Below are 132,609 nucleotides of genomic sequence, written 5' to 3'. Positions count from 1 at the left end.
CTCGACCAAAATTGAATTGTGTCAACATATTCCTAGAATCGAAACATCAGAAGTAAATAAATTATAGAAATTCTTTATCTGTGTTGAGTTTCTACCAGATAAAATATATGCATGGCGTTTTTAACAGAACTTTCACCTTGTGATCATCTAAATTCAATTAACGGGAATACGCAGACAGTACAACAACTTTTGGACTTCGCTGCCGCCTTTTTAGTATTATTTATGACCTACTAAATTGATTTTCGATGCGGTCATACACCAAGATGCCCAAAAATTTGTATCAGCTGTGATGAGTCACTATTATACGCCTTGAACTCTGGTAATAATCAATAAGAATACCGCGATGGTGAACCGAGGGTCAGACGAGAGATGCACCTATAATGATGTCATGCGAAAAAATGTTGCTTGGGAAACAATTCGTGCTATCTGGCGAAAACAAAAAGCACAACTATACAACTATACATATATCTAGGCAAATGTTTGTCGCTCGAGACCCCGTAAAGCCGGCTCAGAACTCGGAATTGAGCTTGAGTGGAATTAGCTAGAATGTTTTTATAGCAAAGAACCGATGGCGATCTAAATGACATCATGCGAATGGCGCTAATGAAGTAGCGAAAACAAAAACAAACGCTAAACATTCAGATATGTATCTGCAACGGCCCAAACATATAAATAGCAACGAATTCTTTCCAGCTCAAGTATTTTTTATGACAACACTTTTCCCGTGATTTGCGGGAGATGTTTGAGGTTGATAAAACAAACCTCAAAATATTCCCATCTCGCACATATTTTGGGTACAGTTGCCTCTGAAAACGGGGGAGGCTGGGTACAGTTTCCTCTTAAATGTAGCACTAATCTTCTTTTCGCCGTCTTGTTTGCAGAAATCAACACCCCCGATAAGTTGGAATACCAATTCTTCCCGGCCAGCGGTGGAGTGTTCACCTTCAAGGTGCGTTCTCCCAAAGATGCCCACTTGGCACTCACACCCGCTCCCGAGGAGAACGGTCCGATCTACGAGATCTTCCTGGGAGGTTGGGAAAACACCAAGTCGGTGATCCGCAAGGACCGCCAAAAGCCCGAGGTGGCCGAGGTGCCCACACCGGGTATCCTGGACGCCGGAGAGTTCCGTGGCTTCTGGGTGCGCTGGTATGACAATGTCATCACCGTGGGCCGCGAAGGCGATGCCGCCGCCTTTCTTTCCTACGACGCCGGCAGTCTGTTCCCAGTCAACTTCGTCGGCATCTGCACGGGATGGGGTGCCAGCGGGTCCTGGCAGCTGGATGGTGAGTTTACGCCCAGTTACACCCATTTAGAGGCAAAACAATAGCACAAGTGTTTTTTTTTTCCCTCTGATTAGTTTACCTTTCGTTCTGTTTGGATAATGTGTTGTCGTTTAGTTGTACAATGTAAACATTGTCTTCCTACCAAGAACAACTACGCTTAATGAAATTATTATTATTTATTATTTATATTTGAAGGTAGGATCTTCATATAAAATGCAAAGTAAGCTTTGGAAAGGTTTTAAGACATTTGTTTATTTTATCTGGCATTTAAGATAAGCCTTGAAATAATGATCTGCCTTGAATAATCACATAATCTCTTTAGGGAAGAGTAGTTTATAATATGGGTAAAGATACCGATTAAAGAATTCACATTTTTTAAGAGTATTCTATCTTATGGTTTGTATGAAATTCTAATTCTATTCCAATCCTTTCTCCGCAGAGCCTACTCCCTCGGCGCCCGTAATGGGCTTCGCCGCGCCCACCGGAAGCGGACCAGGATGTTGGGTGGCTGCCGCCAACGGAGAGGTTCCGCCTAACGCCCTGGAGGGAGGATTCGATAGCAGCGAGCAGCTGTACATCGCCCGTGCCCGTCACGAGGGTGACCTGATTCCCGGCAAGCTGCACCCATCGCACGGCGTTACCTACGTGGCCTACGGAGGCGGGGAGCACGGACACGGCGAGTACGAGGTGCTCTGCGCCGCCGGAGGACAGTGGGTGCCCATGGATGCCGGAAACATTCCGGCCAACGCTCTGCCCGCCGGCGAGACCGCTGAGGGCGAGCCGCTCTTCATCGGACGCGCCACCCACGACGGTACCATCACCGTGGGCAAGGTGCAGCCCTCGCACGGATGCTGCTACATCCCGTACGGCGGCGAGGAGCTGGCCTACAAGGAGTTCGAGATCTACGTGGCCAACTAAGTCCTGGGTCAAATCCATGATGTCCAACGCACTAAAACACAATTGTTAGCCTGAGCGTTTTACAGTTAAACTGGGCGCAAAATTTTATTTATATTTGCATTTGCATTTCTACTCAATATTGTTGAAGAATCTCTATTCGATGCCGAAAAGGTTATTATTTTGTTCACCCAAATTGATTAATAAACAATAAATATGTTTAAGAAAATAACATATCACATTTAAATTGGTATATGCAATATCAAAGTTATTTATTTATTTCTTTATTTAGTTTTTATATACTGTATATCAGTATATCTTTTTAGTTTGAATATACTGGGTAACACAAAACTAAGTGGGGCTGAATCAGTATAAATTTCAAATGTTTTAGTATTCCAAAATTTTTTTTTACGGAGTTATGTATGATGTAATCGGTTATTACTGGATCACAAAAGAAAACCCAAAGCTAAAGCTATCTAAGCTATAGCTGGACGGAGCGGATTCTTGGGTGATGAGTTGAAGCGGGATAGTGAGGGGCAGTTTATCTGGAGACACTGGAGCTCTACACGGCCAGAAGTTATTCATACTTATGGGAGTTATCAACATCTAATCCGAATTTTATGAAATTAATCTGAAGCAAATTGGAATGATAAGATTCAAGTTCATTTAATATAATTTACTTCTACTCAATGAAAATCTTTTTCGCTAATCACGTTTCAATGAACATATAAGCCTCCCATAAAATCTAAAAATAGGCAAAAAAAGCACTTTTAACACTTTTAAAAGATTCTAAGCAGGTCACAAAGAATTTACAAGCAAACAAAAAATTCTTCTGTGACATTTTTTATTACTCAGTACAATAACAATAGCTGTTTAGTTAACAGTATTATTAAAGAAAGCATTTATTTGTTTATTTAAGGTAAAATTGACTAAATCAAAAACAAAATTTAAACATAATATTTTTGGTCAATTCTCGATTCGTACTATTGTTCCAGTTTGATTTTACTATTGTGGAAAGATAAAAAGAAGTCGTGTGATTTTATGATAAAAGGAGAAGATTACGGCTTAGTGACCAGCAAGAATTATCATCTTGTCCATTTAAACACCTGGGTTTCAAATAGCATAGAGTTAGAATACGGTTAGACAGAAAGTGTTTTAGGCAACCTTCGAACGACCAGTAACAAAATGATGTTGATTGTCCCTACACGAAGATACTTATTACTTACAAAATTTCTCTAAGAATAATTCACCAATTTTATTACTCTTCTTAAAATAAAAAAGTCTTATAGGTCGTCTTTGACTTGCTTTCCTAACTTGAGCAGAAGCGAAATTAAAAAAACAGCGTTTAAAAATTAAAATTAAAAATTTAAAAATAAAAAGCTTTGGCATTTTTTTATTTTTATTATGGTTATTATAAAATAATAAAGAAAGGGATATCAAATTTTTTGGGATTTACCTTATAATAGGGTAAAATGCCTGTAAGCAATACAGTAGCTGACTTTTGTTTCCAACGAATTGAATGTACCCTTACACTCCGCAAATACCGAGTAAAAAGAGTAAAAAAAAAAATAAAGTGAGTTTTAAATACTGAAGTACCTCTTGAGAGAATTTACAACTCAAGGGATATTAAACCAAAACGAATCTAAGCTTGAGATACAGATACGAGCACCAGGTATAAATATCAAAAATTCAAAGCAAGAAGCACGCGACGAAGCGTTAATAAATTTGCCAGACATGTGGAGTGGAGCAGTTGCTGCGACTGATAAGGTCATTGATAAGGTAAGCGGAGAATGGTATAAATACCTTGAAGAAACCGAACTCTGCAAGCATTCCTTGCAATGGCAAAGTTATTTGCACTACTAGCAGTCCTCTGCCTGGGCCAGGTGATCGGTGCTGAACGTAAGTATTAGTCTATTGGGGGGTTAGGTGATCCTAAGTCCGTATAACGTTGTGCTAATGCAGGCATCGTCAACTGTTACTGGGGCACCTGGGCCAACTACCGCAGCGGCAGTGGCAAGTTCGATGTGTCCAACATCGATGCCGGCCTATGCACCCATTTGAGCTACTCCTTCTTCGGCATCAACGACAGCGGCGAGATTGTGTCGCTGGACACCTGGCTGGACTACGATCTGGGCTTCATCAGCCAGGCCGTGGGTCTGAAGCATCAGAACTCCAACCTGAAGGTCCTGGCCGTCGTGGGCGGCTGGAACGAGGGCTCCACCAAGTACTCCTCGATGGCAGGCGACTGGTACAAGCGCCAGAACTTCATCAACTCGGCCCTGAACCTGCTGCGCAACAATGGATTCGATGGCCTGGACTTGGACTGGGAGTATCCCAACCAGCGTGGCGGCAACTGGAACGATCGCTCCAACTTTGTGACCCTGCTGCGCGAGATTAAGGAAGCGTGAGTACTAGTTCCACTCTTGGAGGCCTCCGAAATGATTGGGTTTGTTCCATAGCTTCGCTCCCTATGGCTATGAGTTGGGCATTGCTGTGGGTGCCGGTGAGTCGCTTGCCAGTGGCTCCTACGAGATCGCCAACATTGCCCAGCACGTCGACTTCATCAACGTGATGACCTACGACTTCGCCATGGCCTCCGATGGCCAGACCGGTTTCAATGCCCCCCAGTGGGCCGTGGAGAACGCCATCTACTTCTGGATGAGCCAGGGTGCGCCGGCCCACAAGCTGATCCTCGGCGTCGGCATGTACGGACGCTCCTTCCAGCTGTCCGACTCCTCCCAGAACTGGCCAGGAGCACCGTGCCGCGGCGAGGGTGCCGCTGGCTCCTACACCGGCTCCACCGGATATCTGGGCTACAACGAGATCTGCCAGAACAACTGGCACACCGTCTTCGACTACAACAATGCCGCTCCGTACGCCTACTCCGGCGACCAGTGGGTGAGCTTCGACAACGTGCTCAGCGTGCAGTACAAGATGGACTTCGCCCTGCGCAACAATCTGGGCGGAGCCATGATCTGGTCGTTGGAGACCGACGACTACCGCGGCAACTGCGGCGAGACCTATCCTCTGCTCAAGACCATCAACAGGAAGCTGCGTTGGTAAAGGCGGATTCCGAATAAACAAGAATAAATGTTTAAAAATTACAAAATTTTAAATTTGAATTAATTGGTTTTTGGTTAAATCATTTCAAGCCAAAAGTCCAAATTTTTAAAGGTTTTTGGTTTTATGCTTTTATAGACTAGCTAGTCCCAACGGCAATACTTTTTATAATACTTATCCGCTAAGTTAACTCTTTTTTTCAGTTTATTGCCAACGTAAAAGTTGAAAGATATTTCCCAGAATTTCTCATATCAAAATCTTTAATTGAGACCGTTCATTTTGGTTCTAACAGTTTAGGTATATTAACTCGAATAGGAAGTAGAAAATTCAAATCTCGATGCCCAGAATCCTTTTCAGTTTTGAGAGATTAAATAAAGCAAAGAATTGACTTTCAAAAAATGATACCAGCCGCCTTGAAACTCCTGATAGGAATAAGTCGATTGAATGACTTGCAGAAAAATACGCAGTATCTAGTGTTTCTTGTTTTACCCGAATTTTAGAATCGAGCTATTATTTAAGAAGTTATTGGGTTATTAAGTGCTCTGCCGCTGCTCGGACGCTGTCTGCCGGCAAAATACTATCCTATGCTAAATGTGGCCTTGGCGATCGCTGATGTAGATGTTCTGTTTGGCGTATATTTAGTTTGAAATTTCGTTACCTGAGTAAAGAATATATAATAGTCGGGGAATTCGACCTAGAGCTCTTTCATGTTTTTTATGGTATAAACATTTTTCTCTGGTTGCTCCTTGCAGTAAACAATAAAAAGTGCAGACTCATTTATAAAATTCTGATAAAGGTAACACTATAGTCTTCAGACCTCACACTCAAAAACAGCGAGGTAGGATTTTTTTAAATTTTGAAGTAGTTAACTAAATCTGAGTAAACTTAAAATTATTCCTCAACTAAATTCACACAGCTTTGTATATAATCATTGCACCGATATCCGGTTAGTTGTTTTCTTTTGCACAATAACCGTTCTTCCTGCTTAATAAATAAATCATAGTACAATAAATGTCGCCATTCTTATTCATGTTCCAGAAGAATGTGTATTTACTTTATCTACGCTTCATTATTGAAGAGGTTTCTAAAAGTAGCTGGCAACAGATTTTAAATCACCATCCAGGAAGATGACAAAGTGGGTGTTCGAGTGGGGTACGATACGAATACCATCATCCAAATCTTAGGATGCACTTAAAATTCTGGTAATAAATTGAAATTTATATGCACAATATAAAACATGAGTGGTATGTGTTAAGGTATAGGTCATTGTGTAGTTTCGGATTCCTCAACCAATGCAATATATTAGACTTTTGTTTTCTATTTCAACAATGAAGTGGCGATTTATCAACATTGCCAGTGTGTACCGATAAGAAATGGTCGGGGAGTGGCCTATATAAACGCCGTCCCATAGTACACGAAGCTATTGCGATCATTAACCGACTAAAGGCATCATGAAGTTATTCCCGATTTGGGCTTTGGCCGCTCTTTGCCTTTGCCTCGGCCAAGTGGCCAGCAGTGAAAGTAAGTAGCCGATGCAGATTGTCCAGGAATAGGTGTCTCAATTGATACTTCCCGCAGAGTTGATCAACTGTTATTGGGGCACCTGGGCCAACTACCGTCCCGGCGATGGAAAGTTCACCCCCTCGGACATCGATCCCTCGCTGTGCACCCACATCAGCTACACCTTCTTCGGAATCAGCGATGCCGGCGAGTTCAAGTCCCTGGACACCTGGCTGGACATGGACGATGGACTGGGTAAGCTACTAATTCAGAGTTTCAGTTAGCTTTAATCTTAAATTATGACAATTATGCTTCTCCCTATTTAGGCTTCATTAGCCAGACGATTGCACTGAAGCAACGCAATCCGAAACTAAAGATTTTGGCGGTGGTGGGCGGCTGGAACGAGGGCTCCGAGAAGTACTCGGCCATGGCCGCCGATCCGGGCAAGCGAGCCACCTTTGTGGCCAGCTCCCTGGCCTTCATCCAGCAGCATGGCTTCGATGGTTTGGATCTGGACTGGGAGTATCCTGGACAGCGAGGAGGCGCTGCGTCGGATCGCGAGAACTTCGTGACCCTGCTGCGTGAGATTAAGGAAACGTGAGTGGCTACAGTGGGGGACTTTTTGGGAAAGGATAATGGAGGCTAACGGATATTAATCATCTACAGCTACGATAAGTATGGACTGGAACTGGGTATTGCTGTGGGTGCCTCCGAGAAGTCGGCCAGCATCTCCTACGACATTCCGGCCATTTCCCAGCACCTGACCTTCATCAATGTGATGACCTACGACTTCCACATGGCTCTGGATGGTTATCTGGGTCTGAATGCTCCGTTGCCCGAGGTTACCGAATCCATTGACTATTGGCTATCGCACGGTGAGTTTGGCAATCTTAACCTGGTAACCTGTCGTATCAGCACTAAGCCAATGGGTTTTACGTTTAGGTGCCCCCGCTGAGAAACTGCTCTTGGGCATTGGCTTCTATGGCCACAGCTACCAGATGTCCGACAGCTCACAGAACTGGCCCGGAGCATCCTGCATTGGCCCCGGATCTGCTGGCATCTACACCCGCGAGAATGGCTTCCTGGGCTACCACGAGATCTGTCTGAACAACTGGCAGACCGTTTTCGATCAACAGAACGGTGCTCCGTATGCCTTCCAGGGCGACCAGTGGATCGGCTATGACAACCCCGAAAGCATCCAGATGAAGATGCAGCTGGTGGAGTCGCGCAACCTGGGTGGCGCCATGATGTGGTCCATCGAGACGGATGATTTCCGTGGCCTCTGTGGCGAGTCCTATCCTCTGCTGAAAACCATGAACCGAGCTATGGGCAAGGATGTTAGCGGAGGAGGAGGTGGTGGCGGAAGCGGAGGCGGTGGAAGTGTAACCCCGGCTCCCACTCCTGCACCCACTCCCGGAGGAGGAAGTGGTGGCGGCGGAGGTGGCGGAAGTGGAGACTGCTCCGAAAATGGTTACTTCTGGTTCAGTGGCAGCTGCAGGTCGTTCTATCAGTGCGTCGATGGCATCCGTTACGACTTCCAATGCGGGGAGGGACTGTACTTTGATCTCACCACCAAAAACTGCAACTGGGAGTGGGAGGTCAATTGCCCCTATTAAATAAACAGAAAATGATAATACGCAAAAATTGCATTAATCTGTGAAATATATTTTTTCAAGAGGCCCCTCACAGGGAGTCGTATAAATCGAAATTTATGACTAGCCAAATCCAGATTAGATTTAACGTTTTCATAATAATATTTACAATGAAAACTCTTAGTCACTGAAAGCGTACTGAACGGAAAGGTCTAAGATAGGCCATGAGGCAACTGCATATGATTCAATTTCAATATTGAAATAATGATATAAAGAATAACAACTCATGGACTTGTCTACCAGAAAGCATATTTGTACACATAAATGAGGTAATGTTAAGAAATGTTTAGTTGCTCGCCTTGTAGACCATGACCACATTAGTTTTTTTTCTTAAAATATAGGTGAAACTTGAATATAACGAAAAATCTTAATTAAAAAAAAGTTATAAAATTACCTGCAATGTTAAATCTTAAAATGAAAACACGAAACAAGGCAGCTGAAAAATTAATTTTTGTAAAATAAATATGCGTCGAGTTATCGGTGCTTTTTTGGGGTGAATTTTTTTTAAACTCATTCAGAAACAACACGGAACTTGAAACACTTTAACTGTTCTGGAAATAAAATTAAACCAAAACTTATAGAAGTAATAAGCCAAATATTACTCAAATTTCAAGTTCGTACGATTAGTGTTTGCCATGGCTTCTTTTAAGTGTATTTTAATGATAATGATAGTTCTGATCTGCGGATGTTCGGCAAAGGAGTGTAAGTAGAAATTGTTGCATTGCTTTGGAAAACTAACCGATTATTCCTGCAGACAACATCTTCTGTCAATATGATTTGGCCTCCTACTATTTCAAAGAACGTAGTCAGTTCTTTGACTGGAACTTGGACTCCAGGCTTTGCACTCACCTGGTCATTGGTTCTGGCATGGGTGTTGATGAAGATACCGGCGAATTGAAGATCACTGACAAACATCTGCTCTTGGAGAAAGGTAAATTGAATTTTCCCATTAATTTGTTTACATTTTTGTAGTTTTTAAAGCAAAAATAATTTAAACTTTTCTTTTGGTATCCACTAATAATTGATAAAATGAATTTATTGATTTAAATAACAATCAGTATAAGACGTTTTTTCGCTAGCATTTAACTAACAGGAATAATTAGAACAATATAATCTTCCCAAACTTTCCAGACATGTTGAACAGCGTTAAAAATATGAAGACTGATAGCATAAGGAAGGTGTTGTTCACCGCCGGTGGATGGCAGGAGGAGTCCAGGGGTTTCTCCAGGATGGTGGCCTCGTCTTCTAGTCGGAACAACTTCTGCACCTCGATGATAGCGTTCATGAACCAGTGGGGATTCGATGGCGTCCAGATAGATTGGCGCTATCCCACGCAGCGCGGCGGTCAGTCGGATGATCACAAGAACTTTGTGCTCTTGCTGGAGGAGCTGGGATTAATGTAAGTGGAGAGCTGGTGGGACTATATATCATCTATAAAGGATTTCCCCATCCGATAGCTTTCGGGAGCACAAGTTTATACTAATGGTGGCTGTGCTTGGGCGAACGGACAAAGGGACCCTGGAGAGTTACAACATCCCGCAGATAGTGAAGAACTCCGACTTTGTCCATCTGATGCTGCACGATGAACGGGATCCGTACCGCCTGCGTCTGGCCTACAATGCTCCGCTCCGTGGGAATGAATATAGCATAACCGATGCCATAGAACATTGGATAGGGCACGGAAAGGCGCCGGAGAAACTCATCTTGGGCATCCCACTGTTTGTGCGTTCCTACACCATGGATAACAACCGGGCAGCGGTGGGATCCCCCTGCAAAGGGCCCGGCAAAAAGACCAAGTTGTCCCGCCGGGCTGGCTTTATGACCTACAACGAATGGTGCGTGCAAGAGTCCAATTGGACGAGGAAGTTCGATCCGGTGGCCAAGGTGCCCTACGCCACGAGGGGAGATCAGTGGGTGAGCTATGAGAACCCACAAAGCATCTGGGCCAAGATGCACCTGCTGCAGAAGCACAAATTGGGCGGCGCTATGGCCTGGACAGTCGATGTGGATGACTTTCGTGGAGCTTGTGGAGAGCGTCATGGCTTACTTCGTGTAATCTTCTCGGCCCTCGGCGACAAGAATGCCCTCACAACCGAAAAGCCCACCACTGAGGTCAGTGGGCTATGTCCGCAGGATGGATTCTGGCGCGATGGCTGGGACTGTCGGTTCTACTACGAGTGTCGCAACGGAGACAGGATCTACTACGAGTGCCCCGAGGGTCAGTACTTCGACGAAGTCCAGTTGATCTGCCGACCGGCCGCTGAGGTCAAGTGTGACAAGGAATTTGTAATCTGGCGACGGGGTATGCCCGTTTACAACTTCAAGAACATGCCGCTGAACCTCAAGATAGTTGACTAGATCCCATAAATACAGATAACTCGATTGGGGAAACAAAGGCTAGCATTTTACTGAGCCGGAGTAATCGCAGCTATTGGTGTTCAGGTCAAAACTTAGTCCACTGGGACAGTCAAAACTGTGGGTGTTCCCGCCACTGCAGTAGTAAAACTTGGAGCAGTTTTCCGGGTCACGAACATATCCCTCAGGAGCACCAGCCGGGCAGCAGAACTCCTCACTGGGCTTGTCCTCGTTCGACTCGTTGGTCAAACCAGAAGGAGTTTTGCCGCCGAAGAGCACGCGGTTGATTTCGTGCAGCAGCGGATAACTCTGTTGGCCACAAGTGCCATGGAAGTCGTCCGACTCCAGGGACCAGATCATGATGCCTGCCAGATGGTGGTCCATCACATACTGCGCCTTGAGCGACAGGCTACGCGCATCCTCGTAGCCCACCCACTGGCGCTGCCTGAAGGCATAGGGCACCTGCTGTTCGGACTCCCACTTCTGGGTCCACTCCTCCTGCTGCATGAGCTCGCAGAGCTCGTTGTAGCCCAGGACACCTGGTTCGCGGGAGTAATTCCCCGCAATTCCCTTGCCAATATGCGGAGATCCTGGCTGGTTGCCCTCGGCGGTGGTCAAAGTGAAGGTGCGTCCGTAGAAGGGCACCCCAAGGACCAGTTTCTCTGGCGGAGCACCTGCCAGCAGCCAGTACTTGACTATGGCGTCCACGTTAAGCTGCTGTTTCCGGCCGGTTGAATCGCTGGCATCACTGGCAGCGGCGTACAGGGGAGCATTGATGCCCACCACTTCGTCCCAAGGACCGTGCAGGTCATAGGCCATCACGTTGATCAGATCCAGATACGGAACAATGGCCGGAATGTCGTAAGATATTTCAGCGGAGAACTGGGCTGATCCCACAGCGGCACTGAGCATGAAGCCAAAGGGTTCCAGGCTAGGAATGGGTTACATTTTAGTGGTCAAAGATGCTCGATCATCTCCTTAGCTTACCCCTCTTTCAGCTCCTTCAAAAACGTAATGTAGTTAGAGCGATCATCGTTCTGCAGACTGTGACGCTGGTCGGGATACTCCCAGTCCAGATCTAGGCCATCGAAACCATGGCGCTGCAAGAACCTGACCACATCGTCCACGAACTTGGCTCGCTTCACGGGATCTCCGGCCACTATAGAGAACCGTTTGGAACCCTCGTTCCAACCACCCACCGCCACCAAAGTCTTGAGCACGGGATTCTTTAGCTTGAGGGCATTGAAGCTTTTGATATTGCCGCGACCAGAGTTATCCTCGAGATCCAAGTAGGCGTCAATCACCCGCAGCTGACCCGTCTCCTCGATGCCCAGGAAGGCGTAGATCAAGTGGGTGCACAGGAACGGATCGATGTTCTCCACGCCGAACTTGCCCAGACCAGGTCGATAAACAGACCAAGTTCCCTGGTAGCAGACAACATGCTCTGCAAGAGGATTACTCTGATAATCCGGGGTAAAGGGATAACTCCTACTTACTTGTAGATTTCTGCTGTGCGATTGAGTTTGCCCCGAGGAGGAGCAAAACCAGACAATATCCGTGCCACATTTCTTAATCACTGATTTCATGTAACCCGCAACTGCACGACTTTTATAGCATCACCACGATTATTGATAAGGAAAAATGTATTTGCGGTTTGTTTTTTAAAGGGAAAACATAGTGTTTACACACTTGTTGCTCAGGAGAGCATGGCAAACAACATGGGTCGCCTTGAGGGTCGTGGTCGAGTCTCCAAAGTAAACGATAAACGATCAATAATAACACCTAGAACTTCTTGAGCTTGGACAGTTGGTTGTTGCGCCGCAGAGCCATTTTCCTCAGGCGGCGCCAGTACTGCTTGGAATTGGGATCCAGCTCGTCCAGCGGGATGATGCCTTGGGTGTTCAGGGACCACAGCCAGTCGGGATACTCAGAATCCGGTTTGATCTGTATCGAGGGGTGATATTTAAGCATATATCCTAGCAATTATGGACAGACTGCTTACCTTTACATCCTCGCCTGTTTTCATGTAGTTGCTACCGCACACATAGTTGACCAATTTATTGGCATCCGTCTCCACGGGAATGATTTTCTTTTCCATAATGGGTCCCAGCTTGCCCAGCTTTTTCTTCTTGCCCGCTTTGGAATATAGTTACTATTAGTTACATATGTATTTAATTAACTATTGCGATCTTTATGTGGAGTCTTACCGGGCGCCGCCGGTTTGACGGCATAACAACGCGTGGAGTTTCCTATCGTTGGAGCTATCAATCGCTGCCTTATCATTTGGAAAACCGCCGTCAAGTTGCTCATGTTTGCTGTGTGTTTTGTTTACTCCTAAGTTGTCACTTGAATTGACAAAAAAACTGTTAAATTAGTGCAATGTATTTACAAAACTGAACGTTTTGTTGTATAATCTGCACAATGTGAGTGCGACGTTGCAGCCCTGGCTAAAAAGTACGGTCACACTAAGCAGTCAGCTGTTATATCAAAATAAACAACAATCAAGTGAATTTTTTTAATAAAAAAAGGTATTGCCCAACACATATAGCGCTAATTATAAATATTTAAAGATTAACTGAGTACAATAATAACTAAACTAAAGATTATTTGTGTCAGTTATTTGAAAGCAAAAAGGAATATCGGCTGACTGTCATCTCTAACTCGACACCGGCTATAACGAATATTACACAAGTGACAACGCATAGTTTGAATAAAAAGCGTTGGCAAAATGGTGCGACTGAGAATGCCCTCCAACCGAACACTGGGAAACATATGCGTCTACGGCGCTGTGGCCTCCATATCCGCCGTGATGTACATGCGCTGGAAGATGGAGGATCGGGTGAGATCCTGCGAATACTACAAACTGGCGCTAAAAGCACTGCGAAACCATCGAGGAGCTGTGGGTCTCCTGGGGGAGCCCATCAAGGATTCGGGTATTGATCTGTCTAATGCCAACAACAATTGCAATGCGGAGATGGCGCATTTCGAGGTTTCCGTGCGGGGCAGCAAAGATAAAGGTACACCCATGGACTCCTAATCCAAATACAGATAGTAACTAATGTATTCAATCCACAGGAACCCTATACTTCTGGGCGTCCCATCAGCCGGATAGAGGCTGGCTGATTGACCGACTGGAGCTGGAAACCAAACTTAATCCCGAAAAGCGCTTCCTGCTCAAGAAATCCGAGGAACTAACCTTCGATCTGCCCGAGAGTCTGAGCAAAGTGCCCGCCCAACAAGTGGATTCCGATGTTATTCTTTCCGAAGCAAATCTACTAAATGCCAAACAAACGGAAAAGCATTCAAAGTAACCAAGAATTCCGATTCAATTAGTTTATTCTCATTAAATTTGACTAATTCAAGCAATCTTAAATGTTTTATAGTTATGTTATTTTAATTACAAATTTATTGTTTTTATAAAATCAAAGTCTTCAGTTATTGTTTGTCAATATAGAGCTGGCAAAAGGATCAGTGGTTTAGCTTAGTTAATATTCATGCTCATGCTGTAGGTGGTGGTGGTGGTGGTGAACAATCGGGAAAGCAGAAAACTTGAATGGGTGCTCTAATAATAGCGCTTAAAATAGTCGAGAGTCGGCTGTTTGGTGTTCCTAATTCCGAAGAACTAGCTGGCCCATCTAGAGCGCAGATCTCGTGTTTGATTCGTTTAAAATTAGAATAATACATAGGTCAAAGGACATGATAAAATCCGCGTTTAATGCTCTTTCTTAAACGATAAAGGCGACAATTGGTGGCGATCGTGACTCAGACGAGGCAGCAGTGCATCATCGTTCACCGTCAGGCTAAAGTCATCCAAATGCTTGCAATCAAATTATCTCCGATCGTAGACGTTATAGTTATGTATATGCACTTTCGTCGTTATATAACACAGTATAAATACACGCTGTCTATATATGTATATATGTAGGTATATGTTCGTATGTATATAGCCAATTACAGACATTTTATTTGGCGGGCTGGCGCCTGCCCGCCCTCGTATTCGTATTCCTGCTGCTTCTGTTTGGATGTTGTGGTGTTAATGCTGATGATCGGTTCCTATGCTCGCTTGGCCATGGCAAGTGGAAGACTGTTGGGCCGCTTTGTCGACTGTGTCCGCTCCTCTTCCGCTTGCACCTCCTGGTCTTATTGCGTCTTCAGCTCCTTGCCAATGCTGTACGAGACGATTTTGCTCCAGTCGATCTTGGTCCTGGTGATGGGCAGCTGCCGGCGCATGGCCTTGAAAGTCGTGTCCGACATCGTCTGGTAGTTCTCCGAAATGGCCAGCTGGTACTCGTTCTCGGCCTCCTCAATCAGACGGATTACCTCCTTGGCCAGCTGCTGCTCGTTGCTGACCACCACGCTCTCGCGGCACTCCTTCGAGGACACCAGCTGTACGTTGCCGTCCTCGTAGTAGTGCACCTGCACCTTTAGCACGCCCTTCAGTTCGGCGGATCCGTTGCCCGCCTGGAAGCTGACATGCCACTGGGAGCGCCATCGGCCGTTCCAGTAGTTCTTCGGCTGAAACTGGTGGTCCTCGATGCAAATGGTCAGGGTGATCTGGTTGCCCTGCGCCTTTCCGAAGACTGAGCTGACCTATCGAGAGAATTTGCAGGGTTATAACATGCAGGAGATCTACTCCTCAGCTGGGCATACCCCGTGTCTATAGTGACTGGCAGTGTAGGCGAGCGTCTCCAGATCCAGGGCGGCCCTCCATGGTTCCGCGCTAGCATCCGCCTCCACGTCCTGGTAGTCGGAGGCCTCTTTCCGTAGGTGGTCGTATTTGAAGGCTTGCTTAGTGCGCGGATCGTAGAAGCGACCGTTGCCTGGAATGTAATCGCTTATCAGTGAAGGCTAGAGATATCAGCCAAAATGCCAAACATTTGGAATGTGACTCATGGCGGGGCTTTGTCCGTTTATGGGCATAAGCTCGTTGACTCCACTCACCCAGATCGTTGTGCTCCGATATGATGGCGTTGTGGTCGGTGCCCTCGATGCGGACCGGGGTCAGCTGGTCCTTGTTGTACTGGGCAAAGGCGTGGCTGGCCCCATCCTTCAGCAGGGTATCGTTCTTCAGGAGCTCGCGCACATCGTTGAACACCTCGTTGAACTCGCCGGGCGGCGCGTGCAGGATGAAGTCCGCCACGATGCGCACCTTCTCCTCATCGGTGATCGGGGTCTGCTCCATAGTTCCACTGGGTGATTCACGAATTCGGGGCAGGGGCGGTTGTTTGGTTTGGTCTGATTTCCGGTTCCCTGGGTTCTGGTACTGGCCGGGATCGCGCTGTGGTGTGCTTGGGCGTTGTGGTGTTGCTGGAACTCTTTCTCAACACTTTTCTACGGCTCTGCAACGAGTTGCTATCTTTTTTCTCCGCAATTAATGGGCCAAGACGATGACGATTCGATTCAGTGTTTTTTTCACTCTGCGCTAGTGATGGACGTTACTTGTGTACCTGTACCTGCTATTTTTCACGATTATTTTTAATGACCGGTCTCCACTGCTACAAAAACCGACACAAGAATGGCAAAACGATGGCGGGCCCCTTTGAATTCGTAATAGTAATAATAATCAAAAATAAAACAATTTAAAATAACTTATTTACCTAAACTTTACCTAAACGTCTTACTTATTTTAATATCAAACCGATATGATAATGCCATTATAGCGCAAAAAATAATTTTGCCGTTCCCTTTGTTCATAGAAAACTTAAAGGATTTTATTTAATAAGCAAACAAAATTATCTCCGCCTTAAATTTTTAGTGCTGATTAATTTAACAATTAAATTGACTTTGAACATCTTAACAAATACTTTGTGGAGCAGAAGTCGCTAACTTGAATAAATGAGTTTTAAGTACAGCACAGCTCACAAAAGTAAAACATAAAAAACATATTTAATAAAATATGATCCTCAGTTTTTAAGAGAGCTGTCAACCAGTGGTCCGCGGTATAGTGTTAAAAGTTTTGGGGAGTACCTTGTTCCTGATACGTGTCTACGTATCTTACCAACTGTGATACTTTTCTTTACATAAGTATTTATGTTATATGTACCTTAGAAAAGTGGTGAGCTAGAGTTATTTAGGTACTGAAGTAATTTATATATAGTTTGCTAAATAGGTTAATAAGTTACATTTTTATTTGTTTTTGTTTATATAAGTAATAAGTAATAATAATATAAATTATACTGCAACTTGAACAAAATATTTCAACTTTATTCTTTATAAGGGATATTTGCCAGTGCGTATAACAAATAGTATAACACAATTATTGTATCTCCGATTTATTTTATATTGTTATTGGGACAGATACCCAAAAATATATGCAGTAATGGCGTTTAACTTAACCTAGATAATTAAACTGTTGTGTACCTTGTCCCCACCTAGGCGTTTTTTCTCTCAAATACTTATACCCTATTTAGTTCCCAACACTGTTGGCAACACTTAGTTGCCAACACTGCCATTAACAGAGTGTGCTCAAGGAATGTTAGCGGGGACTTACTCCGCAGCTAGCGAGGCCTTACACCACAGCGAAAATGCATTAGAGCTGGTAAAACATCGATGAACCCTGCCAAACATCGATAGAACCTATATTTTAAAAACATCGATGACGTCGATTTTTGTATCGAGGACTTGCCATCTCTGCCGCTCTCTGACCAATTTTTTTCTTGATTTTGAATTGAGCGGTTGTCTCGCGCGTCGATCGGAGTTTCAAAACCGTTTCGCTCTTGCAGCTTCGCAGATTCTCACGAATTAAGCGACAAAAGTGGGCAAAAATACGTTTAACGATCTAATTACTGAATTTAATTCGCCAAAGTGTACAAATCATAACGAAATACCAACGAAAAGTGCCTTTTTTAACCAAGAGTTGGTAACACACATACCAACGCTAGGACCGAAGCACACACACAAATGCGCGCGCTCAGTGGTGTGCGTGTAACCACTTTTTTACCTGGTCTTACCTGTTTGCGGAGCGAAAGAGAGAGGGCGAGGGAGAAAGAGAGTGTTAAAGCGGATGAGTGAAAGATAAAAGTGAACGAAATATCAGGCAGAGCAGCTGCACCGAAATCGGAATAAGTCGGTCTATTATCACGGGGCGAACTGTACGAGTTCGATTTCGATTGAATTGAATTGATAATTGATAATTGAGCGGTTGCCATGAAAATGCAGTCCAAACAAACGGCACACTGAGAGAAACAAGAAAAGTGCAAATAGAAATAGAAGTGGCAATACAAACAGAGCACGTAAAAGTAAAAGGTGTGCCAAAGTGTGAGTGAGTGGACAGAATAATACTGGGTGATTCACAAAGAAGTGCTCTAAAGTAGTGGTCCGGCTGAAAAAAAGTGTCAGAGATGGCGGATCGCCGCTAAGGAGCATGTCCACCAGTGTCAAGCGATTGTCCAGTAGCCACTGCATCATCATGTCGGTGACCCAACAGGCCGGCGTCCTCAATCCCGCTCAGCAACAGACGCACCAGCAGCACAAGCGGAAATGCCGCGACCTCGGCCGGCGACTAATCCCCGCGAGACCGCTCCTGGCCGTCCTCGTGGCGCTCAGTGTCTTGTCACCCGCCCTCGCGATTCTCTCGCCGCCGGACAAGACCTCCTTCCGCGACAACCGAAAGCCCGCCTTCAAGAACTGTGCCGGATACGCTCCGAAGGTCAAGGAAGAGCAGCCGGAGAACACCTACGTGCTCACCGTGGAGGCTGCCGACCCCGATCCCGACCAGGTCATTCGCTACAGTCTCGTCCAGTCGCCGTACGAGCGGCCCAAGTTCTTCATCAACCCCAGCTCGGGCGTGATCACCACCTCCCACACCTTCGACCGCGATGAGCCGATCCACGAGAAGTTCGTCTTCGTCACTGTTCAGGCCACGGATAATGGGCTGCCCCCGTTGGACGACGTCTGCACCTTCAACGTGACCATCGAGGACATCAACGACAATGCTCCGGCATTTAACAAGGCGCGCTACGACGAGTCCATGTCGGAAAATGCCCAGGTGAGTGTATCTCTTGGACTAAAATGGAGTTGGCTCACTCTGTCCACCATTGCTTGCCAAATTCGTGGACCCCGGATTACTGCGGTTTGGCCAAGTAAGTGGGTCGGTGTCGGAGTGATGTCATTCCGTTCGATTTCGCCCCCCTCTGCCGTCATGTCATGCACCTAGCATAATTGTGTTATTGAACTAAGAAAAAAATGAGACCAGGAATTTAAAGTTTTGTACTGAGGAATTTAGTTTAAAACTTGGAAACCTAATGCAGAATAGGCCAAATACAGAAAAAGTTATCCAAAAAATTTTAAAATTGTAAATTTTCAAACGAAATAAAGGTTTTTTTTGTTGAAGCTAAAAGTTCAACAATTTTATTATTTTATCGCGATTATATATGGAATAGAATTGAATTAAAGAAATTTAAATTATCATGAAGAAATTATAAAATCGCAACATATGTATGCTTTGGTAAATTCAGTAAAATTTGTAAGAAAAGACAATTTTCTTATTTTTTTTTTCTAATAAATGTACTTTTGAGACGATTCCAAATCTGGACTACTGGAATTTATGTGCTTTTCCCACTATCGCCCACCTGCCCACTTTAAAAGACAGACGCCCCAACTGTCGCACGTCCTGCAGTCCATGCAGCGTTAATTAACCACTCGGCCAGTTCATGGGCGAACATCTTCATGGGCGGAACTAGTTTTCGCTTGGCGTAGGAGGGCGACCACTTAGAGACGAGTTTTGGGTTCATTGCTCGCCCGGCTCGATACTAGAAACCTTGAAACCCTTTCCAACGCCCTGGGCCGCTTTTTCTTTTACGCCATTTCCATGTTTGCGACTAGAAAATCTTGTCGTCGAACCAAATAACTAAGGGCAAGTCTACAAGGCCAACTATGAAAACTAATTTTAGCTTAAATACATGTTAGGGCATAAACATTTTGTGTAAAATTTTCCCAACAATTTCTACAAATTATTAAAAATACTTTGCAAACTTATTAGTTATTGTGTACAAACAAATTGCTTAGACAACGATTACTTTAAGTGAAGACTAGAGAATAAAATAAAACACTTAACAAACGTATTAAGAAGATCAATTTTACGTTTCCAAAAATTAACTTTTATTCCTTTATATAATACAAAAATGTTGGGTGTATTTTAGAAAAATGTATTAAATAATTTTCATTGTTCAACAAACAAAACAATATTAACGTTTCGGCATCCCTAGTTCCTAATACCATCAAAGGAATACTATACTAGAAAGTTCTTAACGTCGAATGCCTGCCTTCCCTATTCTAATTTCCTCTTTTTTTTGCCGCTGCTATTTTTAGCAAAGCTTTGTAGCAGCAAAATTTCCGGGAAAAGGTTTCAGTTAAACTTAGGCTTTTGCTCAGGTAGCATTGAAGAAAAGGTGGTTGAAGGAAGTAGAGCGGAGAAATGTGTTTGATCCTGATTTGGGCAAACTTGCAGGAAAGTTGGACTAGCGGAAGGAAAAGAGAAACCCCCAAAAATGTTTTGCTTTATCTCTACCTTTTACTTGCAGCCCGACGCGGTGGTGATGTCTATCAGTGCCAGCGATTTCGACGATGGAAACAATAGTTTAGTCGAGTACGAGATTCTGCGGGAGCGCGACTTCCAGTACTTCAAGATCGACAAGGAGTCGGGAATTATCTATCTAAATCGACCAATTGACAAGCGACCCGGCCAGTCGTATGCGATAAACGTGCGGGCTTACAACGTTGTCCCCGATCCGCCGCAGGATGCGCGTACCGAAGTGCGCATCCGAGTGGTGGAGTCCTCGATCAAACCGCCGTCCTTTGTGAACCCCATCGACACACCCATCTACCTGAAGGAGAATCTCAAGAACTTCACACATCCGATCGCCACATTACGGGCAGTATCCAATATGCCAGATAAACCGGAGGTGATCTTTGAGCTAAATACTGGCCGAACAGAGCAGACAAACAGCAAAAACACTTTCGTGTTCAATCAGATCGGCAACGAGGTGACCATTAGCCTCGGCAAAACTCTAGACTACGAGGCCATCACGGACTACACGCTCACCATGATTGTGCGTAACACCCACGAACTGGGCACGGAGCATCAAATCAAAATCCAGGTGGAGGATGTGAACGATAATATTCCCTACTACACGGAGGTGAAATCGGGCACGATTTTGGAGAACGAACCGCCCGGCACACCTGTGATGCAAGTGCGCGCCTTCGACATGGACGGCACTTCGGCCAATAATATTGTATCCTTCGAGCTGGCGGACAACCGAGAGTATTTCACCATCGATCCCGATACGGGCAACATCACCGCTTTGACAACTTTCGATCGCGAGGAGCGTGATTTCTACAACGTTAAGGTGATTGCCAGCGACAATTCACCGTCGAGTTTGTTTGATAATGGCGAGCCAAACCGCGGCCACCAGGTGTTTCGCATTTCTATTGGCGACAAGAACGACCACAAGCCGCACTTCCAGCAGACAAAATATCTGGCGGAGAGGCTGCTCGAGGACGCCAACACCAATACCGAGGTGATTGAGGTGAAGGCCGAGGACGAGGACAACGCTTCACAAATCCTCTACAGCATCGAGGGCGGCAACGAGGGCGACGCCTTTAAAATCGGCCTTAAGACCGGCAAGATCACGGTCAATCAAAAGTTAGACTACGAAACGATCACAGAGTACGAGCTGAAGGTGCGGGCCTTCGACGGAATTTACGATGACTACACCACGGTGGTGATTAAAATCGAGAACGTAAACGACAACCCTCCGGTTTTTAAGCAGGACTACAGTGTCACCATTCTGGAGGAGACCACCTACGACGACTGCATCCTTACAGTGGAGGCCTACGACCCGGACATAAAGGATCGCAACGCCGATCAACATATTGTTTATTCGATGCACCAGAACGATGGCAATCGCTGGACCATCGACAACAGCGGCTGCCTGCGGTTGGTCAAAACGCTGGACCGCGATCCACCCAACGGCCACAAAAACTGGCAGGTGCTGATCAAGGCCAACGACGAGGATGGGGTGGGCACCACGGTCAGTAAGCTAAAGGAGGTGACGATCACGCTGAAGGACATCAACGACAACGCTCCGTTCCTGATCAATGAAATGCCCGTCTACTGGCAGGAGAACCGCAATCCCGGCCATGTGGTACAGTTGCTGGCCAATGACTACGACGACACTCCGGGGGCGGGTAACTTCACCTTCGGCATCGACAGCGAGGCCTCGCCGGACATCAAGACGAAGTTCAGCATGGACGGGGACTATCTGCACGCCAATGTGCAGTTCGATCGGGAGGCCCAGAAGGAGTACTTTATCCCCATCCGCATCAGTGACTCTGGCGTTCCGCGGCAGAGTGCGGTGAGCATTCTGCATCTGGTGATTGGCGATATCAACGACAATGCCATGAGTGAGGGCTCGTCGCGCATCTTCATCTACAATTACAAGGGGGAGGCGCCGGAAACCGACATTGGTCGCGTGTTCGTGGACGATCTGGATGACTGGGACCTGGAGGATAAGTACTTTGAGTGGAAGGACCTGCCGCACGACCAGTTTCGGCTGAATCCCAGCACGGGAATGATCACCATGCTGGTGCACACCGCCCAGGGAGAATACGATCTCCAGTTCACAGTGACCGAGGAGTCAATGTTCGTGCCCCGTCACTCCGTGGATGCCGATGTCACCGTGGTGGTTCGAGAGTTGCCTGAAGAGGCGGTGGACAAGAGTGGCAGCATCCGATTCATAAACATAACCAAGGAGGAGTTCATATCAGTGCCACGCGACTTTCGGTCGCCTGATGCTCTTTCCCTCAAGGATCGCCTACAGCACTCTCTGGCCAAGCTGTTCAATACCTCGGTAGCCAACGTGGACGTGTTCACGGTGCTTCAAAATGAGAATCAGACGCTCGATGTGCGCTTCTCCGCCCACGGCTCGCCTTACTATGCCCCGGAAAAGCTAAACGGCATAGTCGCCCAGAATCAGCAGCATTTGGAGAACGACCTGGACCTGCAGATGCTAATGGTGAATATCGACGAGTGTCTGATCGAGCGGTTCAAGTGCGAGGAGTCGTGTACAAATGAGCTGCACAAGAGTTCGGTTCCGTACATGATCTACTCGAACACCACCTCGTTTGTGGGCGTGAACGCCTTTGTCCAGGCGCAGTGCGTGTGCGAGGCTCCTTTGATGACACGTTGCCTGAACGGAGGAAGTCCGAAGCTTGGCGAGAACGACGTGTGCATCTGCACAGACGGTTTCACCGGACCCCACTGCGAACTCGTTTCCGTTGCCTTCTACGGCACCGGGTATGCCTTCTATGAGCCCATCGCCGCCTGCAACAACACAAAGATCAGCTTGGAGATCACGCCCCAGATTGACCAGGGTCTGATCATGTACCTGGGTCCTCTGAACTTCAATCCTCTGCTGGCAATCTCGGATTTCCTAGCTCTGGAGCTCGATAATGGCTATGCGGTGCTGACTGTGGACTACGGATCGGGTGCCACACGGCTTCGGTATCAGCACATTAAGATGATGACAGACCGCACCTATCAAGTGGACATCCTCCTGCAGCGTACTAGCATAGAGATGATAGTGGACAACTGTCGGCTGTCAACGTGCCAGACTCTGGGTGCCCCAGTCGGACCCAATAAGTTCTTAAATGTGAATGCCCCGCTGCAGCTGGGCGGCACCCCGGTGGACTTGGAACAGTTGGGAAGGCAGCTAAACTGGACCCATGTGCCCAGCCAGAAAGGATTCTTTGGGTGCATTCGTAATCTGACGATCAACGAGCAGACCTACAATCTGGGAATGCCCTCAGTCTTCCGGAACATCGACAGCGGCTGTCAACAGTCCGTGGCCGTGGCATTCAGCTTCGGAATCGATCGCAACTTCATCATCGCGATCATCGTCTGTCTCGCGCTACTGCTGATCATCCTGCTGGCCGTCGTGGTTCAGAAGAAGCAGAAGAACGGCTGGCACGAGAAGGACATCGATGACATCCGCGAGACGATCATCAACTACGAGGACGAGGGTGGCGGTGAGCGGGATACGGACTACGACCTGAATGTCCTGCGCAGTCAGCCCTTCTACGAGGAGAAGCTCTACAAGGATCCGCATGCGCTGCAGGCGAGCATGCGCGACCCCAACGACATACCGGACATCGCCGACTTCCTGGGCGACAAGAAGGAGAACTGCGACCGGGACGTGGGCGCCACCACCGTGGACGATGTGCGGCACTACGCGTACGAGGGAGACGGCAACTCCGACGGCAGCCTCTCGAGCCTGGCGTCCTGCACCGACGACGGCGATCTCAACTTCGACTACCTGTCCAACTTTGGACCGCGCTTCCGCAAACTGGCCGACATGTACGGCGAGGAGCCGTCGGACACCGACTCCAACGTGGACGACGACCAGGGCTGGCGCATCTAGAAATCTTGGCCAGCCACAGGGTTGATGATGACGTAGAAATGAAAAGACTTTTTATATACTAAGAGTTGTACGGATGTTGATAGTGGCGGGATAAGGCGCCGGCCTAGCCGGCCCCTAAGTCGATTCAAGAGAGTTATATATATATATGGGTAAACTATGTATATATTATATACATACATATATTTTTATGGAGGAGTATTGCAAGGGCACAGGGGAACACGTTTTTGTTTTTTGTTTTGTAAATGCAAAAAGTGATCTTGATCTTACGTAAACGAACTATATTAACTAAAGCTAAAACTAATGTAGCCAAGCAACTGCGAACAAACCACAAACTTCTGCAGAACTGTTATTGCTTCGATTCCACATATTAGGTAAAACACATACACACATTGAAACTAAACAGCGACCGAAATATTCCTATAAAGAGAATTCGAAATCAGTATGCATTTTTCATTGCATAAAAATACATTACACCAACACTAGATCGTAGTTAAATTAAGAATTTATGTTAGCTGAAAATGCATTACACAACGTAATACGAAGAATTATATCGCGTGAGAGCCTAGACAAGACAGATCTTCAATTAGAATTCGTTGGAACTTCCGAACTAAAAGAAAATTACACTAAATCAAAGGGTAACTCAATTTGATAAGACAAGTCGGTACATTTAAGTTAACACTTTAATCGTAATTTATCTAGAACTATAGACCCCATCAATATCAGTATAAGTTCTTAGGGTTGTCTTCTAGTACATGTATAAATCAGTTTAACCTTATTTAAACTCTTCGAATCGAGGGAGACCGTAACTCTCCCTGTAATGTGTGCAGCTATATCCATGTTATATTAAAAGGGATATAATATATATATTTATAGAGACATACATATATGTAAGTAAAAATGTTCAATAAATCAATGCGATATGTATTTTTGTAAGTCTTTTTCCGTATTTACTAAGACTCAAGTAAGCCGTAAGGGGGACATTTTTTACATGCCAAGGCGAACCAACATAACAGTGAAAAGCTGAAATACTTTATTTATATATAGTACATATTAATTAATTGTATAATTTACAACAAACGAAAGAGCCACACAAACACACAGTAAATGTGTTAAAATAAAAAACATAATAAAATCGAATATATTTCTGTGTGTTGATCATTTAACGGGCGAGATAAGCGGTTGAGGAAGCGCATCAGACTTGAAAACGTAAAGATCGATCGGAGGTGCCACATAGAACCGGAACACTTTTATAGGCCGCCAGCCCGAAAAGCCCCGCTCCCTGGATTTTCATTAGAACTAATGAAAATGTACACAAGTGCTCCAGCTAGCTATGCTTGCTCTTCGCCAGACACACATAAATACATATGTGACTGTTGGTATATAGGCATGAACGTATATAAATGGTAAGTCATTGACTGAGGCGTCGGCGAGCGCTACTGTAAACTGTAACCGGAGGAAAAGCGTCATTATCTTATCAGCGGAAAGTAGGTTACGCTCGCCTTTGGATTCGTTCGTTCGGTTTGAACAAAATCGATTGCGGCACAAGTCAATGAACAAAATTGGAGCGGTTCAATGGGTAAACGAGCGGCAAATGGAAACGAAAATGTGTATTGATTGGAGCAGGTGCAGTTTACTTCTCTTCAGCTTCACTTTTGTATCTGTGATCGCTGACGCAGAGAACTTCATTAAGATTTGCATGTCTGATATGTCAAGGCATCTTTATCTGTTAGATATGACTTTGAGTCAGACGGATGTGATGCAGCTGCTGTCTGGAGGTCCTTTTAAGCGGAAGATTAATGACTCGAGGTGCGTATGAAAATATTTATTATACTTGAAACGAAATTGATCTAGAACTTGTGAAGATTTAAAGCGTCAAAAGCATTTGTTTTGAAGCTTATAAGAGTTTTACATTCCAGGGATTCATTCAATTTCAATGGACTCTTCAAACATATCAACATTTTGAAAGCTACCGAAGTCAAAAGAAACTTGAGGCGGCCTTCAAGTGTCTTTCACTTTAAAAAAAGGGATCAACATGTATAGATGTCAAGGGTCCATCAAATATTCAAATTTCCGATCAATTAAATGCATGCTCAAGTATAAAGCACTTCGAAGCAAACGCATCAGTTTTTTGGTCTCGAAAATGAGTACATTGCGGAAATGCCCGACAGAAAAAATCGATCTGACGACGACAGATGTCTTTTTAATTTCGGAGTTAAGGCTTGAATTCCAGCAGAAAAAAACGGCAGAAATTTGTGCCGGACGTGCCGACGTGAGGTTTCACCGGCAACATGTGGCTCTGGGCCGAATAACCAAAGGAAGCGCAGAGAACAGGCGAAAATCGGCAAGAAAAATGGTTGAGTAATCAAATAACCTATTCTGGCTACCTGCGCAGCTGCAGCTGCCAACGCACTCCTCAGGTGTGTATGGGCCCGATTCTGTGGCCCCTGGGATGTTTGGCCAGTGGATTAACATGGCAGGGCTAGGGCGGAGGAATCCCGCGGAGGTGAAGAGGCAGGCAGGGTCGGAAGAACCCAAGCCAAGATGAGAGCCAAGACTTGGCTACCTGGGCTCACTCACACGCAGCTACAGAGACTCTCGCGTTCAGATATACAGATACAGGTACGCAGATAACTCACCTTGACGCCAACGCCAGTCGTACGAGATACACAGATACTCACCCATACGCGGGCAAATTTTAACGGAAAAATGAAAGCAAATCTTTGTAAGCAACTTGGCTTGCTAATGCTTGCTTGAGGAAAAACCAGTATTTCTGAAACGGCTCCGATCGAGGTGTGTATCTGTTGGATGGCTGTCTCTCCACGGACTTCTCTTCGGCTGGTCTGCCTGAGCTCAGGTCGTGGAGTCTCTCTTTGAGTTCAAGTTCCATTCCCCAGTCTTCAAACATCTTCACACCCCACTCAACCCAACTCGAACCCTAGCTTAGGACTCAACTGTGGATACAGAAATACCAACTGACCCAAAGGGTTTCCCATTCTGAGTTGTTTCGATGGCTGAGCTAACACTTTGTTGTTTATATTGACGTTTATTAAATGTTATTATTATTTTGGGAGTTTATTGGGTACTAGTACTTGTTAGATTTTTTATTACAGCTAGTAATTTTATTGCGATTTTAAAAACACTTATGCATGCCAAACATTTTAATGCCTCTTACATTAAAAACTAAATTTATTTTGTTTTTCTTGGCATATTTCTTAAGTAATTAACTAAGTGATAAATTAAATTTTATATTGATTTACCGATTTTTTAACAAATATTAGCAAATCTTAAGTTTCGAAGCCATAAGATCCATTTTCCTCTGCTAATCTTTGAGTATCTCAATTTGTTCTCGCATTCAATCCACTCAGCTCCAAGGCACTCAACTCTTTTCCTTTTTGTCACGCACGAATCGAACAACTCCCGCGACGTTCTGCAGAAACAGAAAAACAGAAAAGATACAGATACTTCCACAGCTGCAGATGGATACGTATTGATGGGGCACGTCTTGGCGTTTTACTACCTGTTGATGGGGAAGATGCCTCTGCCAAGGTCTCGCTTTGATTAATTACGGTGGAACGGAGTACAGCGGAATGTCCATGGATGAACAGTCGAATGCATGGCGGCCAAGATGCCTATTAACACTCGCTGACTATCCATCACAGTTTCAATTACCAATTTGACCAGACAGACTGACTACATTGATTTGAATTATTGCAGAAGGCATCGCTATAATCACTAATATTATAGCCAGTTCATAACACTCACAAGTGAGTGAGTGAGTAATACATATAAATCGAAGTTTAGATGTTTTAAGGACTAAATATTTAAAATAAAATAATGACCGTTAAGTACTGTCACATAAAAAATTTAGATTGCTCTTCTTTTATATCCTACTGTATACAAATTTGGCAAACTTTAATCAGAACAGATGCTAGAACTTGGGTTCAAAACACCTTCTCCGCCCATTTCCGTTCGACAGGGACTAGCCAAAGGTGTTCTCAGGGAAACTAAATGGTTTCCAGATGATCCAAAGTTTTGTTGCAAATTAATTCCTCCCTCATCCGGCGGCGGCAACTGCTTTCCCGTGACCCCAGCGGTTTGGGAATTGACCAACTCCAGCCCGAACTGCTCCTCTGGGCTGTTCTCCTCCAATGAGCACGCACTGCCAGAACCCATGGGAAAATGCAGCTCCGATCTGGGCGGAATATGCACTTGCATGATATATGGCGACCGCAAACGGTTTCCCTTGCCCATCTTATCACCATGACGCCTTCTACGGCACTAATAACTCTATGAAGTCGGTACGTGGCTTCTGTGCTAAAACGCTTATTAGTTACCGCCGATCCCTCGGCCAGTCGGAATGCATAATGATTGTGGCTGCCGCTCATAAAGGGAAATTTTCGAAAAGAAGACGATAAAATGCTGACCATCGGGACGTGCCCGTTTGCAGTCGATTCTTTGCGATTATCGATGCCCGGCACGTACTCGCGCCTGATTTGTGGCGATCAGCAGGGATCGCCAACACTCGTGGCAGAAATAATAGGCACGGGATTAGGAGGAAAGGTAACCCCCTCGGAAAACCAATTTTCGGAATGCAGAAAAAACAAGAAACGAGGTGAGCAAATTCACACTCTACCACAACCTCATACCTATTGTTTTTGTCTTGTCTCTGGCTTCTTATTTGGGTTTCTGTGCAGGTGCTTTGTCTCCATTACCCTGGCCATCGCTCGACCGAAAGCTGAAACACTTTGGAAACATATTGCAATCACAGCAGAAAATATGGTCTTAAACTAGTTTCGCCACGTTTTCGCTGAAATTGAGACCAGCACTTGACTTGACACTAACGCTGGCCAAATACCGCAGTTGTCAAAATAGTCTAAACAAAAACAGAAATGAGCAAAACAAAAAAGCAAAAGACTCCAAACTTCGAGTATCAGCAAAAAAGGAGAGAAGAAAGTTTAAAGATGTATTCCCGTAGGAACGAAAATGTAAGTCAAGACAAATATTTCAAGTTTTTGATGATATTTTCTTTTTAAATAGAGTTTTGATATTTAAAGTAAAAATTAAGAGGATAAAAAAGTCTTTATACAAACTTACGATGTATTCTTTTAATCTGTTCAGAAAGGCTATAAAATTATACTCAAATACTATACCATTTGCTATGAAACTTGGATAAGCTTAGGTGTTCATTAGTTATACATAGAGTTCAAGGAAATTTTTATTAATTTTTTTGCAAAAATCTCTCCACTCCCATATGTTTTTTTCTCCCTCATATATATTGCCAATTATCATCCGCTGCCAATCTAATCGATTGCTTTTTGGCTGAAAGCCCACGAAATTAAACATATTGTTCATAGTACACACATTCATTAGGCATGACATAATATTAGATGGAAACAAAAGCGGAAATACGCAAACGTAAACCAACTGGCGATATCTCGGAGTAAAGCCTGTTATAGCAATGGAAACATATTGTAGTTTACTATATTTGCCTAAAAACAAAATCACGAGTAAGGAGCGGTATGGTAGAGAGTATGACTAAAACATATTTTACCGCAGAAGGGTGGCATTTGGTGTCGGTGGTGGTTGGAATAATGCACTCCCAGGCTGTAAAGCAAAAACTACCAAACAAAACAAAGGGCAAAACTCGAATGGGGGACAGCGAGAACAATAAAATTAAAATGAAACTTCGCTGGAAACCCTACAAGTGAAATATGACCCTAATACAACTGTATGGCTGTCTGTCCGTCCAATGGCAGGGGAACAATATCAACCCTCTCCTTCTCCTCCGCCGAAATCCAGAGCAGGAATAAACTGGGTCTCCAAACTCCGATCAAAAGTGCAGGAAGAACCACCCCCGGAACATGACAAAGGTGAATTGTTCAGTGCCCAATGACAACTGCTCGGGTTCCGATCCCAATTGATAAGCACCAAGCACTAAGCACCGCATGAAATATGGGGTCTGCTGAACTGGAATGCATTCATTTGGTTTCGACATTCCAGACGAGCGGGTTGGAGAACCTATCTATTCTCGTTTGGAGATTGCACCATGTATGCGCTAGATAGTGGATATCGTTTTGTGTGTTCCCGACAATTGTTTGATAAATGGCGCGCTCAGATAGTAAGCTTCCTCAAATCTCTTTGAATATAAATATTTATTCACAATAAAAATTTGCCAGCACTGCACTTCTCTGATGATCATCAGAAAAGCACGTCCATGGCAGACAAAAGAAATTGGATATAGCTTAAATCTGCAAAAAAGTTTTCATTTGATTTTGTTTTTTGTGTATGAGAATTATAGACAGTCACCAACACCTTTTATAAAATACTCTAAAGTATGATACATAAATTTGTTGTTATAAAAAAACAATTGGTACCTAAATTTTTATTCAAACTTCCCTCTTATTTTATTTATGTATTATATTTTTTTTATAAATTAAGCAACTACGAAAATGTGTACTTATCGTTATAAGGCTGCATATAAGATAAGTTGACTGGTATATTAAACTATTAAGAGGCCTAGGTATAGAACAAAAAATATCATCTTTGGCCGAGCAGATATATCAAACTGTTGTGCATATCTTATTCCTAGGAAAATGAAAGGGGCTTTGATAATTGCTATACCTAATTTTCCTGACAGCTAAAAATAAAAGGTACGATTCGACCAGCAGCAAAGGAGAATTGGAGCAACAAGCTGCTGCCGGCGATGGCGGGTCAGGCCAAAAAGCCAACCTAAAGCCAAAGCCAGAGACAAAAAACAGACAAAAAGCTAAAGCAACGGCAGCAGCCAGTCGACATTACCAATAAATCGACCGAAAAAAAGCAACGGCAAAGAAGGCATTGACACAAAAGTTTCGTTTTACGGGCAAAAGGTGACGACTGCTCGGCTGCTCGACTGTTCGACTGCTCGAGTGTCTTTTGCGGTTAAGGAAATGCAGGCCCAAAAGTGCAACCCGTAGAAAGTGCAGCGACGACCCATTTTGGAGGTTGGGGGCGATGTGGAAAATCCACTCCGAAACGGTATTAGTTGGGCAATTCGGTAACCCGATAGGGAAATGCGACCGCAGTTGGAAGCCTGCCAGCTTAGCGGCTTAATGAAGAAATCGGCGGAGGAAATATTGGGGCAATAACTTATTTCCCTTGTCCAGCGGATATTTCGACTGCCCAAAAACTCGGACCACACACCATGAGAATTATCACTAAAGGCTGGTAAACATGAAAAGTGCCTTCCCTAATGCACCGAGATTTAGTCCCCTAGCAGATCATAAAAAACCACTTCGAGGCAAACAACCGAACAAAAGAGAGATGTATGGCGTAAGAGCTCCGTAAGATGATAGCCGAGCCTTCGGCTGGAATCTTTGTCATTGCTGGGTAATGGTAACACTCGTAAACCACCATGAGATCCGACGAAAGCAAGGCGTTTGACAAATTAGTCGGTCATTTGGGAATTTTAAATGCAACGGCGGGCTTAGAGGGGGTCATAGATGGGGACATGCGTGCTGTCAATTCCCCGTATTTACCTTGCAAGTGCACCGCCATATCATAGGTACTCTCCAAACCCGAACCCTAAGCCACCCAACTGCACAAATTGCTTTTACAGCTCGCATTCGTAAGCTCCTCATGCATTCGCACCCAATAGTTTTATGTGGCCCGTCAGCGATGTTGCTGCTGTTGCTGCTGTTGCAGCGATGCGATGTTGCTGTTGCACCTTATGACGATGATGACTATTGGACAGCTAGGGTAAACGCTGACTATTATTAATTGGATTTAACGCAACTCAAGAAATTAGTGCAGTGCGTAAGGGTTCAGAAATAGACAACCATGCTAGCAATCCACATTGGTCGGAAACACTAAAAAACAGAAAAGGTTAGGCACTCATGGCGGTATATATAAGTGCACTATTAAAATACCATATTTGTATGATAATTTAATTATGTAGGTCCAACAAATTTAGTATCATTTCTAAGAAAGCTATTACTTATAAACTTAAAAATTATATTTTTTTTTAATATATCATTATTGCCACTAAAAAAACAATCTTACCTTAAAAACTTACTATACATTTAAAAAAGGCTTATTTTTATAAAATGCACCTAAAACATAAGTAACTAGAAATTAATATAATAATTTAAAATAGTTTTAATGTCGATTGGATAGTAACTAAAAATTTTCAATTTTTGTTTTGTTTGCAATTGAAAAATCAATTCTGCCTATTTTAAAAAGAAGAACAACAACGTGTGCTGCTTAAAATGCACAAAGGTAACAAGCCTCAGTTTAAAAGTCTTGAACCATGTCAGAGTTGGGTAAACTTCAAGGGTGATGGTGAGGCAATCCGCCAGTTGTTCATTGTTACTGCTTTTCATTTATGCCAATAGACCGCTTTGCATTCTCACCTTTTTGCGCTGCTGGTTGTTTCTGCGTAAATTGCATTTTACGCAGCGCTAACGCTAAGAACGAGGTCATTTGTCCGCTCTCGGATTACCTCAAATTGCAATTGTCTATGGAAAATATGGTCTACGGTAGCTGTCCAAGCTTTTCAAGTCCGCCGATATGGTCGCTGGTAATTTGGAGGCGAACGTGCCGTCACAAAAAGCCGAAGTTGCGGAGCGGCGGCTTCAAAGCGATGTCCAAACTTAGCATGGCTGACACTGTATTTCCGGTGGCTCTGACCAATGGATGCCCCCTCCATGTCACGCATTAGGTGCCTCCGTGAGGCAGGCGCATTGTTGGACTAATTTCAATTACCTCAAACGGCATTTACACAAATTAGAAACTTTTGTGACCGCAGATCGGTCCTCTAGGGGACCTTCTATTGAACCGGAAATTCGAAACTGTTGCCCAAACGACGGACTATCCAAACAAAAGCGAGAGATCGGTGTTCATGGGAGTGCGTTCTGTTAAAACAAATGAAGCGCGCAAATCAAACAAAACAAATGGGCAAAGAGGAATTTGAAGGAAAATACAAACATTTGAGATTTTAAAGTATATGCCTTACAGTAGTCATTGCTTAAAATTTACTTTTGGTATAAGAGTATACGATATCTTTTTGGAAGATCCGTCTTTAGACCTGCTAAAAATTAATTTGATGATGATAAAATCGTATTTAAGCCTTTACTGCAATATTTATTTAAATGATTATCGTCTTTTCTATAATCTTTTAAATTAATTATACAAATCAAAAAAGGCATTTAAAAGTATAAAGTTTCCAAGAAAGAAACAATGTGACAATGAAATTGTAATCACTATTAACTCTAATTAAAATAACTCTGCTAAAATATTTGCTTCAAAAATTTAAGAAAATTCCTCAAAGTAATGTTGCTATTTGTGAGTAATTGTTTGCCCATAATGAACGTTCTAAACAAATGGTTTCGCTCTAAGGTAAACATTTTTCTTTTATCTGCCTTGCAAAATCTCCCATGAAATTAACAGAAATGAAGCGTATCTACCGGTGAGAAAAATAGAAGCAATTTTTCGAATGCCCAGCAACGAATGTTTACACTATGGAAAAGGGGCTCCCATGTGGTTGTAATTAGTTGGTATTATCTGGGCAGCGGCCACATGCTGAATAATATCACATTTTATTAGATACTTGTTGGCTACTTGATTCAACTTTTTGTTATGCAAATCGAGTTGGTATACCTACACATATCGGTGCGGTGGGAAATTATCATAACATCGCTGTTCAACTGTACTCTATGGGTACTAGTGGGTGTGCCGACATCATTGACAGGCATAAAAAAACAGAAAGAAACTATTTTGTGGTATGGAAAAATGTAGCCGAAAAAGGTCAATTACGCGACTTCCTACGGCGCAGCTCGGTGGCTCATAGCCACTTTCCCAGGCCCGGGGAAAACCCATCGAAGCGGAGCGCAGAGTCGACGTCGACCCCTGGAAGCCTCATCCTCACGCGACTCCGTTTTACACAGTCGAATGCATTTGCGTTTGTAAGTTGCTAACAAATTATATTTTTTACAATCCACTTTTCGGGCCAAAGTCAACGCTGGGGTTACTACGAGCAGCTCTGTCATTATCGTGATAAACAACTCGCTGAATCAACCTACTCAACCCTCGAGTTTAAAAGGGGGAACAGGTGTCATCCGCTTTGCTGTTTATCTGAGGCTACACCTGTGCGGTTGGTTGCCATGGAAAGGTAGGTTAGACCTCTGACAGAGAACGAGTCTTATTGAGTCTTGGCAGACAATTTTATACGGCTTGCAGTTCGCTCGAATTTCCCATTTTTTTCCCCAGAACATCGCTAATTGTTAACGCCATTTGGGTAATTTGATCTATTTGCTGGCAGCCTGGAAAGCGTCGAAAATGTTTTGCTGAATCATTTTCGAGTAAATTACACAACCTAAACAGAAGCTTGCAGAAATTGCTTGGCCAACTTTACCTCTTCTCGTCTTCCATCGCATTTTCGTGCCGGGTTACCTGTCGAAACTTCCCGTGAATAATTAAGAAATTAGTTCATTATGTTGGCTGAGAGCAGAGCAGAGAAAAAATTTAAATGAAATGCAAATGAAGATGTCTCGCCAAAAACGGAGAGTTGGCTTGCGTATAAGGCCAGAGCTTTGAATTCTTCCCACCATATAAGTCGATTTCTTTGTCCATATTCACACGGCCAAGTCAGTCAAGGCGATTGATCAACATTTATCAGTATCCCACTGTATTATGTTATCGATGGATGTGGGATCGTTAAGCGCAATCGTTCAGTTTCTTCTCTTTGCGCAATATAGCCCAGTTCGCCTGACAGTATTTCTTAAAATACGACTAAAATAATATTTAACATTTCTGATGGACGAGCCAGCTCAGAAAGTGTCACATTAACCAAATCATATCTTATCTGCAGCTCTGTTTTTATCTGAGCACACAGAACTCCCGATAAGAGAACCAACTTCCAGAGTTGCATAGGTACTTCCATAGCATATTATTCGTATCGGAGGCACTGCACCCACGGCAACAACTCGTTGTCCACGGTTCGTTCAACTTCGGCCCAACCTCCATCGCCAGCCAACTCCAAGTACACACTCCAGCACATAAACACCATCGAACCAAACAAAGCGACAATAGAATGCGAAGCCAGCTACAAAAACATAAAAAAACACGACGAAAAAGAGTTGACGGTTAAATTCGAATAATAGAAAGGCAATTTATGGACCGAAGTTTTGTATACCCTTGCAAGTCGATCAACAAACGATCTTAAAGTTTTGTATAAGTTGCTTAAGAACTTTAACAAAATGATTTTAGTAACAAGATTAATTTGAATCTGTAATACTGGGTTATCTGTTTGATAGATTTTCTTATAACAGCACGAGTACCTGGAAATACAGAAAATAGCACATCAAACTGAGTCATACCTGACACCAACTTTTACGAGATTGTGGCCGAGAATATGACTGTAATACACATGGCCATTCATACTGTGAAATAAAACAAAGCAAGCTTTTTATTAATCGCACTTCGCAAGCGAATCACATTTGCTTATGATTGTAAATATATATAATGCTAAAAAAGTTTTTTAAAGAAAAATTCCTCCCTAAACTTTATTGGTTTTTATTACGATCATTTTATACTCCACTAGTTTCAAAAATATATCTTTTAACAAACGTGTTTTAAAAAATAAAACTAAAGTAGTTTTTTCTGTATAATTTCGATAGTTTTCTTGATATAATTTTTTGAAAAATACATTTTACATGACTTTAGCAGAAGAATAACCGACTTGCCTAAATGGTAGCTCCCTCTGCAAGGGCAAAAAAAAACCGATTATACAAACGCTCAGGCTCTGACCGGAATCGGACCTCGGACCTCTGCTGAACCAATGAACCCCTGATCCTCTGTACCTTCCCCGCAACCGCCGGCACTGAATGCAGCACAAAGGGGCAACGTCTAAGCCTGAAAGCAGGGTCAAACGTGGTCAACATGCAACATATGCCAGGTCCGTTTGACGGAGTTCGGCTCGACTTGAATCCGTTTCATTTGACGGCGGTTGAGGCCTGCAAATGAGTCACGACGACGTCGACCAAGCCCAATTGCAATTCGGCCGAGAGTTGAAAATTGAGCCAGAGCAATTAGCCGCCATTGCGACGATCACGTGCCCGGTCACAAGTAAAGTTAGGCCCAAAGTTCCGTTTTGGTCCCTCCTTCAAAGCCATAGCCATTCGACGCAGGCGCGACCTCGTTTTCTTTCTCCGATTTCTGTCTGGACTTTGCCGGCGGCTCAGCTCTACCCGCCCTCTGTTTTCTATACCCTTTGACGGTAGAGTAAAAGGGTATATAATATATATGTACGCCAATAAGGAGTATGTCTGTATTCATGATAAACGAACGTGTCCTTTTTGGATTTCGGAAACTACAAAAGCTAGAAAAATTGTGTTGGAGGTGTACCAGATCATTTAAAAAGCACCAACATTTTAGAAAAAATGCAATATTTGGTATATTTGACTGTACCCAATAATTTTGAAAAATTTCATATATGGTTTATGAAGTGTAACTATAAAAGCCACAAATAATGTCCTAAAAAGACTAAAAAATGTCTAATATTTTAACCAAACACTGCAGGACGAATAAAATTTAAAATATAGGCCAGGCTTACATTTAATGCAATTTGGTTATCTGAAGACTACTTTCTTTAATATAAAACTTGATAAAACATTGATTTTTACATAATCTGTGGTTGCAAAGCCTTTATCTAAATCTGGCGGATGTATTTCTCGAAACAAAAACCTGTTGCGTCTACATAGATATAGGAAAACTGTACCATAAAGATGTGATTTGATCTTCAAGGGTATGCCGAACGTCCAAGCTACCCTTTTATACTCGTTTGTTGACGTTGCTTTTGTTGCGCATAATTAACAACAATAACACCATACTTGCCATTGCTTATTTGACAGTTTTGCAGTTGGCACAGCTGCTTGCCCACATTTTGCAATTCCCCTCGTCCGCTGCATGAGCATTATGTTTCGCATTGGGTCTTATTTGTTGCTGTGCAGATTTCCATGTATTATTTATTTGTTGCACTCGGCTCACCCCTCGCAGTCCCATTTTGCTTTATTCCACCCCAATCACGGAGCAGCTGCACTTTCAGTGGCCACCAAATGTAGGCCTTCAGGTAATGGAATGCAGGAGATCGATGGTTATATGGGTATTTTATAGAAAAAACTACATTTATCCCGAATTTTACAGAAATATTCAAGTATGCCTAATTATTTGTAGGAAAGATCTTTGAAAAAGATAACGGACAATAATTTTGTACACTGAGTTATATGTTTACAAAGACTGAAATAACAAGTGCTTTAGAAAAACTTGAATCACAAGGGTTGACGTATTTCATAAATTTTTAATGTATTTTAATTTCCAACTACTTTACTGCGGGCTCATCATACAAGTATTTCAGAATGAACTTGAAATAACACTATTCCAAAAAGATTTTCGGAAGCTAGGGGTCGGAGAGATCTTCACACTCCCCAGAAATGGGTTGTTGGGAACTGTCTTAAACGACATACCCATGGCCATACCCAGCCAGTCGGAACGTCATTGAGCTGTCAGAGTGAGTCGATTTTCTAAATTCAATTAAATCCCTCCCCTCTTCCAGGGATTGCTATGATTGACAGCTGGCCCGCTCCAGTCCCTCTGGATCAGCGTTTTTGGGGAGTCGAAGTCTGCGTTCGGGGAACCGAAGTCTATTAACAGACCTAAAGATGGCGGCTTATTGTTTGGCAGAGACTGAGGGAGCGCAAAGATTTGCCTTAAACACAATTCAAATCCAATTCAAATCAAAATTTGTTATTAGGGCATCTTGCACAGCGATATTCCCATCAATTAAGAGGGAAATCATTTATGTTTACGAGTAACCGAAACCCACTCATAATCCGAAACTTTTGCGCTCAGCCGAGGATCCATTTTAATTAGAAGAGTTCAAATAATTTATGGCCTTTTGAGGGAGTTTCTGTTTACACCAAGTATAAGGCCATCTATTTATTTGTGCAACAAAAGCTGAGAAATTTCCATAATAAAAGTTGCCCAAAAATATATATGTATGTATGTGCCCAGTTGTTCTTGGGAACCATTCGCCGCTCCTCCCCCAACAAAGTTGCACACGTTTGGAGATTTACATTGGCCCATAAATCTTCCGACGGCGCTTTCCGCCTTCGGGATGCAGTTGCCCATTAAACGACACCAGGAATCGGAGCATGGGCGGGAATTCTGCGGAACAGGAGGGGTGGCATCATGCCAAGTGCTTTCAGTCGCAGACTCCCCGAGATTCCCGATGCCAGTTTTGTTTACTTCTCTGTCATAAAATGTTAATGCCTACTTTGGCGCTAATTTAGTGGACGGTGATGGCCAGGTTTGCCTCCGGATTCCCTTGAATCCAATTAACTTTCGGAGACGGATGGCTACCGAAATACCCCTACAATCCACGTTATCATGCCCCGAAAGCAGTTCGTGCCTTGTTCGTGGCTGGAATGTCTATTTTGGGCAATTTGATTTGACTTAATGCCCATTGCCATTTGAATGATGACAGACAACGTCCCATTGACATTTTCCTGTGAGCGACATCAACACGAAAATGGAGAGCCGCCCCTATCATGTCCCATAAATTAGCCCCAACTTTCATTACCGCCAAATAAGCAGCAAAATAAATTACTCTACATTGTTTGGTTATTATATTAACAAGCTAAAACATTTTGATTTTGGAATTTTAATAGCAAAATAAATATCTTTAATTTTTCATTCCGCTTGGTGGAACCATCAATAAGAAGAATAAATATATATACATCATATAATCATATGGATAGCAATTTTATCATATATCAACCAGAACGTTTTTATTAAAGATTTTTTAATTATAAAAATATCTATTTTGATTTTTGTAAAATTTTATTATGTTGAATTTTAACGAAAGTTACATATATGTTATATTTCTATGCCGGACAAAATATCGTTGAACAATACCTTATTCGCCGTATGTACATACTTGTTATATGTCGAATTTAAAGGCACTTTAAGTTTATCAACAAAATATCACACTTGAAGATTATTGAATCTCAAAACATTTGTCTTTGCAAATTATTAAGTGCCTAGGCAATTTATAAATAAACCAACTGTTTTGCACCCATATCTGGAGAAGAAGCGGCGGTCTGTTGTGCGCCGGAGTTTGCATTTAGCGCCGTCTGTCTGCCCATCGCTATTTATATATCTGGACTGGGACTGGGACTGGGACTGGGTGATCCTCGGCCTCCGGCAGGGGCGACATCGAAGGGTAATGGGGTGGTGATCGTAAGTGCTCGACGGGTAAACAAGAAAACAGAGAATAGAGAGCAAAACAAGACTCCGGAGTCTGATTAGTGTCAAGCCGAGCTATTTATGAGTGTCTCGATGGGATTAGTCGGCACCAGCTGGGCCTGTCTGTTGTCTATTTTTGCCCAGAAAGTTGCTTGTGGCTAAGTAATTTCCAGTTGTGGCTCATGATCAACTTTGACCTCTTTTGTCCGAATGGCCAGGCCACATTTGATTTCCAGCGTTTATGCTTATGTCTCGTCTCGTCTTTTCTTGTCTTTTCTTTTTTTTATTTTTCTTTTCTTTCTTTTTTTCCATTTCATTTCGGGCATTTGGCGAGTGCGAGTCAGAAAACCAGTTTTCCACATCTCGGTTTCCAGTTTTCAAGTTTACCCAAGTTTACTGCTCGCCAGCAAGAAAGCTGCTGCATCATTCGAGCCAGGCCAACTGCTGACTAACTGACTGCCAAGAAAGACTCTGCTGATTTTTTATCTTGCACCTTGTTTATGCAAAAAATATTTCCAAGCTTGCAGTTTCGGTTTTGTTATTTTCTTTGCTTTGTCTTTGTTTTTCTCGTCTTTTTGTTTTTTTTTCCTTGCATACTTTAAACTTGACTATAATTTCATATGTGTTATGCGCTTTAATAAAAATAACTTGGCTATAAAAGTGCTTGTGTGTTGCCTGTCACAATCGGGATCTCGGAGCCTTAATGGACTCATAAAGCTCCAGGCTGAGATGGCCAGGCCCGATATGCTCGGGAATGCGCGGAACTAGGAAAAAGTTGTATTTAATTGAACTCCAAATGAGCTGCAGGCTAGAACCCCATGGGTACTTTCGGAGCAGCTGTTTTTTCTAAAGGGGTTAATTTTTATTTGGTTATTTTCCAAACAATGTTATCAATTTCTTGAAAATTTGTAGGGTATATTTTTATAAAAATATTTTTTTTTTATTAACCATTTCCACTGTAAAAATGTAATGTTTAATACTGGTTAAAGTGTCATCTTAAGTTTAGCCTGTTATTAAAGCAAATAACATAAAAATAAAAGAAAGGAATTGAAGCTTTAATTTAAGTGGTTGCTTTTCGAAATCATCAATTATGAATAAATGAAAATACGAAATCAGTTTGTTGCAATAAAGACTGTTCATATTATTTTCAAACATTGGTGTTTATTAAATTACTTTTATGTTTTATGGCGCCCACACCCAAACAAATTATACGCGACACTTAGGGTTTTTTTTTTGCATTGAAACTGAATTATAATTGAGGGTGTAATTTTCGCTTGGCAGTCGCACTTTGCATCTTTCGTCGCTTCTCTTTTCTTCTGTGGATGGTCATGATCAGTAATTAAGTTTACGAGCTTGGCTTGAATGAATTGAAATTGTTTTGCAGCTGAGCGGCAATTATGAGCTTCCCTCACTATTTTGCCATACCCCCCGTACCACCCATTGTCCAGTTTTATTGTGAATGGCTGATCGCCAGTCGACTGTGTCAAGGCCAGAGCTCAGTTTTGCTTACAAGTATTTTAATTGCATTACGCAAGTTTTCCGTTCTCGATAAAACAATGAAAACTGGGAAAAAGTTTTCCCTGTTGAGCATTTAGTGGCGGGAGATGGAGAAGCAGAGCCTGACACATTCCATAAAGTTATTTAATTATTACTTTTTGATTTGTAACATGCAATTTATCACGCCCGCAGGCTATGAATCACACCTGGTTCCGTAAAAACGCCACAGAGAGAAAACTGAGAATAAGTTCCCTTGATAATATTATTTTTGTTGTCGGTAAATGGATATACTATTGTATACTTCTATATTTTGGTGCTTGATTTTTTTATAAAACTAAGAAGATTATGGGACAAACCATAGCCATCGAATAATTGAACATTTTTAAAAGGAATTTTGACGCAGATCTTGTAAATAAAAAACTTATTGATATGGTATGGATTGTTTTTTTTTTTTTAAGTGCAAAACTCAACATTTTTAGTTTATGAAATTTTAGCCAAACAAATAAATGCAAAATAGGTTATAAAAGTGTATTTTTTTGGTAACAAAAATAAAAAACACAAATTTAAACGGAACAAAATCTTGATCTTTAACCCCACCCTTCCATAACCTTTTGGGTTATGAGTCCACAAAAAAATACCTCAACAATTACCAACTTTGGTAATATTTTTTCTCTATGCAATTCCATGACACGGCACTGAGGTTGGCACCCGATCGTGAAGGAGAATCACATGATGATGATGGAGCACAGAGCCCACTCCCAGTGGCAGGCAAACAAACGTGACATTTGCCCGGAAAGCTCTGTGGTTTGACCGGGAAAATCCAGGGGAAGGGGAAACGGAAGTGCACAACATGATACACAAAGCAAACACATGCAGACGTGTGGAAGGGGAGCTGATAGGATAGTGATAGCCATATAGGAGATGAAACCCGAAGGTGAAGCATTTGCACGCCATTAACACCCACCAACTTTTATTCCCAACTTCAACTACCACATGCCCTCTCCGCAATTCTGGGCTGCACGTGCACCCAGTCTCCATTGCAAAGTTCGAGTGGGAGAATGGCCATAAATAAATGTCATAATGCAATAAAAACGAAAACAAAACAAAAAGCGTATATGTACTTAAGTGGCACAACTCAGAGGCGACACGCGACCGCGACCCCAAACCCAAATGCATAAAGATATATGTACATATACACAAACGTATCTGAACATGCACTTTTATATATGAACAATGCATATGGAATGCCAAAAAGGAAATCTGCAACGGAATTGCGTGTAAGTTGCAACCGTCAACATTTTTGGAAGAGATGTGAAATTTTACTGCGTGGGCGACGCTTGTGAGACGATACAGAGATCCCTCGAGAAAAACCACATTAGTTTGACAATTTTGGTTAGTGTTGGGGTTTATTTGTCTAGAAACTCTTTGCTATTAGCAATGCTAAAGTCATTATTGGGGGTCGATTGTTTTTCAGAGTTAGACAGGTTTAAACCGATTCATAATCACAGAATATGAAAAGATTTGTTGTTAAAAAAATTATTATTATTAATATCGTATAAATTGTTTTTTTTAACATTAAAAAGTAAATGCACAAACTTATAAAAATAATGGAAAACAAAGAAACAAAAAGTTTAAGCTGCTGGTTAAAAAGTATTCCGGCTCAGAATGTAGGTAAGCATTGCAAACATTATTTCTAATTTGGAACTTCAGAATAGTCATTTAAATACCCTATTTACTTGTTTATCTTCTTGCCTTTGATTATATTTTTAATGTTTAACTGAATCTACAACTTTATAAATTTACTTATATTTTTAACTCTTTATTATTAGTTTTATAGCTTTGTTAGTTGTTGTTAATATAATAAAATTTTCATTTATGTAATGATGTTAAGCTGTGTGTGTTGCTAGCAGTATTATAACAGTTATGATGGAGCACATTTAACGGCAGAAAAATAAGTAAAACCAAATTGAAATACGAAAACTGCCTCAACTCTTCTACTCCGTTGCGTGTTTATATGTTTGTGCCTGTGGGTGCGTGTGTCGCCGTCACGCAAAAGTCTTTCGATTTCGCCCAATGCCAAGAAAGACTTATATCTTTGTTGTTTTTCATACCCGGTACCCATAGAATAAAAGGGTGTATTGTACGCTTTCAAAAATTTGTAACATATAAATGAGTCTTTCTGAAAATCGAGGTTTAGGAAACTATAACTTGGGAGTTTCGCGAATATCAGGCTGGCTTAACTGGCATATAAATGTATTTAGCAGCTTCAGTTTGAAAGATGAAGCTTTTTGACCAATAGACAAACGCTTTATTTTAATAAATCCCAGCCACACCAAAATTCACATCGATCGGAGGAATAATAACTTTGATAACCAAAATTAATGAATTTTACTTGTTAAAGCCCGGGTATTTTTTGGTCGGTGCAAACGGCTTTACGTTCTTTCTTGCTATTTGTGCTGAGCTCACCAAAGCGCGCTCGACTGTAACAACAAGAAGAGTATAAAAACGAAGAGGAGGAGTGCTGCCGTGTGACATGTGATTTTTTGTGACAGCATTTCGCAAAAGTTTTAGCACACAGATCCATGTGCGAAAACCGAGGCGATTCGACTCCAAGCGGAGTTTATTTGCATAACTCACTCTGCGAAAAGCGCCAAACATGGTTTATGGGAGCCAACAAATTCCAATCAGTGTGGATGGCTGTCTGAAGATCGAGAATTTATGCGTGATCTTTGCAAGTCCGAAATCCATAGGCAGTTAAATGATTAAATTATAGTAATCTATATGAACTCTTGATACTAAATGTTAAATAATTTAACATTTAGTAAAAGAGAACACCACTTAAAGCTACATTGATATTACACTGATCGCAATGGTCTGCACGATTATATCACTTGGGCCATATAATACACACGAACTTATACATATATCTCGCTTTCTTTTTTTTGGGGCTCCAACAGATCTACCGAGTTCAGTTCCGCTTGCTGATTCTTTTGTCTGGGTCTTTGTGCGTGTGTACCGGTTCGTGTTTTGGGTGAAAATGATAGTTTATTATCGTAATTAATCCGGGTTAATGTTTATTGTTGGCCAGCGTTTTGCAGACTTTCGCTTATGCACACTCATATTTTTTGTTAAGCTCTTTTTAATAACGGAATTTTTAATTTGATAAGAACTCATACAAAATAAACACTTCCCAGGGGGGAAATAAATATTGGACGCAAACAGAAATCATAACTCGGGACAAGACTCATAAAAGTTTTCGCATCGTACCGCGACCCAGTCGCCAGTTAATAAATATCAAAAGAATCGAGGGTTGACTCTTTTTTGTTTGTTTTGGACTCACTCCAAGGGGCTTTAGAGCGGATAAACGACGACTTAACAAGACCGCCGACTGCAGACCATAAGGATGGGTAACGAAGTCAGCGGAACGGGGCAGGGGGTCCTGCAGCCTTTTGAGAAAACATTTTTTTGGCAGCTGCCATCCAGGGGGTTCATTACCGGTTCGTCGTGGCAGGACGCGTGCGCCAAGTCAGTCGCAGGATAACCCGTAAGTGTGTCCTTATGGCGCAAACGTAATTCTATTTATTTAGTTTCCCCCAAAAAGGGTATTTCCTGATTTTTTATGGTTACGCATTTACAATTCCCTTTTTACAGAAGGGAGAATCTGGAGCGGGGTGCGCTTTTTTTCTGGATAAACAAAGTCTGCTAACATTTTTTGTTTATTTATTTTTGCTTATAATAAATGGAATGCTGTTTGAAAATCAAATTAAAAGAACTACTTTACCCCTTAAGGGGTAAATAAATATTTTAGGCAACATACACATTTCTCATATGCCTATATTACTTTAATATATTAAAATAAATGTAATATCAATTTGTTTTCCTGTAATGTTCCCTATGGCATTTTAAAAATGTTTAGAAAGAAATTGGAGAGAATGTATGCGTTTCAAATTGCTAAGAGTAATTGAATTTCCCCTCACAGGGCAGACAATAAATTCTATCGCCTGACACTCTATAAACATGAAAATGGAAACTGCAATATATTTTGTAAACTTTACATTAGTGGAAAAGGTTTTGATTTGTTTCGAATTTTAATGACATTAACCGACGTGACGCAGGGTCATGATTTATAGAGATCCATAGTCGGGGAGTGTGCAGTACGTACACACACACTGTGGATAATTTTGACCCAAATAGAATTCAATTCTCCCTCACATGATTCCTGTGTGGCAGTTCGCGTACTCCCACCCCGACGCATCTTTCCTCCGGAACCGACATTTTATGTGAGTTGTGCGTGATCTCGGCAATTATTACTTCTCCAACTTCCAGACTACGTCCCTGTCGTCAACGACAAATCTCCTCGGTTAGCCGTAAAACCAAGAGGCATGTGGAAAAGTGATAATCGACAAGGTGGGGAATGAGCCACGACACTCAGAGAAGATTCTTTTTATTAATTTTAATGGCTCAGCGCTCACAACAATGGAAATTCAGCTTTAAATAGAAAATAAATGGAATTAGAACATGTTTGTATACATTCAAAATATGCCTTAAGATTAACCGTAGTCCATAACAGTCACTTATATCTAGGTAATTTCTTTTGGAGTTCTCGAGAGCTGAGTTTGCCATATACATTTCTCCGGACTGTTCAACAATAGATATCCCATAGATACTCAGATACAAAAGCAATTGAGAAAGAAACCGCAAATTTGGCGTCGTTCGAAAAACGGAAACTTTCGTATCTATACGATACGAAACGATGGCAATCCAATAGATATCAACGAGTCGCAAACGATGACAAGTACAAAAGTCGCAATTAAATCTTGAGGAGTAGTGGGAGAAAAGGGCGTACCGGGCGAAGCCGAAAAGAGAAACACATTCAATAGATAGCTGTAATGTGGCACAAACAGACCGAGAGAAAGACACAATGCCAATTGTCTTGGTCTTGGGTCTTGGGTGGGCGTGTCTTGAAAAGGGGAAGAATGGAATGGCTACAGAAAAAAAGCGGAAGACAAATCAATCGAATGGCGAGCGGAGCGTTTTCAGATGGCACTGCTCAGATACTAGATACTTGTACTGTATAGCATGGAAAATTTGGATTGCCAGAAAACTATGTAGTTGGGTTTGAATTAACTTACTTGCATGTCGGGGTAACTGACAATTTGACAGAAAAGAAAGTTTTTACTCACAGAAACCAAAGAACCAATTTATGGTTATCACAGATTGCAAATTGGTAGCAGTCTGAGCTCAATCAGATACGCATAAATATAGTCGTACGGTTGTTAGGTAGTCAAGAATCAAATAGGAATTCGGAAATAATTAAATAAATAACACCTACCAGAGCAATTGGATGAATTATAGTCAAAAGTAAATCACCAAAATCTTTAAAATAGCTAAACCTTTTCATAGTTAATTAATCAATTTCATATATAATAAATTTGATTTTCCTTTAATCAACATAAGAGTGCATTGCGTAATTGAAAAATCCATATCTCTGCGTTAGATCAGCAACCGAATCGAAAAACTGTGATTTGTTCTGCATAATTGAATCAATTGAGTGAGTAGGGGCCAAGCTGAGGCAGCCACATAAAGAACATTTTCATAATTAGAGCAACCGAAAGAGATTCGGGGAAAAATTAATGGAATTGTTAATAATGCGCCGCACAGATTTCCCAGAGGCCCTGCATAAAAGCACAAATGCTCGAGGGGGCAGAAAAATCTCGGGGAGTCGGAACATAACTCAAACAATTGAAAGCTTCCAAAATCGTTCCTTTTCTGTATTCTTATGCGCCGGCGCGGCCAATGCACTTTTTGTAAATATGTACATATTTGTACACTTGCGGGCAAAAAACTATCACCTTTGAGTTTTGTTTTATTCAAATTTAATGTTGTTTTTAAAAAAAAATTTAAGATTGATAATATTGTCTAATCTTAATTTTACAAATTTATGATTTATTCTATATTCTTTAATTTTTCTTTAAAAAAAGAGATAATCTTAATTATGTATATTGTATATTAATATATGTATATTTTGCACATCGTTTATACTATTTTGTACTAAATTGTATGTAAGTGGAAATAAATCGAATTTCGGAGCTGCCATTAAGAACACTTAAGTCTCAAACACGGACTCGAAAATCCAATTTAAATACTGGCCAGACTCAAATTAATTCTGCGTGCTCAAATTTTACGAGTTATCAATTGAGAGTCTCTGTATCGGGAAAAGGGAAAAATATCGACTTGTATTGATTGGAAATATCTGAAGCAAAGTTCAAATGCGTCACGAGCGTAGTGCTGCCCCGCCTTTCAAAAGATTTATTATGCTGGAGAGCCGAACGGAAGCCTCTTCAGAAAGTGGAAAAGAGGGAGCCGCATCATTGGGAGAATCGGGGAGAAGAATGCCAGTTGAAGAATGCCACTTGAACAGCCAGCGACGCCGTCAAGCACTCGCAGTTCTTCGTTCTTCTCGCATGATGCATGTGAGAGAATGAAGAAAGCGAGGTGGAGCAAATAACTACAGTGGGGCTTGCCTAAGTATGATTTTTGAGGACCCAGGAAAATAAGGCTTAAGGCTTAAGTCTAAATCGATTATCTATCACAATTATAATGAAACTTAAAAAGTATTCATCTTATTTCACATATGTAAAAGACCGAATCCGATAAAATATTTATAAAGATAATATTTTAAAGCTTTAATTTAATCTTTCTATTCAAAGAAAAATTCTTGTGATATGACTGAAGATCATGTTGAACTTGTTCAAAGTAATGAATTGATCAGTCAATATTGTGTGTATTGCCTCAAAATCAATCCGACAAAAAGTTTAAGTAAATTTATTTTTCTACTTTTTTGATGCAAATAAATATCTTGAGGCTGGACTGTAATTTGTAATATTCCAAGCCACAACAAAGTGAAAAGAATCCACAGGAAAAGAGGAGCTTCGCTTTAGTTGAATAAAAGGAGCAGTAACCCTCCAGGCAGCTTGGAATGGAAAATAATGGCTATTCCAGCTGGAAAGCGAAGGCATTGAAGTTGCATCGCCCAGACCCATGTGTCTTCACTTCATTTGCAGCAAATGTTGCGTGTCTCTGCCAGTGGAGAGTCATACTATAGGGAACTGTCGTTTGTGACGAATTTCCATTTGATTTATGCTCTCACATTGCAGCATATTTGCATGCTTTATGTTCACGCCCCTCAACATTCGATGTAGTTTTATGACCAAACCAAATACGATTCGCCACAAAGTAAACACTTTCGGCGGAAATCTGTTTCACATCAGAAGTGAGCCCCACAAACAAAAACGTTTATTATTCTTTTCCTTTCATTTGATAAAAATTCAATGTGCATACTTACATTAAGACATTTATCATGGAATAATGGTATATTATTTTTTAGATTTTTAGTTGATTAAAAGGATGCTATTTCTACTTAAATCAAGAACATTTATTGACGAGGGCTTAAACCCACTTTTGTAGAATGTTTAAAATTATTGTTTAAAACAAAAAATCCCCTTATTTATGTCTAACTAATTCTTCAGACAACTTCTTTATCCGACCGGCAGAAGTAGAAAAAATTCTGAATAAAATCAATTATGATAGGCATAACTGCATAAATTTCAATTTATTTATGGTAATAGATCTTAGTGATCGTAAGCAGAAAATAAGAAGAACTGTTTCCCAGAGAATCAATTTGATTGATTACAAGCGCTTCCCCTCGAATCTCCCATTACACGAACATACGATTGGTGGAGTGTTAAGTTGACGTACGACCAGCACCGAAAAGAGTTTTTTTGAGTGTTTCCATTTAGATTGTCTGAATTGATGAACTCGGAAAGGAAACAAAAATCCAATCAATCTCTCGCTTCGAGGGACCCAAACGCGTGCTGTTGTCATTTGGGGCTTTTCGTCCCATCTTCCCATATATTAACATTTACATATATGTACGTATAACTCCCACCCGGCTGCGTCTGCGCCACGCATTCAATCACTTCATTTGTTTCCATCCGCAGTCCTCTTCGGATTCAGCTTCATCTTAGTCTGCTGGGCGGCACGTTCGCCGCGGCAGTAAAATGTTTTATTTACCCTGCACTTATGACCCCGATGCGGATCGGGTTAAATGAATCTGATACCCATATACATGCACATAACCATCGACGGCTCTTGCATTTGCATCTTATGAGGCGGTTCTCTGTTTCCCGGGGCCAGAAAGGAGGTGGAGGTGTCATTGAAACCAAACACAGACAAATGCTGTGGCAACCGAGACACAGCTCTTCGCTCCAACTCGCGATCTCTTGTGTCCAATGATGAATTGTGTCCCTGATTCGGAAGACAATCATGATCGCAGACCTCAGCCATAGTGGCTTATGGTTTATATTTCGCAGAAAAGCGTCAAGACCCAAAACGGATGGAATTCATAAATCATATTAGGAAAAAAAATTAAATTTACGTCAACTCTGAGTAAGAAGAAATTTTAAGAAAGCGAATTTGATCTTTAATAAATTAAAATTTCTTGTTGGTCTTAATAGGTTCATAATAGGAACTAGAATTGTTGCCTTAAATTCTGTGTTTTAAAGGGTTAATACAGTTAAAATTAAAAAAAAATTAGTAAATCAGTAAATTTAAAAGTTTTATCAGAATAAATATTGGAAAATTCGATTTTTTTTATCTTCTAACTGTATAACACCCTCAAATTAAAAAGGCATTCCAGATCCTTTTGTAGTCTTAAAACCATATCAATTTCAATAAGTGTATATTCAATATTGCTCAATTTCTACTAAATGTTATTAGTTTCCTGTGATTAACTTTTTATGAGCCCCATTATAGATTGTTATCACTGACATTGTTAAAATGTTTAAGTGCCATGACATCTGCATGATGAATGGATATTGAATACAAACAATGTAAGAAATATTATTTCAGTAACTGAATGAACTTACAATGTGGAACATACCGATTGTTTTAACCTTTATATTAGCAGTAGGTACTTCTTTATAAGAATTAAAAAACTATATTAATATTTATCTATAGTTTTCCGAAGGACATGTGATGTTTACTAATTTAAAGTGCGAAATAATCGACAAGATGTTTGGAAAATTTGAAACCTGTCATATTAAAGCAATCAATAGAACACATAAATACATGGATGTTTACGTAAAGCTGAATAAATTGCCAATCACAAATATTAAGGTAAAAGAAACCTTTATATGTATTTAAAAAAATAACTTCAAAATATATGATTTTTAGATAATAATAGACCCAATGCGAAACGATAATGGCTACAGACCGTTTTTCATGAGTATGACAGTGGATTTTTGCAAGTATATGAGGAATCCAAGTCTTCAAAAAATGACCCTTGTTAATGAATTGTATTCAAATATTAGAAATGTATCGAATTTGAATCATACCTGCCCATACAATGTAAGTACCCAGTTGGCTCCTATTTTTATTTTAATTTTAGCTCACCAAAGTCAAACACAAACTGCATGTTGTAGTTAAATCGTATGATTTGTTTATAAATCATATTTTAATAAAAACCGGAGTTCACCTGCATCAATTTAATATTTTATTTAATTAAAACTATTAAAATTTTAGAATGATATAGTCTTAGAGAAATTTTGGACTGGCGATCTGGAGAAGGGGCTTACTAAATATCTTCCAATTCCTAATGGACAATATGCATTGTATTCAAAGTGGTTTACTTCGAATATCTTACGCGCAAACTTAAATGTGTACTTTAAGGTACTTAACTGATGGCTGACTTATCGTTATACAAGTTTGAAATGTTGTTTGAAATATAAAACTTGTTATATGACTTAAAAATTATTTTTATTAATTCTAAAGTGCTTATCAGCTTAGCATTTAATATTGTTAGATTGTAACGCACCAAAAAAAGTTAAAAAAAAATGCCTTTGAATAGTTGTAGCCAAATTGATCCTAATCCTAAAACATGGTTCCCGAATTTCGAATTCGCATTTCCACTGTACAGTGCACCAAGTTGTTGCGATGTGACAGCAATTGAATGTCAACAACAAACATAGCGAAGCTATAAATTCATAAACACAATTGTAGATTCAAAGATACAAAATATACATACGAATGTACAATGTACAAACATACACGAGCATTTACAAATGCCTCTTTTGTGTCGCGCCGATCTTTAATTGCAGAATTGTAAGAGGCTGAGGAGCTGGATAACCTTCGAGGCAGTTGTAGTTGCACATTTGCAGATGCAATACTTGCAGCGCTGTCATGGTGATTAATTTGACAGTGGTGTCGCACGATGTGAGTTGCGCGGGCTTTATTAAAAGGATTACACGCCGCACAATTCCATAAAAACGCATCTCCATTCGAAGTGAGCGCTGAGCAGTCGCAGTCGCACTGGGCCTAATAAGATTAATTACGAGCGTCTTGCCACGACTGCATTTCCTACTCCTACCCCCACCAACTCATCTCCATACAGCTGCGTGACCACTTCACATTCAGATACGACACAATTGCAGTCATAACATCAGTGATAGTCCTAGCCGTCTAAAAATATTACTATTTTTCATATATTACGATTAAATTTGTATTAATTTAACCGGTTATTATAAACTCAAAACTAAGGGATAATATATTCGTATTAATTCAAATTTTTTTTTTATTAATTGTTTTTGGTTTGCAAAGCTTTTGAATTACACACATTGTTCCGTGATTATCTTAATAAACCACTATTTTTATAACCGCCACTGTAAGTATCCATGACATTTTGTCCGCGGACAACTCCTCCATTCAATATTTTGACATTATAAATAACTGGCTCATTTGTATCCTACTGTTTCATTAATTAAAAAGCTTTTCGAGTACTTCAAGCCTCTTTTTCCCTCATACAATTGCCATAACAGGGGGTTGGAAGTAATAGTAATCCCTGCCAGAAATTACCATATTCCTGAGTGTTTAGATCCTGCAGGCACGCGAACCTACTTATGGTTATTCTCAAAGCGATAAAAGGTGACAATAATTGGAATCGAAATTGTTTCTTATTTATAAACCGACCAGGAAATGAAAGTAAAATCAATTATTGTATTTTTAATTAAGTTTATGCTTCCCCAGGGAAGAGGCACTCGCATACACACTAAACTCTATCCCATCCCCCAAGGCGAATTGGCAATGATGATGTCATTCCCGCAGCATTCATCTCCCATAAATCACCCAGCGATCGCGAAAATCCCCCAGTTTATGCTCCAGCATGCTGAGAGCCATGACAGCAACCGCATCCACCAGATTCGCCTGTATGCAGCCGAGTGGATTGAAGTGGAGTGGAGTGGAGCCAGCTGCCACAGATTAGTCAGAGCGAGCCAGATTCGGATAGTGGCGCACTTCAATCCGCTCGCTGCCAAGCTGCTCGACTGGTTTTCAGATCGCTGGTTATCAAGGCAGAGTGCGGCTAGGTACCAAAGATCAAGGTGAATATAATGCTATTTTGGGTACTAAGACTCCCTCAAACGCACAGTTTAAATAAGAACAGCCATGCATTGGCATCACATCATCAATATAGAGCCAAGATTTAACGGTCTCCAACTTAAGGGTCACTCCTCTCGATCTCATAACTTTCTTTCGCCATAACAATAAATCTGGCAAAATGAAATTCAAAAGAGAGTCAGCAAAAATAAGTCGCCTAAAAGCCGCAAAGAGAACATTCTGTGGTTGGCAAAGGTTAAGGTACAAATTGGCAAAACTTCAGTTCTGCTTGGGCGACTTCAAGAGAATTCCGATGGTCTGGTCAGACTCAATCGATTTATTCCTATTCCAAAGCCCAATGAAAAGTGCTAAAGAACGAGCATTAGTATGCACAAGATGGCATTTTAGACCAATGGCCATGCATATGTATATGCTCGGGGCATGATTCACCTCTCTACATAAAGTGAAAAGACCCAAACATGAGTAAATGCACATTCATGGATTTTAAATGGGCCGATGAAAATAAAGAAATAAACTGTTGGCAGCACATAAGACTAAGAGCTGCGAGCGTGACTTGTTTCCCCCATGTTTTGGTTAGTTGCTTTTTCGCTGGCCTCTTTGGGTTCCCACTTTTGTGGGCCGTCATTCATTCACGCCAACTGTTTGTTGATAAGTTTCTGTGACACATTCGACTCGTTTGCATATCCGAGCGGCTAACGAAGCCCAGCCTGTGGCACCATTAGATAGAGTTAATGGACAGCCGCAGATTGGCGACAGTTGGGGTGGCATTATCACTTCTCACTTAGCTTTTATTCGGTTGCAAGGCAAACGGAAACGGCAAAATCCTTCTCTCATCGAATCACCATTAAACTAAACATAGGCAACTGGCAACAAGGCTTTACGCCTTCGGCTTCTCCGTGGTCCAGTTCTTGGGACGGTCGGCCATGATGGTCCAGTCGTTTTCGGCAATGTTTAGACCGCCGTACTGCCTTAGAGGAGTGTCGGGGAAGAACTCCCAGCCCTGTTCAATGGACATCTTCTTGATGACGCCAGCAATGCCTGGAATGCGTTACAGGTGGGTTAATCACTAAGTTCTAGCTTATCAGCTAGCGAGACAACTAACCCAGGAAAAGGCCGGCGCAGAGACCAGCTACATGGTTGTGCTTCCAGGCTCCAAAGACACCGCCAGCCGCAAAACCGCCGATCAAGTAGTTGATTCTGCAATAGGGATGTGATTAGACCAGGAATTGATGAACAGATGGCTGCCCCACTCACTTGTCGTCCTTTCCGCGGGCATTTGTGGCCGCCAGGGTGGTCAGTGTAAATGCCGTGGCCATGCCCATCAGCGGACCCGTGTTGTAGGCGAAGCGGCCCAGCGTGGGCAGGTAGCCCTGCGGCTTGGAGAGCGTCAGTACGTCGAACATGGACCAGGCCAGTCCGGCGGAGATCGCGTACTTATTGGTGGCCACTATCTTGCCAAAGGCATCCTCGCCATCGGGTCGGTCGTAGTACTTGGAACGGAGCAACGACATGGTTGTCTACACGGGATCGAGATGCAATAACATTAGCCACAAACAAAATGTTAGGGGTTCGGAGCATTCATGGCCATTTCAGTCATTCGGAGCAGTTGCATTCGTTCCTCGGAAGATCTGCTACCGATTCTGAGACTATTCAATGGTATGGAGTTCCAAATTACCAAGGAATTAACAGTAATTTACTAACCTGCCGAAATTTACGTAATTTTTGTGGCGAAGATTGACAAAAAACAGCTGTTGGCCAGTGTGTACACACGGGCAGAGGGAAAAAATTCAAGACTTGTGCTGTTAGGCGCATTCTGTTAAGCACAATTCTGTTAAGTTGTTAGTTTTAACAGAGCTCATAAGCAAGAGTTTATTTTCAAATTCAAATTTTGAGAATCCATGTATTTTGGGGTTCTGTTTACAAAAAAGTAGGTCAAAGTTAGAACAAGACCGATTTCTTGTCCCTTTCTCAGGACATTCCATCCTCTGCATAATCTTCAAAGTTCAGAACTCTAAAAATTAGCATTTTTCTGGTTCGCTAGTGGGTGAAAAAGAAAGTCGTTCAGGACCACGTTTGATTTGAAACACATTCCATTGTCAAGTTCGGCTTTTAATATATTTATTATACTAGGTTCACAAACGCTGTGGCACTAACTTTAGTTGTTTAATCATAATAAGGTGCAATCGATCGGATCTGTTTGAGTAATTTTTCTGGCCAAGTAGCTACAGGGTTGATGCGGTTTGAAATACATATGCGCTTAGCTTAATGGTAGACTAGTTTTAGCATTGAGTTTCAACTAACAGTATTCACATAAAATCATACAGTTCACAAAGACCGCATTTTTCTAATCGAGTTAAAGAGATTTCGAGACATGCAACTAGGATTACGTTTGACCGAAAGTGAGAAAGGTTTTTTAAAAGCAGAAAGACAGGTTGTGTGTGTGTTTTTTTTTGTGAAGAGAGGGACAAAACTTTGGCGTTTTAAAATCAAAACAAAGATATCAAAACATACAATATGTATATACAAATTAGATATCAAATTATTGGCAAATCTGTTTCGTGTTTATCAGTCATAATGTTCGTCGTTAAACGAAATTAGCAACGAAATTTCACTCGGCCCTTTGCAATATTTTCGTCTGAATCAAGTCATTATCATTGCCAGGATATATAAAATTCGATCGGTGTACATTGAAGTATATATCTTTGCCTACTGCTCGTCGTGTCCAATTATTTCGATGTCATCAGCCAGAGGACTTTCCACTGCGGATTTGCCTGCATTTCCATTTTGTTGATTTGCGTCCAAATTAATCAATGACAATGTCATTCTGCTGCTAAGAATGATCTGAAAAGCAGAAATTAGGTGGGTATATAAAAGGGTATAGTCTTTATTAAGGCAATATTCTTACGGCTGGTTCCTCGGCTGATCCATTAAGCTCGGAGTCGTAGACCTCTTCACGTTTGGTTTGGGAGTCGGCCACCAAAATCTGAGACTCATGTGCCAAAGCGCCTTCCAAGTAAATGGACTGCGATTCTGGCAAATTTTCTTCCAATTTGGACTGAAATCGTGATAGGAAAACACTTATTATTTTAGGTAAAGTCTTTTAAAAAGCTTCAACATATATGCGCAGCGTAGGGTTAGTTCTTGCCTATAAAAATAAACTCTTGGTACAATTGGTACATATTTTCCGATATTTTAAAAATTTGTGTCTACCTTGAAACATTACTCAATTATCATTGCTTTTAAAATCCTCTTAAATAAACCTTTTGTTAATTCAAATCTTTTTTTGGAGTGGGTATTAATGTCAGCAAAGTCAAGTACTCAATTAAAAAATCTCTTATTAAACTGCTTACAAAATTGTTATGAAATCGAGCCTATAAAATTTAAAATGAAATGATAACACAATTTTAAGAGCTATTTTCTAAATCAGAAAACTGCACCGAAAAAAAAAGTTTTGTTTCTGTAGTAATTGTCAATTGAATTTAGTGGGCAAGTCTTTTAATGGTTTTTAAAAATGTTTTTGTTTCCGAGGCTTATAAAACTTTATGGAAAAGGAACTTGCGAAAGTTCAATCTTTTAGGAGAACATTATAGTATATATTTTATTTTGGTAAGTTTTATACTGTTATATTCTGAGAGAATGTTTGTTAGCGTAGCAATTAGATATAGAGTATCACTTCATCTTGGTGCTAAACCGATTAGTTTGGAACTGATTGGGGTGTGCGGCAGTGGCACTTACATGTTCGCTTGGCGCTCGGAAAACAGGCGTTGGAGGGCGACCGGTCCACTTGTGGCCGCCCTCGCAACTGGCTGTTAACTCCATGCCCAGTACCTGCGATTATTTACGTCAACAGATCTACAATGCAAAGGTGATATGATGTGCCATATAGCCTACCGTAAGTTCCCGCTCAGCGCTCAGATCCCGGCGCTTCCTGGCTCCGCCTCCCTTTGCCGCTGTCTCCGGATTTTGGTCGGTGTCGGTGTTTGCATGTCCGTTGGAAAGGATGTTCTGCTTGTCTAGTTGCTCTCTCGTTTTTTCGTTGTCGTTTTTCTGCATCGGGTGGGTACAAAAAAAAAACGGGTTAGAAAAGACTCTGGAATGTGAGATCTAAGCAATTCTACAGCCTCAAACGTAAAATAATAAACGCATTAATTACTTCAATTCGTTGTGGTTAGGTGAAACGCAACAAAACTCAATTAGTCGAAGGATCTTGGTTAATAAACAAAAAGATTAAGTGCCCGGACACACGCGTGTCTCCGTGTATCCGAGGGTAATGTTCAAGGATTGCCGTGCCGGACCCTTTGACGGTCGCTAACCTTATTCGAATCAGTTTCAGTATCGCTCGTCGCCCTCTGCTTGTCTTGGCCGTTCAATTGCTCGTCGGCCGCGTCTATCAAACCTTGTATGGCCGTAACGACTAAGCCCCAAAAAATTGGTTTCGTTTTACACACACACATTGGTGAGAAACATGAAAAACGTAGAACGTAGACAGAGAGTTTATAGTATTCATATGGTAGTTTCTTTAGCTTAAACAATGGAATGATGAGGTTTGCGATTATCTTAATTGGCAATGTGATGTTTCGGTCGTTTTACAGAGAGAGAGAGAGAGAGTGTTCGAACAGATTTCGAAAAAAGACTTGTTTGAATCGTAAAATATGTCCCCATCATTAGCGTTTAGTTGAGAGTACTCAAATGCATAAACATTCAGACGGGGTTCGTTAGTATAGTGATAGTAGTAGAAGTACATAAGTGGAAGATATGGTTAAATATCGCATGCCGACAGCACACAAGCAGGTTAAAACAGAGTCAGAGTCGGGACAAGTCCGCGATCATCCATGCACTTGTTAGACATATAGACAGTGTGATGGCAGACAGGATGTACACATAAGAGCTGGGATGTCGGGACTGGGAGCAGAGGAGCAGGGAGCAGGGATCAGAAAGAAACCATTCCAAGGATTCCAAGCTATCCACTAGAAACTAAAACAGAAACAATCTATTTGAGGCTTGTACTTAGTTGTGATCTGAGTTGTTGGTCTGATTTTGATTTTGGTCTGTTTACTGGTCTGATTCTATGTGAACTGAATGATGGTTATTTTTGTCTTAAAAGTTTGGCTGCCGCTTGAGAAACTTCATGGCAATCATCTTGAAAATGAGAACACAAAAAGGACATAAAGATTATTAAAATGATGGCGTTCGGCGCACGCTGGCCAACTAAATGCACTACGGTGATGTACTAAATGTATCTGAATCGGTTTCATATTAGCTATGATCAGTATCTGTATCTGGTGTCCAGGTGTCCACATGTCGATGGCGATGCTAACCTTTGCCTCATACTGATCGGTGTTCATTTCGGCCACCAACTGGGCCATCGCCCGCTCCGTGCTCTCGAGCTTCTGGCGCAGCTTCTCGATCTCCATCAGCTGCTCGGCCTCCTTTTGCGCCTGGTGGTTCTTCAGCGAGGCGGACAAGCTGCTGGCCACCTCGGTGGCCGACAGACTGGCGTTTAGCAGCTCCTTTTCGGTGTCCTTGGCGACCGGCGGCTTCACGGCGACGGCGGCGGCTGCAGCGGCTCCTATAAAATTGGCGTACGATTTGGCTTTGAGATTGATAATCAGGGCCGAGAGAGGTCTAACGAAACTAAAAGGTGTATTTAAAGGTGTATTTACAGGGGCAGGAGTGGCAACAAAATATATATATATATATATATATATGTATTTGAATGTAAAGGGGCATGACTCAATTCATGAAGGCGTGATTGATTTGGGGGTTAGTAAATATATATATAGCTTACACAACATCTAGAATAAGTACATCTAGGGAAATGAATAAAAACACATATTTGCTACGATACAAAAACCAAATGAGGAGGACATATTTCAAAAATCAAAAGGCCTTCGTCGAGGTCTAGAAACTGAGGATACGAACGGAACTCTATGGTCATCGGAACCATCTGGCTTACTTGTCTGATGCTCTCGCCAGCCTTATATCGTAGGATGATATTTGGAGTGCGTGGACGGAAGCAGAAAAGTACAAAATGCATTTTTCGGTTAGGATTGACTAGTGAGTGCGATGGCGTGTGTGTCGAGCTACGTGACTAATCATCCGGAATGCGAGATCCGTATCACACTGAAACTTACCCAATTTGCTGCTGCCCAAGTCCTCCACCTGACTGTGGTTCTGTTGTCCGAAGACCTCCTGGCGGAAGGCAGGATTCTGCGGTGCTTGTCCGTACGGATCGTTGGGACCTTGTTTCTTGAACATTATCTACCAGGAAAAGGGGTTTACTTTTTACTTTTAATATACTTATTACTATAAAATCACCTTCATTAATGTGTAGCCGAAGAACACTACGATTCCGATCGTGTAAAGTGGCATCAGGAAACCCATGCTACTGCCACCCCTTTGCTGAGGTTGATGCAGTGCTCCGGCTCCCATGGGCGGACGCATTCCAGGAATAGGTCCAGGCTGAAAATTTAAAATTAATATTCATCAAAATATATTTAATTTTCGTTGTCATAGTCTAAACAGCGATTTGAAGGACCGAATATCTGTTTTATTCAATTTGAATACATATATTAAAGGTCATACAAACTTTTCAAGGGTCTTGATATACCAACTCTATGTCGATTTCCTCATAGGAAGATTGTTCTTAATTCCACCCAAAAGATAAAAATAAAGTCTGAATTGCCTATCTTATTTCGGAAAAAAATAGTCAAAACTATTTTTGAAAGCATTGAGGAGAATGAATTTTTAAAGTTAAAATACGAAACAACCGCACACACTTTAATGAAGCCTAAGAAAACATGGATTTTAGTACGTGGTTTATATCCTTGAAACATAAAATTTGCAACCAAAGCTGAACTTTCGATGATTTTCACCTGTAATCATAAAAATAACGTATACGCTCCGATGTATTTTGACATGGGCAGCGTTCAGCTGATTTGTGCTCTTCGGCTATTTCACCCATCTAGTTGCCATAGACGAGAGCAAAATGGAACTGGCGCATTGAATTTGGCACAAGTTCAATACGTAGCAGCACATTCTGCCGATCTCCCACTCATCCTTTACAGATTCTTTTTGTGTTTTCTTTAGCGCTGTCTTTTGCCTTCAATTTGCGTGCAGTGTCATAAAAACAAAACCCGAATCCAAATAAAATAAACGTTTCGGCTATTTATAAATGACTTCCAACGCGAGCGCGGATATGTCTCATCACAATCATTGCGACCACAGCCGCCGAAATGTATAATTGTGGATTTATCATCCGGAGAATAATGCAAGCTATAGCCTAACTTACCCGTCCGTCCACGATCCGCGGAGGCGGATTGCTGGGTGAGGTTTTCCGCTCCACGATCGGAACTGTGGGCGTGGCGGGAATGGCGCGACCCCGCTCCCGCATGGCTTGATATATGGATTCCGGATGCAGGTGGGCTGGACGCTCCTGGCGCAGACCTGCCAAGATTGCGAATTTTTTAATTAGCCATGTTTTACTCTTGACCGTTTAATGATAGAACACTTAATTTGTTTAACAAAAGCCATGTACAGTAGCCAGTGGTTAGGTAAAAATAGAAAGGGTTATCCTTACTAAACAAATAAACAATAATATTATCCCTTAAACTTCTGCAAATATTCCGAAGAATAATATATTGATTGGTATTACCCATGGGTTTTACAAATAATACATATTAATCTCTTAGTTAGTAAGGGCGTGATAGCTTTTATTTTAAATGCAAATAACGTCTACTGATATAAACTATTTTTAGAGCCATAATTTGGTTTTAAAGTAAATCCACATTAATTAAGTCATGTTCATGGGATAACAATATCCTGTATTCCTGAATTTCTACTTTAAAGAGCCTATAGAGACTTTAAGTTTAGTAAAATATAATTTCAAAAATGTTATTGAGTGATTAAGCCGGACTAGAGAAACCGCCGAGTTGAATTAATTATCTTGAAAAATAATCATTGTTAAATCTATTGAATAATATGCTAGTTCTGGAGTATAGATCTCGTAACAGAATTTTCTTTCATAATCAGATGTTAATTACAGATCGTTAGTAAAGCTGTTTTCTTGTTTTCAAAGCCAAACAGGGTTAGTGAGAGAAAATAAGAGAACAACATTGCGGCACATACTTATTTCGCCCGTGTAAACATTGATTTGTTTGCGGTACAAATGCGGACCAAAGGGCTCGATGGTATCCTTCTTCGTAACATTCATGAACTGCTCTCTGTCAAGCACGACATCACAACATCCTACAACATCGATAGCACACACAAACAAACACCACCCACATACGGAAATCAAAAGAATAAAATAAAATGTATTAATATATAATGAAATAATAATTAAGCACTAGTAATTTTCAAGAGAAAAACGTTAGAAACCAATTATTTCACGTAAAAAATAAATCATTAATTGAATGAACCTAAGAAACACTTATGGTAATTTATTATTTTCAGTAAACGCTCGCTTAGGAGAAAATACTTTTTTTTATTAGAAATAAAATTCAAATATTCTAGGATGACCGCCCAAGAGAGCTTTTACGATGATAAAGGAAACCTGAAAACTCACCGCCGGGTACTGCTCGCTGATCCTTGAAGTTTTGCTTGGGTGGCGGAACCCCGCCAAACATCATCGGATGGAAGACCTTTGGCCACAGAATGGCGATGCATCCGATCACGGTGACGATGATCAGGGCAGTTTTCTTGGGCGTCATTCCCTCGTCGACGACGGGAGGTCGCTGTTTCGACGTGGCTGTTGCGGGCATTTTGGGATCGGTTCGAATCTCGATTCCGTAGGCTTTCGTTTCGTATGGCTATTTGTGGAGGCTAAAGCTAGATCCTAAGGCAACTGTCCCTATTTATTCCTGATCGGTTTGGTTCGTTGGTGGCCCTTTGCGAGCTGTTGACTATGCGGCGTGTTTCCGGTTTTTGGTTAACTTTGACATTGGCTCATGTTGGCTAGTTGGTTACTGTACGTTTAAAGCATTATCTGAAAGATACATAGACGCATTATGTGGTTGGTTACACGCTTCAGTTGACCGATTCGGCCGTTCGTTGGAGTTTAGTTCACATCACTGGTCACGAATCACAAAGCAAAATGCTGTATACATTTAAATATTGTTGCGGGAAAACAAAAAAGTTTATTACATAAATAGCGGTCCCGATCTTTTTTATTTTTAGCTCGCGCAATTCGCTCTTTTCGGCCCGTCTAATAATTCTTTATTATTTTCACTTTTCCTAGCACACAAATCACAGGGGCTCTTCAAATTAACGGCCGCATAAATAATATTGATTGCTTCTCCAAAAAAAACGTTTTAAATTCGATTTGGGTAATGCTTCCTGAGTACAGGGACCTGGGAACTGGACAGAGCAAGGTGCTTACGCAAAGTTCGAATGTTATTCCCGAACTGGCAGGCAAATTTTTTAAACCATTAGCGAATTTTCGACAGATCAGTTCAGAAGACCCCGACACGATGAAAGCTATTCGGCTGCTCGCTCTCTTCCCCATAATCGTCGTCGAACATTATATTTCTTTATTTTTGCAGCAATATTAGATCGGACAGTATAATGAGTGCGACAAAGTGATTTGCAGCTTGGGCCTGCACCGGGAATTTCCGAGAGCTATCTCCCAAACATACAGCAGCAGTCGAAACTTTATTTTCTAAAATTTACCTTAAAGAAGTGTACAATTTTCTATTATAACTTTGAAAATTAATAAACAATTTTAAAGTTGTATAATTATAAGCATAATAATTGGCAATAAATTCCATGAGCCAACTTTCCTGTAGATTCAATTCCTTTTAACAATAAATTTTCCTTAATGTAGCTAGGGTTCTATAATGATGTACATTTATTTTAACGGAATACAAGTTATTGTTCTGAAGAAAGAACAATTGTGTTTAAAAAAAAGTTGATTTAAATCATTAAAGAGTGCTAAGACTATTATAAATTAAACCCGGAGAAAATTAATAAATAGAAAATTAAACAATCGCTGCTGATTTGTTAGCCACCACTGTATGAATGCGAAATTTTCATGTTTTTATAATTTTCAGCACGCAGCTTCTCTCTTGTTATCATGCTCGCATACACACACACTGGCAAGTTTTATAAGTTTATCCAACAATTTCCATTTCGCTTTCAAACGCACTGACTGGCAAACGGGGGAAAGTTAAATTGTTTAACCGTGCACTTCTGTTGTTTTCACCAGTTAAGCTTTTTTATTTTGGCCACCTGGATTTTTATTTTTTTGGCACTGTCAAGTGTTTTCATGCTTTTATTTTTGGAGTCATGGCGGCATTGTAAGTGGGTTCAATGCCGTTTGGCTTAAGACTCATCACTTATTTTTAAAATGATGAATTCAAAGCGTGAAGATTTTGCACCAAATGTCCTTGGCATTCTTCTTTAGTTCCAAAACACTTTTGCTTTATTAATTTACCAGTTGTTTTGTTTAACTAAATTTAAAAATTCGTTTTCTTATCTAAATACGGCTAGTTTCAAACTGTTTGTTTGTCGTTATAAATTTCACTGCCCCAAAGAAAGCAGCAGCAATAATAATTGATTTTTCAGATGGGCGAAACGAGATGGGCAGCACTGTCGGCCAGTTGTTCTGTTGTTATCGATACTCTCCTATCGTTTGCTCAAAATGAAGCATTTATACTGCTTTTCTATAACAAAATGTGTCAAATTTTAATTTTTTACTGTACTCATCAACTTTTATTTATTATTGGAAAAATATAGAAGGAGGAAGATTGTAAAAATTGTTGGATGTAAATATTTTAAAACATTTTTTATTGAATTTGATATATTAAAAAATTTAAAATCGTCATGATAAAGAGCTCGATAAATTCAAGAGTGAACTCCACAAGCTTTTGTTATAACTCTTAGTTGATTTTCATTAACTAGAAAGTTTACCCAAAATTGTATTTCCCAAAATGTTACTTATATCCGATGTAAGCCAGCCAACGAGTTCAAGAGATAGTGGAAAAGGGCTATTTCATAACTGATTGGAATTTTCACGCTCATTGCTACGGTCACACCAATGTTTTCGTCTCCTTTGTGTTATAAAATTAACAATTCATAAATACGCATTTTCCGCTGAGCCACCTGATCTCTCCGAGACTTTGGAGTATACCACCGCAGCGAACACTTGAAGTGGAATAAATTTCAAATCGAAAGTATACGCGCGCCTGGCGTGGCTTGTTTCTAGGTTTTCATCCACAAAACTGGAGCTAACAATGGACAATGAGTCGTGGGCCTGTTCGTCGGTAGAGAAGGACCTGACCCGCGTGGTCACCAAGTTGGAGCAGCTCCACGAGAACGCGGCAGCGGACATCGGGGACATAGCCACGCAGATGTCCGAACTGGTCGAGGTCCTCAGCAGGGCGGAACAACTGGTGACCACTCTGAACTCGAGCACCCAGGTCTCCCAGGACGATCCGATGGGCGACGGGGTGAGCATGCAGGTGGAGACGGAACCGACGGCCCCCCAGCGGCTAACCGAGCGCCAGATGGAGAGCATCCGGAAGGCCATCGGCAGGTGCAATGAGCGCGTTCAGAAGCTGTCCACAGAGCACCGCGATCTACACGGTTCCATCTCGAAGATCGGCAAGGCCATTGACCGCAACTTTAGCGCCGATTTCACATCCACCATGCGCGTGGACGTGCTGCAGGACGAGGAGAACCTGATGCTACTTAACAAGGCCATTGCCAAGCACTACTGCCGCCAGGGCATGGAGAACGTGGCCCGCTCCCTGATTAACGAGTGCAAGATGCCGGCAGAGCATGCCCAGGATGTGTTCGAGTCGGAGCGCGAGTTCGCCGACATCTACAGCATGTGGGTGAAAATCCAGAAGCGGGACCTCACTGACGCCCTCAAGTGGGCCAAGATGTACTCGCAGCAGCTGAGTGACCGCCACTCTCTGATTGAGTTCCGACTGCACCGCATGCGCTTCATGCAGCTGGTGTCCTACGGACTAGAGTCGCAACGCGAGGCCATCTGCTATGCCCGGCTGAACTTCAAGAAGTTCGCCGTGCGCTACGAGCACGAGATAGCCAATCTGATGGCCAGCTTCATTTATCTGCCGAGTGGACTGGAGAACTCGCCATACAAGCACTTTCTGGGCCAGGAGATGTGGACCGAGCTGTCGTTCATATTCCTCAAGGACGCCTGCCAGCTGCTGGGCATCAGCAAGAACTCGGCCCTGTCCGTCGTGGTCAACGCCGGATGCACTGCCCTGCCCGCCCTGCTCAACATCAAGCAGGTGATGCAGTCGCGCCAAGTGCTGGGCATGTGGAACGGCTGCGACGAACTGCCCATCGAGATCGATCTGCAGCCGGAATTCCGCTTCCACTCGATCTTCGCCTGCCCCATCCTGCGCCAGCAGACCTCCGAGGACAACCCGCCCAAGAAGTTGACCTGCGGCCATGTCATCTCCAACGATGCCCTGCACAAGCTCAGCAATGGCCACATACTCAAGTGCCCCTACTGCCCCGTGGAGCAGAATGCCGAGGAGGCTGTTCGCATCTACTTTTAAGCCACATCTATATATTCGCCCTATGATAATCACCATTACCCATGCGGCTTGGCTCGGGCAGTTCGAGGACTGGTGTTGGTTGGCCCGCTTTCCTTAACAAATCGTAACCATTTTAAATTAGCTGCTTAGATTCATGTTTTTAGACAAATTCGCAGAGCGGAATCGAACTTCCTGGGCCCGTGTGTTGATCGTGTTTCCCCACATCCTAACAGACAATTTAGAATTAAAAAATATATATATATATACTGTGTATTTAAAACAAACGACGAATGAATTTTTATGCAGAATCCATGTTTAATTAAATATGAATCGTCCGGAGTGCATCTTTTAGTGCCTATGTTTGTGCTTGTGCTTATCGCTGCGATGCCTGGGAGGAGATGCCTCCTCCCTTCGAGAGGATCGCGAGGTGAAGGATGTTGGAGAGCTGCGCGAGCGGGACGAACTGGAAGCCGGGCTCTCATAGCGGGAGCTGCGAGAAGATCGCTCAGCATACCGCTTCGGTGATCCGGAAGGACTGCGCGACCGGTTACGCTTGGAGGACTTCGAGGAGCGGGAGTTTTCCGGCGAGTAGTCACGTCGTTTCGGTTCTGCTGCGGCGTAGGGCGAGTGCGATCTTTTGCCACTGTACTGGGCTGGACTTTCACTGACCTTCGAACCCTTTGATTTGGTGTGCATGTAGCTCAGAGGGGAATCCACGGCACATTCAGTTCTAGAGTCCTAAATAGATGGAATTTAGATTTAGTGACTTAAAAGAGATTTACCACGCGTAATCAAGCCTACCTGTTTGAGCAATCGCTTTCGGAAATACTCCACTTGCTCGGGCACTGTCCAGCCGGGTTCAACGCGCCGTTTTCCTGACTCCAGTTCGTCCTGATACTGAATTGCTTTCAATTCGATATCCCTCAACTTGAGTCGCTTCTCGTCGCTATACTTCTGCGAGTTTTCATCGTCACTGTCCTCGTCGGAGCTGAAAAACTTGGGGGGATCTGGCGGATCCAGTGTGTCCCATTTGCTGGTTGTGATCGCCTGCGCTTCTACTTGCTGGGGGTCAACTGTCTCCCACTTTGAGGGAATGAATCCGGGCATTTTGGGAGCAGGTTTGCTTTCTTTTTCGAGCGGTATCCCATCGAGGTCCTCATCTACTGCAATTCGGGATTTGTTGGTATTACAAAGTAAAGATAAAGATAGATTTAAAGAGGCTCACAGGGTACGCCGTCGATTTCATCGTGGTATTCCTCCCTTTTGGGCGTTTCACGTTTTGGTGTAGCAACATCCGCATCGGGCAAGGCCCTCTTCAAGGCGCTCTTGAGCAAAGCAGCTCCGTCCAGTGGCACCCCGTCCAGGTCTTCATCGTCCTTCTCCTCTCCGGATAGCGGGGCACCATCGATATCTTCGTCCAGGGCCTCCTCGGAGCGCGTTTCTTCGGCTTGGGGTGAAGAACTTGCTGGCATGACGTACTAAATGCAAATTACAAATATAAGATCTGTATCATCTGTGATGAAAGTCACAAACTAACCGGTTTGCCCAAGAACTTGGCTGTCAGCTGAGCCAAAAACTCCTTGGGGTAGATTGTCCACTCCTCCCAGGTGCGAATTACATTGCAGACTCTGGACTTGAAGCCCTCCGCTTTCAAGCGGCTCTCAATGTTCTGGTAGTAATTGTGCAGATTTTCGAAAATATCCAACAATTGCTTTTCCACACTAGGCAAAAAAAAAAGGGTTACTTCATAGTTAGGTCCCAAAAGCTCTTAAGAACTTACGACTTGCGAAAGAAGGAAGCATTTGCCACTTTAACTGTACAATTATGCAGTATATCTGAGATCAGATACAACCGAGCAATCTTTTTTGAAGGCTTTGTATTCAAGTTGGCCAGAGATTCGGCGATACACTCGCATATCTCATCAGCAGCATCGGCATGTTCTATGCAAAAGATCATGGCATCACCAATGCGGGCGCGTTCCGGAGTTAGTTGCCTAATCAGATCCTCAAGTCTATCCCGTTGCCTGTGAAAAACAAGAAATGAATTTAACCTATTCCCAGAATGATAATCCTCGCTTTACATACGCATTGGACAAGGCTCCTTTGTGCACCACGGGGGCATCAGGATCCACAACCAGCTCATCCGGCATGCCCTGGGTATAGAAGTTGGCAATCGGAGGGCGCCAAACCGGTCCGTTTTTGAACATACGAAACTCATCCTCCCTCCACTCGTTCGGCGTGTCCCCCTGCAGCAAAGAGAACAGCTTCCATCGATAGTAGATGTGTGCAGGACTCTCGTTGTCGAAGAGAAACGAAAATAGAGGATTCTCCATTTCGCGAATCATGATCAAGGCCTCGAACATTGGACCCTCGCGTATGACAAACTCGATCATCCGATGGATAACATTCAGCACAGCTCTGTAAATACACAAATATTTAGGCTTCTATGAGGTAAATGATTTGGAAGCAGTACATACTTCTCAGTGGGAATGTGAACTTTTACAACGCATTTGGCAAGTATCTAAGAAATAAACGATATTAGCTGTTTTTCGTTTTAGACAAGAAGTGCATTTGGTTACCCTTTCCATGTTTTCCTTGTCCTCTTCCTGGTCAAACTCCTTGTAGTTTTTCTTGGGTAAAACACCAGCCTCGCTCGGTGGCGGTTGGGCGTTGAAGGGCAATCCAGATGGAGGTGGCGGGAGGGTCATTTCCAGCAGTGCTTGCGGTGTAAAAATAGGCGTGTTCATTATGGGCACAGTCTTTCCTACAAGAGAATTAGATTGTAAAAGCATTGTGATATATTTAAGGGATTAGATTAGATTAGATTACCCCATCCCAGCCGCATCTCGTATCCCATGATGTAGCGTCCATTTAATGTCCTCAGTGCCCTTTCAGCGTCCCTGCGGCTCATGTAGGCCACAAATCCGCAGTTGCGACCTCTTTGCTTCTCCTCCTCGGAGCGTGGCCACATGATCTTGATGCTGGCCAGAGGACCGTACCGCCCGAAGATTTCCATGAGCTGCTGCTCGGATATTTTGGGGTTCAGGTTGCCCAGGTAAAGATTGGTGGTGTTTGGATCACCGGTATCGAAGGATCCCGAGTCCTTGGAGCTGTTGGAGGCCTGAGAGGTGGTGGATGCACTACTACTGGGCACAGGAGCACTCGCTGCCGCCGGCTGTTGAGCTGGCGGGGCATGGCTAACAGCCAGGTGCTTGTACTTGTGGCGCTCCTCGCGTTCCTCTTGGATTCTGCAAGCATTTAACAATCAATGGAGTGTATATAGAGGGAGTACTAATTGGGCTTACTGTCTCAGTTCCTCCTTGAACAGCTCCAAGTTGCTCTTCTTCTTTTCCTGGTTTTTCTTCTTCACCGGACCCGGGTCCTTCTTGAGGTCCGAGGCCAGGGTTTTGGCATATTCCTCGGCCTTGTCGGAGGAGCCCTTGTCCAGCAGCTTGGAGACGGGCTTGTATAGCTTGCCCTTCTCCGACTTGTCCTCCCGCCGAGATCCGGCATCGTAGGTGCCGGCTTTGACCCACACTTTGGAGGAGGGTGTGGGCGCCTCTTGGAAGGTCTCCACAAACTCTTTGAAGGCCTGAAAATCGTATCCGATTACTACCGGAGCAGCAAGGGTCCACTGTTTGGACTTACATGAGCCGCTGCAGCTGCATCCTCCTTTTTCTTCTGGTCTTCTATCTCCTTTTTGGACAACTGCCTCTTTGAGAACGTGCCCACCGTGAAAGCCTCCAGCTTTTTCTCGCTAATCCTCTGAAAATGTGACCGGTAAGTGGATAACTCTGTTTCCTCGATATCTGGGCCACCTTTACCTTCAAGCTGGCCGAAGCGGCAGCCACTTCCTTGGGCTTAATCACGGGTTTACTCATTTTTTCCAAGTCAATATCCGCATTTTCCACAGATACAAGTTATAAATTGCGAGTGCCAGTGTGACCAAAGCCAGCCAAGTTGTTTAAGCGTGACCGTATTCCGCGAATACGGCACGACACAGCCGATAGTTGCACAACTCCCATCGCCAGCGCTATGTAAATTACTAAAAAAAATATATAGTTTTATCAAATAAATGCAAAATGGATATCTGCCGCCTGTGTTTGCGCGGAGTGAGCGGCGCCCAGATGTGTCTACAGATCTTCGATGTGGACTCGGCGGAGAACAAGGTGGCGGAGGTGCTGCGGCAGCATTTCTGGTTCGAGGTAAGCGCAAGCCGCCTGCCCCTCACCCACTTGCAATCCATCATGGAAATGCTTTGATTCCAATTCGATCTCTTACCCCGGACAGGTCCTGCCCAACGACGAGATATCCAAGGTCATCTGTAACGTCTGCTGGACGCAGGTGTCCGAGTTCCACCAGTTCTATGTGTCCATTCAGGAGGCCCAGGTGATCTACGCCACCACCTCGAAGTTCAAGCAGGATCCGGAGATGGTGAACACCTCCTGGCCGGAGGAGGTGCTCATGCCCGCCGACGTGCTGGCCGTGGACAACGATGTAAGCGCCCAGCTGAACGTGAATCCGCTGGACGAGCTGGATCTGAGCCAGCCCATGTCCCCGGAAGACAGCAAGGTGGGCATCAAAACGGAGCGGCAGTCCCCCGAATTGGAGTTCATCTTCGAGGACGCCAACAATGATCAGGACGAGGACTACGAGGACGACGACGACGACGAGGAGGAGGAGGATGCCGACGACTTGATTGTTACCCGGAGCGGACGCAAGCGCAAACGGGAGGTGGCCAAGCCGGCCAAGACGAAAAGGGCGGGCAGGAAGAGCAAGGATAAGGTCGTGGCCAAGCGGGGGCCACCCAAGAGGATATTCAAGATGGAGCGGCTGCCACCGTTCTGCAAGGAGGACGAGGAGCTGATCAAGCGCTACATAGTCATGGGCTGCGAGCTGTGCATTTTCCTGGCCGAGGACTTTGACGGCATCCGCGAGCACTTCAAGGAGAAGCACCCAGAGGAGCGGCCCTACATCAAGTGCTGCGGTCGCAAGCTCAACAAGCGCTGCCTCATCCAGGAGCATGCCAGGCGGCACGAGAATCCCGAATACATCAAGTGAGTGTCCCATTCCACATAATGATTTCTCAGGCATTCATTCATTTTCCCCCGCCAGGTGCAAGGACTGCGGCAAGGTGTTTGCCAATTCGAGTGTGCTGCGTGCCCACTGGCTGGTACACCATGTGCCCGACGAGGACTGCGACTTCCAGTGCGAGGACTGCGGCAAGCGCTTCTCGCGGCGCAATCTGCTCGAGCTTCACAAGGGCTCTCATGTGCCCGTCAACGAGCGCAAGTTCATCTGCCCCCAGTGCCCCAAACACAATGCGTGCGTAATTTCCAGTCTGGCGTACAGTTTGCCATGCTAATTTGTATTCTTTTTCTACAGTTTCGCCACAGAGTACCACATGCAGGTCCACATCAGCATGCAGCATCGCAAGGCGGCCAACATCTGTCATGTGTGCGGCAAGAAGATCAAGGACAAGGCCGTCTTCGAGAAGCACGTTCGCCTGCACTTCGAGGAGAGCGGGCCACGCATCAAGTGTCCGCGTCCGGACTGCGAGAGCTGGCTGAAGGACGAGGATAATCTCAAGCAGCATTTGAGGCGCCACAACGACGAGGGCAAACTGTTCATTTGCACGGAATGTGGCAAGAGCTGCAAGAACTCCCGCGCGCTGATCGGTCACAAGCGCTATTCCCACTCAAATGTGATCTACACCTGCGAACAGTGTGGCAAAACCTTCAAGAAGGACATAAGCCTTAAGGTGGGATGGTACCATTGATCACTTAGGGTATTCTCTGACTGAAATAATTGGTCCTTGCAGGAGCACATGGCACAGCACACTGGCGAGCCTCTCTACAAGTGTCCATTCTGTCCCCGCACCTTCAACTCGAACGCCAACATGCACTCCCACAAGAAGAAAATGCACCCAGTGGAGTGGGACATCTGGCGGAAAACCAAGACGGGTAGCTCCCAAAAAGTACTGCCCAGCGCCCAAGTGGCTCAGATGTTCAGGGACGATACCGATGCCGCAGCTATTGCCAATGACTATTCAGCTTAGGCCCAGGAACGCTCAAGGAAGTCGGTCCGCGGATCCGTTGCTTAGTTTTTGATTTACCCTTGTTTGAAAACAAAATATATTTAATAGGAATTATTTGAAACTCAGCTTTCGTTTTTTGATTTGACTTTTGGCCTAAATGGCAAACGAACTTTGTGCGATTTTTAGTCTCTTTCTAAGAAAATCCAACTAAAACGATGGAAGTTTGAATATCAATAACAATTCAAAAATTCCATTTATCCAAAAACGGAAAATCAAATAAAAAAGAGTACATTTAAAAAAAATAGCAAAATCAAAGCCAATACAAAAGTAAAAGCAAAAGAAGAGGGAAATCTAAAGCCGCAGTGTAAATGTCTTATTTTGTGGCCCTTCCAGCACACAAATAATGGTTTGTGTCCGCACTACGTGTAAAGCAGTGGTCTGGTCACACTGGCAGTGACAACAAAAACAGCCTGCGTGGACAAACATAATATTGACTAAAAATGAATGTAAGTTTTTTGTTTTGAACAACAAACCACTTGACAATAAACTCTATCATATCATTTGACCCCCACAGGAGTCCGAGATTCCCATTGACATTCACACGCTGAAGCTGCAGGATTGGCTCATCAGCCGCAGAATCGTGCCAAAGAATGTGCAACAGGAAATTCGGGAGATCCACAAGAAGATCAGTAGCGCCCTGCAGGACATGCCCTCCAATGACCAGCTGATCAAGCTGTTGGCCAGGACGAGTAGGTTCTAGGGTGTGTGACCAAGTGGAGCTACCAACTAATACGGCCTCCTCCTTGCAGATATCAACTACTACCATGTCAAGGAGATCATCGAGATCCTGAAGCAGACGGAAAAGGACACGAAAAGCGTGTTCGGCACATACGGCAGCCAGCGCATGAAGGACTGGCAGGAGATCAGCCGCCTGTACGAGAAGAACGCCACGTATTTGGCCGAAACGGCCCAGATCTTTGTGCGGAATGTGAACTACGAGATTCCCGGGCTGCGCAAGCAGATGGCCAAGCTGGAGCAGCAGACCGACGAGAGCCAGAAGCGAGCCAACGACCTGAACAAACCGGAGAGCCAACTGCTGGCCGAACACGCCGCCCTTCTGGAGCAACTGGGCGTCCGGGGGGACAATCTGCATGCGGAGTTCGTGGAGGTGCTGGCCGGTCTGCCCGAGCTGTACGCCAAGTCGCTGATCGACATCGCTAAGATCCAGCCGGGCATCGATCTGTACGCCGAGATCAGTGGCAACAAGCAGGCGCTGCCCATCCTCAGCCACCTGGTGGAGTTCGGCAACACCACCGTCTATCAGTACATCCACAAGGAGGCACCGCTGGCCGTCGAGGAGCCGCCCATCCGGTTGAACCTCGGCGAGGGCATCGCCAGCAAGGACGACAATGCTGCCACTGAGATTGACTTCGGAACGGACGACAATGGCGGCACCTCTTCGACCGTTTCGGCGGAGATCATCGACTACGGCGACTTTCAGGAGAACGATGGAGGCAACATCGACTGGGGCATCGAGAGTGCTCCCACCGATGCGGTGGAGATCAACTTTGACATTCCCGTCGAGGAGTACGGCATAGTGGTGGAGGGCACAGGCATGGATGGTGGCACTGCCAAGGGTGAGTACTGCATTTGAAGGCATTGAAAGGGAATCCAAGTTATATAAACACTCTGTTTGCCACAGGCGATCAGGCTTACTCCTTGCTCGATTCGCCAAACTATCGGGATCGATTCCTGGATGAAATCTTCGAACTGGAGTCCTTTTTGCGCCTGCGACTCTATGAACTGAAGCAGTTGGAGTCCTCGAGCGACATCATGTTCTCGCTCATGGACAACATTGCCACCCACGACGCGGAGAGCATCCGGAAGATTCTCGGCTCCGTGGAGAAGATCATCCAGCAGACCTCCGACGAGCAGACGCGGCATCTCTTCCAGCTGAAGCACTCCCCGAAGTATGCCAATCTGCTGGCCACCAAGCTGCAGCAAATGACCAAGGCCGTGGAGAAGTTGCGGTCCACGCGGGAGGCGCTCAAGAAGCGGGCCATCGAGCTGCGGGAACAGCGGCAGCAGCTCAATCCCGTCCTGGAGGAGCTGGTTGCCCAGACCCGCACGCTGCAGTCGCACATCGAGCGGGATATCTCCAAGCGGTACAAGAATCGGGTGGTCAATCTAATGGGAGGCGTCAACTAATGGAATTGGTTAGCTGTTGGCTGTTTGTTAAATAATGTTTATTAATAAACCGATAACTGGGCAGGACAAAGATGGCTTTGTACATTTTTTAAAAGAAGTTTATTTTTATTTTGCTATTTTTATTAAATATACAAATTGTATTTATATTGTGTTCTTTCTTTTTAATTGCCATTTTGCTTCTTTTTTTTTTTTTTGTATCCAGAATACAAACCTAATTTTAATGAAGTTTGTTGTTGGTTTCATTTTTTTTTTTTTTTTTTTTTTGTGTTGCTTTTGTTTTGTTCATAAAAGTATGCTTACACATTTAACGTTTTAAACTTTCACTTAAATGTAAAATTCTTATGTTGCTGAATTTGAATAATGTGTAAAACAAGAACAACGCTGTGATTAACTTAAATGTTTGGGGCCTTGTCTTCAATTTAAGGAAATTCATGTTCATGAACAAAATTGAATTATATAAATCGCAAGTAGAATTGGAGGAGAGAGGGGAGCTTCAAAAAAATCGAAAATGCTATAGAGTAGCTATACAAGGTTTGGGTGTAAAAAGCCACAATATGTCGGGGTATACATTGGGATATCAACTAGACTTAGGCACTAATCTAACAAAAGTGTGGCTGGCGGTAATCAGCAGAAAGGCTTTATAAGTATAATCAATTCGTTAACTAAATAGAAAATAACAAGCACTATCGAAAATACAATTAATTATACGGGGAAGAGGCCTCATGATATGGTTACAACTTTGTGTGGCGTCTAGGCCCGGGCTCAAAGCGTCGTGTACTTTTGTTTTCATTTATTTTGTTTTATTTTGTTTTGTTTTGTTTTGTTTTGTTTCCGTTTGTGATGCATGACCCGACCCAAGCTCAAATCAATCATCTACAATACAATATGGGGGGAGGGGGGTGGGGTCTGTCGCGGTTAACATAGATATCATATGTATGAATAAATGTTGGATTGTTTTGGTTATACATCAACGTACGTATTTGTGTAGTGTTGCATTTATAACTTGTATGGTAAATGTTAAATTAGCATAAAATTTGTTCGAAAGTTGCTTGTGGTCTGCCATTATTGTAGTTGCTTATTTCTAATATATATATATATATATATATGTTTCATATAATTTATATATGTATTTATTATTTATAGGTTTTAATTTAATTCTTGCTCTTGCTCTTGCTTTGCTTTGCTTAGGTGCTACTATGTATATGTCTGAATTTATTTATGTATACATGCTTCTGTTTATTTGATGTACTTTGTAAATGATTACATTTTATACACGTATCATAGCGCCGGTCGGATTAGAAATTCTGAGCTCTTTCCGCTCTAATCTTTATGTTATTGCTCTTAATTTCAAAAAAATATGTGGATTGCCCTATCTACAACTCCAACTCGCGTCCACACACATCCACCCTCCCCCCTACACTTACAATCTAAGCGAACTTGTTCCGTTTTCCGTATTCCGTATTCTGTTTCCTGTTTTCGCTTGTTTCTTCAGTGGAAAACATCGCCTCTCTTGGCTGGCTCTGTCCACCAGCGATGGTGGTGATGGTGATTCGGTTGCTGAGCTTGCTGCTGATGATGCTTCGACTGTCAATCGTTCTTCACTGGGTAGTAGATTAGATCCGGCTGTTGGCCATGCGGCGGCATTTGCTGCATCATGCCGCCCATCATGGACGGCAACACACCCTTGGGGTCGTCTCCCAGCATCGAATAGCCCACACCCACTCCGACACCTACTCCCACTCCCACTCCAACTCCCGTGCGGTCGTACACGTTGCTGTGCGGCACTGGCGGGGGCAGCAGGTGCGGATGCAATGGCTGCTGCTGCTGCTGTTGCGCCTGCAGACCATGTGGATGGTAGGGCTGAAAGCTGTTCTGTTTCTGCTGCTCGCTGACCAGCTGATCGCTCAGGTGCTGGTCATAGGCTCCTCCGTACACGCCGCCTCCACTGCGCATCAAACCGCTCGCATAGCTGCCGGCGCCGTGATGCTGCTGCTGCTGCTGCTGAGCCGCCTGTTGTTGCTGTTGCTGTTGCTGAGACGACGCCGCTTGTTGCTGCTGCATCAGGTCGAAATTGTACTCCATTGGCGCGGGATTTGTGTCAATGAGATTCGTGAGTATGCTGCCGATGTTGTTGTAGTTGTGGGGATCACTCGAATTCGCCTGAGCCTGGGCCTGTTGTTGCTGTTGTGCCGCCTGCTGTTGTTGTTGCTGTTGTTGTGGCTGCTGCTGCTGCTGCTGCTGCTGTTGTGGAGTTTGGCCAAACGCAGGCGCCGGCCACATATGCTGGAAGCTCATCAGGTCACCGGCGAGAGTTGGATCTGGTTGCTGCGGTTGAGCGTGTTGTTGCTGCTGCTGCTGCTGCTGTGGTTTGCTTACTGCTTGTTGCTGCTGCTGCTGTGGCGAAGGCGGCACATTCATTGGAAGCCCTAGGAACTCGGCCGACTCCACTATATAGAATTTGTTATCTTTGAGCTCAACCTGCTGGTTGCTGGGTGGATTACCAAAGTTCATGTTGCCCCAGGAGTCGGTGGCCTGTTGCTGCAAGAATTGCTGCTGCTGCTGCTGCTGCTGTTGTTGTTGTTGTTGTTGTTGTACTGGAGCAGGTTGTGGCGACTGCAGTCTCGCATGCTGTGGGGAATGCGAGGGTTGCTGATGCTGCTGCTGCAATTGCTGGGCCGCAGGATGGTGATGCAACGGCGATCGCTGGTTGTGCCGATGTTGTTGCTGCATCATCAGCTGGTGTTGATGGTGCATCGGCGGCATGTGGTGAGGGGAGCTGAAGTGCGGCTGCGGCTGCTGTTGTTGCAGTTGCGAGGGATGCGGCGGATGTGGACTCTGGGGCGTGTGGCTCCTCATGTGCTGCTGTTGTTGGGCAAGATGGTGTTGTTGTTGTTGCTGCTGAGGCTGTTGCTGTTGCTGCTGATACTGGCTAATCAGTTGATGTTGCTGATAAGCACTCGCTGCCGGGTTGGACTCAAAGTGAAATTGGCCATCCTGTCCAAAGCTGTTCATGCGCTGCAGATGCAATTCTCCGGGTGCAACTCTCGGCTGTGGCGGCGGCTGCTGCTGTTGCTGCTGCTGTTGTTGTTGTTGTGTCGGCGGCGGCGTCGGATGTTGCTGATGCAAGGCATTCTGGGGCTGCTGCTGCTGCTGTTGCTGCTGTCCTGGCTGCTGTTTCTCCGCATTAAAGCTCTGATTGTACATGGAATTCTGCTGAGATTCACTCGTCGACACCGAATGCTGTGACGTGGATGCCGTGGAGGATTGCGAGCTGTTGCTACTGACCATGGCCGCATTGAACTGATCCTGCTGCAGGCAGCCCGGAGTCGTCGAGACTGGCGGTGGCGGCGTGGGCGTGGCCGCGGAGCCCTTCTGCTGTTGCTGCTGCGAGGATGCTGCTGCTGCGGCGGCGGCTGCTGCCTGCGCTTTCGCCTTGCTGGTCACCGCCTTTTTGGTGGCTTTCACAGGCGGCGGACCCGGCATATCCGGCAAGCTACCCATTTCGCCTGAAAGGAAATTGTCATATTTTAGCTTTAGCGTTTAAAGGAAACCCTCAGCAATCCGTACCTTCTTCGTTCGTCTTGGGAAAGCGCTGCTTTCCCTTTTTAGGAGGTGGCGGCTCGTTTCCGTGCATTGTCTGCTTGTGACGCACCAGATGCGTTTTCCATTTGAAGGTCTGCAAGGACACCAATAAACAATATTAGAAGTGAGTTATTTGTTTATTTTTTTATTTTTTACTAGTTGCAATAATAATTTAAACTGTGTACTTCGAAAAAAGGGATTATTTAAATTAATTAGGTCAACTCCGAGTGCCTACAATATTATAAAAACTATGGGGTTACATGGGTATTAGGAAAAAAAAAAAAAAATTTTCGATTTTAGTGCTGGTGACATATTTATTTAAGCATTTAAAAAACAAATTCTTTGAAAGAGTAAGGACAAAAAAAAAAAAAAAAAAAAAAAAAAAACGTTTAATACTTTAAAACGCATAATTTAAAAAATATCGTTTTATTTATAGATATAGGCAGGTTGAACATGTCTAAAAACAAATAAGAGTGTCCACTAGTTTCCCAATAAAATGGTCAGTTTGAGTCTCCGAAAATATTTATCTTGTTGATAATTAAAAACAATAATTGTTTTCCCTTCCCTTCACATACAAAACTGCATCTCTAGCCTAGAACTTCAGCCTTCAAATAAACATGCAATTGTAGTTAAGGCCTACCTGATCGCAGTAGTTGCAGCAGTGCGGCCGTTCCTCCGAGTGGGATGGTAGGTGCCGCTGCAGGGATTTGGCCGATCCGAAGCGCTTGCCGCACAGCGTGCACTTGCACTCGGACACGTCGACGTGGGCGTTGCTGTAGTGCTCCTTGAGCGCGGGATATGTGAAGTAGGAGGAGCCGCACAGGTCGCACACGTAGGGCCGTTTGATCTCGGTGTGCAGCTGCACGTGCCGCTCCAGGTTGGCCTTCAGCGTGAAGCGGTTATGGCAAATGTGGCACTCGAAGAAGTTGTCGCGCTTGTGCACGCGGATGATGTGCTGGTACAGGGCGTTCTTCGACTGAAACTCCTCGCCGCACACCTCGCAGATGGCCCCGTCGGCCTTGTGGCCCGTCTCCTCGAAGTGTTGCTGCAGTTTCTTCTGCGGAAACTTTAGCCCGCACTCGGCGCAGGGAAAGGCTGTAAAATAGATAGAATGGGTTAGACGCTGGTTCAAACGCTTTTGGGCAAGGCTGTTGCTGTTTCCAAGGAACTCCGCCTGCCGAGAACTTGGTGAAATTTACATTCACTGCGACTCACTTTTGATTTCCTTCTTGTTGTGCGACTCCACGTGGGCGTGAAACTGCTGTTTGCGCGAGTACGACTCCCCACACGTTTCGCAAACGAACGGGAACTCCTTCACATGCATGGTGCGGTTGTGGTGGATTATTTCCTGAAAATTAATAATATTTTTTATTAACTGTGCAAGTACATATTTCAAAGTTCATTAGTTAATGTTTTAATAATTTAATATATTTAAAATACCTAAAATCTATGAATGTTAATAATAGGTTATATGGCCTTTCTAAACGATTGATATAAATATTTTGAGTCCCGAAGTTTGACACTTTTAGACACTTTTTCCTTCCATATATCAAATTCAATTTTAATATTAAATTTCTTCTGCTTTTAATGTGGTTTTTTGAATCCTAAAAAAATTTCTTATCTCTTTTAGAATTTTTTTGGACAGCCAAACAGTATAACCGCCCACAATGAATGCTGCTTTTTATTTTAAAAACACTTTAGTTGAGAAATACAGAACATTTAACTTTCAGAAACCTATTGAAGTGCTTTGAAACCTTTACAACTCTCTGTAGCCTGCCAAAAAATTGAGTTTAAAGGTTCAGGGCTTTGCAATTATACATTACTAAATATTTTTTTAGTAATTACATTAAAATACTTTAAAAAGTGTAGATATAAATGACACATATCGTTGAATATTTAGGTATAAACCAATTTTGATGAGGCTTTCATTATGTCTGAACTTCTAAAAGACAGTTGCTAATACTATATACTAGATTGATTTGTTTTCTTCCAAACAGTTTAGTTACCTCCAGCGTGTTCCCATTGCGCTGACCGCAGTCGTGGCAATAGCCCGGGTGCATCTTGTAGTGGTCCAGCAGCGACTTGCGCTTGCGATACGACTTGGGGCAGAGCAGACAGTTGTAGCTGGGCTTGTCCTTCTTGCTGCCGGGCGTCTGACCGCCACTGCCTCCACTACCGCTGCCGTGCTGCGAGGGCGGCGCCTGCAGGGAGGTGCTGCTGCTGCTGCCGCCGTCGATCAGTTGCTGCTTGGCCGCGTCCAGCTCGTCCATGTCGTGGTCCAGGTCGTCGTCGTCCTCGTCCGGCGACAAGTCATTGTCGTCCAGCTCCAGCGAGGAGTTCAGTTGACCGCTGACGGGAGGAGTGTCGCCCAAGTTCGACAAGGCTGCCAGGGCTGGCATTTGACGACTGCCCATCATCGAGGTGCCGTGTTGTGGGAAATCCTCCGACATCATCATCATCTGCCGCTGCTGGTGAGGCAGAGCCACATGCTGCTGCTGCTGCTGTTGCTGCTGTTGCTGCTGTTGTTGCATCATGCCGCCCATCATCGACAGGGGATTATTGCTTGAGTTGTAGAGCTTTTGCTGCTGGTGCATTTGAATTTCGCTGACGTGACTCGCCGAACTGCCGCCCGGCATGATGACGTTGGGATTGCCATGCGCCGCCTGGCTGCCCTTAAGATCCCTGCTCTCCATGGGCATGGACATGGGCAAGTGGTGTGATGGTTTCATAGACGCCACCAACTGATCCTGCTCCTGCAGCGTCAGTTGCGGGCGGTGTAGGCTGCCATTGTTGCTGTTGTTGTTATTATTATTGTTGCTGATGCTATTGCTTGACGTAAGGCCGTTGATCACAAGATTTGCACTGCTGCTGCTACTTCTGCAAGCAAAGAAAAAAGTCGGATAAGCAATAGGTAGGTATAGTTTTACACTTCTCAGAAATAAATATCGAAGTCTATTTAAGAAAACTAGAATGAATGTATCTAAACATCCCCAACAACAACATAAGATCGAATACATAAGTGTGTACCAATTTTAAGCTAACATTTTTCCTAAAAAAGTGACACTCTTGATAAAAAAAACAAACTTACAGGTGATGCGAATGATGACTATTGTTCTCCATTATCACACCGCTGATGCCATTCCCATTACCGCCGCTCCCGCTGCCGCTGCTGCTGCTGTTGCTGCTGTGTCCGCTGGCGCTGTTCACGCTGCCCAAGGCACTGCCGGCGCCAGCCAGCATGTCATCGATCTCGGGTTCCATCTCCAGACCATCGATCAGACGTCCCGCGCCTACACCCTCGTCAATGAACTCCTCGAACTTCATAATCTCTTGGGCAGCCGACGACAGCTGCGATTCCGTTTCCGACTCCAGTTCGGAGTCGCCAAACGAGATGGCTGGCAGCTGCTGCCGCTGCTGGATCGCCTCCATTTGCTGCTCCTGCTGCTGCTGCTGAATCTCATCCAGGTGCTGCTCCTGCTCCTGCTGCTGGATCTCCTCCTGATTCTGCTGTTGCTGCTGCTGCTGCTGAACCTCCTCATCCCGCTGCAGTTCGTTCCTCTGCTTCATCAAGATGACCAACTGATGACGTTCCTTTTGGCGTCGCCACTCCTCCAGCCGCTGCTCGCGCAGCTCCTTCAGCACCCGCGCCGAGGGCGTGGTGCCCAGCAGGCGTCCATTCACAACAAAGTTCTCGTAGAACTGCCGGAGAAATGGCTTGTGGTGCTGGCTGAGCGCCAGGCGGAGCAGAGCCCGGAGCTGGGCCTTGAAGGCCCGCTCGCTGAACTCGCCGGTGCTGTGGTGATACCGCATCGTGTACTGGCTGTCCTCGTGAAAGACGTAGCCCTCGCCCAGCCGGCTGTGCTCCTCTTTCCGCCGCACACTCGTCACGGTCAGGTGCATGTTGTTGGTACGCTTGCGCTTCACCAGCTTGCCGTCGCTGCTGTTGCTGTTCGCCTCCTCGTCCTCGTCCTCGCCCAGCTGGTCCTCGTCCACGAAGGTGGCCGCATACTTTCGCTTGACCAGCAGCGAAACGCCGGTCTGGATCAGGTCCAGCGGATCGCCGGGGCCCAGGGCCAGGGCGTCCACATTGTTGCCGGCATGGAACTGCAGGGAAGACGAGTTCTGCGTGTCCGCATCGTCGAGGAAGTCCTCCTCCTCCTCCTCGAGGCACAGGAACTCCTCCTTGCAGAGGATCTTCTCGAAGTTCTGGTTCAGATCCGTCGATCCCGCCTCCTCGTCGTCGTTCTCGCGTTTGATCTCCGCCTCGCAGCCGGTGCCAGGCTCCTTCTTCTCCTTCTTGGCGGTCAGCAGCAGCTGGAGCTGCTTCGTCCTCGCTAGCTCAAGCTGCTGGGTCCTTCCGTCGCCACCGCCACCGCCACCTCCGCCACCTGCCCCGCCGTTGTCATTAGCAGCAGCTATGTGACTGAACAGATTCCTGACGACTTGGTCGCAGGCCTCCGGGTACTTGCACTTAAGCGTCTGCAGCAAGAATTGAATAGCATCGCACCGCAATGCCGTGTTGAGGCTGTCCAGTAGATTTAGTGATTGATCCACCTGAAAAATAATATAATAATATAATATATAAATGATTTCAAAGTTTTGCAAAATAGCAAAGATACCGTTATAGGTTGTAAGATTGTAAAGAAAGAATTCAAAACTTAGTTTTGTTCTAATTTAAAATAACAAGATGAATTGATCATGCCATTTGCACTTTTAACTAACCTTGGCTGGTCAATATCTTCCCAAATCATTTTACTGAAAATTAAAAAATCCTCCGATTTCGACAAAATAAAATGTTTACTTGAGTTCACAATCTCAATGTAATTTATTTATTGATGAAACAATGTTGTTCTTTATTATTCGAAAATCATTATTTATGGTGTCCATTTTAAATTCAATCTATGAATGGATTATGCATATCTAAACTGGATTGCTTTCTTTAAAAATTTGTTTTGAGCCCACTGTGCTTAAATTATTGCGCTAGAGGAAAATAAATTACCAACTTCCGTTTAAAGCCGCCCATTTCCATAGGGAAAACAACAACAAACTGCGGAATGTGGTGGGTGGGAGAGACTGGTAGGGTTGCCACCTAAATACGGGATATTTGTTATTCCCGTTAAAGACCCAATTAGAATCGTCATTTGTTTCAATTAAACGGCCGAACTCTCTCAGAAACACACCACACACACACGGTGATGGAAATAACTGTCGTCAAACACAATTAGTGATTATTATTTTCCAAACAATTTAATGCAATTAGAGCAGGAGAGTGGGGGAGAAGGAAAAAGTGAGAATCGAGAGAAGTGGGAGAGAGCGCGCCTGCTTCAATGAAACGTAGACAGCACGGCGACAGCGACGTCGACTGCGCTGCCCGCGCAAGCGATTAGCACACACAGAGAAACAGCAAGCGAAGATGGCGAAAAATAGAAAAGAAAAACAAAAACAGCAAAAGCGGAGGCAGAGAAATTAAAACAGCGCACAATTTGTGCTACTTTTCCTCATTCCACAATGTTGCTATTATGTATGTATGTTTGTCCGCCGTGTGAGTGTGTTTGTGTATTTGCAGCGATTTGTAGTCGTTACAAACACAATGTGGGGCTGCTCTCTTCCCTCTCTTCGCTTCTAACCCATCCACCCACTGTGCGAAAAGGAGAGGGAAACAATGGTGAGGAGCCGTAGGGGGAGGGCGGGCGGCGAAAGAAGAAAATGGGGGGCACTAAAAGTAAACGACGTCGCAACCCTGAAATGCTCTAAACGCCTTCCAATACCCTACCTTTTCACAAATTCATGTTTGGTATTGTTTTTAGATTTAAAAAAAAACATAGGAGTGGATTAGTAATGTTTTGAAATTTGATATTTGGTACCGTAATTCTTGGCCTTTCAATATATGAAAAAAATATGTTGAGCATTGAAATGGCAAAGGACATGTTGCTTCTTACATACATAGTTGCTATAATTCTATCTATCTGTTAATGATTTCTTTTCAATGATCAAAACTTTTGTTTAAATCTGTTGTAATATACAATTTTTGTAGTTAACATCTTGTTCAAAATTTAATAAAAGCCAAGGATACGGCTTTGAACAAATTTTTAAGGGTCACTAATAACAACTATATAGATATCCATTTAAAATTAGCTTAAGGCAGTAAGGGAGAACTTTAGAATAAGGTCATCAGGTTTATAAAAAAAAAGTGAGAAATTCCCAAAGTTCTTGAAAAACATCGAAATCTAGCAAATTGTTCCCATCACAGCTTTAGGATATAGACGTCCGATCAGCGGAGTTTTATAACTAAAAGTACGTGCAACTATTAACAGAGAAACCGAGAGAAAGACATACATACTTATAATGACTATAATGACTCCCACAGTTAGGCTTATCAATGTCGTGTCGAATATGTCACCTACACTACGTTACAAAGTTTTACCACAATTATGATACCATTTATAAAAGTTTTAAATTGTTGTTTTTATCAAAATATATTTTGAAGTTGCTATCTGGCCAAATAACAGTATGGACTTACACTGCAAGGAAATAAAATCTTCGGCGTGCAGAATCTAACCCTTTTTTAAAAATATTTTTGTTAATTACCACGTATTAGTTATTACTTTTAAGATTTTGGTTTGGCAAAATATAAAATATTTACTTATAAGTAATATTTCGGAACTCTAAAGGTATAATTTATTTATAGTTGTTCTTGAAATTTGTTGATACATACATATATACAAAATCTACAAAAGTAACCTTTAGCTTAAAGGTAAAGAAATGGAATCAATTGGTTTGTTTATGACGTTTATTTTAACGGATTAAGCTGGCTATAAAGCGATTATAGCAACAGAGAAATACTTTCTCCTAGTCAAACTGCTTTAAATCAATCAACTTGAAATAGAAACAAAACGGTAATATTTGACAAAAGACTTCGAATTCAGTCTGCTGATCGATGGTTACTACTTATGTACATATGTAAGTATGTACATATATAATTTCCCCTTTCTATCTGTGTGGCAACGCTGGGGGCTGTGCGTTTTATTTGTCAATAAAGTTGTTGTAAATTTAGATTGCAGATAACGAAAACTTAATACAAGTACGAGCACATGGGCATGTAAGCATTTATAAACTTAATTCGTGTGTTTGTGGGGCAAGAGAAAACGAGAGAGCTGAAAAGCGGGATAGAAAAGGTGGGATAAAGAGCCTAAGAAAAGTACAATGCAAGAGAAAAGCAAATGCCATATTTAATTAGAATTTTTTGTGTTCTAATTAAATGTTAGTTTGTGTGCGAGTATGTGTACGGTTGTGTGAATTTATGCTCGTATCTGTGTACTTGTGTTTATGAGAACTAAAAATACACAAGTTGAAAATATTTTGTCTGGATTAAAATCATTTTTTTAAGGGGAAAACCCTTGGAAGGTGCGGACTGTTCGATAAATGAATTTTTCGCCATGATTTATTCCGCTTTAGTTGCTGCACAGAAATATTTAGTTCGTTTGCAATTGTTATGTACCTGTTCATTTCTCACATAAAGACCCAAAGAGCTATCTTCAAAATACTTATGTACACATGAGCACATCTACACACAAACACACTCACACATTTAGTGTTCGGATGGGTGAACCATAAGAAAGGGGGAGGTGGGGAGATGACGTTGGCTGCATTTTTAGCAAAATTTATGTTATACATTTCGTGCTCGCCATCTCCCTCGCACTTGGACACACAGTTCTCAAAGTGGAACTCACACACACACATGCGTTCAAATAGTTGTACTAATCAAATAAAAATAGCATTTACATCGCCCTCTCTCTTTCCATTATTTTTCAGAGTTTTATTAATGAAATTGGCACAGCAAAACACAGTGCAATCAATTCAAGTTCCAAGTGGAAGGGATGGAAAAACAAGACACTCAATCCATGTCGTTAACTCAATTAAGAGCGATAAAAACTTTAATTGTTTTACTGCAAAACGGAATTAATTAAAAAGCACACAGAGTGTTCCTATTCAAGTGGAATGGGATTTTTTAAATTGTTTTTGTGCTCATTAAGTGCACTTTATTTCAGTGAAATGTTTAGCTTTAATTATTTAGTTCATTTTAATGCAATTAAATCGGTAAATTAAAATCTTATTGACCACTTTCTTTTCTCTTAATTACAACAACAACTTGCTCCACTGTGCAGTGCTGTTTACTATTCTTCTTCTTGCACTTGTGCTTTGCTTCGTACATTCGTACTCGATTACCCCATCTCGCTCGCACCTGCATATGAAATGCCTCGAATTTATATGCATGCAAGAGAAAAAGAGAACTCCCCCATTCCCTCCCCCTTCCTCTCTCACCATCCTTCCCACTTCGCCCCACAAACAACAACAACACACACACACACACACATTTAAAGGAGGAGGGAGAGCGAGAAATACAATCAAACTCTTGCTCTTGGGGCTCAATTTGAGATTTGTTGTTGTTGTTGCTGTTGGATTTTGTAGTATTTGTAGTATTAGTATTTATGTAAATGTGCGCTTTGCTTGTGTGGCCAAAGTAAATGTAAATGTTGTTATAAACTAATAAAAATAAAAATAAATATTTTCTCGAATATAACGAAGGAAAACAAAACAAAAGTGAATAATAGCAGTGATGAAATGGGTCGAAAAGTGGGGAGTCAAAATGGAAAGAGGGAAAGGAGGGGGACTACAATTCATTTTAGAGGCAAATAGAAAAAAACAAAAATAACATTATGTGGCACTCAACGAAAGGGGGAAAGAAAGGGGGAGAATGAGAGGGGGCGCAGAAGGAAAGAGGAGGTAAATGGAAATGGGAGTGGTATGGGTTTGCCTTTGAATAGGGATAGTGGGAGTGGGCGGGATGGAGCAAAAGACTCGGCGGAAGTTCACACAGACGCACTGTGTATGTGTGTTTTTTGTGGGTGGGTGGAAATTGTGCAAGAAGCGATTGTGGGGGCTCTAAATCAACGGAGCTTTTAAAATAATAAAGCAAACAGAAATAGAGGGAATTTTTGAGAACCACCCTTCGTTTGCCAGCTACACTCGCCGAAAAAATACGTTGCATTTGCATTTGAGGTTACTCATATTTGAACCGCAAATTCCCGCTCAAACTCATTAGCTGCGTCTCTTTGTTTACTTCAGGTGCTTCGTAGTTCCAATTGGAAGGGGGACAGAGCGCGATTTGAATGGAAAAACTAAATTCGGTTTTATTTTAATCACAGCGACCTTTTCACATTACAGCAACAACAAAAAACAATAACAACGACTAAAAAACAACAATAAATACGGCCAGTGCACACTGTACTTCATTTGTTATCTGTTCCTCCACCTCCTCCTCTTCTATCGCGCTCTCGCTGCCGCTCTCTTCCTGGCCTACGCATTACACGTTGTTTTGCTGCTCTCTCAATTAGACAGTCGCAGTCACACGGAATGTAGACTCCTCACGCACACACAAACCAGCTGCCTATGTATGTGTACTTGATATGATGATGGGTAGGGGAAAAGGGGAGGGGGTAATGGTAAACATTATTTAATTACCAGTAATTTAAAATCCAACTGTGTAGTTTTGTTATCCATTTTGTTGTTGGCTTCTGCATTTGGCTGAATTTTATTTTTACGTTTCACTCTCTCACACACACATTCACTCACACACACACGCGCACAGAATCTCACTCGCTCGCACACACACGGGTGCGGGTTTTTTTTATTATTTCGATTTTTCTTTTAGCCCCTGCTTCGCGTTTCTTCTTTTGCTTCTTTGCTGTGGCTCAGCTCTTTTTTTTTTGTGTTATTCCATTCTCCTCTCCTTTGCTTTTGGCTTTTCGTACGTCGCTCTCGCTGTATTGACACAACATTGAGAAATTCCCATTGGTTTTTTTTCACATTTTTACGGTTAATGGGCGAATTCGCAGATTTTGTTATTGCATAAAGCAAGAGCACAGGGAATATTTAACAACCTATTTAGCTCTAGGCTGCTTGCAACTTTCTGTGGCACACACACGCACGCACACACGCGCGCATGAAAAAATGTTTTCCAATCCTTCGTTTTCGCCACGCGTTTTTCCCGCTTTACTTTACTTGCTAATTACAAGAAAAGCCCTTCATAGAAACCGATGAACCGTTAGTTTAGCAAGTATATTTGAATCTTTTTTTTTAACAGCAAATAAAAAGCGACGGAATTTTTCTCAAAATGTTTTGTACGGTCTGGCGTTGCCAGAGTGGTTCGTGGCTTTGGCGTTGCCAGACTGGTTCGTGCCGTTTTGTCGTTCACACCGATATTTGAGCGTACATTTTTCAGTGCTGAAAAACGTCCATTTCGTTATAATTCAGTGTTTCGCTGTGACGGCCAACCTACGATGCCATTCACACAGAATTCAATTTGCTCTTGCGAGCCGTTTTGTTTAACTTTCAGGCAATCTTTTTCGGCTGGAACACACCCGCCACCTTCCCTTCTAGGTCAATAGTTCTGCTGGAGTTTCTGGAATTCATTACCGAAAGCCTGAGAGCCGGGTAGCAATTGAAGATACCGGAAACTTACACCTATGTGGTGTTTCTCGCCTTTCCTACCGACAATTGTTTGTACCGCATTGGCCGGCTGTATGGACTTTGCTTCGAAATCCGCGTTATGGCCATGGGACATCGTCTTCTTTTGGCTCCAAGGAACGGGAACCAGGAGCATCACCTTCCGGGACTACTACTCCTTGGACTTCCCCAGAGAACTGCATGAAACTTCATCAAGGCAAATCTGGTTTCGACGCAGTCAGCCATGGAGTGCATCCTTGCTGTATTCAATGCTTTGCCCCTCTTGCTGCTCCTTGCTCCCAAGCTAATCACGGGAATCAGTGCCAAGTAAAGCATTGGGATTCTATCTGCTGACGATCTGATACGTGATAAGTGGTGCTGGTACTGGTACCAGAAATCATGCTCTGGACTGCATCTTATGCCAAAAAATATTTGAGACAAATGCATATTGTATATATGTATAGCCTTTACCCAAAAGAAAATGCATCTTGAATCTATTGATTTTGCCGTCCCCAGTGACAGCACACCCATCCCTATGGGCAGAATGATTGTGGCTTTTTTGAAATTTTATTTCACACTCTCCGAATACAAAAATGAGGATAAACCCTTAATCAATAATTATGCATCCTAGGGATTACTTGGCCGGCTGCTTGGCCTGCTTCTCCTTCTTGGCAGCCTCGGCCTCCGCCTGCACCTTGTTGTATTTCTCGATCAGCTTCTCCACATCGGGCTTCTCCAGGACACTGTATACGGTGGCGTTATCCACGCGCTGCAGCGTGGCCATCTCCACCTTCTCGGGGGTCAGCTTGGTGGTGTCCAGGGTCATGCTGAGCACCTTGACGGCCAGGTCCTTGGCATCCTCCAGCGTTAGCTTAACATTCTCCTTGTCCGCCAGCTCCTGTTTCAGCATGGAGATCGCCGCCCCGAAGTTGTTGCCAATGCAGGTGGCCTTCCAGCCGCCGTAGTTGCCACTCGGATCGGACTGGTACAACTGGTAGCCGTACTTGTTGTCCCATCCCATGTACAGCAGCGACACTCCAAAGGGTCGCTTTCCGCCGTACTGTGTGTACGCCTGTTTGATGTCGCACAAATGCGACACCAGCTGCTCGCAGGGAATCACCTCGCCGTAGCTGAACTGGTAGCGCTGGGCAATCAGACGCAGCTCGGCGGTCAGCACGTTGGCATCGGAGGTGATGCCCGCCACAGAGCAGACCATGTTCCTAAGGGGCGAAAAAGGTTTTAGTTCGGTGGTAGATTAATAAATCAGTTAGATGAAGTAAAATGGTCATCCAGGACTCCAGGTCCTTATTAAGGTACATCTTGTGGTTGTAATTACAAAGGGGAAAATTAAAAAATTTCACTTCCCCGCTAAAAAAAAAGTTAGTGAGTCGTTCTTTTTCTCCTATTTGGCACTTCCCAGGTTTGTAAAGTTAAAAGTCTATACATATATTTTTAGATTTATACAGAACACTATTAAATGTGAAAAAACGAACTTAGACTCTATATATTCGTTAATTTTGCAGAATTTGGAGCAGGAACTTAAAGTCATGGGGATATTTTGTTCTTTTAAATGTACGGCATGTTTTCAGTTCTAGAATATATTTGTTTCAGAGGTTTGGATGAAAGTTTAGATATGAAAACATTCTTACTTGTATGGAAGTATGTATATCATAGATAAACTTAGCTGATTAAATGTAATTCCATTTGCCCCAAAAGGAAGAAGTCGAAAATCACTCTGCGTTTTTGCAAAATCATTAACTAATGCAAATTTGAAGCCACTAACTAGAAAAAATAGTATCGCTTTATGTATAACCAGACAAGTTTTTTAAACCAAGTATTTCAGAGTATTTCAGAGCTTGGAGGCCCAACTTACTCATTCAGGCGGTAGATCTTCTCCGAGGGAATGGCGCTGTCCAGCAGTTTGTTTGTGCTGCGGCACTCGGCGGCCAAAAGGATGCCGTCCTCGGCCAGGATTCCCAGGCAGGTTCCGGCGTGGGAAATGGCCTCCATGGCGTACTCCACCTGGTACAAACGGCCCTCCGGCGAGAAGATCGTGGTGCGGGAATCATAGCGGCGCGCCTAACAAAACAAAGGGAATGCGTATATTAACACGTGTATGATCCTTTCAAGACCATGGGCCTGATGGCCTTAATCGGACCAACACCGGTCACCTGAGCCCCTTACTTACCATTGCTAACGAATATTCTAATTTACAAGTTTATTTTGCAAAACGAACAGAAATTACTTGTCATTCAGTGTAGGGTTGCCAGATGGAGAGCGTCCAAATGCGGGACCAGGGTTGCAAAGTCAAATTCTTGATTGCGTTAGTTCGTTTTTTAAGCTGTTTTGGTATTTTAGTTTTAGTGGTGGACAGTTATGTTAAAATATGTCAATAGTTACACGATAGTAGATGGATTGAACTCTACATGTCGAATGTAGAGGAATTCGAGGAAATTGCTTTAGAAAAGCAACAAGTCGAGGATTGAATTTCTCAACTTATTTATTTAATTTCTTAAATCTGTGGGTAAAAGTTTAAAAATGCAGTAATTCAAGTGTAGTTGTCTAATTGCGCAAGCATCTTTATTATTATTATATCGTCAAATTTCGTCCAATAGTATTGTCACTAATAGCGATGCTTAAAACAATCGATGGTATCGATAGTGAATCTGCTTGCTTTGTTGTATTTTAAAAACATGGGCGATCTGCTGAGCGTGTGTACAAATACACATTTAATTCTTTAAATTACGGTTAATAACGCATTTATTTTGCAGAACTCGTTGTTTAAAAAGCTGGGCGTGGACCACTCGAATCAGTGGATTCTCTACGAAGAGCCGATGGAAAAGTTCTTCAAGTTCCTGTCGGAGAACATCTCGGATGAGAATATCCTCACCGAGCGGCAGGTTCTGGAGCGGAAGGAGATGCAGCAGCGGGGCGAGTGGCTGGGGGAATCGGAGCGGGAGCTGAAGCTGGCTCAGATTGAGTCGGAAAGTCCGGGCCTCCTTGTTTTCACACAGCAGGATGTCGACGCCTTGACCATGGGGATTGAGACGATCAAGGAAGCCTCGAGGGACTATGCCGCACTCCTGGAGGACATGTTGTAAGGAATTTGCTTCTGGCTTTGGGATTTGCAAGCCACAGGTCTAATTTCACATAAATCTGTTGCATTTTAATACAGTTAATAATTTTTTTCTGAATAAGGGTCCTTTTTTTCCGAACTTTATATGCTCTCCGATATTTTTCTTGAGCGAACTGGAAGTGAATATAAACAATTTGGATTGTAGTCAAACTTTACTTTTAAACTGCCAATGTAAACACAACCATTCACATGATTACTTAACACTAGTATTCTTTTTCAAAGTTTTAACAACTCTTTAAGGAACGGAAGGAATTCCCTAAGACTTCCAATATACACAAACTTTTGTTTCTTTCGGATAAAATATTTGAACAAAATACTTTTAAATCTAATACCTTCCCTATATCTAATACCTTCCCTGTGCAGAAACACGAAGCACTCGATAAGCAACCATCTGAGCGAGGTGGAGTGCACTGTTTCGGAGCTGCAAATCAAGGAGAAGGATCTGATTGCTGAGTGCCAGTCCAAGGCTAGACAACTGGAGGAACTGCAGCGGGAGAACTGCCGGCTGAGCGGCGAGGCCAAGAAAGCCTTTACATCGCAGCAGCTGCCGCCCCTTTTCATGCATCAACTACATCTGGAGCAGTATTTCCACAAGTGCGATTCGTTCATGCAATATTTTACGCTGTATGTGAAGGAGAACTTCAAGATCCAGGACTACGATGAGTTCCAGAGCGCGGAGGCAGACCTTTTGCGTGAGAAGAGCAAGTTGGAGGACTTGCAACTTGGGTAAGGACCAAAGTCCTATGACACAAGCAATACACTCGACTGATTCCTCTTTTGCAGCATTCAGTTTTATGCTCTGTCCTACATCAGGACAAAGGCCAAGGCAAAGGCCACGCAGGCTCTGATCGACCAGCTGGATCTTGGCCAAATTCAGTGCCATAGTTTGGCGGATATGGCGCGAGAAATGCATGATCTGCAGCTGCTCAACGAGCATCAGCTGAGCAACATACACGATACGCTCTTAAACGATCTTACCATTCACATTCAGCAACATACTCAGCGGCGTATTGAATTGGTTCTCTTCGAGAACACCAAACTGAAGTTGGACCGAGCGATGCAGCGTCACGAGAGCGACAAGAAGCTGACCAAAATCATATCGGATGCCTTGTCTAATGCGGAATTGCTGTGGATTGCGATTCAGCTGGATTGCGACAAGAAGCGCAACTGTTTGGACACTTCAGAGGAGTTGCGAATCGAGACACAGGCCACCTGGCAGAGAATTCAGACAATGCGATCCATCAATGCCAGCCATCAGGGTATTTGTGCCCAGTTCGTACATGAAATTGCCAGTCTGTTGTCAGCCCATCTTGGGCAAAATGTAAAGTCCACCGAGGCCAAGGCTTGTATTTTTGAATACGAAAAGTTCGGGCGTCTGCTTTCGTACTCTTTTCAGAGCATGCTCGATAGGAAGTCCTGTGTCACTGCCAGGGATCAACTGGCTGAATTGTGAGTTGGAAACTCCTTTCTTCTGTAACTCAGTAACATTCAAAATTATCTTTTAGAGAGCGCTTGGAGCAGACTCTTCGACCCTTTGTCTACAATTCCCCCCTTGTGCAGCCTATGTTCGAGAATGTGCGGTATTTGGGCGCCATTTACAATGTCACCCAGCAACAAAGTCGTCTCGATGAGGCTGTGCGATCCCTGCGCACGGATTTCCTAGAAAACGTCGTCGGGCGCATTGTAAGTTTAATTTTGGCCAAAGTCGTAGCATCAACGCCGTTAATCAATTTATTTATTTCGATCATTTAAGGAGAGGGATAAGCTTTGGCGCTATAGCGTGCTTCTATGGATTTGGTTTCTCACTGAACCGCAGCGCGTGATATATGCAATTGACGAGGTGAAAAAGGCAGCCGCTGCTGTAGCCCGCCCTGGTGGCGGTCTGCAGCGTAAATGAATGTAGTTGACAGCGAATCTGGTCAGTCAATGAATGTTAAGTTAATCAAAAAATGTATACAATTTGAAGAAAATTTGTCATTTTTGGAATTATTAATAATGAACTATTGTTTAGTTGGGAGTGGCTGTGGAAATGTGGTTTTCTATATCCTTGTACTGAATTTGTGGATAATAGTTTAGAGTAATTTAAATGGACTCCACGCCATCAGCCTCTTTCGGTAACTCTTTCAACAAAATTAAAATAAAACAGAATTTATAACCTTATATGCACCTTCCAATTATACCATTTGTATAATATATTAAATTAAATAACGTCTTAACATTTACCTTAAATATAAAAGTACCGAATATATTAAGGCAAGGACTCCCTGCATTGTTGCTTGCTATCTATTTTTAATTCTTCTCTATTAGCACAATTAAACACTCTTATTTTAAAACCCATCTCTGGTTTACCCGTCCACATTCAACTACAAGATGTCGGTTCCGGATTGACATAACTTTATTTGCAATTAAATGCACCCTTCAAACTGCTATTTTCTTGGATTTTTACTAAACACCAGGCAAATTAAGACACTGTCGTCTTAAAGCAGTCTACACGAGGTCCACCGAAGAGACACATTAATTGCTGGAGGCACGCGACGGCGTTTCCAAACGACTGCCATTCAAATGAGTCCGATGAGCAACAAGTGAGGCCATAAAACCTTGCCCGCCTAACCTAGAGATTCACTTTCCGGCTAGACGAAGCCAGTTGGCCAGCGAATTGCTGGCCTCCCATTGGCCCAAAGCGATTCGGCTGACAGGACGAATGGTTCCGAGCCGTGGTCCTGGCATATATAAAAGGACCAACAGTTTTGGCCGCTGCCTCATTCGATTGACGTGCTTCGGGCAAGATTTCCCCTCTTATCCTTCGGTGATACAACTCGGTACGGTAAAGTGAAGTGTTTGTTTTTAAAAAATTAAAAAAAAGTGTATTAAGTCTTTGGGAACTTTTAATTCTTTAAGTTCTTTAAGGACCTTTAATTTAAAGATGTGCCGAAAGGACCGAAAACAGCTTAAACATTTTCGAGCTTTAAGTGGATAATTATTTGCGCCTCATTACTTCTCATTGCAATTTGAATTAATTTCAAATTTCCATGAAACCCTTGAAAACTAAGAACTGCGTGTGAATATTAAAGATCTAGGAAGATTTTTGGGCCAGAGAATAACCATAAAATTAAATCAGTGGATGGATGTGCTTTTATGTGATTAATTTTTAAATTGAATGCTTTTTGAGATAATTGATTCTTATTTTCACTGTAATAAATCTCTGCGATTTCTTTGGTCCAGTCATGTATTTGAAGGCTCTGGAAATTGATGTTTGAAATTAAATTAACGTTACTTCTATAAGTTGAATTAAAATATTATTAAAATTACAAATTATTATCCTTTTATTTAAGAACTGTAAGGGCAATTGGTTTGCTGATTAAAATTGTTGATCAAAAAATTCTATTTATAATTTCTTTTTCTATATCAATTAATTTGAATAAATATCTAATAGACTTCAGTTTTTATATTACAGTATATTTTTATGTACATAACTACGGAAATGTAGAAAGTTAAACAAATTCCTTAAATGTATTTCAAACATCAATGTTAATTATAAGAAGCAGATAACTTTTGCAAAATGAGTGGCTGTGATGGGATAAAATATTTCTTTTGAAATAGTCATTTGCTTGGGAAGTCCTCGAAATGCACCTGTTTCGAATCAGCATCCACGCGTCCTTCCTGCTGTTCGTCGGATCCTTCAGTGCCCATCCCAATCCCAGGCGCAACGAGATCTCTTGGGAGGACGTGAATAAGGATCTGAGTCTGGATACCACCACGTCGATGGCGGGGTATAATGGCAATGATACGGGGCCAGAGGTGAAAGTGTTCGAGAGGAGTAGGGAGTCCAAATCCCTTCAACTTCCTAGGTACACTGAAGTGGGCGAAATGGGCCAGATGCGTGTCTACAATGTTGGCGTACTTATGGCCTCTCATTTGGGTAAGTGCGTGGCTTTGGCATTTGGTTCTAACATTGTTGATGACCTGACCACTGGCCATTGGCTATTACCAGATTCCCCATTCGATCTGGAACGCTGTGGACCGGCCGTGGATTTGGCCTTGGAAGAAATCAACAAGGTATTTCTGAGGCCCCACAACATAACGCTGTTGAAGAAGAAGGGCAGGTTAGTGCAGCAACCTTTATTAGCAATTAAGAAGAACACCTCGAGTTCGACTATATTACATATAAACGTACAAATTACCACTTCCAATATATAACGTATACGTACTGTGGGCAAAAAAGTTGAAGTACACTTTGCATTAAAACTACAAATTAAATGTTCGTAATCGTATATGTCCAATAAATTAGGAACCACCTAAATGTGGTTTGTTTTAAGGATAAATACTTGCTCTTTAATAATTTTTGTTATATACAAATCGGATAATTTTTTGGAAAATGTTGAGCAATGTTCATTATTTTAATGACTAATTAATTATCATTATGATTGCAAAGGACTTGGACCTGTTGTCTTGCTTTGTACAATTTTTTTTTTATATATTAAGCTGTCTCAAAGTATTTATTAAATGTTTCTGTAAATCGTATACAAAATTCCGGTTTGCAAGTTGGTTTTGCATATTTAACTTTCTAGCCGACCCTCTGTTTCCCCATTTTAGCTACCCATCGTGCTCGGGCGCCCGGGCTCCGGGACTTGCTGCAGACATGCACTTCCAGGACGACGTAATCGCCTTCATTGGACCAGCCTGCGCCTTTGCCCTTGAGCCGGTGGCACGTCTGGCCGCCTATTGGAACACACCCATCATCACCGGCATGGGGGATCAGGTGAGGATGGGAGAGGATTCCCGAGTCGCGTGTCAAGCGACGCAGCACGCCGCTTTCAATTATGTGGCCTCCGACCCTGAAGAATACGGAAGCCCAAGCTTAGCTTAGCTCCACATCCGGACTCTATCTCTGCCGTACCCCCACGCACAGCCACAGCCAGAAGCAATCACATTTAGCCGTCTTAATTGCCGTGGTCGTACTCTTGACATTGGCAATTAAATGGTTTTCGGCTTGCTCTTTAATTTGCATTTAAGTTTTCCCGTGTTATTGACAAATGGCATTTTCCCCCTCGCCCACCTGCTGCCAGCCACCTTCCTCGGAAGGTGAGCTCACGGTGACTTCTGGAATCCTGGGAAGGATACATAAGTGGAAGAATGAGAATACGGTATGTCCTGCATGCAATAGAATTATCAATATTCTTGAGACACTTTAATGTCTATTCGATATTGATAAACTATAACTACACATTTTACAAAACCCTATTATCTAAGCAACTCAAATTAAAAGATTTAATGGATTTAATGGAGTTTTGTTTGACACCTCAACACATTTGCCTGGCTTGAACCATTCCTGGCTTGAGCAACGGGCTACTAGCCCTCTCGATACTCTTACTCCTTGCAGGGCATGTTCAAGGACAAGTCCAAGTACCCAACCCTCACCAGGATGTCCTACTGCCAGTGCCGGCTCATCCTCGTCTTCGCCAGCGTCTTTCGGCAGTTCAACTGGAAGCATGTGGCCCTGCTAGTGGACAGATCGGAGCTCTTCTCGTGGACAGTGGGCAAGAACCTGGAGTACGGACTGCGGCAGGAGGGACTACTGAGTTTTGTAAGGGAGCTCAATGGGAATGAGGAGGAGATCTACGAGAACTATCTAAAGGATGCCAGCATGTATGCAAGAGGTGAATTTGGGGCTACAGGATATACACCATATACACTCTTAAGTACTCCTAACAGCCAGTCAACAAAATAGTCCTTGCAAAAAAGCTTTTTCATAAACTGAATATTTATATGTTTATTAAATTTAAATGAAGTAAGCCAACTTTAAATGTCTTGTATTCGCGTTTTCTTCATTGAAGTATTAACTCTTGTTTATTGTTATAAAAACATTTTTAATTGTAAAAACTTAGGGTTAACTCTCAATGATTTGCCATTACACAAACCTGTTTTTACTTTTCCATAATATTTTACTTTATTTTAATTGGACAAAAAATAGTAAAAGATAATAATTTAGGACTTTAGGTGTTTTTTTTGGTCAAAAAACAAAATCCGAAAGAGTTCTTTCGTTGTAACTTGGACAAAATTAGACGTATAGCCATAAGAGAGACTGTTTTGCATAGTTGGCGACCTACACTACCCATCCACAATCGGTTTAGAAAAATGAATTTTGTTTTGGTGCAAGAACAGATTTTTAAAAATCGATTTTTTTAAGAAATTCATTTTATGACCTATTTTTGCATTTTTGATAAGGGTGGGGGTCATCAATTTTTTCAAAAATCTGAAAATCTGAAAAATTTTTAACTGCGAATGCCATTTGATAGTCAATTTAATGACGAATTCAGCGATGTTTGACATTCCATCATTTGACTATTACTTCTCAGCGTTTCGATATAAAAACTGAATTTTTGTATTATATACTATATGTCGCATATTCCAAAGACATGGTCAATGTTGTTAGCCTTAGACTTTTTTTTGTAATGCGATACCAATCTACAAGTCTTTTTCAGCAATAAACCAATTAAGAAATTTAAATGAAAAAAGCTACATAAATAAAAAGTGGTTATTTACTCTTAAATATCATTGAAAATGGTTCGTGGAAATTTCAAAAGAATCGGTTTTGTGATCTTCTGTATTGTTAAAAGTAGTTAATGAACACATATTTTTTTATACAAGTTGTTATATTAAACAGAGGAAAATTAAATTGATGTAACCCATATACAAAATTCGGACTTAAACTGCTTTAGGTTGATAAAAAATGTTTAAAAATAAATTGCAAAAATTTTTACTGTTGTTACTTACTAACAAACCTCTTTCTGCTTTCCAAAACGGCCAGTTGTGATCCTGTCAGTACGCGGAGTTTTGGTGCGCAAATTCATGCTGGCGGCTCACAGTCTGGGCATGACCAACGGCGAGTGGGTCTTCCTGGACGTCGAGATCTTCCAAAGCGACTACTGGGGCGACAAGGGCTGGGAGATGAAGGACGAGCACGATGCCAAGGCGCGCAAGGCGTATGAGGCCCTTCTAAGGGTCAGCCTGCTGCAGCCGACGAGTCCCAAGTTCCAGGACTTTGCCGACAATGTGCGGGAGAACGCGCTCTACGACTACAACTATACGTTTGGCGAGGGCGAGGAGGTGAACTTCTTCATCGGAGCCTTCTACGACGGGGTCTACCTGCTGGGCATGGCCTTGAACGAGACCCTCACCGAGGGCGGCGACATCCGGGATGGGGTCAACATTACGAGGCGGATGTGGAACCGCACCTTCGAGGGCATCACTGGGCACGTGCGAATCGACGACAACGGCGACCGAGATGCGGACTACTCCATTCTGGATCTGGACCCAATCAACGGAAAGTTCTCGGTCGTGGCCCATTACTCCGGTGTTCACAAGTGAGAAATCAAGTTTAAGCTTTAAGAGACATACTCCAATCCCTAATCTTTCCTTGAAGAGAATATGCGGCTGTTCATGGCAAGAAGATTCATTGGCCAGGTGGACGCGAGGAGCCACCACCTGATGTGCCCCCCTGTGGTTTTCTGGGCAACTCGACGGATTGCCTTGGAAACTGTAAGACGCACCTGATTGTGATATCCACATTTATAGTATCACTTGCTATTTACAGTATCGACCATTATGTACTCCATATTCGGCTTGGCCCTGTTTTTGGGTCTTGTTTTTCTGGTTATTTGCCTTCTACAAAAGTAAGTCACTTGAATTGGCTATAAGATTAAGTCTAAGGATGGACTTAATATTTTGTTTTGTGAAATAATTGTCAATCAATTTTAATCATTACTGCAGTATTGTTATTATTTTACTTACTTCATTTTCCAAAAGTAAGTCACTAAAACCAAGTATAGGATTAAATATTTATTCAAGCCATATATTTTATGGTATGAACAATACTATTAAGATACATGGCATGGCAACCATAAGTGTTAAAATAATTGCTTAAATATCAAGTAATTCGTTTAAAATTCGTTTCAAATAGTTTAGAAGTTTTAAGCCAATGGTTTAAAGACTCATTATCTTGTACCCTTTACACAAACTTTAAAAAAACCTCAAGTTGAAGATCGGATAAGTAATTGAGGACCTGTACCTGCGATTGTTAGGTCAAGTCGTATTCGCTACATTCTGATCTAAAAAAAAAAAAATGATACGACGTTTTATTTGATTTTGATTAATAGTGAAAATAAAATTAATACAAATGAGTATTCCGTTTTAAGGCAGATGAAGCTTAGCAAGGAGCTGAACAACATGACCTGGCGCGTTCGTCCCGACGACGTCCTGATCGAGATGGGGGGCATGTTTGGGTCCAAGGGCGGACTGCAGCGCCTGGATGTGGAGAATATCTCGCTGCAGCAGTTCGGGATCCACTCGGGCCGCGCCTCGATTGCCAGTTTCACCTCCCTGCCGCCGCAGGTGTACACCACCATCGGGCAGTTCAAGGGCGAGCGGGTGGCCATCAAGAAGGTGAATGTGAAGAAGGTGGATCTGACTCCCCAGTTGCTCTGGGAGATCAAGCAGGCGCGGGACGTGAGCCACGAGAATACGGTGCGATTTGTGGGCGCCTGCATCGATCTGCCCCGGCCCACGGTGCTCATCCTAACCGAGTATTGCTCGAGAGGCAGCTTGAAGGACGTGCTGGAGAACGAGGCCATCGAACTGGACTGGAACTTCCGCATGTCGCTCATCCACGACATCGTCAAGGGCATGAACTATCTGCACAACAGCGATGTAGCCGCCCATGGAAAGCTGCGGTCCTGCAATTGCCTCATAGACGGACGATTCGTCCTAAAGATCTCCGATTTTGGACTCAGAACGCTGACCACACCCTCCGATTTCGTGCGGGATCAAAACTACTATCTGAGTGAGTTGGCCCATTATGCCTACGTATTTTCTAGACATCCAACGTTTTTGGCTACCTTTTAAGTTGCAGTGAACGCAAAAATTAAAAAAAAATATGTGTATATATATAATTTTTGTAGCATCAATTCAAAATTAGTTAGTTATGCATTTTAGTCGCTGAAACAGCGTATCTTAAGCTCGAATTTTTAAAAAACCTTTGTCGAAACCAGCCGGATTGGACGACTTTGGGATCAATCGGAATATTAAAATTACATTGTTTAAAATTTATATTTTTTTTAAAGAAGATTTCCTTTTTGCATAGCTGCAAGGGTATATAAACTTCGGATTGCCGAGGTTTGCCAACTTTCTTATTTATGATTAAACTGGTTTTGATTATAGACTGTATAATACTGAAAATTTTAATGATAGTATACGTTTGTAAAAGATTTCGGTGTACCTTATCCTAATCTGACCACAAAAATAGTACAAAAGAAATAAATATTTAAAAGCCGAGATAATACACACTGGGCATTGTTGTTGAAGAATTTCGTTTATCTTAATTTTACGTTCATTTCTATTTTCATTTTGGACCTCATTGATATTTAATCGTTTTAGAGCTTCTGTGGATTGCCCCCGAGCTCCTGCCACTTACCTCCATTCCGGGCTGCTGTCCGGCCACGCAGCGTGGCGATGTCTACTCGTTTGGCATAATTCTGGAGGAGATTGTCAATCGCGGCGGACCGTATCAGGAAGCCCGTCAGCAGATGGATGTACACACGATCTTGCACAAAGTACGGCAGTGCAACGGATTCCGGCCACTTATCCGGGAACGTGAATGTCCGCCGGACCTGCTGGAACTGATGGAAAAGTGCTGGGCGGACAACCAGGAGGAAAGGCCCACCTTCTCCACAATCCGCGGTAATATTCGCACCATAATGAAGTGAGTGTTCACTTTTATAGTATTCTCCCGCTTATGTGTGCTTAATCCCAAACAGGGGCTTCTGTGAGAATCTGATGGACGATCTACTGAACCGCATGGAACAGTATGCCAATAATTTGGAGAGCCTCGTGGAGGAGAAAACCCGCCAGCTGAGCCTGGAGAAACAGCGCACGGAGGAGCTGCTCTACCAGATTCTTCCACGTCCCGTGGCCCAGCAACTAATGGCCGGCGATCTCGTGGAGCCGGAGGAGTTCAGTAGCGTGACCATATACTTCAGTGACATCGTTGGCTTCACGGAACTCTGTGCGCGCAGCAGTCCCATGGATGTGGTGAACTTCTTGAACGATCTGTACAGCACCTTCGACCGGATCATTGGATTCTACGATGTGTATAAGGTGGAGACTATTGGGGATGCGTATCTGGTGGTCTCTGGACTACCCGAGCCCAATGGGGATAAGCATGCCCGCGAGATTGCTCTGATGGCGCTGGACATCCTGCAGGCCGTCAGTTCCTTTAATCTGCGCCACAAGCCGGAGTACAAAATCCAGATTAGAATTGGGATGCACTCGGGATCAGTTTGCGCCGGTGTTGTGGGCAAGAAGATGCCACATTACTGCCTCTTTGGGGACACGGTCAACACGGCGTCGAGGATGGAGAGCACGGGGCAGCCGGGCAAGATTCACGTTTCGTCGGCCACCAAGGCCATCCTGGACAAGTTCGGCACCTTCCAGATGGAGCATCGTGGCGATGTGGAGCTGAAGGGCAAGGGCACGGTCACCACCTATTGGCTAAACAGCACCACCGAGGGCGAGGCCCGACCGCCCACTCCCCAGATCCAGGCCACCGACGAGGTGCCCTTCCCACTGCTTTTCGCCGGCATGGGAAAATAGTCTTCTGAACGCCATGCAAATTATTACTTAAATCGATCTCTTAAAAATCAGTATTATACAGGGACGTTCGAAGAGTTCTATTTCAAACAAAATCCAATTGCAAATCAAATATTTGTGTCACTTTCAATTTTGTATAAGCATTTTAAAGCCATCTTGAGAGTGGCTAATAGCCTATAAAAATTTCCAAAAAATCAAACATTTTTCAGACCAACCGTCCAGAAATTTGTCTGAGATTTCCGGAACCATCCCTGTTAAAAAATATTTTAGACGAATGTTTTATATTTTATTAATTAAAATAAATAACTGCTTTTACTGTTTTCAAAAGTAGTTTATTCATTATGATTTTATTTATTTTTAAATCAAGCAAAAAGCTTAAAGTTTTGCTTAGTAAATATTAATTTTGTCTGAGTAAAGTTTTTACTTTCTTAATCAAAAACTTAATATAATAAAAGTTTCATACACAAATTTTGTTCCCCAGGCATTCTGTATTTATAAAAATAATCATTTCATAAGGTTATTAACTGAAGTTAGTATAAAGATTAATATGGTAACAATCCAGAATAATCAATGTGCGAACGTTGGCATTTCGCTTAAATTCCGATTATATATGGAATTTTAAGGATTTAAGCTTTCAAGAACGAAAAAGCTATTGGCGGGAAAAGCGTGATAAGAAGCTTTCGAGAATGGGATAATATTATCGGTCACTTATCCTGGGTAAAAGCTTTCCATCCGTTTTCCCAGCTCCGGGCCATCAGCTGTTCGAGCTGAAAGCGCTTTTCCGCAGGGGGAGGATAACTGTATTTGCGCATAGCCGACGAAAGAGGAATAGGCACAAAAACAAAGTTTTGCAAAAGCGGAAATACCACTTTAAATGAGTCCTTAAATCGAGTCAATTGACTTTTTAGAATGAACAAGAACCATCCGCGGGAGGAGCGGCAGTCGGAGCTAGTGTGGTTCAAGGAAAAGGATTACCCTGCTAGCCATGTAGTTGCAGCTTAGATTCCCGGGAGCAAACTGAGATACAGATACACACATCGCTGGCAAAATCTAGAGCACATCCTGCCATCCACTATGAAGGTCTTTCGGCTGCGACTGGTGAAGCTCGTCCTGCTGGGCTTCCTGCTGGCCAACCTGGTGTTCTTCTACTACACCTGGAACACGCTGCTTTGGCGCCGGATTAGCAGAGCCCTATCGGGGGAGTCGGTGGCACCGGAGGAGCCGCCAAAAGCGGCCAAACTGTCGCCCAAGGATAAGGTGCGCAATGCCAACAAGCACATCCGGAAGTCCATCACCATCGTGTTCTACGGCCACTACAACTTCGAGCAGGACCTCAGGGCAAGCATCGATAGCATCCTGGACGTGATACCCAACATGCCTATCCTGGTGCTGCAAGATGGCGGTGCCGAGTATGCCTATCCGCCGGTTAACTACGAGCGTAATCTAACCGCCGGCGAGGAGCGTACCGTGGTCTTTCAAAGTCTGGCCTTTGATGTGCGGCACACGCGGCAGGAGCTGAATCCCCTGGCCGCCATTCGCACCAAGTACGTCCTCATCATGCCGGACGGTGTGCGGCTGAGCAGCAAGAACATCTTGCAGAAGATCCTGCGCGAGATCAACTCACTGGGTCAGCCGGGACAGCCCAAGGAGCAGCGGCCACCAGTTCCGCCCGAAGAGACAGTGCGTCGGATGGTACTGGTCCCCTTCGCCGGAAACCTCAAGTCCTTCAGCAGCTGCGTCAGAATGACCCTGGATCTGCCTGACTGGACGCTGGAACTGGTGGCCACCAATGACAGCAGACGATGCGATTTGGTGGGTACTATTTGTACAAAAGATTAGTGTACTTAGGCCGTAAGTGTTATAAAAAGTTGGTTAAGGGGTCTAAAACAAAGCAATTTATCAAAAAAAAAAATCAGATTTTTATGACTAACAAAAAAGTTTTTATGAGCAAGTAAAAAAGTTATAGAAGTTTCGAAGTAAAACAAGCATCTAGCTTAAAAAAAAGTTTTGGAGACTTATGTAAGCAACCTAGTTTATTAAAGCTAGGAAGTTTTGACTATTTTTGATTTATTATAATAAGGTTTTTCGTAGCAATTAGGGGGTTTAGAATTAAAGGCAAATTCGTTCAAACATGAAAATATTAAAATAAATTTATATGCAAAAAAAATTTAAATATTAAAAAAAATAATATTAATATAATTGTAATGTCAACCGTTTTATTTTGTGAGTAGTTCCTGCAAAAACACGCCATCCTGCTAGATGCATCCGTTTTGGGAGCCATGCCCGAGCCATTTACTCTGCCTTTCCCGGAAATGCTATACATGCAGGCCAAAATTGCCAATTTGTCGGTGAGAACTCTTCTTTAAGGTCCTTTTGTAGCCCAATTGAGTAACAAATATCCTTTCAGACCACGGTGTTTCCGCAAGCTTTCCAGGAGGGTCGTCGTCTGTTCGCCTCGTTTCACACCAAACAGAGGAGAATGGATCTGCGAAGGCGGCAGTTCCGGGAGATGTACAAGAAACTGCAGATCAAGCGGATTGTAAGGCGGGCCTACAGGGTGCCCGGCAAGGCCCAGGCGAGGGAGGTGTGGGGTCAGGGGCACGGCTTGGTCCTGGACGGCCAGTTCTCGTCGTCGAACACATCGCTGCCGCTCATTACCGACATCGATTTGTTCGGCTGCGAACGGACCACCAAGTCGTGCATCGGGAGTGTGTACAATGAAAGGCCCTACTACTCCTACCTGGGCAAGCATACGCCACCCTGCTGCCTGGACAAGCTGAGGACCACCTTCAACCACGTGCTGGAGGAGTTCGAGAACGTGGGCATACGCTACTGGCTGGACAACCGGGCCCTGCAGAGCGCCATCGAGACGAACCACCTGTCTCCGGATGCCTACGACATCGACATTAGCTTCAATGTCCAGGACCTGGAGCGATCCAATGCGATGAAGAAGTCGCAGAGCAAGCCGTACGTGGACAACGAAGGATTCTACTGGATCAAGGCCACCGACGGTCACTATTTCCGCGTCCAGTTCTCCAAGCTCAATCAGGTGGGCGTCAATCTGCTGCCCTACTCCATTACTGGTACCGAGGCTCGGGCCAACGGATTCTTCGGCTGGAAGGCCACCACCTTCTCGGCGGACTACCTGCATCCCATGTCCACGGTGCTCTTCCTGGGCAAAAGCGTTATGTGTCCGAATAACGTGCTCGAGTATCTGGAGGAGAAGCACATCAAGGTGAGGTCCGCTGACCTGGATGCGGAGGAGGATTAGGCCAACTTGATAAGAGCCTTTCCTTATAACAAAAAAATCCATGAACTTAACAAAAAGAGTGTGTGTGCTGAACGCTGAGATTATAAATTAGGATCAGTGACTATTGAAATCGTGATCATTATGGAGTAACTTTCCAGGAAAAAGCCAATTGTACTAGATAATCCGCCTGTCGGCGATGATATGAGATTTCTTAGTTCAGTTCCAAGTTACTGAAAACCAAAATTAAATGAAAATTGGTCGACAGGGTGAAGACTAAACATCAAACTAGACAAAACTCACAGAAAACTAAATTGGAATGGAATAAGCATTAAGAGAACAATTTTTTGTACTAACTTTGGTCTGGTGTTTCGAATAAGAGGCCTCAAGATCTTTCAATCCTCTAACTTTTTTTGTTGAACACCAGACCTTAAAACGGATTTGACTAAAGTTTTATTCAACGTTTATTTGATTTCTAAGCATATATACAATTTTGTGATTTTTACATTGCTTCTGAGTTCCTTATGTTGGTTGAGGTCAACCGCACGTTGATAGCAAATTTTTGTTAGATTGATAGGAACATAACGTAACATAAGAGGGAAGAGTCAAAATTCTTTTATAACCAGCAGATCTATGTGTAAAATAAAATACATACAATCAGATTATAGTGTTTTCCTGCTGGCCATAAGCAAACTAACTGGGATCATGAATCGGATTTAGCTGCGCACAGTGGTGGCTGCATCGGGCACCACACTGCCCTCCGGAAGTTCACGGACCAGGGACAGCAGCTTCTCCAGCTTGGCAACCTGCAAAGTGGTCTGGTCGAGATAGAGCTGCTTCTTCGGCGGCTTGACCATCATGCGGAGATTGGGCGACAGCTTCAGCGATGTGGTCACTCCCCTGCAAATTAGGAAGGGTTTAAGTTTATTTTATTACTAAAACAAAAAGTGAAGAAAAGAGAGGCAGGCAAAGACGAAATTTCGATGAACATCCATTATGCTAGGACTGTAGGTTTGTCAAAGCAAAACCAGGTAAATAAAGTCATGTAAGTATTTTGGAAATATCAAATCAATATCCAAATTATTCAAATGTTGACTAGTATATTGATATGTATGCAATTCAAAATATAAACCAAGTTAAAAGCCGCTGTTCCTACAGTCCAACTTTTTTGTTGGCATTAGAAAGTCAAATTAGGTTAATTCAGTTACATAACGTCAAGTCTTTATAACCATGTTTTTTTTTTGTCAATTGTTTCTTTAAGTGTTTAATGGTTTAAACTGTTACTGTTACTGTTTTCATAGAGTGATCTAGTTAATTTTTTTTTTAATTGAGTGAAATATAATTAAAGATACTTACTTTTCATCGCCCACCACAATAAAGGCGAGCTTCTCGTTGAAGGCCAGTCTGGTGAGCTTGTTCTTCCGCTTCGGAACCACTGCCTGAACGCATATAGCCTTGTATTTGTTAACATTCAAATCGAAAACATGCACCTTGCCCTCAGTGGTTACCGCTGCGAATACGGTGCTCGAGTAAGGAGCCCATTTCACATCACCCACGGCAGCGCCCAGATCAAAGATGAAGAGAGGGTCGGGACGCATGTCCTCCCACACTTTAACCCGCCAGTCGCCGCTGCAGGACACGAAGATGTTGCTGTTGAACCGGTTGAAATCGATGCGGTAGACGGACATGTTGTGGGCATCGTAGGTCATTAGGTACTTGGAGCTAAAGGCCGTGCTGCATTTGTAGATGTACCCACATTCAGTGCCCACCAGAAAAACCTTGAGAACAGGAAATGAGGCTCGACAAGATTATTACTTTAAAAGGATTATAGTTCTAGCTCAAAGTTATAAAACCTTCTGAAAGGTTAAACCAAAATACCAGTCAATTATAAAAGAAGGAAATATTTATGGCAAATATTAGCGTCCATAATATATATTTATAAATGCCTACCTTGTTGTCGAAGGGATGGAACACCATGCAGGAGCCCCCGCTCTTCAGACTGACCTTGGTACCATCAGGCCCGTCCACCAGGCCGTTCTCCCGGTACAATGTGATGATGGTGGTGACCCACAGCTTGTTCTGCATGAGGATCCAGTTGAAGACCCGCCCATCGGAAGAAACCGAGAAGAAGTTCACTTCGCCGTCGGTCATGTCCAGACCCCACTTAATCTGCCACACGCACTCGCCGTGTTTGCAATTGACTCCTTTGGAGACGTACAGCGGTTCCTTGCAGTCCTCGCGCAAGTTATACACAGCCACATTTCCGTCGTAAAGTCCGATCACAGCCAAAAAAGGATATGTGGGATGGATGTCGCAGCACATTACCCCGCTATCGGTTTGAACTAAAATTAATTGAGGTATAATCAATGTGTAATCATATGTGATTAGCGTAGTTTAAACCTACTAATGTAGTCCGGGAATGAGGGATTCTTAACGGTGAAGAGACACAAGTAACCCTCGTTGGTTTGCTTCATGAAGTCGTCTAAAATAGAGATTGTAAATTATATCATGCATTTAAATATTTTAAGGTTTGAAACTTACGCGATCCAAAGCAGACGGCAAACAGATCGTAGTAGCTCGGATTGAAGAGGATGTCGGTGACGTTCATCTTCTTGGTCTTGTCATACTGGAACTTCCACAAGGGCAGCAGGTTGCCCTCGCCCTCCCTGAACTCGTCGGCTGGATCCTCCCAGTAGCGGTAGTCGTGGGCAATGTCGTCGTAGATATTCTGGTTAATCATGCGCTCGAGGATCTGCCAGCACTTGAGATACTTCTTGTTCAGCTGCTCGGCAATGGCGGTCTTGTCCCGGAACTTCTTTTCCCGTCTGCCACGCTTGCGGTCCTCCTTCTTACTGCCATCCCGCTGCTGTTCCTCGAAATTCTCCATATAGGAATCGTAGATGACCCACTGCAGCACATTGGCCCCGAACTGGGAGCGTGGTGGAGGAATGGTTTGGGTGTCCACATTCTTTAAGGTAAATATGAAATTTTTATTAATTATTTGTAATATAATAATAATACAATAATCGTACTTACCCTCTTGGGATTTGAGTAAGTTAAGGCACCACGTTCGCAGTAGTTGAACTGGTTGATCAGCTTCCGTTTTTTGGAGGAAGCGGCTGCCACCGGCTGGGCCTGTTCTTCGTCTTCAGCGCGGGCCGCGCCACCCTCTCCCTCGCCCTCCCCCTCGCCTTCATCGCCCTCGGTGCCCTTGGCCTCCTCATCATCCTCTTCCTCGACCTCCTCCTCCTCTGCTCCTCCCTCCTTTGCGCTAAAGTAATATGAATCATTAATATCAAAATGTTTACTATATGTAACATTCACATAACTTCAATGTATAATTTGCAAGATAGGGTTTAGTTAGTTATAAAAACTAAGAGAGCTACATCTCATTGTCAATTGCGAGGCTTAGCTCTAAATTAGCCGTAGTGTTTTGAGAAGTAAATGCATATAAATAGGTTGTTCTAGCTTATATAGTTCCTAAATGTCGCTAGGGTTAGATTGACTAGTCTTTTGATGTTGCAATAAACTTGATATCTTATATAGGATGAAAAATGGTGTTTACCCTTTTTTAAAGTCTTAGTCATTTTCCCAAAGATAACTGAATATAAATTAAAGTCTGTTGGCTACTTACTTGGCGCCATCGTCGTCCTCCTCGCCCTCTCCCTCCTCTCCATCGACGTTTTCGGGCTCGCGCTGCTCCACCACCGTGTAGTTGGGCATGGGAAGCGGGTAGCCGATCTCGTCCGACTCCTCGATCTGGCGACGACCCTCCTCCGAATCGATGTGCAGTGAGTTTCCGGGAAAGGCGATCAGGGTGACCGTATTGCCAGGCACTGGAGCCAAGACAAACTCACCCTCCTTAAAGCTATAGACCACGAGATTCCGGATGACATTGGTGTTGGTGGGCGTGAGGACCTTGGTGACCTCCTCGCCCAGCTCCGCCTCGGTGAGATCCAGCTGGTCATCGGGCTTGAGCAACTGGCGGGACTTCATCCAGGCATCGAAGTCATCGGCATCGCCACCACCGCCCCCGCCGCCTTCGACCTTGTTCTTGGAGGTCCTCAGCTGGGGAAAATTGGATCAACAGTATGGCTGAATCACTGGGTTCGTAGGGTGGACGGTTTACGGATTTACGGGTTTACGGAGTGTGTGGTGCATGCAACATTCCACTGATGGTGCCACAAAAGAAACGAAGCTGGGAAGGGGATCTGGTTGGGTGGTGGCCACTTACCTGATACCACTAACATCAGACACTTTCGGAGTTGGGTGCAAGCTGGATTTGGGGCAGGTGAGAGGGATCATGAGAGAGGAGAACCAAGCAGAATGCGGCATGCGACTTAAGAGGAGATACGTATATCCAAATATCGTTTGATGGGGCTTATATTTGAGGTAAATACCCAAGGAGGTGTTACCTCGTCGCCATCCCAGTCGCCGTCGCTGGCGATCTCCTCCAGAGGATCGGCACATCCTGAGGCACTCGCAACCTCAGACATTGCGATGCTTACACTAGACTGAATATGATTTGAGATGGGGAGCGATCTGTCCTACTTAGCTACGACTACGAGTTGAGTTTTAGATTTGAAGAAACGACTACAGGTTGTATTTACAGGTTGTACATATGGAAAGACATCGGTTATTTATATTAGACACAGACAGGCACTCGTGGTATTTACAGATCCCTAGCTTACAATGCGTTCCAAAATCTTCAGACATAAGTCATTATTTTTATTGCATCATCATATATACAGTGCATTTAACATTAATATAGCGCCCCTTCGTTAAATTACAATTATTTTATTAAAATTTTAGCAACTCTATTTTTAACGTTTACCAAAATAAAATACATTTACGGGTTTTCTTTTGACATAAATACAATTAAAATCCTTTAGGGTTCTCTTAATTTTGTTTTTTCTCAACTTCAAGACTTATTTTTTTTAAATTTTAAGATCGAAAAAAAGTTTCTTCTCGCATAAGGTAAAAGCATACTGAAATAGAGCACTTTTGCAATTCATTTTTTAATACATTTTTTTGAGAAAGGAGTAAAAAATATTTTTAACTTTCGTTTTAAAAAAATTTCCAAATCGACGTCACAAAAATCTTAACGAAAATACTATAAATTTTGAATATTTCTGATCTCGCTGCCATGTCATTATGATTATGAAACGCACTGCAGTCACACTCACAGGCACACATATCTAAAGGGTTCAATCAGCTAAAAGTTACTATTGCAGATGCAATCTAATAGTCATATACCGCCATGGCCTTGTTGGCTAGCTTCCACATCCTGGCTGAAATTGGGATCGCTTTTGGGCCAGAAGGAATTCGAGATTGTCTGATGACCACGGAGCTCTGAGCTCGACTCACAGCAAAACGCGAATGAGAATGTGTCCGACTATCTCCTCCGGCAAATCTATCCGGCGAGAGCGGCGAAGCAAGACTGAGCCCAAAAGGAACCTAAACTTAAAGTCAAGACATTTTCGTGATGACATCCGCCACGTCAGCGGCCTCTTCAGGTAACGAACGAAGGCGAAAAACTTTCTGGCCTGACGTCACAACAGGATGAGGTGGAATAAACAAATTGCACACAACTCGATTAGCAGGTCCTGGGAAGGGGGGATATGGGGAACAACAGCAGACACCCCACCTACCTCAAAGATTGCTCCTTACATAAATACATATTTATTTTGATGTGCATCTAAATGAATAAGGTGAGCCTAGGGTCGTATACGTGAGTGATTTATCGACTCTTTTATTGCGTTGGGTCTGATGAGACTTCGACACTCACCAACCGGCCCGGCAAAGGCCAGATCAGGCCAAATAAATTGGTAGCTGTAACAAAATTGCACCGCTCCAATCGCTCTGTTCCGACTTTACGGCTTTCCGACTTTCCGGCTTTCCGGCTTTCCGACTATTTTTCCTTCACAGCTTGGCACGCACATGGTGGCTACTCCACCGGCCGGATGGGCCGGAAATTGCAAATTATGTTTCGTGACAAAGTTCCATCAAGGAGTGAGCTGCCTTGGCTCCGTCAGGAGCTCTCTGACAAACTTATTAAAAAGTAGGCGCAAATAGGCGCAAAAAAATTTTAAACACAAAAATATACTTGGGTCGCAGCAAGGACCTCGTTTCGCCATTACGTTGCCAGCTTTCGAGGCGCAAGGATGTGTGCTTGGCCAGAGTATAAAGTGTACCAGCTGCAGAACAAATAAGTGATATATTTTTGGTACTTACCTTCCCTTTGCCCTGCTTGCCATCGCCCTTTCCCGGTTTTGTTGCCATAGTTCCGGTGGTTTCTTCGAATTTTTTGCACTGAAATTCCTGTAGCTTAGATTGAAACTATTCGAAAATAGTTTTTTAAGATTAAATAACTCCTTTTTTCAACTAAAATAAAGTGTCTCAGTGATTTTTTTCCCGTTTGGTTCCCTGTCAGCGGCCTAAAAAGTGTTTTGTTGAGTGCGTATTTCACAAAGCCAACTAAACCTCAACTTTACGTAATTGTGTGGGGAAGGACCATGCTGCCATTCCTTGGCATAAAGGCATTGTTTGTTTCAGTTTCTATAGAAATTTGGCAGTCGCTATACGCACCAGAACTCGGTTGCCATTTGCATATTGATTGATTATAGAAAATGGGCCTGGGTCTTACAAAAGAGTCAGTGAAACATTTTGTTTTTTGTAGGGAGTTTAGCTTGTTTCGGTAAGGACAGTCTGAGTAAATTGCAAATTGTAAGTATAATTCAAATCTTATACAAATTTTCGTCTTTCAATGTACTTATATCTCATTAAATCTCTTATTGCAGGCAGCTTCACATTGTTTGTCTTCCAATAAGGCATCATTTCGTTTTGTTAATTTTTTAAAATTAATAATATAAGGATTTATTTGGACCTAAAATGCCAAAAGTACTGCAAGATAAGTAACAACTTTTTACTAAGAACCGTCTTCTAATAAAAACAAATATTTTACTTAAACCAGAAACTGAGTCTTTTTACAAATGGTTGGAATAAAGGGTTCTGATAATATAAATAAAATTAAATTCAGCAAAAAACAGTACTTTTTAAATAAAATCGTTTTCAAATCCTTTTTTCATTGTATGTACAGCTGTATTTCTTTTCATATTTTGAGTTCGAAAAAGACTTAGTTTACTTTATATACGTCCCATTAAAACGCTATAAAGTACCTTTTCAAAATTTTGTATGCTATATACATACATTTTTATAAATCCTTAATAAAAAGAAATATGGAAAAAAATGTCTTCAGAATTTTATATTCTAAGTTATAACATAATAACTAACTAAGCCTATTATTATTCCCAAATTTACAAATAAATCTGGGGCGACCTTGCAAAGTAATTTACATCTTCAAGGTCATCGTTATTTTTTTTTGTTTATTTTTGTTATTTTTTTATAGTTTACTTCCAAGAAACTAAAACAAAGAACACTTTTTGAAATTTTATTCATTTTATTTTTTATTTGAGTTTTGTCATGAGCTCGAGCATAAATAGATTTATTAAAGTTTCAGCTTTTCAATTCCTGCTGACTAAACTGATTAAAATATTTCACCATTTTACCCGATGCCAAACTAATGTGTTTTGACATAAATAAACAAAGGTAAACCAAGCAGACTGCACTCTTTTCAAATCAGGCAAGTGGTTTCAGCTTGATGCACCGATCTTGGGTCGTACAAACAAAGCAGACTCATTAAGATCTATAGATTGTTATCTATGGGTTCGCCCGCGAGTAACAAAGTGGCAGTGCCGGCAGCGGTGACCGATACCCAAATGAACGAGACCATCGTCGTGGTGACGAGGGCTGTGAATGGAACGCCTCTTGATGCGACATGCATATCAATTAATTACGACGGTCACATTTGGCTGGGTTTTCGGTGGACACCGCGACATTGGGGATTGGGTAATGCAATTTGGGATATTACAACAGAATACAAGACCTGGGACTGGGACCGATTGCAAATCGCTGGAATCGCTGGGCAACCGGACGCACTGCCATCGAGCCCGTGCAGTTGGCCGAATTTATTCAAATCAGTTGAATTCCGCGCGGGGCAGCGTATAGGTGTCTCCTGTCCTCCGAACATCGTATCAATTGCAATGTGCAAATACGTCTTAATTGCTGCACTGGCCGTAATGGTAAGTGGGTAATTAAAGCAGCCACCCGTCACCCACTAATCACCGCATTAACATTGCCCTTGGCTGCACAGTGCTCCATGGTCCGGGTGCGAGCCACGCTGCACGATCTGCCCGGGGTCTTTGACTTCTCCAACGTGGACCTGGTGAACTTCCAGTACTTCAAAAACCTGGCCTCCCAGGATCCTCGAACCGCCGCCACAGCCAATCCGTTCCTGGAGCACTTCCAGAAGAAGAAGGCGGTACTGGACTACCTGGACCGACTCTTCTTTGGCAACTCGCCATTCCAGCAGCCCAGCGAGATTCCCTTCGATCCGCACTTTGGCCGCGCCTGGCGTCCAGTCTACGAGCGGAAGTTCGGATACCGCGGGGAGCGCCTGATAGCCGCTCTGGGCTCCGGTTACTCAGTCCCCCAGCTAAGGCACTTTGGAGCCATTCCGCGGGAGTACGGCACTTCCCACTATCCAAGTTGAGTGCGTAAAGTACCCTCATCGCTCTAGATAGTATATTTATGGAATAAACTTAAGCTACGATCCTTTACCCTACTCCTTTGCTTTAACTTTACGGGGGAGGCAAGACTGGATTCAGTTGATATATAAACTTGTTTTGAAAAACTAGGCATCTTCAAAGCTACGATTTGGACCTTTTCTTAAATTCTAAGGAGCACATCTACTGGAGTAATATATAATACTGATATGAAAATCACTCTGAAACTATGGAAAAACTGTTAGGACGGTACTTCAAAGTAGACAGAAAGAAGCATAAGCTGCGATCTTGTATAATACAGTAAAGGTTAATTTTTAATGGGGTGTGAAAAGTGATGCGCCACTTTTGTAAGGAAGATACTTATTTGATCACACAATCTCCTATTTTGATTCAGCTATATTTATAAACTGCAATACATATGTTTTGTTTTAATTTAGAACGTTTTGTTTCTGTAAGCCTTTGAAACTGAGAGTAAAGAAAGGTACCAACTATAAGGACCATTCTACCAATTATTATTGGAGGTCGGTCCCCAGCCTTTCGATACACCTAAACCAAGCAACCCAAGGATGTTTGTGTTTTTGTGGAGACTGTTGTATTTACGGGATAAACTTAGGCACTACGATTTCAGACCCTCCGTTTCTGCGTGGATATGTAGAGGACATTGTTGCCCCGGATGAAGGCATCGCCGTACTTGTTTTTCAGCTGCCCGTTCACATACTCCTCCGTTTGTTCCAGGCAGATGTTCATGTAGCCATCCAGGCAGGCCAAAACCCCTGGAAATCGGGAAGTAAAACGTGATTGCCGGCTTTTGTTTATTGCAAACTGATTGAACTCACCTCGGTAGTCCACGCCGTTGTTGAGCTTTACGGCAACGGGTCGGCCGTGAATCTGATTGATAAACTGCGACAGGGCTTCCTTGCGGGACATATTTAATAGAGTATTTCTAAGTAAATGCAAATTCTGAACTCTTTCGGCAAAAAACAACACAAGTTTACACTAAAGATGGACAAACATCGATACACACCGATGCTATCGATATTGTCAAAATATCGGTACTATCGTTGTCTTGATGCGCCCTTTAGCTATTTTATAGCTATGCATACTTTTGAAATAATATTCCCGCCCAAAAGGTGTAGCTTGAAAATAATGACACAAAATTGCTCTATATTTCTAATTTATATATTTCTTAAGGATTCATCCCGTAAGATTTTCATACATTAAATAAATAAATAAATAAATAAATATGTTAAGTCAAAGCCAACTAATTGCTAGCTATTATAAAAAGGGCAGCCCATGGAAACTGTCTCATGGGACTACCAGCGCCATCTGTTGGTCAAGTTGTTGAGAAATCTAGCACGTTATGGGTGTATAAAAAAACGTTTAATTTAAATAAAGCGGAGTAAATAAATTATAAGCTACAATGCAACTAAATATTAAAAAAGCTTAGTGTATGCCCTCCAGTGGCGTGTAGGTCTTGTACTGATACAATTCTGGTCCGCCATAGCCATAGAGAAGTTTTCCGCGTCCATGCTCATCATAATAGGGATAACGGTATTTGGGCCTGAAATAAATCGTTTGGTTTTATTTGGAAAATTAGTTTTCGGTAAATTACTCATAAATACCTTTCAAAGTACTGGAAGTTTGGTGCCTTTGGCTGAACAGTGGCAAACGATGTGTGGGCCACAAATGCAAGAATAAATAAAAGAAGCTGAAAAAGAATTAAATAATTTTTGTTTTTGGAATTAATTAACAATGTTTGACTTCTTCGCGACATCAAGTTTGCTTGATGTGCTTTTAAGTCGAAATAATACTACTTTTTCTTGACACAGAGGTATATTTCTTTAAAATTGCTTCCGTTACAACTTAAGGGCTTTAAAATCTAGATAAATTAAGTTAAAACTTAAGGGCTTTAAAGTCGAGATAAATTAAATTATAGTATTTAATACTTCTGCAGTTTAGTTGGTCCCAATTTCGAAATATTACCGATTCTGATTAGTACACAATTTTTGAGTTTAATTCAAAATGATTTTGCCGTATCAAATTTCTTTAAGGTCTGGCACTATAAACTTATCTATTTTCAAAAGATCGTCACTTAGGGAAAGTTTGGGATTTTAGCAATTTAATTTGTTTTTTTTTCGGTTTTAATGTGATTATTACGAATTAAACTGGTGCGTGGTTTTGGTAAAAGTAAAGTTTTAATTGAAATTTGTAATAACAAACATAACAATGTGAAAGTAGTTTAATTTAGCAAGCCCGATTTAGGGAAGTTAAACATCACATTAAAACCAGCAAATGCTCATTAGCTCACTGTGTCAGCTACACAAAATTGGTAAACAATGTATTTCCAAGAAATCGCGTCCAGGCGCTTTAACCAACAACCAAGCAACGGTTATGCAATTGTACCAACAATAACCACGAAGCGCAACTTGGCCACAACTTGTTGCCCAGAGATTATGACACATTTTGCTTGGCTTTCAACTTGGCCAAAAGAGAGAGATAGAGACAGAGAGAGAAGGAAGAGAAAGATCGCTTTCAAGGTCTTTCCGCCGTAAGAGAGAGACTTCAAATTTGGCCCACATATGGTTTGGAAATGTGTCACTTTTTGGGACGACGAAAACAAATAAATATCGAAAGAAGAACCAACTAAGGCTCATTGGAAATTCAAGTCACAATTTCCGACAATTGCAGACGGTTGGTTTTCTTTTGGGTGCGACTTTCGCGTAGAAGCGTCGGAAATTGTGTCAGTGGGCCTATAGACGTGTTAATTTGGGAGGTAAACCCTATCACCCATCGAGGCGAAAATCAAGCGATCGGAAACTTACAGACAGCAGAAGAGCATTCAACCTGGCCATGGTTTTCCAAATAGTAAAAATATAGTACTCCCCGATCGCAGGCGTAACGGTTTAGCTAGGAAGGGCGGAGCGGTACGAAGATGTTCGCCGATCGCGTTTTGTTTGGCAACTGAATTGCACTGCCAGCCGACAAACGGCCAAAAGCCGCGCTCCACGAAGAGATTGGGAAAGCTTGCAAGAGAGTTGGAGCTTCCAAGTTCGGCTTCGAGTTTGGCTTCCTCTCTATCTCTTTAAATTGAGGTTTTACTCTAATACTGTAAGATAAAATAGTAACATATTAAACCTACAAATATGATAACTTTATTTATTAAAATTAGAATGTCCTTTACGGTTTAAGCTTAAGTGTACACTCTTTTTATTTGTAATATATGGGTATATCATTTACATTTTGTACTTAGGTATTTTTTTTTAACATTTCTAAAAATTAGATATAACTTGTACGTAAAACGAAAAGACTTTATTATCACTTATTTTATTTTTTTAAATTTCACAGTGCTAAAAGGGTTTCCTTGTTATTTAGTCCACAGTTTGCACATTAAAGCAATTATTATTTGAGTAGCATTTAATATTGGTTTTTATTGTTAGAACCTTTTTTTAAGATAACAAAATTTACGGTTAGGCCCGACTGATTTAAAAATAATCAAATAAGTGTGAGCTTATTATATTATTAATTATTTAATAACAAGGTTATTTTCTTATAAAATTTACCTTTGTATATATTTGTTTTAATAGTTTTTTCAATAACTTTAGTTTATAAAGAACAGTTAGAGCTGGGCGAACTTAAAAAATGTTTCTCTCGGTGTAAGTTATTTTGTTTACTTAATTTAATGATCCTTAAGATTTTGCAACTCACTGAGAAAGTGAAAGTCCTGAATAAACTTAAGCGCAGTGTTTTTTTCGTATGCGTTTAGGCTGCCGGAAATGTATGTTTATAAACAATAACTATGGCATCAAAAACCCACCTGAGCCGACTCACGTAGGCTCTTTTTTTTTTGGTAGCAAAGAGAAATATTAAGAGATGGGAAGCCCCGTGCGCCGAGACAGCTGTTCAGGTGGGCAAAAATGGAATTGGGGCCACATTACCAAAGTGGTAGTGGACCGACTGGATGACCACCTCCTATCGAGATGACGATCGACAATTATGTAACTTCTGCAGACATGAAAAGAGTCAAGCTCCGACAAAAAAATTGCTGCCAACCAGTTTTTGCTTTCTTCGTTTTGCGACTTTGTGCCATTTCTTCTCAGCTCCGGCGCACTTTCTTTGCCTTGCATTTGCATTCACATTTTTCCTAAGGTTTCTATTTCTGTTTAACATTATTTTCCACCTTTTTTATTTCTTTTTTCGGTTTGCTTTGGGCGCGTTTGGCTTGCGGCAAATGGCAGTAACCTCTGGCGAATATGCGTACTTAGTTCCGTCTGCCATGAAAACCAATTTGGTGTGTCATTAAACTAAACTAAAAAAAATAAAACAGTTCATAAAGCCAAAAAGAGTATGGCAAAGTCAGCTTTTGAAGTACCTGTTCGAAGGTCGAAGGCAATGTCACAGATCGGAGATCATACTCCATTAATAGGCTGTAAAACCTTTAAAACTTTTTATACACTTCTCAAATTATATAATTCGTTCCTAGTACATTTTTATTATTTCGTAAAATAATTGTTTTCCTTATAATTTAAAAGTAAATAGTAATTTTAAATTTAAGATATTATACAAAGACTTAGCTTAAAGTTATTGTAAGCCCACTTAATCGACATGTTAAGTAATAATACACTTTTTTACAGCCACCAAGTCAATCGGCATTTTTCTCAATGTCTTAACACAAATTTCCGAATCCGTTAAATATTTGTTAGCCAAATTGAATCTTGCCTGTAATCTCTCAATCCCTCTCTGTCTTTCTCTCAATTTCTGGCTCACTCTTCGTTTTGGCTGTGTAACTTCTCAAAGTCTGTTTGGTTTGCCATATTTAGTTGCCGCTCGTGAGGTTGATTTTTATTTTCAATATTTTTCGAGTTGGCGGTTGGCTGCGTTTTATGCAACTACGCGATTTCTGCGATTCGTAGTCTTCAGTGATCAATGGTCCAGTGACTCGCACGGGCGGCTCTTTAATTTGAAATACAGACTCGAATCGCGACAATGTTTCACCTGAGTTTTGCCTTTATAGGGACTGTAAGTGTAACATCAAAGTAAACAAGCCATGAATAAATGCATTAAAAGCTGCGCGGTGGAAGGCTAATGTTGACTGGTGAAATATGGGGCGTATGAGTAATAAACGCTCATCGATTAGTTTCTTGTGCAATCTAATTATCTGCCTTCCAGCTGGTTAACCACACGCCATTGGAAGTGCCGGGTCCAACAAAGCAAAGTTAACTTGGGAAAATACAGAATCTACATTCATTGCAATTTTATTAAGAAAATGTTATATTATCGAAAATAGTGTGTTACTAAAATTAGTTACAACATTTTAAAGTGATATTTGTGCTTTTAAGATCAAAATTTAATGAAAACCCTGTTACTTAGGAATAATTGAAATAAAAAAGTTGTGGCTTGCTACTGTTTTCACTTTCAGACGTTGTTGTTTTTAATTTTGTATGCAGTTAAGCGTACTTTTGCTGATATAGCATCTGATAGAATACAGAAGTGCCCATATTATTTAAATGCTTTGGTACATTTAAACCGACTTAACATTAACTTGTGTGCAAATTATTCAAAAGTGAAAATAGGCATGTGTATCTTATTGGCAATTTTTTTAAGATTAAACAAGATTAGGCGGGTTTTTTGATTTTCTTAATTTGTTGAACAGGTGCTTTTTATGAAAGATTATATAGACAAAGAGTATTCTAAAATTGTAACTAAACTAAAATTAGCATCACCTTTTTAACCGACAATTGGCTATTATGTGTATTTATATTGGTTATACAATTTTTTTCCAGCTACCTCTGGTCCTGGTCCTTCTGCTTCAGGTTAGCCAACCCACAGATGGCTTTATCCTGCGACTAATAACCGAGACACTACAGAACAATGTGGCTGGTGAGCCGATCCTTCACGAGCGGACCCAATGGGACTTCGATCCAGAAGCGGCCAAACGGGCGAGATCTCTATACTACGAGGTGGGACATTCTGAACATCATATTTTATTACTTGCTGATTGATCATTGATTTTTGCAGAAGAATGGATTCCGTTCGGCTAAATTCATTGAGCGATTGGGCGTGGGTCTAGATGGGCGGCATGAGGACCGGCGGCTGGAGCAAGGACATCGCGATGAGGGACGGCTGAACGGCGAACACAATGTGAACTATCCGCCTCCGCCGGCTTAGCCATAAATAATTATGATTTACATTTAACTCTTGTTTCGTTTGCCATGCCTAATTCCCGCTGAGTGGTCGGTCGGACGGGTGGGGTGCCTAATATGGAATATGGGGAAATCCAGCACATTGTCATCATTTTAATTTGCAGCGATTAATTGTCATTGTGCGCATTAATGTGCTTCACAAGGATTTGCGTAATTTGCACAACGTTGCCGACTGCGAGACTACAGCAGCATATCCCTCTCGGTTCGGCTTAACGTAAATGGTTGCAGGCTGTGGCGGGGAAGTCCCTGAATCCTGCCGAGTCCCCAGCAATGTTGTTGTGGTTTTAATAAACGTTATTAGCCGACTGGCTGCATTGCCTGCAACTGCAAATTACCGCAATTACATTCGGCTCAAGCGAAAAGCAACGGCAGCTACTTACTTTCGCAATTTTTGTAATTTCATAATTGTGTCGCGTAATTAAAGCCAATTTTGCATCGAGCTGAATCAGGACAACGCAAAACGTAGGACTCAGGGAAAAGGATTCAGGTGTATGAGTAAGCTGGCTGCCACTTTTCACCATCAATTTCGAACAAATGGGCTTGGTAAATTCTGCGAAAGTGTTTCAGTGTGTGGCATACTTTAAGGCTTGGCCAGAATTCAATGTACATGAAAAGGGTATAATTACAGAAAATGTGATGGATTTTGCACCCAGAAACTTTGGCTTATACAAGTTATTTAAATTGTTTTGTTCCTTTAAATAATATTCAGTTTTTTTTATTGGAAACAAATCTGATTATCAATTACTGTGAATTTACGCAAAATAAGCACATAAAAAAGGGTTTTTATGATGATTTTTGAAAAATAAAACACATAAAATTGTTTAAAATAGCAGAATTTCTTTTAAAACATGGTTTTGCGTTTAAACTTTAAAATGTGTATACGTTTATACTTCAGTGTGTATAAGTCAATAGCTACTTGTTACTTTAAATTTGAGTGGTGTACACTTTATATTCTTACATTTCTTAAATAAATATCCTTTATTAAATAAATATGTTTTAGCGAATTGCCAATAAACTCGATTTACAGAATCGAGGGCCGACAATCACTGGAATTATCGCGAACAATGACAACCGCAACTGCAGCAACCGCTGCAACTGTTGCCACTGTTGCAACTGCAACTGCTGCTGCGTGTGTGCTGCGGAAATGAACTGCCGACAAATGATGCAGCGAGTGCTGGGCAAACTGCTGCGTTAAATAAATAAAATTACGCACAATTTGCGGCTTTTTCGGATCGGGGGCCAGCGGAAATGCAGAACGGAAATTACATTACAGCTGCAGAGTGCGCACAAAGCCGCGAGTGCGTATACGTAATGCGAGGCCAACCAGCGATAACACCATAAAATTGTTTAATAAATTGTTAATACAACATTGTAAATATTTCATTGATAAACCCCCGGGCCACCCACCACTCCCCCAAAAAGCAACCCGTGCGAACCGCAGCAGTTGTTCCTGTTTATGACACTAATTTAATACGAAATCAAACAGTCATCGCCATCTCGATAAGACATGCGGGTTGACTTTTATTAAAGGCAAATGTAAATAAAATCATAATGATATTTCGCCAGGCCCGAGTCGCAGTACCGATCCCGAATCTAGTCCCGGATGAGGTGCATGCATTCATTAGCCTTATCAGCTCACTCAACATCAAATAAAATGTTTAATAATACAAGTGGACGGTGGGCGGTGGGTGGGGTCGCCGAGTGGCAAACTCGATAATAATGACGGGATATCACATCAGGTTGAATCAATTGTCGCGTTGTTGGGTATTAACTTTCATTTTGTGACGATTTTCCCCTGACATCAATTGCTGTGAAAGCGGATTACTTGTCATAAAAATGTGCGCACAAAAAAGGTAAATTTATATAAACGCTCGGAAAATGGAAGGGGCAAGTGGGTCTTCCCTTTTGAATGGGTGCTAAATGTTTTTTGATACTATTATTATTGGACAGGTAGGACCATGAATGTTTGTCAAGTCGGGGGCGATGAAAATACACTTCTCTGAGCAGTTAAACTGATTTAATTGGATCCGTGTTGATATTAATAAATTTGTTTTAAAAGGTTTTTCTAAAATTTTTCTTTTTAAAGGAAAACAATGAAATTGAATTAAGACTAATTCTTTTCTAATAACTCTTTGAAAAGTATTTTAAAACGAAAAAATCTGTTATGTTGGTGTTAAAGTCGAACTTTTTTATTTTACACCTTAATAAAATCGATATCGATTTTCTTTCCTGTTAAGTCAACAGCAATGTTAAATCAAAATATCTTAACCCCATTTACCGCCTTAACTTTTTAAGCTTTTCTTACTCTTCTCTTTTAACTAAAAGAAGAGTATTGCAAAGTTCCAAAAAACCTTGAAAATACTATTTGTTGCAGAATAAGCAGTGAATATGGAATTACGTGTTGGCTAGACATTGCATTAGCCAGGCCCAGAGTCAGTTGGCATTTGTAGTCACGTAACCCCACCGAAATCAGAGGATTTATATGAAAAGCATTTCCTGATTTTGCGGCCCCCAAAACCCTCAGGTCGCTGATTATTGGTTCAATGCACCTGAAGGACATTTTTCTATTGCAAAAAGTAAGCGGGTGGGCCTGAGGTGGTGGAATGAATTTCTTAATGCATTTCCGTTGCGCAATTGAAGTCAAGCCAAAAGGCGGGGCAAGGACTCTGTCGGTGGCTAATGCACGGGCCACAGCCACAATAAATGTCAACTTGTCCTGCATGCAAGTGAAGTGTATCCTGGGAGGGGCAGGTCCTTTCGCCAGCAAAGGGCAGGCGAGTCGAGCGAAAGGCAAATCAACTTTGCTTGCGCATAAAATGTAATTTATAAAATGTAATATAATATCAACAGCACACAAAAGGCGGAGGTTGTGGGGTCATCCCACAACAATGCCATAATGTCAACTGCCTTTTGTCCTTGCGGATGATTCTGGTGGCTACCCGCTGCTGTTGAGTCACTCATCCTCCTCTGTTAGCCCAGGAGCATTTATTTTATTTCATTAAAAGCAGTGCACAGAGGAAAAGTAGGTCCCCCTTGAAACAAATACAACTCTAAATAATTATTTAATGATCAAGAGAAACGCCAATAATATATATATATAATATATATATTTAAAAACAAGATAATCATTTATATTTTATTAAGCTTAATCACATCAGTAAAGTATTTTTTTTTTAATATTCCTAGTAATAATATAAATATGATTTAGAGAAAACTTTGGATGACAAGCATTAACTTGACCCTACAAAATTATGCTTTTGAAAAAATTCAGATGGTAAATATAACCAAATTTTGTAATGTTTTATCTATGTGCAAAGACTCTTTTGCCATCTATCTCTTTCTCTCTCCGCCTCTGGCTTCTCTTTCTTTCTGTCTTTCGCTGCTGGAGGTCCTTTGGCATATCCTTGTGCCTTTTTTATTTGAGGGTAATTGCAATGCTAGCTGGGCAATTTTAAATTTTATCATTGCGCCCGCATCTGTCGCTGACAGATTAGTTAGTTATTCTACTTATCCTTCTGCTCTTTCTCCAGATTGGTCCTTGTATTTGCCCCAAGCCATTGTGAGGCTGCCATAATTTTGTCAAGCAATTAATCATTTTCATAAATATGCAGGGGTTAGAAAATATATGATAACTATTTTTAATTAGGCATTCCTTAATTTTATAAAAAATTTAAGCCACAAAAGTTTTGTTCTGTTTTTCGGAACTGATTGGGTTTCTTATATACTTGCAAACAAATATAAGTGCGTTTTTGCATTTATTTACAAGCATGTGCATGTAATATTTTCAATATGTTTGCCAAAGGATTTCTTTTCTGGGCTGAAAATGCAAATCCATTATGCCACAATGTCCTCGACTAATGCACTGGGCAAACTTGGGGCCTCAGCTTTTCGCATTGTTGTCGCTGATTTCTTGGCATTGTTAAGCGTATTAAGAATGTGTGTACATACGCAATATAATAATGGCCTAGGTCTGCAAGCTTAAAAGCATATTGAAGTGGAAATATATTGGGAAAATATTGGTAAATTCCACAGATATTTACGAATAATGCGAAGTAAATAAAAATGTTTTTTTTTATTGTTAAAAAGATATAATATGGTTTAAAAATTGTATGTATTTTGAATTTACTTAATGTTGTAGTCCTTTCGTCGTTTCCCTGTTTTCAATAAAACCATTTCTTCATCACTACAACGGGGTAAATACATTTGTATTAAAAAATCTTGAGCAAATTACAGTCATCAGTTGGTAAGCCAAATCAAACATTTCCTGCTCAGCCAGTGGATATCCCAACAACCTTCCATTTAATTCGGTCTTCTCTTTTTTTGTTGCTCTGGGTCCTTTGCCACTCGAATTCACTTGATTACAAAGTAATTTATTGGCAAAACGAAAAGTCAGAGGAGTGGTAGCGGCAACAAGAAGCTAGATAAACAAGGATTTGTCTCAATGACAGCCCTCTGACCTCCCACCGCCCCCTAGTCTATCTGCTGCGCATACGAAATGCGGCAAATCCCAAAAATCAACAAACAAATGAAAAGAAAATTCAATAAAATACGACGAACCGAATAGTAGAGGGAACTTTTTCCCTTCATTCTTTCTCGTTTCTGGTTTGGAGGGGAAAAACTAATTACACAGAAAAGCTGGAAAAGCGTCTACCAGTGGGCGTGTTGTGTTAGCTCGACCACGCCCCCTCCCACATTTTAGCGGCTCTTCTCCTTTAACTTTTGATTTCTTTCCCTTCGCATTTTTCCGTCTTCACTTTTCGCACATTGCGTAAGGCGCATTTAATTACGTATGCCAGGCAGGAGTTGGGATCCCCACTCACTTAAACTCTAAGTTTATTTCCACCAGCTCGGTACAGTACGCTCTCACCTGATATGCTCTTAGTTGTTAAATATAAAATTGAAAAAAACATTAAAAGAATTATTAAAAAAAAATGTTATTTATTGAAAACTAACCTTGATTTGTTTCGACTGGTCTTAAACATTTGCTGTTCGAGTAATATTTAAACGGAGTTTAGATCGGTAATTTCACTGTAATATATATATTTTTTTAAATTAGGTTAACATAATTTAATCAAGTAGTATTTTTTTTTAAAACTAAAATGCTTAAAAATTACGCGTGGATGTTATAAGTAAATAAAAACTGGAAAGTAACAGCAAGTGATTTTGTTCTTAGAAAGAATTATTCATCACTACGATTTCGAAGTCTAATAAAAGGTCAATATATACGATTTTAGAGCAGTTACTTAAAATTTGCATATTATGTATACATTAAAATGTATTTTAATCTTAAATTTAATTTCGAAATACTACACAGTGCACCATCTACTATTGCAGATTCGCACTGTGGCTAACCCAGCTCAAACAAAAAAGCGAATAAAATTAATTATTTTGTCAGTTGATACAGCAACGTTAACTGCTGTTAGCCCCACTCGTATTCTTCACCGTCCCCGTATCCTTGCTGGCCCTTTTGGTGGCTGCTGGTCTAGTGACACCCGCAAAGCCGCAGGACACGACGCGTCGACTGGCCGCCACCTGCCGCACAGAAAATTGGCATGTTGTGTCAATATAGATGGCAGACTGTGTGGCCTTTGGGGTTCGACTTAGCAGCAATCCGCCATCTGAAAGCTGAAAAAACGAGTGATGAATCCTTCCCGCTCCTCAGCCGGCGGTTGTCCTTTTTTTTTTTTGGTTGCATGGCCCGCGGTCATGTTATTTTTTGCAATTTGAGCGTTATTTGTGTACGCCAGGCTGGACTTAAATTGAGGAGTGAGGACAGCATCCTTTTTTTCCTTAGATAAATGCGTGATGGAATTTCTAGATAACTAAAACATGGTCATGGTACTGTAATAGTAGGAATGTTTTTCATTTCTTATGTATTGAATATATTTTTGTGATATTGCTAATAAATAGGGGCTCAAAAAACTTTAAAATTCTTATCACAAATTTATATTCGTCTTTTTTCTCAAAAAATATTTAAAATATTTCATTAAAACACAAACGATTTACGTAAATTTACTTAAGAGTTTAACGATAATAATTTTTACTGTCTGAGCAACTGTTAAAATTCCTTTACTATTGCAAATTTTTTTTTCTTTTCAATCTGTTAAGTCTATGTTTAATATTTATTGGATTCATCCAGATGGAAGAAATATAAAAAATGGATGTATGAACCAATCACATATGCAGCAAATAGTTTTACGTAATTTGGATTGACATTTCCTTTGAGCCGCAAACAGGTTTTTTTCGTCGTTTTTTGTAAGCAGCTTAATGAACCTGTCCATTGCCGCCAAACGGCCAATAACAAAGCTAAAACAAACAAGCGGGCTCTCGATCGGAAAAACTGTCTACCCCTGAAATACATCCTCCACACAACCCCCGACCCAAAAAGTGGGGGTGATGCTCCAGCCAACCACAGGTTTCCAAACAATTACAGGCAAATTGCGTTGAAATGAAATTTTCAACGTTTCGATTTTTGATTCTCATTCTGGGGCCTCTTTTCCCTTTTATTTGCGGGTACGTTTTTTTCGGCTCAGACTTCTGGTGAGTGCCAAAAAAACGACGAGAAAAAATGTTCATTACAATTCCGTCAGAGGCAAAGGCCAAAACCGAAAAAAAAAAACAAAAGACAACGCACAAATGTGTGCAACGCAAAATTGCGGCCCTGCTAAATGCAGAACAAAGAAAAAACAGCAACAACTGCATTCAGACAAAGATTAAATGAACGCTAAACTGGCAACAGCGAAAAAACAAAGCCCAAAGGATGGATTTTTATATATGGGGGGTGGTTAGATGAAGAAGAGGCATCCACAAAAAGTAGTGTGCCCACACATGAGGTCCAGTGCTGCCAAATCGTGGATTTGATTGGGCTTTAGCTATTTTTATTCGGGAATTTTGATTTCCAGGTGCTTAAATGGAGTAAAAGAGAATATGGCTCCTGATTTGGACCCATTTGGAAAATTTTATAATGCATTACGAAACACAGGGAGGTCTTAAACAGTAAACAAGATAAAAATTCAGACTCTTTAATTGTTTTAAAATCTAATTATCAAAGAGTTAATAACATTTAGAGAAACAATGTCGATCTGCTGATAAAAAACACTACTCGCTTCTTTAAAAACAGGAAACATAGTCTTCTTCTACCTGGAATAGGATGATAACTTTTTGGAAGATTCATGCATAAGCTGAAAATTGAGGGACTAGTTGGCGTAGAAACGGACGGACAAACAGACGGACATGGCTAGATTTTTACAGCTTCTACTGTTTCATCGGCATAAGCCTTATATTAAATTGGAATGTTGTTAAGATATTTCCATAAAATAGGAAATAGCTTGGTTGGGTGTGAATAAAGCCAACTGATCAGAGCCAGGAAATTCTGCATATGAGCTAATCTCTGGGCGTTGATTTTTTGTTGCAGCTTTTAGGCGCAAACGTTTATTGCATTTAGTTTTCATTTTGCTCTCTGCCGCTGTCCAAAAAAGGAACTCAAACAAAAACCTCCGACCCCGAACCAAATCCCCCGAAATGGAACCAAAAAAAAACAAAAAAAATTCGGCTAACGAGAAATTGCACTTGACTGTAGGCTGGGTAGGGGTTAAAGGGGCGGTGGGGCGGTTAAAGGGGGGTGGGCGTGACTTATTTGCACATGCTGGGCGAAATTTAAGCGCTTTTAAACACAATTGTTATAAATAAACAAAACAAAAAATGTAACAAATTTCATTTCTGCAACGTTTTTGTTTGAGTTAAAATTGTATGCAAGTTTTTGTACACATACACATATGGAGGAGTCCTACGTTTGGAGCTATGTGTGAGTGTGAGTGTGTGTGCTGTGCATGTGCGGTTGGGCAAATAAGGAAATTTACAGGACTTATGCAAACTCACACAGGCGCAAATGCGGCGCCCTCACACAGACACAGAGCAATTGAATGCAATTTTGCATGAGATATTAAAAAATATTTTTTCGTCGCTTTTTGGGCTGCCAATTGTGTGTTACATTTCCGCGGGGACGAGCAAATAGGAGGGCGTGGCCGGGAGGAGCCATAGGCTGCACTTTTTATTTTATTACGCCTCCATTTGCGGCTGGGCCGAGGAACAATAACAAATGAAAACCGTTTTTAATGAAATTTTTGAACAAGTTTTCCCTCACACCCACTCCGTGGCCCTCATAACGTGAGTGGCAGAGATGTAAGGGAAAGGAGCACACGGAAAAAATATGGGGACCAGATATAAAGTTGTATCAAAAGTAAGCAACTAATTCACTAACAACAAAACACCTAAGACAGCATTACACGCACCAACTAAATATTTGGAATCGATACTATAAAAATCAAATGCCGAAAGAGAAACAATTCTGAATGCAGTACCTATTTTCACATTTTTTTAATTATTTTTTGCAATAGAAAATAAATTATTTGCAAAGTCATTTTTATAAAAACGAAACAATCTATTAAAAAAATACTTTTTAAGCGATTTTAGAAATAAAGAACTTTTAAGTAAATAAATAGTTGAAAAGTATTAAAAAGTGTTGCAATAAGTTCCCTGAATGAAGAAAATGTATTCAAAAACTTTTATTAAATGATCTATTGAAAAAAAATATATATTACATTTTCATTAACACTTGTACATAACTAGCATCCCAAAATTAATTGGAATAAACGAACTGAAATTTAATTTAGCAACACCTCACAACAGGACATTCTAAGTATATGATCGAATTTCAATACCCATTTTTGGTCATGTCAGCGAAAATGTTTGATTATTTTTCTCCGTGTTGGGTGCAGTAATGATGGAGCCGTTGCAATATGCAGATGCCCTGATGAGCCTTCATCAGCCTTTCATTTCCGCCCATTCGAGGCTCAATTGTTCCTCATTTGCCAATCTAGCCATAAAACTGCTAAAAACTTCTTTCTTTTTCACACTCGAACGGAGGAAATGTTTTCGAGGGTTTTTCTTGGGCACACGTTGGCACAAAAGGTGTGTGATTACAATTGTTGTTTGCCCGACCTCCGCCCCCAGGCCACGCCCATGCGTACACATATCAAGCGCCTTATTGTTGTCGTCCGAGATTCGGATTCGGATTGAGATTCAGATGCAGAACCAGATCCCGATTCCCATCCAGAGCCACTTGGCAGTTGTCAGACTTTTGTCAGTCTATTTGTTTGTTTGGCTACAGTTTTGCATAGTGGCAAACACCCTCGCACATTCATGTGGATATGTGAGCATTATCCTTTGTGTCTCCTGTGTGTCCCGGCCGAAACGGTAGCCACTTGGCCATTGTTCGTGCGACCAATTTTTATGTAATTCAAGTGCCCAACAATGTGACAGGTAATTTCCAATGAATTCCTTTGGCCCAGCCACACACACGTGATTGCCCATCTCCTCCAGGTGAAAAGGAGGTGGCCAAATCTGCACCGCAGCACAGAACAGAAGCCGAGCCGCATAATTATTGGGAAGCACTTTTGTCGGCCTCGAGCCGTTTGAAGTGAACAGCGCAGTTCTTTAGCCGCTTATCTTGGCCACAAATTTTGGCAGAACCCGTGTCCCTTCCATGTGTGTCTTTTCATATGTGCTTTAATTTGGCCCGAAGTGAGTGTCAATTTACCACTGATACGGTATATGTGGACCAAGCAGAATAGCTTACTTGGAATACTTAAGGGTTATCAGCCATGGATCTGGAAAAGTGTGCCAGGAAAGGATGGGAAGTCTTCCGGTTTCCCTGAAAATATGCCATTTACTGCCCACGAATCCTTTCTCTAGCCTGGGGACTTAATAAACGTGGCCAATAATGTCGTGCGGAAAAATGTTGGGATACAAAAGTTGGCTGGGCATATTTATATGCGGTTTGAGTCCCTCCCCTCCTTCGCTCAAGTGAATCTCTCAAAACCATTTCTCCCCCCACTGCTATATTAGATTATGAAACTAAATGTCAAACAAACCTCGGCCCATCTCCCTTCGCAGTTGTTTGATTACGTCCACAAACAGTCAAGGATATTGGATAATTCAAGCCACTACGTGGGTGTGTCTGTGTGCAGTAGTATCCGCATTCGAGTGCCTGTGTGCGTTGCCTGAATTGCGGTTGCTAGCCAACCTCAGCAGTTGCTCATTTGCCGCCGCATATTACATTTTGCCAGGCAGCATTTGGGGGCTCAAGCTATTGAAAACTATCTGCAGCCGGAGGAGTTTGGAAAACGATTCCCGTTGGCTCTTTGCTGGCTGCCTTGATGAAAAGATAAAAGAGTTGTTCAGGAAATCTATACAAATTTTGTATTTAATTTTAGTTCATTATAAAGATTTATTAAGGGAGTTGAGCAAAGCTATATCTACAAATTATTTTTATGAAATTAATGAAATTATTGTTTAAATGTATTTTTTATGGAAGATTTTTCAATGCTAGTTAAGTTTTTAAGTTGAGTAAAAACGCTGTTTCGTAAAAATGAATTTTCTAATTATATTTGCCTCAAGCACTCTACTCAATAAAGAAAGAAAAGATAATTTGGTAGAAAATACTTAAAAAGGCTTTTACATAAATTTAAATCAGGGTAGGTTTATATTAACTAAACTTTACTTAAGCATAAAATTTGGTAATAAATTGTATTTTAGCAGGATAGTTCCTTGCCAACCAAACCAATCTCGCCCTCATGCCCCTGCTAATTATAAAAGTCAATCGTTTTTTCCGCCCCACGAAAGCGCTGTTGTCAGTGGCAGGTATAAGCCCCCTTCCCAGTTACAAGTTAAAAGTCAAAATTAAATATCCTAGCCATAAGAAAAGCTATCAGTTCACCTCTAACCCAACCCATCCGTAACCTCCAGGCTATCTTTCATTTTCGCCGTGGCCCCAAGGAATGGGAAGAATATCCGGTAGACAATGGCAGGCAGACTGTAAGTAGACGAAAACTTTTTAGTTGGATTATGTGGAGGGTAAGAATGAACGCACACACACAGCCACTTACCCCTCTGCGCTACTTTGCACCCACACAACGGGCGAAATTCATTTTATTACTTTGATATATTAGATTTAATGGTTAAGAAAAATGTTGCCAACAGCATCTTTCTCCCCCCGGGTTTTCCACCACTTTTGCCCCACACTACTCTATTGTGGAAAGTGGGTGTTTGTGGGTTGTTGTCGTCGTCGCAGTTAACCTTATTAAAAGGTGAACACAGTCATGGCACCAGAGAGAATTGCCACAATGTGTTTACACGCAGCTGCTGCGAGGGTGCGGAGTGGGCTGGGTGGGGGTGGATGTGGGTGGATTTTGGAGGGGGTAACACGATAATGACCTCGTTGGGTTTGGTCCCCTGAGTGTGAGTGAAATGCTGGGACATCCAATGAGCTTTCAGCTGCGCTGCGCATGTCCCGAGAGAATCTCTTAGGCAGAGAGAGAAATTCGTGAGAGTTCCTAGAAGAACTCTCAGCTTTTGGCCATCATCAGCCCACTTTCCCCATTTCTGGCCTCAATTGATGTGCTAATTTAGAAATTACAATGAAGTGCAGTCTTCAATGAGTTTGAGTTTGAGTTTGGCTTTGATTCAATTTGTCATTTCACACTTGGCCTAAATGGCTTTCGGTTACAAGGAGAGGGGTAATAAGAATAGCTCCTCCAGCTAAATTAGTTTAAAGTGTTGAAGAGAAAAGACAAATGGCGCTTTGGACAGGAAAAAGGGTAGAAATATTGATTCACAATGCAAGGGTCCTTATCCTATCATATGTTAGGATATATTACCCATTTCTGAAAAGTTATCGTTATCAAACATTTTAGTAATTAAACGTCCCAGTTCCAGAAACATTTTTTAAAGTTAAATTTATATAAATAAATTCTTTTAAACATGTTCAGTAACACATGTTATTTTAAAATGAAATTATTATAGTATCTTGTTTAGGAACATCGGAGCTATTATTTCGTCCCATTGGCTTTAATATGAAATTAAAACTCATAAATGTAATCAAAACATTTCTATTGACTTGCATTATTGAAAAAATGTATTTTAATAAAATATGTTTGGTTGATTTTTTTAAATTGAACTGAGGATACCCCTTTAACTTAAGTCGACTATACCAAAACCACAAACAAAAAATTTGTTTTCCATGTCATCGTTGTCAGTTAATTACATTTGTTTTCGGATTTGAGAACAATTTATAGATATTACAGCTTATCTTGATGTATGGCCTATCACTAAGTGTACCAAACGGCTCTCCCTTGGATAAAAAAGGGCATGTCCTGGGCTAGATCGAGGATAGGCAATTAGTGAGCTAGCAACCCCCACTCCGGCCTTTTTGGCTGGTTAGCGGTCCTAATGAGCCAAGATTTCGGCTAAGTGCGCTGATGATGCTGCAAAAATTTTTTGGCCGGCATCCCGTATACCATATTAGATCAGAGATTACGGAGCCGCAGATCTGGGCAGGTAGCTATGTCTTAGTCTTTGGATGCCCTCTCCAGCTCTAAATTAAACGAACATGCAATCGGATTTCTGAATGAAATCTGCATACGGAGTGCGTCCTATGAAAATATGATTAAGCGCCTGTGCAGACTAACCCTAATCCCAGATATAGGTCTCCATTTGGATTTCTGGCCTGCGTTTAGGGTCTTGTGTCCTGTGGCGTCATACATCTGGCACATTAATGAGTCCGGTCAACGGCAGCTTTGTCCCGCTTACTTGTTCACAGTTTCGCGGAAATTACGTGTTCATTTATCCCGATTTTCCCGACCGAAGGTGCCGCGATCTTTGGCTTTGTTTGGGTTCAGGGCACAAAGGAATTGTGTAAGTTTCGACAAATTAGAGAACATAAATCCCGGTAGCCGCTTTGTTATCATTGTAAGCGGCGTTTTGGCTCACCACACGCACTCGAGGCATTAGATGGTTTTTTCGGGAACCACTTCTAGCGTTCTTTTGTGTTATGCAACCTGTGGGTGGACCAGGACTCTAGTGCAAAGCTAGGAGGAAAAGAGCCCTGTCTAAGCTACTGCTCAGTGCACATCCCAGATTGTAGAGGATGGCTTAACAACCGCTGTGCTATAATCGTGGCAAAACTAAATGTTAAACAAATATTAGTTTTGGTTATGCATAGTCGGAGTACTAGACTTAAAACTATTTTTTTATAATTTTACAAAATTATGAAAGAGTTCGTAAAAAAAAAGGTAGGTGATTTATTGCAGGATGAGGTTTCGTTGATTTTTTAAGTTTACAAATTTGAATTTAATTTATTTTTTAAGTTAGCTTATTTTCCTTTTTTCAAGACCATCAAGAAAAATCAAGATTCCTGATCTCCGATTTTCGATAATGGTGGTCACCTCAATATATCCCAAATATAAGTCAAATGTAGAACTTTGATTTTCTTTTAGTTGATTACTGCAAAAATATATTGTTTTAAAGTCAAGCACATATTCTGGATTACAACCAATCACAAATAATAATAAAACATTCCTTTCTTGGTTTTCATGAGATTTTCTAAATCAAAAGATTCTATAAATTAGCGCGTGTAATATCCTAGACTTTGCATTTATTTCAAAAAATGTATATAGCTAACTATATAGCA

The 132,609-nt window shown here is 42.3% G+C and overlaps 26 protein-coding genes across 42 annotated transcripts in view; 15 read left to right on the top strand and 11 right to left on the bottom strand.

The window, feature by feature from the left end:
* LOC108145539 (C3 and PZP-like alpha-2-macroglobulin domain-containing protein 8) overlaps positions 1–2,424 on the top strand; it is a 2,645-nt gene extending 221 nt beyond the window's left edge. The window contains exons 2-3 of the mRNA XM_017271039.2: positions 882–1,283; positions 1,723–2,424. Coding sequence (XP_017126528.1) covers positions 882–1,283; positions 1,723–2,201 — 881 coding nt within the window. The 3' untranslated portion in view covers positions 2,202–2,424. The remainder of the gene's footprint in view (positions 1–881; positions 1,284–1,722) is intronic.
* Positions 2,425–4,004: 1,580 nt separating this feature from the next.
* LOC121467692 (acidic mammalian chitinase) lies at positions 4,005–5,286 on the top strand. Its single transcript, XM_041709862.1, has 3 exons — positions 4,005–4,076; positions 4,140–4,581; positions 4,637–5,286. Exons 1-3 carry the CDS (start codon positions 4,016–4,018, stop codon positions 5,238–5,240), a joined length of 1,107 nt encoding a protein of 368 aa, XP_041565796.1. The 5' UTR covers positions 4,005–4,015; the 3' UTR covers positions 5,241–5,286.
* A 1,387-nt stretch (positions 5,287–6,673) lies between these two features.
* LOC108145338 (acidic mammalian chitinase) lies at positions 6,674–8,381 on the top strand. The gene is made up of 5 exons (XM_017270727.2): positions 6,674–6,758; positions 6,816–6,992; positions 7,064–7,334; positions 7,404–7,612; positions 7,680–8,381. The coding sequence occupies exons 1-5, from the start codon at positions 6,689–6,691 to the stop codon at positions 8,351–8,353; spliced, it is 1,401 nt and encodes a 466-aa protein (XP_017126216.2). The 5' UTR covers positions 6,674–6,688; the 3' UTR covers positions 8,354–8,381.
* A 506-nt stretch (positions 8,382–8,887) lies between these two features.
* Positions 8,888–10,784, top strand: LOC108145486 (chitinase-3-like protein 1). Its single transcript, XM_017270943.2, has 4 exons — positions 8,888–9,091; positions 9,144–9,320; positions 9,521–9,788; positions 9,847–10,784. The coding sequence occupies exons 1-4, from the start codon at positions 9,025–9,027 to the stop codon at positions 10,745–10,747; spliced, it is 1,413 nt and encodes a 470-aa protein (XP_017126432.1). The 5' UTR covers positions 8,888–9,024; the 3' UTR covers positions 10,748–10,784.
* Positions 10,772–12,333, bottom strand: LOC108145485 (chitinase-3-like protein 1). Its single transcript, XM_017270941.1, has 3 exons — positions 12,241–12,333; positions 11,732–12,188; positions 10,772–11,675 (listed from the first exon to the last, which is right to left on the bottom strand). The coding sequence occupies exons 1-3, from the start codon at positions 12,308–12,310 to the stop codon at positions 10,787–10,789; spliced, it is 1,416 nt and encodes a 471-aa protein (XP_017126430.1). The 5' UTR covers positions 12,311–12,333; the 3' UTR covers positions 10,772–10,786.
* Positions 12,334–12,369: 36 nt separating this feature from the next.
* On the bottom strand, positions 12,370–13,181 carry LOC108145489 (39S ribosomal protein L54, mitochondrial). The gene is made up of 3 exons (XM_017270946.2): positions 12,952–13,181; positions 12,747–12,880; positions 12,370–12,688 (listed from the first exon to the last, which is right to left on the bottom strand). The coding sequence occupies exons 1-3, from the start codon at positions 13,052–13,054 to the stop codon at positions 12,527–12,529; spliced, it is 399 nt and encodes a 132-aa protein (XP_017126435.1). The 5' UTR covers positions 13,055–13,181; the 3' UTR covers positions 12,370–12,526.
* Positions 13,182–13,369: 188 nt separating this feature from the next.
* Positions 13,370–14,171, top strand: LOC108145488. Its single transcript, XM_017270945.2, has 2 exons — positions 13,370–13,761; positions 13,820–14,171. The coding sequence occupies exons 1-2, from the start codon at positions 13,473–13,475 to the stop codon at positions 14,053–14,055; spliced, it is 525 nt and encodes a 174-aa protein (XP_017126434.1). The 5' UTR covers positions 13,370–13,472; the 3' UTR covers positions 14,056–14,171.
* Positions 14,172–14,437: 266 nt separating this feature from the next.
* Positions 14,438–16,166, bottom strand: LOC108145487 (F-actin-capping protein subunit alpha). The gene is made up of 3 exons (XM_017270944.2): positions 15,686–16,166; positions 15,395–15,564; positions 14,438–15,334 (listed from the first exon to the last, which is right to left on the bottom strand). The coding sequence occupies exons 1-3, from the start codon at positions 15,924–15,926 to the stop codon at positions 14,885–14,887; spliced, it is 861 nt and encodes a 286-aa protein (XP_017126433.1). The 5' UTR covers positions 15,927–16,166; the 3' UTR covers positions 14,438–14,884.
* A 1,232-nt stretch (positions 16,167–17,398) lies between these two features.
* On the top strand, positions 17,399–25,260 carry LOC108145468 (DE-cadherin). Its single transcript, XM_017270918.2, has 2 exons — positions 17,399–18,731; positions 20,266–25,260. The coding sequence occupies exons 1-2, from the start codon at positions 18,108–18,110 to the stop codon at positions 24,160–24,162; spliced, it is 4,521 nt and encodes a 1,506-aa protein (XP_017126407.1). The 5' UTR covers positions 17,399–18,107; the 3' UTR covers positions 24,163–25,260.
* Positions 25,261–49,842: 24,582 nt separating this feature from the next.
* Positions 49,843–51,460, top strand: LOC108145339. The gene is made up of 4 exons (XM_017270728.1): positions 49,843–49,905; positions 49,957–50,115; positions 50,173–50,346; positions 51,389–51,460. Exons 1-4 carry the CDS (start codon positions 49,867–49,869, stop codon positions 51,458–51,460), a joined length of 444 nt encoding a protein of 147 aa, XP_017126217.1. The 5' UTR covers positions 49,843–49,866.
* A 1,685-nt stretch (positions 51,461–53,145) lies between these two features.
* LOC108145556 (NADH dehydrogenase [ubiquinone] 1 alpha subcomplex subunit 11) lies at positions 53,146–54,199 on the bottom strand. The gene is made up of 4 exons (XM_017271056.1): positions 54,091–54,199; positions 53,644–53,906; positions 53,492–53,586; positions 53,146–53,427 (listed from the first exon to the last, which is right to left on the bottom strand). The coding sequence occupies exons 2-4, from the start codon at positions 53,898–53,900 to the stop codon at positions 53,267–53,269; spliced, it is 513 nt and encodes a 170-aa protein (XP_017126545.1). The 5' UTR covers positions 53,901–53,906; positions 54,091–54,199; the 3' UTR covers positions 53,146–53,266.
* A 291-nt stretch (positions 54,200–54,490) lies between these two features.
* LOC108145518 (resistance to inhibitors of cholinesterase protein 3) lies at positions 54,491–62,944 on the bottom strand. 13 transcript variants are annotated; one of them, XM_017270989.2, is made up of 12 exons: positions 62,822–62,943; positions 60,956–61,375; positions 60,517–60,636; positions 59,681–59,835; positions 58,708–58,851; positions 58,524–58,650; positions 58,346–58,366; positions 57,708–57,958; positions 56,281–56,436; positions 56,125–56,217; positions 55,295–55,444; positions 54,491–55,230 (listed from the first exon to the last, which is right to left on the bottom strand). In XM_017270989.2, the coding sequence occupies exons 2-12, from the start codon at positions 61,149–61,151 to the stop codon at positions 55,096–55,098; spliced, it is 1,548 nt and encodes a 515-aa protein (XP_017126478.1). In that variant the 5' UTR covers positions 61,152–61,375; positions 62,822–62,943; the 3' UTR covers positions 54,491–55,095. The 13 variants fall into 13 exon arrangements, with proteins under 13 accessions (XP_017126478.1, XP_017126479.1, XP_017126483.1 ...); XM_017270990.2 differs by lacking the exon at positions 62,822–62,943 and adding an exon at positions 61,769–61,846; XM_017270994.2 differs by lacking the exon at positions 60,517–60,636 and having other exon boundaries at positions 62,822–62,944.
* Positions 62,945–63,420: 476 nt separating this feature from the next.
* On the top strand, positions 63,421–65,242 carry LOC108145480 (E3 ubiquitin-protein ligase RMND5A). The gene has a single exon (XM_017270935.2). It carries the CDS (start codon positions 63,621–63,623, stop codon positions 64,917–64,919), a length of 1,299 nt encoding a protein of 432 aa, XP_017126424.1. The 5' UTR covers positions 63,421–63,620; the 3' UTR covers positions 64,920–65,242.
* On the bottom strand, positions 65,194–68,855 carry LOC108145478 (U2 snRNP-associated SURP motif-containing protein). Of its 2 annotated transcripts, none has more exons than XM_017270931.2 (12): positions 68,722–68,855; positions 68,546–68,662; positions 68,203–68,489; positions 67,727–68,145; positions 67,477–67,661; positions 67,375–67,418; positions 66,983–67,315; positions 66,679–66,921; positions 66,436–66,619; positions 66,124–66,376; positions 65,700–66,061; positions 65,194–65,636 (listed from the first exon to the last, which is right to left on the bottom strand). In XM_017270931.2, exons 1-12 carry the CDS (start codon positions 68,776–68,778, stop codon positions 65,247–65,249), a joined length of 2,874 nt encoding a protein of 957 aa, XP_017126420.1. In that variant the 5' UTR covers positions 68,779–68,855; the 3' UTR covers positions 65,194–65,246. The 2 variants fall into 2 exon arrangements, with proteins under 2 accessions (XP_017126420.1, XP_017126421.1); XM_017270932.2 differs by having other exon boundaries at positions 65,700–66,058.
* A 46-nt stretch (positions 68,856–68,901) lies between these two features.
* LOC108145479 (transcription factor grauzone) lies at positions 68,902–71,059 on the top strand. The gene is made up of 5 exons (XM_017270933.2): positions 68,902–69,102; positions 69,188–69,954; positions 70,013–70,222; positions 70,283–70,658; positions 70,719–71,059. Exons 1-5 carry the CDS (start codon positions 68,980–68,982, stop codon positions 70,953–70,955), a joined length of 1,713 nt encoding a protein of 570 aa, XP_017126422.1. The 5' UTR covers positions 68,902–68,979; the 3' UTR covers positions 70,956–71,059.
* A 307-nt stretch (positions 71,060–71,366) lies between these two features.
* Positions 71,367–73,282, top strand: LOC108145545 (CDK5RAP3-like protein). The gene is made up of 4 exons (XM_017271045.2): positions 71,367–71,440; positions 71,509–71,683; positions 71,744–72,571; positions 72,637–73,282. Exons 1-4 carry the CDS (start codon positions 71,435–71,437, stop codon positions 73,140–73,142), a joined length of 1,515 nt encoding a protein of 504 aa, XP_017126534.1. The 5' UTR covers positions 71,367–71,434; the 3' UTR covers positions 73,143–73,282.
* A 126-nt stretch (positions 73,283–73,408) lies between these two features.
* Positions 73,409–86,944, bottom strand: LOC108145469. The gene is made up of 7 exons (XM_017270919.2): positions 86,247–86,944; positions 79,813–81,278; positions 78,731–79,601; positions 77,940–78,072; positions 77,365–77,819; positions 76,710–76,818; positions 73,409–76,648 (listed from the first exon to the last, which is right to left on the bottom strand). Exons 1-7 carry the CDS (start codon positions 86,283–86,285, stop codon positions 74,730–74,732), a joined length of 4,992 nt encoding a protein of 1,663 aa, XP_017126408.1. The 5' UTR covers positions 86,286–86,944; the 3' UTR covers positions 73,409–74,729.
* Positions 86,945–87,778: 834 nt separating this feature from the next.
* LOC108145548 (proteasome subunit alpha type-4) lies at positions 87,779–89,537 on the bottom strand. The gene is made up of 3 exons (XM_017271048.2): positions 89,419–89,537; positions 89,104–89,309; positions 87,779–88,450 (listed from the first exon to the last, which is right to left on the bottom strand). The coding sequence occupies exons 1-3, from the start codon at positions 89,419–89,421 to the stop codon at positions 87,865–87,867; spliced, it is 795 nt and encodes a 264-aa protein (XP_017126537.1). The 5' UTR covers positions 89,422–89,537; the 3' UTR covers positions 87,779–87,864.
* A 301-nt stretch (positions 89,538–89,838) lies between these two features.
* On the top strand, positions 89,839–92,574 carry LOC108145372 (augmin complex subunit dgt3). Its single transcript, XM_017270766.2, has 6 exons — positions 89,839–89,941; positions 90,002–90,327; positions 90,730–91,092; positions 91,150–91,815; positions 91,872–92,049; positions 92,120–92,574. Exons 1-6 carry the CDS (start codon positions 89,879–89,881, stop codon positions 92,261–92,263), a joined length of 1,740 nt encoding a protein of 579 aa, XP_017126255.2. The 5' UTR covers positions 89,839–89,878; the 3' UTR covers positions 92,264–92,574.
* A 566-nt stretch (positions 92,575–93,140) lies between these two features.
* On the top strand, positions 93,141–101,246 carry LOC108145380 (atrial natriuretic peptide receptor 1). Its single transcript, XM_041709947.1, has 12 exons — positions 93,141–93,185; positions 93,967–94,285; positions 94,358–94,469; positions 94,960–95,125; positions 95,433–95,510; positions 95,747–96,023; positions 97,175–97,730; positions 97,790–97,905; positions 97,961–98,039; positions 98,562–99,205; positions 99,799–100,123; positions 100,179–101,246. The coding sequence occupies exons 2-12, from the start codon at positions 93,991–93,993 to the stop codon at positions 101,011–101,013; spliced, it is 3,483 nt and encodes a 1,160-aa protein (XP_041565881.1). The 5' UTR covers positions 93,141–93,185; positions 93,967–93,990; the 3' UTR covers positions 101,014–101,246.
* Positions 101,247–102,084: 838 nt separating this feature from the next.
* On the top strand, positions 102,085–104,606 carry LOC108136494 (fukutin-related protein). The gene is made up of 3 exons (XM_017257716.2): positions 102,085–102,822; positions 103,242–103,358; positions 103,418–104,606. The coding sequence occupies exons 1-3, from the start codon at positions 102,085–102,087 to the stop codon at positions 104,279–104,281; spliced, it is 1,719 nt and encodes a 572-aa protein (XP_017113205.2). The 3' UTR covers positions 104,282–104,606.
* A 97-nt stretch (positions 104,607–104,703) lies between these two features.
* On the bottom strand, positions 104,704–110,729 carry LOC108145525 (dynein intermediate chain 2, ciliary). Of its 4 annotated transcripts, none has more exons than XR_001774414.2 (9): positions 110,492–110,729; positions 107,892–108,325; positions 107,294–107,528; positions 106,799–107,225; positions 106,662–106,739; positions 106,208–106,599; positions 105,614–106,035; positions 104,913–105,157; positions 104,704–104,778 (listed from the first exon to the last, which is right to left on the bottom strand). XR_001774414.2 is itself a non-coding variant. In XM_017271012.2 (9 exons), the coding sequence occupies exons 1-8, from the start codon at positions 110,537–110,539 to the stop codon at positions 104,974–104,976; spliced, it is 2,220 nt and encodes a 739-aa protein (XP_017126501.1). In that variant the 5' UTR covers positions 110,540–110,729; the 3' UTR covers positions 104,704–104,888; positions 104,956–104,973. The 4 variants fall into 4 exon arrangements, 3 of the variants coding, with proteins under 3 accessions (XP_017126501.1, XP_017126499.1, XP_017126502.1); XM_017271012.2 differs by having other exon boundaries at positions 104,704–104,888; positions 104,956–105,157; XM_017271010.2 differs by having other exon boundaries at positions 104,704–105,157.
* A 1,343-nt stretch (positions 110,730–112,072) lies between these two features.
* Positions 112,073–112,935, top strand: LOC108145399. The gene is made up of 2 exons (XM_017270798.2): positions 112,073–112,398; positions 112,470–112,935. Exons 1-2 carry the CDS (start codon positions 112,360–112,362, stop codon positions 112,866–112,868), a joined length of 438 nt encoding a protein of 145 aa, XP_017126287.1. The 5' UTR covers positions 112,073–112,359; the 3' UTR covers positions 112,869–112,935.
* Positions 112,936–113,456: 521 nt separating this feature from the next.
* On the bottom strand, positions 113,457–113,890 carry LOC108145397 (U6 snRNA-associated Sm-like protein LSm6). Its single transcript, XM_017270796.2, has 2 exons — positions 113,718–113,890; positions 113,457–113,654 (listed from the first exon to the last, which is right to left on the bottom strand). The coding sequence occupies exons 1-2, from the start codon at positions 113,806–113,808 to the stop codon at positions 113,506–113,508; spliced, it is 240 nt and encodes a 79-aa protein (XP_017126285.1). The 5' UTR covers positions 113,809–113,890; the 3' UTR covers positions 113,457–113,505.
* A 342-nt stretch (positions 113,891–114,232) lies between these two features.
* On the bottom strand, positions 114,233–115,861 carry LOC108145389. Its single transcript, XM_017270784.2, has 3 exons — positions 115,704–115,861; positions 114,504–114,589; positions 114,233–114,442 (listed from the first exon to the last, which is right to left on the bottom strand). Exons 1-3 carry the CDS (start codon positions 115,731–115,733, stop codon positions 114,325–114,327), a joined length of 234 nt encoding a protein of 77 aa, XP_017126273.1. The 5' UTR covers positions 115,734–115,861; the 3' UTR covers positions 114,233–114,324.
* Positions 115,862–117,725: 1,864 nt separating this feature from the next.
* LOC108145402 lies at positions 117,726–119,066 on the top strand. The gene is made up of 3 exons (XM_017270801.2): positions 117,726–117,897; positions 118,662–118,838; positions 118,897–119,066. Exons 1-3 carry the CDS (start codon positions 117,865–117,867, stop codon positions 119,044–119,046), a joined length of 360 nt encoding a protein of 119 aa, XP_017126290.1. The 5' UTR covers positions 117,726–117,864; the 3' UTR covers positions 119,047–119,066.
* The last annotated feature ends 13,543 nt before the right edge of the window (positions 119,067–132,609 follow it).

This window comes from Drosophila elegans, unplaced genomic scaffold, assembly GCF_018152505.1.
Source record: "Drosophila elegans isolate 14027-0461.03 unplaced genomic scaffold, ASM1815250v1 contig_520, whole genome shotgun sequence".
Classification (NCBI taxonomy): domain Eukaryota; kingdom Metazoa; phylum Arthropoda; class Insecta; order Diptera; family Drosophilidae; genus Drosophila; species Drosophila elegans.
Note: the sequence above shows the minus strand (reverse complement) of the source record. Positions and strands in the feature narration are given on the sequence as shown.

What these genes read in the sequence shown, in the direction of transcription:
- LOC121467692 (XM_041709862.1), top strand. Translation starts at nt 4,016, where the DNA reads ATGGCAAAGTTATTTGCACTACTAGCAGTCCTCTGCCTGGGCCAGGTG. An exon ending in CCAGGTGATCGGTGCTGAAC is followed by an intron (nt 4,077 to 4,139) that starts GTAAGTATTAGT and finishes GTGCTAATGCAG; the next exon opens with GCATCGTCAACTGTTACTGG. An exon ending in CTGCGCGAGATTAAGGAAGC is followed by an intron (nt 4,582 to 4,636) that starts GTGAGTACTAGT and finishes TTTGTTCCATAG; the next exon opens with CTTCGCTCCCTATGGCTATG.
- LOC108145338 (XM_017270727.2), top strand. Translation starts at nt 6,689, where the DNA reads ATGAAGTTATTCCCGATTTGGGCTTTGGCCGCTCTTTGCCTTTGCCTC. An exon ending in GGACATGGACGATGGACTGG is followed by an intron (nt 6,993 to 7,063) that starts GTAAGCTACTAA and finishes CTCCCTATTTAG; the next exon opens with GCTTCATTAGCCAGACGATT. An exon ending in CTGCGTGAGATTAAGGAAAC is followed by an intron (nt 7,335 to 7,403) that starts GTGAGTGGCTAC and finishes AATCATCTACAG; the next exon opens with CTACGATAAGTATGGACTGG.
- LOC108145486 (XM_017270943.2), top strand. Translation starts at nt 9,025, where the DNA reads ATGGCTTCTTTTAAGTGTATTTTAATGATAATGATAGTTCTGATCTGC. An exon ending in CGGATGTTCGGCAAAGGAGT is followed by an intron (nt 9,092 to 9,143) that starts GTAAGTAGAAAT and finishes TTATTCCTGCAG; the next exon opens with ACAACATCTTCTGTCAATAT. An exon ending in CTGGAGGAGCTGGGATTAAT is followed by an intron (nt 9,789 to 9,846) that starts GTAAGTGGAGAG and finishes CCCATCCGATAG; the next exon opens with CTTTCGGGAGCACAAGTTTA.
- LOC108145485 (XM_017270941.1), bottom strand. Translation starts at nt 12,310, where the DNA reads ATGTGGCACGGATATTGTCTGGTTTTGCTCCTCCTCGGGGCAAACTCA. An exon ending in CGCACAGCAGAAATCTACAA is followed by an intron (nt 12,189 to 12,240) that starts GTAAGTAGGAGT and finishes ATCCTCTTGCAG; the next exon opens with AGCATGTTGTCTGCTACCAG. An exon ending in TTGAAGGAGCTGAAAGAGGG is followed by an intron (nt 11,676 to 11,731) that starts GTAAGCTAAGGA and finishes ACCCATTCCTAG; the next exon opens with CCTGGAACCCTTTGGCTTCA.
- LOC108145489 (XM_017270946.2), bottom strand. Translation starts at nt 13,054, where the DNA reads ATGAGCAACTTGACGGCGGTTTTCCAAATGATAAGGCAGCGATTGATA. An exon ending in CGTCAAACCGGCGGCGCCCG is followed by an intron (nt 12,881 to 12,951) that starts GTAAGACTCCAC and finishes TATATTCCAAAG; the next exon opens with CGGGCAAGAAGAAAAAGCTG. An exon ending in AAACAGGCGAGGATGTAAAG is followed by an intron (nt 12,689 to 12,746) that starts GTAAGCAGTCTG and finishes CCCTCGATACAG; the next exon opens with ATCAAACCGGATTCTGAGTA.
- LOC108145488 (XM_017270945.2), top strand. Translation starts at nt 13,473, where the DNA reads ATGGTGCGACTGAGAATGCCCTCCAACCGAACACTGGGAAACATATGC. An exon ending in GCGGGGCAGCAAAGATAAAG is followed by an intron (nt 13,762 to 13,819) that starts GTACACCCATGG and finishes TTCAATCCACAG; the next exon opens with GAACCCTATACTTCTGGGCG.
- LOC108145487 (XM_017270944.2), bottom strand. Translation starts at nt 15,926, where the DNA reads ATGGAGCAGACCCCGATCACCGATGAGGAGAAGGTGCGCATCGTGGCG. An exon ending in ATCGGAGCACAACGATCTGG is followed by an intron (nt 15,565 to 15,685) that starts GTGAGTGGAGTC and finishes ATTACATTCCAG; the next exon opens with GCAACGGTCGCTTCTACGAT. An exon ending in CCAGTCACTATAGACACGGG is followed by an intron (nt 15,335 to 15,394) that starts GTATGCCCAGCT and finishes TTCTCTCGATAG; the next exon opens with GTCAGCTCAGTCTTCGGAAA.
- LOC108145468 (XM_017270918.2), top strand. Translation starts at nt 18,108, where the DNA reads ATGTCCACCAGTGTCAAGCGATTGTCCAGTAGCCACTGCATCATCATG. An exon ending in CCATGTCGGAAAATGCCCAG is followed by an intron (nt 18,732 to 20,265) that starts GTGAGTGTATCT and finishes TTTTACTTGCAG; the next exon opens with CCCGACGCGGTGGTGATGTC.
- LOC108145339 (XM_017270728.1), top strand. Translation starts at nt 49,867, where the DNA reads ATGTGGAACATACCGATTGTTTTAACCTTTATATTAGCA. An exon ending in TTTTAACCTTTATATTAGCA is followed by an intron (nt 49,906 to 49,956) that starts GTAGGTACTTCT and finishes ATTTATCTATAG; the next exon opens with TTTTCCGAAGGACATGTGAT. An exon ending in TGCCAATCACAAATATTAAG is followed by an intron (nt 50,116 to 50,172) that starts GTAAAAGAAACC and finishes TATGATTTTTAG; the next exon opens with ATAATAATAGACCCAATGCG.
- LOC108145556 (XM_017271056.1), bottom strand. Translation starts at nt 53,900, where the DNA reads ATGTCGTTGCTCCGTTCCAAGTACTACGACCGACCCGATGGCGAGGAT. An exon ending in GCCCGCGGAAAGGACGACAA is followed by an intron (nt 53,587 to 53,643) that starts GTGAGTGGGGCA and finishes TCCCTATTGCAG; the next exon opens with AATCAACTACTTGATCGGCG. An exon ending in CTGCGCCGGCCTTTTCCTGG is followed by an intron (nt 53,428 to 53,491) that starts GTTAGTTGTCTC and finishes AACGCATTCCAG; the next exon opens with GCATTGCTGGCGTCATCAAG.
- LOC108145518 (XM_017270989.2), bottom strand. Translation starts at nt 61,151, where the DNA reads ATGCCCGCAACAGCCACGTCGAAACAGCGACCTCCCGTCGTCGACGAG. An exon ending in TCAGCGAGCAGTACCCGGCG is followed by an intron (nt 60,637 to 60,955) that starts GTGAGTTTTCAG and finishes TCGATGTTGTAG; the next exon opens with GATGTTGTGATGTCGTGCTT. An exon ending in CCGATCAGTATGAGGCAAAG is followed by an intron (nt 56,437 to 57,707) that starts GTTAGCATCGCC and finishes CACCCGATGCAG; the next exon opens with AAAAACGACAACGAAAAAAC.
- LOC108145480 (XM_017270935.2), top strand. Translation starts at nt 63,621, where the DNA reads ATGGACAATGAGTCGTGGGCCTGTTCGTCGGTAGAGAAGGACCTGACC.
- LOC108145478 (XM_017270931.2), bottom strand. Translation starts at nt 68,778, where the DNA reads ATGAGTAAACCCGTGATTAAGCCCAAGGAAGTGGCTGCCGCTTCGGCC. An exon ending in CCGCTTCGGCCAGCTTGAAG is followed by an intron (nt 68,663 to 68,721) that starts GTAAAGGTGGCC and finishes TCACATTTTCAG; the next exon opens with AGGATTAGCGAGAAAAAGCT. An exon ending in GCTTCCTTCTTTCGCAAGTC is followed by an intron (nt 66,620 to 66,678) that starts GTAAGTTCTTAA and finishes TTTTTTGCCTAG; the next exon opens with TGTGGAAAAGCAATTGTTGG.
- LOC108145479 (XM_017270933.2), top strand. Translation starts at nt 68,980, where the DNA reads ATGGATATCTGCCGCCTGTGTTTGCGCGGAGTGAGCGGCGCCCAGATG. An exon ending in GAGAATCCCGAATACATCAA is followed by an intron (nt 69,955 to 70,012) that starts GTGAGTGTCCCA and finishes TTCCCCCGCCAG; the next exon opens with GTGCAAGGACTGCGGCAAGG. An exon ending in CAGTGCCCCAAACACAATGC is followed by an intron (nt 70,223 to 70,282) that starts GTGCGTAATTTC and finishes CTTTTTCTACAG; the next exon opens with TTTCGCCACAGAGTACCACA.
- LOC108145545 (XM_017271045.2), top strand. An exon ending in CAAGCTGTTGGCCAGGACGA is followed by an intron (nt 71,684 to 71,743) that starts GTAGGTTCTAGG and finishes TCCTCCTTGCAG; the next exon opens with ATATCAACTACTACCATGTC. An exon ending in GGATGGTGGCACTGCCAAGG is followed by an intron (nt 72,572 to 72,636) that starts GTGAGTACTGCA and finishes TGTTTGCCACAG; the next exon opens with GCGATCAGGCTTACTCCTTG.
- LOC108145469 (XM_017270919.2), bottom strand. Translation starts at nt 86,285, where the DNA reads ATGGATAACAAAACTACACAGTTGGATTTTAAATTACTG. An exon ending in AGTTGGATTTTAAATTACTG is followed by an intron (nt 81,279 to 86,246) that starts GTAATTAAATAA and finishes ATTATTTTTCAG; the next exon opens with GTGGATCAATCACTAAATCT. An exon ending in CAACAAGAAGGAAATCAAAA is followed by an intron (nt 77,820 to 77,939) that starts GTGAGTCGCAGT and finishes TCTATTTTACAG; the next exon opens with CCTTTCCCTGCGCCGAGTGC.
- LOC108145548 (XM_017271048.2), bottom strand. An exon ending in AAGATCTACCGCCTGAATGA is followed by an intron (nt 88,451 to 89,103) that starts GTAAGTTGGGCC and finishes TTCGCCCCTTAG; the next exon opens with GAACATGGTCTGCTCTGTGG.
- LOC108145372 (XM_017270766.2), top strand. Translation starts at nt 89,879, where the DNA reads ATGGTATCGATAGTGAATCTGCTTGCTTTGTTGTATTTTAAAAACATG. An exon ending in GCACTCCTGGAGGACATGTT is followed by an intron (nt 90,328 to 90,729) that starts GTAAGGAATTTG and finishes TTCCCTGTGCAG; the next exon opens with AAACACGAAGCACTCGATAA. An exon ending in TTGGAGGACTTGCAACTTGG is followed by an intron (nt 91,093 to 91,149) that starts GTAAGGACCAAA and finishes CCTCTTTTGCAG; the next exon opens with CATTCAGTTTTATGCTCTGT.
- LOC108145380 (XM_041709947.1), top strand. Translation starts at nt 93,991, where the DNA reads ATGCACCTGTTTCGAATCAGCATCCACGCGTCCTTCCTGCTGTTCGTC. An exon ending in ACTTATGGCCTCTCATTTGG is followed by an intron (nt 94,286 to 94,357) that starts GTAAGTGCGTGG and finishes GGCTATTACCAG; the next exon opens with ATTCCCCATTCGATCTGGAA. An exon ending in GGATCAAAACTACTATCTGA is followed by an intron (nt 99,206 to 99,798) that starts GTGAGTTGGCCC and finishes TAATCGTTTTAG; the next exon opens with AGCTTCTGTGGATTGCCCCC.
- LOC108136494 (XM_017257716.2), top strand. Translation starts at nt 102,085, where the DNA reads ATGAAGGTCTTTCGGCTGCGACTGGTGAAGCTCGTCCTGCTGGGCTTC. An exon ending in ACAGCAGACGATGCGATTTG is followed by an intron (nt 102,823 to 103,241) that starts GTGGGTACTATT and finishes TTTTGTGAGTAG; the next exon opens with TTCCTGCAAAAACACGCCAT. An exon ending in CCAAAATTGCCAATTTGTCG is followed by an intron (nt 103,359 to 103,417) that starts GTGAGAACTCTT and finishes ATATCCTTTCAG; the next exon opens with ACCACGGTGTTTCCGCAAGC.
- LOC108145525 (XM_017271010.2), bottom strand. Translation starts at nt 110,539, where the DNA reads ATGGCAACAAAACCGGGAAAGGGCGATGGCAAGCAGGGCAAAGGGAAG. An exon ending in GCAAGCAGGGCAAAGGGAAG is followed by an intron (nt 108,326 to 110,491) that starts GTAAGTACCAAA and finishes AATTTTCCCCAG; the next exon opens with CTGAGGACCTCCAAGAACAA. An exon ending in ATTGTGGTGGGCGATGAAAA is followed by an intron (nt 105,158 to 105,613) that starts GTAAGTATCTTT and finishes CCTAATTTGCAG; the next exon opens with GGGAGTGACCACATCGCTGA.
- LOC108145399 (XM_017270798.2), top strand. Translation starts at nt 112,360, where the DNA reads ATGTGCAAATACGTCTTAATTGCTGCACTGGCCGTAATG. An exon ending in TTGCTGCACTGGCCGTAATG is followed by an intron (nt 112,399 to 112,469) that starts GTAAGTGGGTAA and finishes TTGGCTGCACAG; the next exon opens with TGCTCCATGGTCCGGGTGCG.
- LOC108145397 (XM_017270796.2), bottom strand. Translation starts at nt 113,808, where the DNA reads ATGTCCCGCAAGGAAGCCCTGTCGCAGTTTATCAATCAGATTCACGGC. An exon ending in CAACGGCGTGGACTACCGAG is followed by an intron (nt 113,655 to 113,717) that starts GTGAGTTCAATC and finishes CCCGATTTCCAG; the next exon opens with GGGTTTTGGCCTGCCTGGAT.
- LOC108145389 (XM_017270784.2), bottom strand. Translation starts at nt 115,733, where the DNA reads ATGGCCAGGTTGAATGCTCTTCTGCTGTCT. An exon ending in TGAATGCTCTTCTGCTGTCT is followed by an intron (nt 114,590 to 115,703) that starts GTAAGTTTCCGA and finishes ATTCTTTTTCAG; the next exon opens with CTTCTTTTATTTATTCTTGC. An exon ending in AACTTCCAGTACTTTGAAAG is followed by an intron (nt 114,443 to 114,503) that starts GTATTTATGAGT and finishes GATTTATTTCAG; the next exon opens with GCCCAAATACCGTTATCCCT.
- LOC108145402 (XM_017270801.2), top strand. Translation starts at nt 117,865, where the DNA reads ATGTTTCACCTGAGTTTTGCCTTTATAGGGACT. An exon ending in GTTTTGCCTTTATAGGGACT is followed by an intron (nt 117,898 to 118,661) that starts GTAAGTGTAACA and finishes ATTTTTTTCCAG; the next exon opens with CTACCTCTGGTCCTGGTCCT. An exon ending in CGAGATCTCTATACTACGAG is followed by an intron (nt 118,839 to 118,896) that starts GTGGGACATTCT and finishes TGATTTTTGCAG; the next exon opens with AAGAATGGATTCCGTTCGGC.